General features: G+C 45.9%; 3 protein-coding genes and 1 pseudogene across 8 annotated transcripts; 3 read left to right on the forward strand and 1 right to left on the reverse strand.

The window, feature by feature from the left end:
* The first annotated feature begins 49,247 nt into the window (after positions 1-49,247).
* NOX1 (NADPH oxidase 1) lies at positions 49,248-76,364 on the forward strand. Of its 3 annotated transcripts, XM_043974420.1 has the most exons (13): positions 49,248-49,315; positions 56,638-56,733; positions 62,011-62,121; positions 62,354-62,438; positions 66,496-66,644; positions 66,754-66,935; positions 67,026-67,155; positions 71,559-71,651; positions 71,863-72,098; positions 72,291-72,453; positions 72,898-73,044; positions 75,291-75,415; positions 76,082-76,364. In XM_043974420.1, the coding sequence occupies exons 1-13, from the start codon at positions 49,271-49,273 to the stop codon at positions 76,206-76,208; spliced, it is 1,689 nt and encodes a 562-aa protein (XP_043830355.1). In that variant the 5' UTR covers positions 49,248-49,270; the 3' UTR covers positions 76,209-76,364. The 3 variants fall into 3 exon arrangements, with proteins under 3 accessions (XP_043830355.1, XP_043830357.1, XP_043830356.1); XM_043974422.1 differs by lacking the exon at positions 72,898-73,044; XM_043974421.1 differs by lacking the exon at positions 62,011-62,121.
* LOC122733746 lies at positions 68,723-69,467 on the forward strand (annotated as a pseudogene).
* Positions 76,365-83,580: 7,216 nt separating the features above from the next.
* On the reverse strand, positions 83,581-112,599 carry CSTF2 (cleavage stimulation factor subunit 2). Of its 4 annotated transcripts, none has more exons than XM_043974199.1 (15): positions 112,387-112,584; positions 110,898-110,976; positions 110,488-110,657; positions 105,283-105,419; positions 104,783-104,902; positions 104,536-104,655; positions 103,369-103,486; positions 102,536-102,598; positions 100,693-100,752; positions 100,020-100,161; positions 99,213-99,385; positions 97,973-98,229; positions 90,912-91,007; positions 89,735-89,860; positions 83,581-84,507 (listed from the first exon to the last, which is right to left on the reverse strand). In XM_043974199.1, the coding sequence occupies exons 1-14, from the start codon at positions 112,442-112,444 to the stop codon at positions 89,738-89,740; spliced, it is 1,716 nt and encodes a 571-aa protein (XP_043830134.1). In that variant the 5' UTR covers positions 112,445-112,584; the 3' UTR covers positions 83,581-84,507; positions 89,735-89,737. The 4 variants fall into 4 exon arrangements, with proteins under 4 accessions (XP_043830134.1, XP_043830135.1, XP_043830136.1 ...); XM_043974200.1 differs by lacking the exon at positions 112,387-112,584 and adding an exon at positions 111,808-112,109; XM_043974201.1 differs by lacking the exon at positions 100,693-100,752.
* A 502-nt stretch (positions 112,600-113,101) lies between these two features.
* TRMT12 (tRNA methyltransferase 12 homolog) lies at positions 113,102-121,547 on the forward strand. Its single transcript, XM_043974466.1, has 8 exons — positions 113,102-113,170; positions 116,016-116,100; positions 116,405-116,573; positions 116,845-117,043; positions 117,135-117,285; positions 117,518-117,627; positions 119,020-119,177; positions 120,559-121,547. Exons 1-8 carry the CDS (start codon positions 113,110-113,112, stop codon positions 121,027-121,029), a joined length of 1,404 nt encoding a protein of 467 aa, XP_043830401.1. The 5' UTR covers positions 113,102-113,109; the 3' UTR covers positions 121,030-121,547.
* The last annotated feature ends 12,122 nt before the right edge of the window (positions 121,548-133,669 follow it).

The following is a 133,669-nucleotide window of genomic DNA, read 5'->3' on the forward strand; positions in this document are numbered from 1 at the left end:
TTCTTACCCCTTACAATCCTTCTTCCAGCTTCACTTTACTGAAGCTGCTCCTCAAGATCACCAAGGATCTTTCAAACTGCCAAATCCACTGGCCTTTGCTCAATCCTCAATGCCTCCCTTTAGCTCTGCAGAGTCAGACACAGTTGATCACCCCCATCCTCCCAGACACACTTTCCTCTTGGAGTTTTTGGGACACTGCTCTCTCTTATGAAAAAGGGTTCTCTTCCTTGGGATATTCTGCTCAATCATACGGGATCCACTCCTATGAGTTTCTGTCACAGGTTCTCTTTTCCCAAACACTTTCATCCTGTATCCTTTGGCTTCCAGCAAACCTTCCCCTTATCCACTATTCAATGTGAAAGGGAATAAATTCTAGGCAAATGTGGTAACATAAAGAGATAAAGTTCTCATTAAAAAAAAAAACACCACCACCACAACACTTTGTTCAGAGCTCAACTTTTTCCGTTGTTAAATGCTTGTCAGGACACAATTAACTAAATATATCCTGTACACTCCCCTTTCCCCCAAGCTTCTCCGACCTGCTGGGAGCATGCACGCCTCTGGTTGGGAGCCCCAGCTCTATACGCTCACTTAGTCATTGCTCTATACAGATAATCTCAGATATACACATCCAGCCCTAGGCTCCCTCTGAGCTCCAGCCCTGTGGCACCAGCTTTTCAATTGTATATTTTGATCTAGCTGGGCTATAGGCATCTCAAGTTAAGTATTTCCAAAACAGAACTCATGATCTTTTCCCCAAAACCATCTTCTCTTGAAGGGACCCCTATCCTTCCAGTCACCTAAGATGACAACCTTGGGGTCACCCTCAACTCTTCTCTTCCCTTCCCTTCCATGCATTCAATCAATGCCAAGTCTTACTGATTCTACCTTTACACCTTTCCCACCTCTCCTCTTGTCTTTTTTTTAGTAAGGCAATTGGGGTTAAGTGACTTGCCCAGGGTCACACAGCTAGTAAGTTAGTAAGTGTTAAGTGTCTGAGGCTGGATTTGAACTCAGGTACTCCTGACTCCAGGGCCAGTGCTCTATCCACTGCGCCGTCTAGCTGCCCCTCTCCTCTTTTGTCAATAGCCACTAGCCTAGCTCAGATGCTCATCAACTCTCCCCTGGACTACTGCGAATAGCCTAATTAACTTGTCTCCCTACAGCTAGTCTATCCCCCATATTCACCCTTTTCAATTCATCCTCCGACACAGAGATGCACAAGTGATACTCATAAAGCTCAATGCTTACTCTTGTCACTTTCCCTGCTCAAGAAGTTCCAGAGACTCCTTCTATTCTGTAGGATCTCCTATTTCCCGATCTCTCTCTAGCCTCTTCCGGCTTTATTGTATACTACTCTCCTTCATGAAAGCTAGCTTCCATCCATCGGGACTGACTCACTCACTGTTCTCCCTACAATACATGGCATCTCCTGCATCTGGGGCTTTGCCCAGGCTATCCCTGACACCTGGACTCCCTCACCCTGCCCTCTTCTTATTCCAAGCTTCCTTCCATGCGTAGCTTCCCTACCACTTAACAGAAGCCTGTCCCAATCACTCAGATGCTGGTGCTCCCTGGATACCGCCTGCAACCATGCCCCCTTCCTGACAGCCACATCGTTCCTGCCTCCTCCCCAATCAGAACTGAGCTATCACATTATCTAGCCTAGAATCTGGCTTCCAAACCACTTCCTGGCCAATGGCTCGAAGCCAAGCTGAAGGCAAGGCAAAATTCAATTAAATAAATGTCTATTACGCTTCAGTGTATTCTAGACATGGGGAGGATCACCTGTGGAAGCCAGACGTTTTCTGGGAGATGAAAATGAAGTAAGCCTGTAAAGGAAGGTAAAAGCCAGATGATGGAAGGCCTCAGAAGGTAGACTAAGGATCTTCTATTTTATCTAGAGGTAATGAGGAGCCACTGAAGACTTTTGAGTAAGAGAGTGATGCCATTAGACCTTTGCTTTAGAAATATCCATTAATTATAAGTCTGATGAAGCGGTTCTTTTTTTTTTTAAGTCAAGATTTTTTAACTCAGTAATTTCCATAGGGAATAAGGGTGTTTACAATATAGGCTATTCACATGGAAAACTACAGTAAATTCAACATTCTCGATTCCAAGCTCTTTGAGCAAGAATGGCCAAGTCAGACCTGGGTATTTAAAGTGCCAGGCACCATGCTGATGAAGCACCAGGGACACAAAGAAAGGCAAAAGCAAGGCCCTGCCCTCCAGAGCTCACAGTCTACCCAGGAGACAAGAGGTGAACAGCTATGTATGTCCAAGCTAGACAGAGGAGATGGAAGGTCCTCTGTGAGAGAAAGGGGATGGGGGCAAAATGGACATCGGGAAAGGCCTCCTGCCAAAGGGAGGATCAGAGCGGGTCCTTGCAGGTGCACCCAGGGTAGGGGAGAGTATTCCAGGCATGAGAAAAAGCCAGTGAAGAGGCAGGGAGCATGAAGGGAAACATCCCCTCTAAGGAACAGCAAGGAGAACGGCACAGCTGAAGGGGAATGAAGCAATGCCCCCAGTTAAAGATGCAAAGCCTGGAGAGGCACAGGAATGCACGTTTGATCTGTGGGGCAACAGGAAGTCACTGAAGTTTACTAAGTGGGGGAGGGAGACAGCATCAGACCTGAATTTTAAGACCTAAGGCCATCTTGCCCAATTCCTCTACTTACCAGATGAAGAACCAAAGGTCCAGAGGGGTTCCATGACTTGATCAATGTCATACAGAGCTGAGATTTGAACTCAGGACTTTGGACTCCAAACCCCAAATCCTGCCACTAAACCAGAATGACATTACCTTTCCAGATTTGAGGAAAACCAGGGTTCAAAAAGGCTACGTAGCCTGCCGGCCTTGTTGATCTCATGTGCAGTGCACTGCCAACACCAGGGACCCATCTCCTAGAAGCACCAGCATCCTGGGGACATCGAGTCCTCTCCTCTCACCTCACTGGTCTCCTTGGTCTCCACTGCTGTAAAATGAGGGAGTCGGGCAAGACCACCCCCAGGGTCCCTTCCCAGTCTCTATGATCCTGTGGCAGTTCTGCCCCTCCTGAATTTCCACCATCCTCCTCCCAGTCACCCACACTCTCCAACCTCACATATATCTTACACACATCCAAGCCAGCCATCAGATCGCTGCCACATTAGAGGGCTGGCCTCCCTTCCCCCACTTATCTAGCTACCACATTATTTCGGGGCCTCCTCCTCTCATGCCCCTTTGCATTCCCTCCAGTCCATCCTCCAGACAGATGTCAGTGATTTTTCAAAAGCACAGGGCAGACCATGCTATGTTCCCACCTCCATCTCTGACAGACCCCTGTTCCCTCTAGGATCAAAGATGCCACTACCTGCCCCTTTTGTCACCACTCTAGTCTTCTGGCCTAGGATCCCCTCCACGCACTCTGTAATGCGGTCTTCCTGATCGAACTAGCTGTTCTGCAAAGTTTAATATCAAACACCATCTCCCATCTCCAAGCCTTTGCACGAGCTATGTCCTCCTTGCATAGAATGTGCTCCCTTCCTGACTTTCGCCTCTCAGAATTCCTGGTTTCTTTCAAGACTCAGCTCAAAGGCTCAAAGCCACGTTTTACATGAAGCTTTTTCTTGATCCCTCCAGAGAATTCCCCCCCCACACACACATACCTCTTAGAATATAAGCTCCAGGCAGACAGGGGCCATTTCGTTTTTGTATCCCCTGTGCCCAATGCAGCATCTGGCACACAGTAGTAGTAGGCTTCCACCAGTTGCGGACAACCATGGATCAGCACCTCGAAAAGCCACAGGCCACAGTGTGGCTGTGCAGTCCAATTCGGGAGCCGTAGCTCCTGCCGCAATGAGGACATCAGAAAACTGCGCTCTCTGTTGCCCGTCGGTTCCTGCATCTCATTCGTTTTTCTTCTTCCAAAGCTTGGAGGCCCATCTCAGCTGCGTGCAAGATGCTCCTGAGTACTGAACTCCATCGGGCAAGGTCCTTGGCCATCTTCTCCCAGCTGCTGGTGTCTATTCTGGCACACAGTAGGCACTTAATAAATGTTCACTGATGGATCATACCAGTGAGAGGTAACAGGGACTAGACAGTCATATTCCAAGGCAGATCTCAGGAAGAGGAATGGCCAGATTACAAAATTCCACACGAATGAGATCAACTCCAAGACTGCAGGGTTTGGACCTAGAAAAGGGAAAAGGGCGGGGGAAGATAAGAAGAAACTGAGAGGATGAGACTGAAAGGGACAAAGACAGAGAAAGAGACTGTGAGAGAGACAGAGACACCAAGAGGAAGAGACAGCTAGACCGCGGGAGGCAGAGAAACAAAGACAGAGAAAAGACATCTTAGAACAGTCGTTCTCAACCTTTTCTGTGGCAGCCTGCTGAAGCCTGATGAACTCTGCTCAAAATTCTTCTAGATGCATAAAGCAAATAGGCCAATTCCAAAGGAAACCAATTATATCTAAGTAGAGTTATCAAATCAAATATTTTTGCAAGTTTCTGGATCCAGGGTTTAAAAATCCTGCTTTAAAGATTATCCAGCTCAGTCCCTCTTGTTTAACAGATCAGACCCAGAGATGAATAGCAACTTCCCCAGAGCCCCACAGCTATTAAGCAGCAGTTACTCCAAAATCATCTGACTGCTGAGTAAGAAAAGAGAAGAATGGGTCAGGGTCAAAGAAAGACCTTGCTAAGTCACTAAGCTCCTTCCCTTCTGTGACCTGCAGGGCCTGGGACCTGGGCCCGACCTTTCTCTCTCAAGTTCTGGGAAGGGCCCTGGAAGGAAGAGCCCAAGTTGATGAATTGGGTGCTGGCCTTCCGGCCTCAACCGGGCCGGAAGCTTCAAGCAAGCAGCCACTGTGCCCACACTCTGGCACAAGCAAGCCACCGGCTCTCAGGCTTTTAGATGGCTACCTTTCTGTCAAATGTTTGGCAGGTGGACAGGAGGAGGCAAGAATGGGTGACCTCTTTGGTGTCCTTTCAACACTGAAATCCTGCTTTGTAAAACTTGTCCCTAGACCAACTCCTTAAGGCCATCTGACCCCCAGGGCCCTTTCCCTATCATCTTACCAGTAAACCCCTAGGGCACCTTCTGTCTTTAATCCACCCCTCCTACCAGTCCCCCAATTTCTTTTCTTTTTTTTTTTTGCAGGGCAATTGGGGTTAAGTGACTTGCCCAGGGTCACACAGCTAGTAAGTATGCAGTGTCTGAGGCCAGATTTGAACTCAGGTCCTCCTGACTCCAGGGCCAGTGCTCTATCCACTGCACCACCCAGCTGCCCCCAGTTCCCCTATTTCAATCAGCCTTCTGAGTCTTCCTTCTCCCCACCTCCACACAAATATGATGGTGCCTGGCTTCACCTATGGCAATGAAAAATCCATCCAATGAAGTAAGTCTGATATAGCCTAAAGGAAACTTCTTTTATAGGGAAAGAGAAAATGAAAATTGGCACCAGTGAGTTAATTAGCTCCAGTTCTCTCACAACTTCATAGTCATGGCCTCCAGTCTCCACTTTACATACACCTACAGCACCAGCTAAGACATGATAGTCACCATTTTCAAGAAGCAGGGACTTGTTTTGAGGGGGGAGCACAAGCAATCTGACAATACACCTTGTTCATTAACAGAGCCAAAAAGCGACTGAACTTTTAAACATTCATACAACAGCCATTTTGTGGGAATTTATTTTGATTTGGGACCCTGCCTTTGGGCTGAGATTAAAAAGCCTTAGGCTCTCAGAGGTTTTTTCTGTGTGAGGAGCTGGTGCCCCTCCCCCTCCACTTCAGCTGAGCCAAAAAAAGCCCCGTGGGCTTTTCAGGACACCTGGGGAAAAAAAAAGAAGCCCCAGCTCCTTACACCATGAGGGGAGCTGCCCCGGAGATGCCAGGCTTGTCCTGCAAGGCTCTAGCATAGCCCATGCAGAGGTCCCAGGCATGCAGCAGGGGGCACAGGCCCCTCGAGCACCGCTGGGCACAGCCTTAGTGCGGTTGGCAGATTAGCTTGGCGTGTGCTGGGGTGCAGAGAGCTCGAGGTTTGAGGGGAGAGAAGGAACATACAGAGCTAGTGAGACAATGAAGGGGGCGGTGCTGGAGGACTAGGAGGACACAATGAGGCCAGGAGATTAAGAGGACAGACAGAAGGGGGCCTGCTACAAGGACAGTAAGGAGACCGAGGCTGTGTAAAGAGAGAGGCTGACAGGGATGGAGAAAAGGTTAAGAGCAAGGAAGAAGAACACCAGAAGGCTAGAGACGCAGAGAAGTCGGTGAGAAAGAGATGTGCTAGAAAGCAGTCAGGTTGTACATTTTATTTCCCTGTATTTTTATGTTTAAATTGTATCTCATAAATAAACTCTGCTTTGGTTATTTAGTTAAGAGGCTTCCTAATCTTTTGCTTATCAATTTGGGAGCAGTGTGGAGAAATTTTTAAATGGCCCATACTAAGTTAATAGCAGTCAGATAGCCAGCCAGTCAACAGTCCCCAGATTAGTCCTCCAGCCAGATTAGGCCCTCCCCCCCAGCCAAATTAGGCCTAGTAAATTAATAAATTATTTTTACATTTGAATGGCGACCACGGCAGGACTTATGGCCCAACTGTAATTTTTCAAAACTTAGAATTTTTCTTATAATCATAATTTTTCATATAAGCACAGTTATAATTTTTTTCAGACTAGAATATAGTTAATATTATTTTTTACAATTTCAATGTTTATAACTCAAAAGACCATGTCTACTTTCTCATTCCAATTGGTTTTCCACAAGTATAGCCTCTTTTCTATAAGGACAGTACATTTTCTAGATTACTCAGGATTTGGAATTATAAACTGGGCAAATGGCATGTCATGAGGCCCATGAAAAGTTTTTGTTTCAACTTCATTTGCAGCTGGTCCAATGTGAGTCCCTCCCAGTGAGAGGGACTAGACTGTTCTTGGGTAGGCTCTGACAGTCACCTCGATAGGGTCTTGCCAAGTAAAAGGGAAGGCTATCTATCCTCTGGGGGCCATGACATCCCAGGGCTTTGATTAGGAGGGGACAGCAGGACATGCTACCTCTTCAATTGGTGATTTCAATGTAGCCGTTTCCAACATCTATAAAACCCTGAATACTTGACTCGAACTACAAGGGATCTTTTGAGTGTTACAGTGAGATTTGGGAGTCAGGTAGACTCTAGTCCAAATTCAACCTCAGATACAATGGGCAAGTCACCAAGCTCCTTTATGCTTGGGTTTCTCCATCTGTAAAATGAAAGGGCTGTTGGAGAACCTCTCCATGACCTAGAATTCAAGTGAATGTTTTTCTTCTAACAAACTGGCTTCTTTGCAATTCCTCCAGTCACCTCCCTGTGCCCCACCCCACTCCTCCTGGTTCTGCCCTCTGAGGCCAAAGAGAACAGATCCTAGCCCTCTTGTACATGCAGTCACAACATAGCCTCCTCTTCCCTACACTTAACACCTCAAATTCCTACAAACGATCCTCTTCTGGTAAGGTCTCCACTACTCTCACAAGCGTGGTTACTGCCCACTGGCTGTTCTCTCTCTTGCTTGGTAAGGTGGTCCCCAGAAGTCTGTTGATGTTTCACCAGGGCCCAGGACATAATTAAGGCCACATTGATGTAGCCCTGGTCATCAGGTGGCACTGCTAATTCACTGAGCTCACAATCACTGGGAAATCTCTCATCTTTTGATAGAAACTGGTGTCCAGTCCCACCTTTCTTATCTATGTTTAAGAGCTTTGTAGGGAGATGGAGCAGATCTGTGATGTAATTGCTATGGGGAGCTTCCTGGGAAGAATCCTTCCTACCAGGGCAGGTAAGTACACTCTCTCTGTCACATAGCATGCATCCCAGAGACAAAATTTGAACCAAGGTCTTCCTGGTTCGAGGCTAGCTCTCTTTGGAAAATGCCGCTCATTCTCATTAAATTTCAGCCCCTCATTCTAAAATGGCAAGATCTTTTTTTTTTTGTAGCTGCCTGTCAATCCATTGTGTATACAAATCCCTCCACATCTGACAAACATGTCATATACATGTTTGTTCTATTCTGCCATAATAACCATGAGGAAGTCAACCAAAAACAACCAGACACAAAGAAACTCATCCGAGGTCACATATCCAGTCAATGGCAGAGCTAAGACCACATTCCCAACTCAGTGTCTTTCTTCTATGCTGCACCATCTGTATGCACATCTACTGCCATATGTGAACATGGCTTTAAGTAGGAGGGGGAGAACACAAACACAGGAGTTCAAATTCTAAAAATTGATAGTTCAAATGACTTTTAAGCTACTTCAGCTCCATCAACAGGGGAAGACATGCTTTCAACTACTTCTGAGCAACTTTATAGGTCAAGGGTCTATGAGCCCACACTGCAGGGTGTGTGTGTGTGTGTGTGTGTGTGTGTGTGTGTGTGTGTAAAATTCTTTTTTTTGTGTGTGTGAGGCAATTGGGGTTAAGTGACTTGCCCAGGGTCACACAGCTAGTAAGTGTCAAGTGTCTGAGGCTGGATTTGAACTCAGGTCCTCCTGAATCCAGGGCCGGTGCTCTATCCACTGCACCACCTAGCTGTCCCTGTGTGTAAAATTCTTAAAGCAAACAGCATCAAAGTCAGCCTCAAGTCACTTAGTCTTTCTGAGCATCAGTTTCCTTAGCTTTCAATGGAGGTAAAAAACATACCTACAACAGAAGAGTTCCAGGGAACTCATGATAGAAGAGGATCTCCAAATCCAAGAAAAAAAAAGAAAGAAAGAACTGTGGAGTGTAGATGCTGATTGAACCATATTATTTCTTTTGTTTTGGGTGCTGTTGGTTTTTTTTTTCTTTATATTTTGAGGTTTTGCATCACTGCTCTGATTCTTTCTCTTGTAACAGGATTAATGCAGAAATAGGATTAATGTTATTATGTGTATATATATATCTATATATCTATATGTATATGCATAGAGATATATAGATATAATCTATATCAGATTACCTGCTGTCTAGGGGAGGGGGGAGGGAGGGGTGGGAGGGAGAAAAATCTGAAATTGTAAAGCATGTATAAACAAAAGTTGAGAACTATCTTTACATGTAATGGAAAAAATAAAATACCTCATACATTTAAAAAAAAAACCATACCTACAGTGGCACCTCATCAGATCCTAGATTGAAAAGCTGGGAGGGACATCAGAGACCTCGCCCAAGCCCCAAGTTTGACAGACTGAGGCCCAGAGACAGGAAGTGACTTCCAGTCAGAGATCTAGGTCCAAGGGCCTCCAGCCTATCTTGTCTACCATGCTAAGGCAACAAGTAGCAGTGGCAGAATTCAAATCCAGGTGTTCTGACTCTGAATCCAGAACTTTCCATGGTAACACATCCCCTCCCAAGACTGGTGTGAGATAGTACGTTAAGTGCTTTGTTCATCTTCAAACGCTATAGAAAGAACAGCTCTTTAGCTACTGGGTGCTGTGGGGCACCAGGCAGGAAGGAGGTGTTGGGGGAAGGTTCTGTCCATGTTGCTTCCCCTTCCCATCTCCCAACACTGCCCGAAGTCACTATGAGCTCCCCCACATAGCATTCTGGACCAGGGGGAGGCCAAGAAGAGGAATGGAGCCGGCCCAAGGGCATGGACCAGTCACTGAGCCTGAAATCCAGGAGGGAAGGAAAGATCCCAATAGTCTGGGAAAAAATGCTGAGAGTTCAGCCACGAGGTCTGTGCCTGAGCCCAAGCAAACTGGGCTTTGCTAAGGCTATCCAAGTTATCACACCAGAGGGACAGCATATAATAAAAAATAACAGGCTGCCTGTCATTCATTCAGTAAGTTATTCATTGAGCCCTGGGGGTGGGGAAGCATGGGGGTGGGGTGAGGTGAAGTAGAGGGACAAAAAATATCAGTTCAGCAAATGGGCTTTCACAAACACAAAACCCAGCCAAACCCCCAGCCTTCTCTTCTTTCTCACAACACCCCATCATGGCCTCTCTGATCCAGCCAAACCATCCTACATCCTGAAGGCCACATCCCACAGTAGATCCCTGGCATGAGCCCAGTGGCCAAGAAGCATTTTCACTTTTGTAAGCTCTAAGTGTTAAGAAGCATTTCCTGACATTCTGCCTCAACCTGTCTCTCTCTGACTTTCACTCCTCCTCCTCGTGCCCTCTGGGGCCAAGCTGGACCAATCGGATCCCTTTTCCATGGAGTAGCCCTTTCCATATTTAAGGATGGCTATCACCACTTCAGTGACCAGCTCTGATTGCTTCCTGAGGGAGAGGCAGTGGATCCAAGCTGCAGAATGAGACACATTTAGTCACGTGGCCATTGGGGGAATTACCTATTTCTTTGTGTCGAATGAAGGTGGGAGTAGGCAGAAGGGGGCAGAAGGGTACAGATAAGGTAGGAGAGAAAGAGACAGAGAGAGGGAGGGAAGGAAGGAGGGGAAGAGAGAGGGAGGAAGGGAGGGAGGAAGGAATGGAGGGAGGAAGGGAAGGAGGGAGAAAGGAAGGAAGGAAGAAAGGAAGGGAGAAAGGAAGGAAGGACGGAAAGAGAATCATTGAAGCATTTTTGAGAGAGAAAGTCAGGTCTTTTAGATAGATAGATGGATGTATATGTATGTAAATGTATATATACACATACATACATGCATATATATATATATATATATATTTGCAGTTTCAAATACTAGCCTCTCCTATTCTACAATGAATAGGAAAAGCCACGTTTTATTTAGTCAGAAATGTTCCGAAGTTAAAGACAGCCATCACGTTGTCCTCAACCTTATGTTCCCCAGGAGCAAACCTCACCAGTTTTGCAGCCCTCATTCAGCCTGGTCTCGAGGTCCTTCAGCATCCTGAATGCTGGCCAGATTCCAAAAGCAGTTTTTAATGTCCGATGTCAACTTGGCTGGAGTTTCCCGGTAATGCGTCCCAGGGATTGCGTTTGACTCTGTATCATTTCACACTTTTTCATTGACAGAAGCATAGGTTGTAGGCTTATCCAATATACACATAGGACACAAAGCTGGTGAGTTAGAAACCCACTGAATGCCAGTCAGGATCCAAGAGCCTAGAGCATTAGACTAGAGTCTTTTTAAAATGATTAATCAATCACCCAATTAATTTAGCAAGCATTTACTATCTTTTCCCCTTCCTCACTGAAGAATTAAAAAAGAAAGGCAATTCCCCATAAGCAATCTGCGTAGCAGAGCAAAAGAAATCCCCATGCTGGCCATTTCCAGAAAAGCAACTCTCATTCTGCATCTCAAGTATTTACTTTTTTTTTTTTTTTTGCGCGGGGCAATGAGGGTTAAGTGACTTGTGCAGGGTCACACAGCTAGTAAGTGTCAAGTGTCTGAGGCCAGATTTGAACTCAGGTCCTCCTGACTCCAGGGCCGGTGCTCCATCCACTGCACCATCTAGCTGCCCCTGCATCTCCACTATTGCCACAGCAGGGAGGGGGCTAGCATCGAGCTGATTTGAGTAACATGAAGTTCTGCAGGCATAAAGGGTTCCAAAACTCAACTTCAGACAAACAGCACATGGGGGTGGTGAGGCCTGGGGAGAGGGTATCAGAGAGGTTTGTTTGCAAAAGACCAGGGTGCGAGCGTGCTCAATACGAATCCACAATGTAATGTGACAGACCTCCCCCCCAACCCCATGCCATGATCTCTGGGAGCACCTTCTTCCAGGTCTATCAGACCACATGTGTTGCTCTGGGTTCTAGGGTTTATGAAAGACAGCAAAGCTGGAGAACAGCTGGAGAAGCAGGGCCTAAGTCCTAGTGAGTAGATGAAGGAAATGGGTGTGATGAGCCTGGAGGAGAGGAGCCAGAGGGAATCCGAGAGCTGTCTACTGAGGCTATGTGTTTCTGAACAGGGTGACCACAGAAGCGCCAGGCCTGAGTCTGGCCTGCCAGCTCTGACTCCTTCCCGGCAGGGAGAGGCGACACCCTCAGCTGCCTACACCATCCACGTGATCTCCCTTGCACCTGGGCTGGCTGAGGGGGCCCAGATTTCCCCCGCACTGAGGCAGGGTCCAGATGTTCAACCAATTGTTTGCACTTCCCCAAAGCATTTGTTTCCTGTTCATCGTTTCTAACTTTGGAGGCCCCCAACCCCCTCCAGGCTGAAGTACCTGCCCCCGAGAAACCTTTCCTCCTCACCCTTTCTTTCTTCTTCTTCTTTGGCACTAGCACCCTCCCGCGGCTAGTCTAAATGATGACACAGCCCGGACCTCGCCTCAGTCCTGGGATGCACGCATACATGGTACCCATTTTGCAGACCAGCAAGTGAGGTTCCCAAGAGTTTGAGAATAAAGCCCAGGCCACACAGCCGGTTCGTGACATATGTAGGTCTCCTAACTCCCAGTTAGGTGCTCTCTCCACTAGGCAATATTGCCTTGAGACTCAAAGTAGGTTCACTTCAGCTACCTTGTTTGTCTGAGTGGAGAGGGAGGAGGGGGAGGAAGGGGGAGGAAGAGCAGGAGGAGAAGGAAGAGGAGGAAGAGGAGGAGGGGGAGGAGGAGGAGCAGGAGGAGGGGAGGGGGTGGAAGAGGAGGAAGGGGAGGAGGGGGAGGGGAGGAAGAGGAGGAGGGGGAGGAGGGGGAAGAAGGAAGAGGGGGGAGGAGGAGGAGAGAGGAGGAAGAGGAGGAGGGGGAGGAAGAGGAAGAGGAGGAGGAAGGGGAGGAGAAGGGGGAGGAAGATGAGGAGCAGGAAGAAGAGGAGGAGGGGGAGGAACAGGAGGAGCAGGAGGAAGAGAAAGAAGAAGAAGAGGGGGAGGAAGAGGAGGGGGGAAGAGCAGGAGGAAGAGAAGGAGGAAGAGGAGAGGGAGGAGGAGGAGGAAGAGCAGGAGGAACAGGAAAAGGAAGAGGAGAAATATGGGAGGAAGAAGAGGGGGAAGAGGAGGAAGAGGGGGGAGAAGGAAGAGGAAGAGGAGGAGAAGAAAAGAAGGGAGATGAGTATAATTTCAGAGTCAAAGGAAACATCAAGCTGCACTTGATGGTAAAGTGGTCTGGACTCAGAGTCAGAGGCCCCCAGTTAGGATCCTGGGGCTGCCTGCTATGTAGGGCTCCTCACCCCTGGGAGAGTCATTGGCTTCTCTTGACACAGAAGCAGGCTGGATGAGCTGTCCCCTCCAAGGGCCCTCCCAGCCCTACCATCCCGTCATACCAGCAGAAGGCTGCCTGTGGAGGTGGGTGGGACACCATGGGGAAGAAGAGGTGAGCTATGGTCAGCACGAGCTGGGACAAAAGGTGGACTTTCCCAGCTCTGGTCTTTACCCAGTGCCTGGAACTGTTTCACTGACACCTCGCCCCGCCCCCCCCTCCCCTCCAGCCCAGAGTGCCCTTGTGTGGGTTTTCCTGTGATGTGATTGCAGGCTGGTTCCTAGTCAGCCAAGCAGGAGAGGAGGTACTTGCTGCTTCCTGTCTTGGAGAAAAAAGAAATCTGCCTGGGCCAGATGTGAGCAGCCCCATGGCACCATGAGCTCCAGCCTGTGAGGGTTACTCCACAGGATTGCACGGGATGAGTGAGCAGCCCTATGAGTCATTCTAGGGACCCAGTACTTCCATTTACATCAGGGATGTTAGTGTTCCTTTCACCATTACAGATTGCAGCCCACCCAAGTTGCATTGGTTCATAGAATCTGCCTGACTTGCTTTGTAGCAAGATGAAGAAATCATAAATACTGTGGACTTGTCTGGTTTCCTCTGACTACAGCACAAGTACTCTTTGACCTGTTCTTTTCAAGTTCTTTGCCTGGAAACCCATTTATGGGGTGCATGGGGGGAATATCATCACATTTCTTAGGAAAACATTGACCTCCCTACAATTCCATCGCTTTTTTTCTTAAAGAAATTTAATTTTGGTGGGCAGCTAGGTGGTGCAGTGCATAAAGCACCAGCCCTTGGTCTCAGACACTTGACTCTAGCTGTGTGACCTTGAGCTAATCAGGCAACACTCAATGCCCCTCCAAACGAAATAATTTATTAACTCTTACAAATCTCAGAATGGTAGACTGCCAGAGCTGGAAGGGCCATTAGAGATGTATTTCAAATTACACCACAGAGAAAGAAACAGGCCCAGAGAGGGGAAGGGATTTCCTCAAAACGCCATTGACACAATTTTTTTTTTTGGAAAAATAGGTCCAATTTGAAGAACTTCTGCAACGTATAGATTTCAAGCAGGGTCAGCTAAAGGATTTAAATATTCTACCCCAACAAGCTCAGCAGAGCATTTCCCCCCAATTTTTGGTTCGCCATTTTCGTTCATTTCATTGGAGAATGTCATCCATTCACATTGGATGTTAATTGTGCACTCTGTGTTTCCCTCCCCTCGATTCCCTCTAGAGAGTGAGTGTTGCCCTGGGGGTTTGGGCATCTGCACAGGGGAGAAGGGTGGGGTCGGCCTAGAAGACTTCCAGAGGCCTAAATATTTCCATTTGGACTCTATCCACAAGCCTTGAGAGCTATGCGTCTGCGCATACTCAAAGGCAACGATACCATGTATGGGGCGCCTTGGACATCTTAAAGAGGTAGGCCAATGCCCGTTATGATGGCTTTGGTCATCACGTGTGACGGGCGGTGTTGGGTCACCAGGAGGGGCCGACCGTCCCCTCGCCGTGTTTCTAGACTTCCAGGGACCCCCGAACCAAAGGCTGCCCAGGGCCACAAGCATTCTTTCTCCCCACTCTGCCCCCACCCTTTGGAGCGCCTCTCCTCCCCCCTCCCCCCCTCCCCCGGTGGAGGCGGTTGCCCCAGCAACAGGGGACGAGAGGACCAAAAGCCTTTGCGGGCGCCTGGCTCTCTCAGAGCGGCAGAGAGAGGCGGTGGAGACGGTCGCTCGATCCCGCGCTCCCGCAGGCCTCCGGCCCTTGGTGACAGGCCTAGGCCCAGACCGCTGCGATCCTCTCAGCCGCTCCCCTGACCGCCCGGGGCAGCCGCCGCCGCCGCCATGGACCGGGCCCCCCGAGAAGGGTCCGATCCCTTTGGGGGATGGTCTCACAGGTTCCGCTGGCGCGACAACCACAGCTTCTCCATGGCCATCACCTGGAACCAGGTCGAAGGCAAATTCGCCATTACTTGCCACGACCTCGACCTGTCTGCGCAGAGCGGCGACCTCGGGGGGTGGCGCCGGCGCCGAAGAAGAAATGGAAGCCTCCTCCTGCGAGACGCCGGGCCAGGCTGGCGAGGGAGTCGAGGCCGGCCTCGAAGCCGCTGCTGGCGTGGAGGCCGTGGGGGAAGCTGTGGAAGGAGCCGCGGTGGGCGCCCTGGCGGGGGCGGGGGCGGTGGCCGGGGCCCTCGGGGCCTCTCGCGGTGGCGCTCTGGCGCCCCCTGCAGGCCAGCCGGCCGGGCTCCCTCGCAGCGCGCACGCCCGGGGCGACTCTGAGATGCAGAGAAAGAGCGTCCTCCTGTGGCCGCTGATGCTGCCGGCCGAGAAGCTGGCCGAGGTGCGCGAGGGGCCCGAGGCCGAGGCCGCCACCCCCGATGATGACGCCCCCATGCTAATCCCCGAGCAGGGGGACGAGGGCCCGGAGGCCCTCATGAGCGAGGAGGAGCAGGGCCCCTCCTCCGCAGCCACCCAGCTGCCCGGGCCCCGGGCCGCCGATGCCGCCGATGCCGCCGATGCCGCCGATGCCGCCGCCGAGAGCGAGGACCTGGAGCTCCACCTGGAACTGGAGCTCGACTCCGACGCCGAGGCCGAGGAGGCCCGCGAAGAAGAAGCCGTGCTGGTGGGCGCGCCCTCGCACGACGTGGAGGCCGAGGCCGCCGCCGCCGTCCACAGCCCCAGGATCCGCACCGGCCTCTTCTCCTTCCAAGACCTTCGAGCCATCCACCAGCAGCTGAATGCCGTGAGCCCCGAGCTGGCCGCCTGCCTGCCCGTCTTCCCGGACGAGCCCACTGGCATGTGGGGCGCCCACCCCGGCGACGCCGCCGCCGATGCCGCCAGGTCCCCGGTCACCCTGGACCACCTGTGCTCCCAGCTCCAGGCCTACCTCGATTACGCCCTGGAGATCTGCGGCTGCGAGATCCTCTGCCAGGTGATCTTCCAGGAGCCGCCGGCCGGGCCCGAGGAGAGCCGCGACCCCCTGAGCCCGGAGATGACGTCCTGGCCCGAGGAGGGCCTGCCGCCGCCGCCGCCGCCGCCGCCGCCGCGCGTGTCCCCGAGAAATGTGGGCCGAGACCGGGCCGCCGCCCCCGTGATGACACCTCTCCAGGATCCCAGGCTCAACGTCAGCCCAGAGGCCAAGAAGGAAGCCGGCAGCCGCTCCAGCGGAGGCTCGGGCAGCCCCTTCTGAGCTCTGGCCTCATCCATTTCCAGGGGTGCCCCGCCCCCGGAGTTCCAAGGGTGCCCCGCCCCGCAGAGTTCCAGGGATGCCCCCGCCCCGCAGAGTTCCAGGGGTGCCCCCGCCCCGCAGAGTTCCAGGGATGCCCCCGCCCCGCAGAGTTCCAGGGATGCCCCCGCCCCACAGAGTTCCAGAAAAGTGGGCAACCCGTTCCCAAGAGGCCACACAGCTTCTCAGTTTAAACCCAGCTCTCTTGGGGGTTGGGGGTTCCGGTTTTTCCTTTCCATTGTGAATTTTAACAATTTAAAAGGCAATGGAAAAATTTTAAATATTGAATTGAAAGAAAATAAATTTGACTCCTTGGGGAAAAAAAGGGTGGTTCTTTTTTTCAGTGCGACCTCTTTCACTAATGCCAGGCACCCAAGACAAAAGGAACAGGCCTTTTGCTCCAGGGAGTTAACCTTTCATGGGGGGAGGGGGGTCGGAGGAGATACACAACACACACTTCTAGGAAAGGGCATGGGGGGGGGGAATGAATGAGGGGATGGAAGGGAAGGGGGTTGGGGAGTGGAGGGGGGAGGGGGCTGGGAGGGTAGAAGGGGATGGCATAGGTTGTGATGCCTGCACTAAGGATTCTAAAAGGCAGGGGTGAGAGAGGAGGGCTTTCTGGGCCTGACAGCAGCCTGCCTTAAATGCCTGAAGGTAGACTGGGAGGGGGGGGGGTGGGGGTGGGTTGGCCCTGTGTGGTCATCCTGTTAGATGGCTCAAAGGGGATAAAGACAGAGAAAATGCCACAGATGAAGCAGCTTCAAGATACTCTTCAAAGAGAAGACAAGCTTATTCTGTGCTAAATGATGGGAAAACAAAGACAAAATAATAAACAGTCCCTGACCTCAGTGAAGGGGCAGGGGGAGGTGTTCTAGAGGAAAGGGAAGAAGCTCTTACCTTCTTTGTACTGTCAGCCCCCCCCTTTTAAAACATGATCTCATTAAGCCTCACACCAACCCTGAAAGGTGGGTGCTATCATCACCCCCATTTTTCAAACAAGCAAACTGAAGAAAGCAGGGGTTTAAAGGGACTTGTCCAGAGCCACATGGCTAGTAAATGTCTGAGGCTGGATTTGAACTCAGACCTTCTTGTCTCCAGGTCTGTGGCTCTATGCACTGTGGCACCACCAGCTGCCTCAATGACTTTGTTTCCCTGGGTGGGTGGGTGGGGGCCAGGGAGGGGTGGGCATTCTATAGTATTCTGAGTATTCTATAAAGAGCAGTTTGTTCATGGGAAGCAGTACTGGAGAGCACAAGGGAAAGGCAGAATGAGAGAGGCTTGTGGGTATGAGGGGGAGATGGGCAAGAGAGAGGCCCCAGCCTGAGTGTGACCTTTGAGATTTCCCTTTCTATCACTTGCTGTGTCAGAAGTCAGACTGCACAGGCCAGTGAGGTGAATGAGTGATGAGAAAGGGGAGGCAGCCAGTGTAGACAGGTCTTTCAGTGAAAGTGGCTTTAGGATGAGAGTTCCAGCATGAGAATTGGGGAAGCAAGGGCTCAAGTGACAGCTTTGGGATGATGGGGGAGACTGAGGCCCTTTGGTAGGCATCAGGGCAGAGGCCAGTGGGTGGGAAGGCGAAATGGAATGACAAATGAGGCCCAACTTCCTAGGGAGGCCCCTGGGGGAGGGGCTCAAGGGCTCAAGGAAAAGGGGCAAGGAAAAGGACCACTCTTCCTCAGAGGGAGTGAAGGAGGAGAGGAGAACAAATAGGCCTCAGAGGAGTGCGAAAATCGCAGTCAGCATTTACCTCATCATCTCTTCTCCTACATTTTGTTGTGTCAGGGACACCTTCGTCTAATAAAGGGTGAGAAAGCCTATGGACCCCCTTCTCACAAGAATACTTTTCAAAAACATTTTAAAAATACAAAACACAAACAAACAAAAAATCCTTTTTGATACAAAGAATAAAAGACATCAGATTAGACAGTAAACCAATCTTATTGACACCTTTCTCAAAACAGACATTTCACGAGACCGGGTTCACAGACTGCAGGTTAAGAAGCCCTGTCCTCCACGTTGGGGTCCGGGTTTTGCAGGGCTGATGCCCCTTTCTCCTCCAAGGTGTCAGTGGGCCACAGTGTCTACAAATCATCATAACTGACATGGTAATAGTGCCCTAACCAGACCATCTCATAGGACTTCACAGCAAAGCCTTCTGCCTCCAAAGCCAACACTCTCAACTCCAAACTGCTGAGGCATCTGTGACTGAGGAATCTTTACTACCCTGTCTTCTGCACAGCCTGGGGTCAAAGAGGAGACTCACCCAACCAGCCCCTTTCTAGAGGTAGGCCCAATTTTGCACAAAGGATTTTGGCAGGAGCCCTTCATTCCTAGAGGTTCAGCACCCATTGATCAGATAGATAATGAATGCAAAAGCAGCCATCACATAGGCAAGCACCCATGGGAGCCTTTTCTGGTGGAATGCCTGTGGTCTGCAAACGGGATTGTCACCGCTAATGGGCCTTCAAAGCCCCATGTCCTTTGCCAAAGCCTTCCCTGACTGAAGGCCTACTGTCCTCTGAGAAACCTTTCCATTTTCCAGTGCAGTAACCTGAGGCTCTGACTCACCCGTGACCATGTAGTTAGGACACATCCAAGCTGGCATCCGGAACTGGGCCTCCCGCCTCTAACCCTTTCAGAGAAAACAGCAATTGGGAAAATAGCCGCTCCTTGTAACTGGCTTGCCTGAACTTTGGTCCCTTTTATTTAAACAAGATTCTGTTCCCTCAAGCATAAGAGTCAAACACACTCACACCAGGAAGAAAACCTTACTCTGAGCTGAGTTGGAAGGAAAATCCTTGGTTTCCTTGTGTAAACATGAAAGATTCTTAAAGAAATATGAGAATCAACATTCCTCTCCATGCTTCTGCTGGTAGCTCTAAAGAAGCTTCCTTCAGATTTCTAGCATTGACATTGGTGCCTGCCTATGTTGTCTTGGCCTTCTCCCTGTCCCAAACCATTACATACATCAGTGATGGTGATGCTAATAACACAGTTAGACCTTGCTTTCATCATAATAACTCAGTTATACGGCACTTTGATCACTAGAACAACCCATTCATGTAGCATTTTATTAATAATGACTCACATTTGCAAAGCTCTTTTAGGGTTTATGGAGCATTTTCCATAAAGTATTTCCTTTGATCCTCACTTCTGAGGAAGGTACCACAGAGATTATTATCTCCTTTTTTCAGAGGAGAAAACTGAGGTATTATGACTCCCCTGTGGTCCTATAGCTAGTGTCACAGAGGGCTTTGGAAACCAAGATTCACAGGCCAGCCTGGGCTGCCTCCAGTTTTAAGGCTTGCAAAGGTCTTAATGAACATGATGAACACATCATTCCTTCCTGGGTTTTTTTTTTTTTTTGCCCCAGACAGCTCTAAGGCAAAAGATTTGACCACCCCCCTGACTTACCCAGTTAAGCCTTGCAGGCTGGAGCTCAGCTTAGCTCTTTGGCCTTTCCTTAACTGGTTGGTCCACTCTGAAAGGGAGTTCCCCTTCTCCCACGTGGGCAATCGAGCTCTGCACCTGAGGACAGGTGGAGGCTCACAGAGCAGAAGTCTTTCAGAAGAAGTAGCAGGTGTGAGGTAGGTAGGGCTTTTAGAAGACCTCTCTTGAGTCTGTTCTCTCTGAGGTCCTGACCTACCACCCCCAGTCAGAATCCCAGGAGAAACGGGAAGGGTTGGAGAACATTTGGTTGGAATGATAGATAGCATTTTATAATTTATTTTGAAAAATGATCTGCAATAAAGTGTCAGACATGATTGATGTGCTGCTTGGTTGTCTCAGGTGGCTGTTTTCCCTCTTTCTTTTCTATTCTCTGTTCCAAGGGAGGGCTCAGTGGACCACATGGCAAGGGGGAAGGCGTATAGATTCATCAGAGATCACCAGAAAATACATGTTTAAAATACTCTTGAATAACTTTCCATTTGAATTTGATCTACAAGAATGGAAAATTATATCTTAAGAAATTACAGTTATGAGAAGCTCAGAAAATGAAGGGAAACCTTGTACCAAATTATCTAGAAGGAAGCAAGCAGACTCCTTGGGAGGAGGATATGTAGAGTAATGACAGTGCTCTAAATGCTGTAAATGAAGGTTAATGCTCTTGGCCCCAGAAAAGAAATAAGGAAACGTACTGTCTTTTTTCCTTAGAGTCACAGAAGGCTGTGGATCCACAGATGATAGATGTGGTCACCATGGCAGTCAGATTCACTTAGCTACTTTTCTTTTTATAAGAAGGGTTCACAGTGGATAAAGCACTGGCCCAGGATTCAGGAGGACCTGAGTTCAAATCCAGCCTCAGACCCTTCACACTAGCTGTGTGACCCTGGGCAAGTCACTTAATCCTCAATGCCCCAGAAAAAAATTACAAAATAAACAAACAACAACAACAAAACCAAAGAAACAAAAAAGAAGGGCTCCCTGGCTGGCTGGCCAGGGAGCAAGAGTTGTGGTTGGGCAGTGGAATAATATCCAGAAATTATTATGATGTAAAAACAACAGGCATCTATAAGGCTGAACAAAATCACCTGCAAGTTTGGTGTAATGGATATTGTACTGGACTACAAGTCAGGATGACCTGAGTTTTCCCTGCCTCAGACACTAGGTGTGTGATTATAGGCAAGTCACTTAACCTCTCTGTGCCTCAGTTTTTGCATCTGTAAAATGGAGCAATAACACCTAACTCACAGGATTGTTATGTGCTTTGTGAAGTGCTATGTGAAGCGCTTTGCAAACTTGAAAGTTTAATATAGATGTTAGTTATTGCTGTTATTATTACTAGTCCACTCCAAACAGAGGAAATAGAAGCTTACAATAGCCATATGAAAAAATGCTCCAGATCACTATTAATTCCATAAGTGAAAATCAAAACAACTCCGAGATTCTGCCTTGAAGGGTTAATTATGAAATCAGGAAGATCTTCCCTGTTCATGTGTATATAGACTTGCTGGGACCCTTTAGTTTTTTGAATGAATCAGGATGATTGATAGGTTTGTTTTCTTCCTCGAAAGCTAGGCCTGCTTCCTTGGAACAAAAGAGAACCTTTGCAGAAGTTTGGAAACAGATAAATGTATTCAGGTCAAAGCAGGATGTTCTTCCTATCTCACAGGCTTGGCTGGCCTTTGAGAAAGGAAGATAACATCTCTGCTGCTCAAGTAAGCAGTTAACTTAATGTCTTCTTTGTTTAAAACTGTATATAAGGGGGCAGCTAGGTGGTGCAGTGGATAGAGCACTGGCCTTGGAGTCAGGAGTACTTGAGTTCAAATTCGACCTCAGACACTTAACACTTACTAGCTGTCTGACCCTGGGCAAGTCACTTAACCCCCATCATCTCACCAAAAACAAAAAACAAAACAACAACAAAAAAAAACCCCTGTATATAAGTCTTCACTGGGAAAGTGATCTTTTTAATCTCACCCGTGGAGAGGAAGCTCTGCCCGGGACCTTTCCCAGTCAGGACTCTGGAAGCTGTGAACCGGGATTCCCCAGCTAGAAATCCAGATGTTGGTGCTTCCCTGATTTGGTGATGTATGTCTTTTAGTACTGTAGTTGTGATTGGAATTGTGTCTTTGTTTCTCTATTTTTATGCCTCTGAAACTTATTATCCTTGTCTAACTCGATATCCTATAATTAGTAAAGTTCTTATAACTCTAGTAGTGTGAGTGTGCTTATTATACCTTGCAAATCTCGAAACCTTTACAATACAAATTGGTGTCACGAACAGGATTTGCTTGGTATAAATGCCACTCTTTGCTAAGAAAGCACCTGCCCCCTGAGATCTGGAAGTGCCAGGCTGGGGAGATATGCCTTATTCCTCCCTAGTAATCGAATAGGCTAACCAGACCGGGGCATGTGAAAATTGGGATCCCAAATTAAAGAAAGGGTGTCTTAAATTGCTTGCAAAACATCCCTTTGGAAAAAAGGGAAAGGAATGATAGGAATTTGTAGAAGACGATGGGCTTTGCTCTCTCTTTATAGAATTATGTGTAAAAATAGAGATGAATTAATAGAAGAAAAGGTAGCCATGGATGTAGAAGACGATGGGCTTTGCTCTCTCTTTATAGAATTATGTGTAAAAATAGAGATGAATTAATAGAAGAAAAGGTAGCCATGGAAAAAGAATGAACAGAATTACAGGGGGAAATATCCATGCTACAATGTCAAAACTTTATTTTGGGAGACCTAGTTAGGAATTATCAATGTGTGGCTGAAAAAGCCGCAGTAAGGGTGGCTCAGTTTATGTATAGAAAGGGAAAAGGGAAAGTGACTAAAAATAAGGTGCGTGCTGTCACAGCTAAAGCCACAGCAGAGTGGGATCCAGACAGATGGGATGGAGATATCCGGGATGATCCTGATGAAGACGCTACACTAGAAGAGGAGGCACGGAAGGAACATGAAAGGAAGTATCCTGATGATGGGTTTGATGCCCGCCCTATAACTAGAAGGAAGGAAAAAAGTCAGAATGGGAACAAGATATCTAAGGAGGTAACTGAGGACTTCACTCAACAGGAGGTGACTGATATAATATCTAGGTTCACAAAGAAGTCTGGAGAACCTTTGATTGCATGGATGGTCAAAATCAGTGATAGTGGAGCTGGCGGAATATGGCTTGATAGAATAGATTGCATGACATTTGTGGGAATTAGCCAAAATCCTTTTGTGCAGCAAGCTTTCAGAGATTTTAATACAATGGGAGCGCCTGGTGGACAATGCTCTACTAATTTGTTAGCATTAGCTGCAGAAGGATGTAATAAGCAATACCCCATAGACTCAATGTGGCTCAGGGGGGACAGACCCTGGTATTCATTGAAATATGGAATGCAGAAGCTTAAGGAGGAAATAATGAAAACTGCTATTATGTTAGGGGATGCTGACACCTTCTACCTCACTCCAGTAGAAGCCCCACATAGAAACATCCTAATAAAAACTGCTCCCCCTGCTTATAAACATTTTTTTTTAAGTGAGGCAATTGGGGTTAAGTGACTTGCCCAGGGTCACACAGCTAGTAAGTGTTACATGTCTGAGGCCAGATTTGAACTCAGGTACTCCTGACTCCAGGGCTGGTGCTCTATCCCGTGCGCCACCTAGCTTCCCCTTGCTTAGAAACATTTGATGTTAACTTTGTTGTTGGGGGAAACAGGAAAGCCTCTAGCAGAAGTCCTAGATAAAATCTCACAGTTGGGAGATTTAGGAGACTGGGAACAGAACAGGGGTGGAGATTACAATAAAAGGGGCAGCCGTTCTTCTAATAATAGAATGTCCAGGAAGGACTTATTTGCTGCCCTACTGAAAGCAGGAGTGAATAAAGACAAAATTGATGGAATGCCCACAAATGAGTTATACCGAATGTATAAAAGTAAGAAGTTTGGAGATAGTCAGAATCGAGAGGCAAAGGTTTGGCCATCTGCCCCTTCTCCCAATCAAATCTATCCAAGTCTGGAACATTTAAAAGGAGAATAGGATGATGGCCAAACTCTGGTACCTATTAGAGAAATCAGAAGAAGAGACTATAGACCTCATATGGGCATTGTGATATATTGGAAAAATGGATCTACTACAGTTGCCAAAGCTTTAACAGATACTGGGGCAGAGGCCTCCTTGATATATGGCAACCCTAACAAGTTTAAAACAGGAATACCCACGACTATTACATGACTAGGGGCAATGAAATTCAAGCTACACAGGTAAAAAAAATGATGAAAATTGGACAATTACCCAAGAAAGAATATTCAGTGGTAATAGTTCCCATTCCAGAATATATAATTGGAATAGATATTCTTAGGGGAATGTCTTTATCTCTTCCTGATGGAAAATACCAATTTGCAGTTAGAAGAATTTATATTCATGCAGTTTTAGTGGGAAAAGTACATATGACCCCTGTCACTCTTCTTTTGCCTACTAAAACTATCACCCCAAAACAATGTAGGATACCAGGGGGTCAAGAGGAAACATCTGCTACCATAAAAGAATATGTGGATGCTGGAGTATTAATTCCTACCGCCACTGAATGGAATAATCTGGTGTGGCCAGTCTGAAAATTGGATGGCTCCTGGAGAATGACAACGAATTGTAGACAACTAAATAAAGTAACCCCCATTGTTTGCAGCAGTACCAGATACAATTACTTTGATAGGATAAATACAGAAATTTCCAGGTCATTGGTATGCCATTATTGATTTGGCTAATACCTTCTTCACCATGCCAATAGACCCAGCTCAGTGGAATCAGTTTGCATTTACTTGGCAAGGGAGGCAATATACTTTTACCAGATTGCCTCAAGGATATTTACTGTAAAAAGATTTTAACTTACTTGGGGCTAATTTGACTGCAGGGCCTAATCTGTGGATGTTTGACTGGTTGGCTATCTGACTGCTATTAATTTCCTAAGACAGTCTGTTAGGTCCTTTTAAAAATTTCTCCACGCTGCTCTGCTCCCAAATTGATAAGCAAATGATTAAGAAGCCTCTTAATTAAATAATCAAAGCAGGGTTTATTTTAAAAAATAAATGTAAGAGGGCAGCTAGGTGGCACAATGGATAAAGCACTGGCCCTGGATTCAGGAGGACCTGAGTTCGAATCCGGATTTAGGCACTTGACACTTACTAGCTGTGTGACCCTGGGCAAGTCAACCTCAATTGCCTTACCTAAATAAATAAATAAATAAATAAATAAATAAATAAATAAATAAATAAATAAATAAACAAATAAATAACTAAACAAATAAATAAATAACTAAACAAATAAATAAACAAACAAATAAACAAATAAATAAATAAATAAATGTAAGAGGTAAGACCTGACTGCTTTTAATATAATAAGGGCTGTTGCTGCCTCTTGCCTGAGAGTATGCTGCTTGGTTTGTTTCTAGTTTTCTCCAACTTTCACTCTTTTTCTCCTTCACTCCAGTTCCCTTGTGCTTTCACTGCTCCACTCCTCCCTTCTAACTCCAAGCCCCCTTCACTTTGTCGACTCCCCCTGACCATCTAACTGTCTAAGTTCCCTCAGTCTCCTTAGAGAACCCCCTTTCTGTACTGTCGTGACGAACCCCCAAGCGCTTCTTCTTTCACCAACCTCCTTGCGTCCTCCTTGTCCTCTGGTGTCCTCTTTCTGTCCCTCCTCTGTCCTTGCTCTTAGCTTTTTCTCCGTCTCCCCCTCACTAACTCCCCGGTATATATCTTTCTTCTCTCCCCTCAAACCTCAGGCTCCCTGTGCCCCCTGCACACACCAAGCTAATCACCAGCCATGCTAGGGCTGCGGCCAGGGGATCGAGTCTGCCGAGCTGCACCACACCCAGGGCTGGAGGGGCCTGTGCCCCCTGCTGTGCGCCCGGACCGGCAGGGCAAGCCCAGGATCTCTGTCCGCTTCATTTCTTAAGGCCCACAGGACTTTTCAGCTCAGCTGAAGTGGAGGGGGAGGGGCACCAGCCCCTCTTACATAGAAAAAACCCCTGAGGGCCTAAGGCTTTTTAATCTCAGCCCAAAAGCAGGGTCCCCAAATCACAATAAATCCCCACATCACATAGTCCTACTGTATGTCATAGGACAGTGGCAGAACACCTAGATGAATTTACTGTTAGAGACATACAGATTACTCATTACAAAGATGACATAATGATACAAGGGAAAGATATGAAGACAGTGGAAGAAGCTTTACAGAAATTAATTGATCATATGAAATCTAAAGGGTAGGAAATTAATCCTGCCAAAGTACAAGGACTTTCACAAACTGTAAAGTTCTTAGGTATATTTTGGAATGAGAGATACTACCAAGAGCTAGACAGAAAATAGCTGACTTTATGACTCCCACTAACAAAAAAGAATCTCAAAAGTCTATAGGATTATTTGGATATTGGGGGGGGCACATAAACCTCATTTAGGACAAATCTTAAGACCCTTGTATAAGGTTACCAGAAAGAAGTATGAATTCTCCTGGGGAGAAGAACAAAGCAAGGAATTTGAGGAAGCAAAGGCTGCTATACAAACTGCTTTAGATTTATGGCCAATGCAAAATGATCCAGTTGAAGTGCAGATGTTTACCCAAGATGGGTATGCTAATTGGAGCTTATGGCAAAAACAACAGGGGAGGAATGTTCCCTTAGGATTCTGGTCCAGGAAACCACCCTCTGCAGGAGAACACTATACTCCTTTTGAACAACAATTGTTAGCCGCTTACTGGGCTTTGGTAGAGACAGAACAATTAACAATAAATCATGAAGTGATACTTGGCATTCCCATAATGTCTTGGGTGATGGGAATCCTACTTCTCACAAAATAGGACATGCCCAAGAATCTAGTATAAATTTTTTTTTTTTTGCTGTGGGGCAATGAGGGTTAAGTGACTTGCCCAGGGTCACACAGCTAGTAAGTGCCAAGTGTCTGAGGCTGGATTTGAACTCAAGTCCTCCTGAATCCAGGGCCAGTGCTTTATCCACTGCACCACCTAGCTGCCCCCAGAATCTAGTATAATTAAGTGGAAATGGTATATTCAAAATTGAGCTAAACCAGGTAAGAATGGAATATCTAACCTAGATGAAAAGGTAGACCAATTGAGTTCGGACTAACTGAATGTCCCTCCCACTCAGATAAGATTACCTTTAACTGTTCAGTGGAATCAAGGATATACAACTCTTACTGAGGAGCAGAAGAAACATGCTTGGTTTACAGATGGTTCTGCCAGATATTTAGGACAAGTTAGGGATTGGAAAGCTGTTTCTTATAACTCTGTAACCAAAGTGACTTTAGAGAGTATAGGGGAAAAGGGGAGCAGCCAATTAGCAGAGTTAATAGCAGTGTATTAGGCTATTAAACAGGAAAATGGAAAACAATGTCATATTTTTACTGACTCCTGGGCAGTGGCAAATGGATTAACAACTTGAATGCCTATTTGGAAAGAAAAGAATTGGGAAATTCATGGGCGAGAAGTATAGGGAAAAGAATTATGGGAGGAAATTTGGGAAATGTCACAAAACACTAACCTTTCAGTTTTTCATGCAGATGCTCATTCTTCATTGAATTAAACAGAACGTGAGTATAATGCCCATGTAGACCAATTTGCTGAGACTGCCACAGCACAAGGGGAAGCACAGGCAATTGAAGAGGAAGACTATGCTCTAGCCAAATGGGTGCACAACAATGCAGGACATTTAGGAATCTGAGCCACCCACAGGTAGGCACAAGATAGAGGAATTCCCTTACCTCTATCAGTAATTAAGAGAGTTAGAGGAGAGTGTAATATATACCAATTAGATCAGGAAAGAGTGGTACCTAGGACAGTTACTGGAGAATTAGCATGGGGAAATTTGGCAGATTGACTATATAGGTCCTCTACCCATGGACAGAGGATGCAAATATCTTTGTACTTGTGTGGATACATATTCTGGAGTCTTAGTAGCTTACCCTTACAAGAATGCCACTAAAAAGAATACTCATAGGACAATGGATATTATTACTTTATATTATGGGCCTCCTATGCAGATTCAAAGTGACAACAGGTCACGTTTCAAAGGGAAGGAAATTGAAAGATATTGTATATTAAACAACATAGAATGGATATATCACATACCTTACTATTCTCAGGCAGCAGGATTTATAGAAAGAATGAATGGCTTGCTTAAAGAACATTTGAGAAAATTAGGAGGAAATTCTTATGTACATTGGAAAGATAATTTGTTTACTGCCTTACAATTAAATAAGCGACCATTGGGGGGCAGTACACCTTTAGCCCCTATGATGACTCCCAACATCCAAATAAGAGCCCAGGTACAAACAAACTCAGAAAACATTGAAATGGTGGATTATTGTTCCTAAGGCGAAAGCCCCATATCTTGGCACTTTAGGGTCAGCTGGATATGACTTATATTGTATAGAAGAATTTTGGATTGACCCTGGAAAAATTAAGAGTGTCTATACCAGAATTGGGATACAGACACTAAAGAATCATTTTAGACATATATTACCATGGTTCAGTCTAGCTCTAAGGGAATTGCATGTGTTGGGAGGAGTAATTGATTAAGATTATATAGGAGAAATTATAGCAGTACTACAAAATTTGGGATCAGAGCCAATGCAATTCTTTGAACACACTCGAATTGCACAGATTGTACCTTGTCAGATTGGAATTTGGGAGGAAATGGAAAAACCTGTAGAACCTACCTCTAGGTTGGGAGGATTTGGCTCCACAAACATGAAAGTGGGACCTAAGGTTTGGGTGAAGATTAATGCTACTGACAGGCCTAAAACTGTGGAGATTATTTCAGAAGGGGATAATAATACTGTAGCTGTAGCTTTTAGTGGACAAGATGAAATACAAATTTTACCATTAACCCAATTGTTTGCCCACGAATAGTATATTATAGAAATCCTCCTGCTGACAATAAGTGACACATCCTCTTGGACTCCTGGATGTGGTAAAATAATGGAATTTGGCAGACGCCCAGGGGTCTCACTTGAACGAATCTTATAGTGTTTGGAAAACCGGCTAGGGATGATTGGAGATGGGCCACACCTGGCCTGCCCTGAGTGACATATGCTGCTGATGTCAGCAGGGGAACCACTCTCCACAGGCAGTTTGAAGGACCTCCCTTTTGGGGGAGGGAGAGTTAACACTGGCCGAGGGGAGCTCTGTCTTTTTCTGGTGGGTGAGCTTCCGGGAGCAGACAGAGAGAGGTTTTTCCTGGTGGTTTTGTCCTGTGGGCCTGGGCTGCACAGCTGTCTCCCATTGAAGCTACGGACCCCAGGTGGTGAGTTAATAAAACGAGCCCAGCTCTTTGAATCAGCTGAGCTGGAAGTGAGTTTGGGGATTGTATAGGTTTTTGTTAGAGTTAGGGGGGGTTATCCATTTTTCCTCTTTCCCTATTCCCTTGTCCTTGACTTTGTTAATTTCACCTTCACTGTGTATTTTATTCCCATTATTAAAACCTAATTCTTTTGTGGAAAAGAGGCTGTTAAGCTCCTTTCTTATTGGCCTGGGAGAAATAACTAAAAAGGCAGTTTGGAAGGGAGGAAGTTTTGGACCTAGAGGTCCCTCATTATTTTCTGAACCCCAACATTATGACAAGCCACCCAATTAACTTTCCACATATTAAATTTGGCCCCTACATGGAATTCAACTACTCCAACAGAACACAAACATCATGTTGGAACAAAACAATAAAACAAATTGGGAAGATGATCATTGTACGAGTGGACATTTTTGTTTTAACATCAATGTGACCATCGTGGGACAGGGGGTGTCACGCTGGACAGGAAAATCTAAGATTTATGACAGACACTTTATTAAAGGGACCAACTTGTCTCTTTCTATTCTGAGATAAATATAACATGTTGTTTATTTAAAGACTGTATTCCAACCTATGATTAATGTAAAATCACGAGTACATGAAATTCAAAATAATTGTAGTAATACTTTAAACACTGAGGCTTTACCATAGCAATAAATAATACTTCACCATATATACTATTTTGTATAAATTCAACTGCAATTAACCATACAAGATGGTGGGTGGATTATATTAGAATAATGGCAGTAACTCCTAAGGAGATAGGAAAACCTAATGTAGTCAGAGTACCAAAATCATGTGTTAATATTACTCAGAACTTTCAGAAACATTTGTTACATTATAATATCTCCTTCCCAAAGATGCAAGAATGTAATCAGAGAAAAAGAGCATGGTATGATACTTTACGTGGTAGAGTAGGAACAGGTCTTGAGACCTGTCCAGCAGACTGTGCAGTGCTAGACAGGATATATCTCAAGCTTTGACAAATAAATGCTCAATGGTTACCCACAATGGTCCTGCCTCACCAAAATGCACTGAATTATGAAAAAGACTTTCTGAGTTTGTTTAATTCTTCATTATTAGCTAGTCTACGTATGGACAGTAACATTTCTGCATTGTTCAGATGGACTAAATGCTCCTTACAAAATATTTATAGTTTGATACAGAAGGGAAATGTACAAAGACTTTTATCAACTGGAGATGACCAAACATGGAGGAAATTGTTTTCTTCATACATACCAAAAGAACGTTGGGTCTCCTTGGAAACTACCTCTTCTACTTGTACTGAATTAGATGACTTTTTTTTTCTTTTTGGTGAGGCAATTGGGGTTAAGTGACTTGCCCAGGGTCACACAACTAGTAAATGTTAAGTGTCTGAGGCCGGATTTGAACTCAGGTCCTCCTGACTTCAGGGCCAGTGCTCTATCCACTGCGCCACCTAGCTGCCCCTACTTGTACTGAAAAATATTGTGTGGGAACAATTGTTCATTATAAGGTATATTCTGCTTCTATAATGTGTGATTTTCATATGATACCTTTTATCCTATATTGTTGCTTTGCTTTACCACATATTGTAGCACAATATACATTTGTTGTCTGACTGTACTCAATGTGATAAAGGGAGAGTATGTGGAATGATGACCCAATAAATGGAGCCCTGTTTGCTAAATCATTCCTCTAATCTTTGCGACTTAACTTTTTACCCTGTCTCTAATTTTACTATGCTGTATGAAGTAGAACCATGACGAATATGTGTCACTACCAATAATCAAACTGACTTAAATTCAGTCAACCAAACTGCTCCGTTTTCTGGGTGTCTAAATGGAATTAATTTTCTCCAATGGCGTGGTGATGCTTTTTACTTTTCCCCTGACCAAGTGGATGATGTATCCTTGCAATTGTAGAAATATTTTTTACTGATTGGGCCTAATTTTGGGGGGACTAAACTGTGGATGACTAATTTGGGGATTCTTGACTCACTGGCTATCTGACTGCTATTAATTTAATGTGGGCCATTTATAAAGTTCCACCACACTGGCTCCATTCCCAAATTGATAAGCAAAATATTAAGAAGCCTCTTAACTAAATAATCAAAGCAGAGTTTATTTATGAGATACTATTGAAAATTAAGAATACAGGGAAATAAAATGTATAACCTGACTGCTTTCCTGCTCTCTTTCCCACCTGCTGCGCTTTGAACTTTTTTAATACAATAAGGGCCTTAGCCACCTCTCCCCTCAGGGTATTTTCACTTGCTCAGCTACTTTCACTAACTCTGCCTGTACCCTTTCACTTTGTAAATCCCCCTGCTTCTAACTTTCCTCTCCTTACTGCCACTGCTGAACCCCTGTGTTTCTCTCTCACCAACCTTCTGTCTGTCTGTCTGTCTGCTCCGTCAGTCTGCCTTTCGGCCTCTCTTTTCCCTGCTCCTGTGTCCTTGTAGCCCCATCTCTAGTCTGCCGCACTCCAACCTTTCTAATCTCGTCAGCTGCCCCTTGACCTCTTCTCCGTCCCTCTCGCCCCCCTTCCTCTCGTCTGCCTTCCAGGTCTATATATACCTTTTTTAATCTCCACTCACATCTCGGGGCTTCCTGCGCCCCCACAGACCAAGCTAATCCTCCAGCCCGGCCTGCGGCTGGTGGGGGTGGGGGTGCACTCCAGCCTCACATGCCTCAGCACAGGCTATCCAGGATCTTTCAGATAGCTCCGCTCAGGTTGGAGGGAGCTGGGGGCTTCTTCCCCCCAGCTGTCTGACCTGGCATCTTGTACAGCCCACGGGGCTTTTGGGCTCAGCTGAAGCAGAGGGGGGGGCACCAGCACCTCCCACACAGAAGAGACCCTGAGGGCCCAAGGCTTTCTAATCTCAGCCTAAAGGTAGGGTCCCTAAATCAAAATAAATTTCCACACAATGGACACCTAAACCCTTGCCTCTCCCTTCTGTATATTTGTCTTTGCAACCCTTAGTGGATATTCTAACTCAATCTATAAAAACTCGAGAGTTATTAGATCAGAATCAAAATTTTAAAAATCAATATAAAATCAGAACTCACATAGTTTCCAATAAATTAATTGATATATCTCATATGGTAACATTTGATACTAATCATCATTGGTATGATTTCTTGTTCAAATGTGTAACTGCACAAAAATATTTCTCTGCATTAGCTAACCCTATGTTAATTTTTGCTGCAGTTTTGACATTGTTATATTTCTGTAATTATTATATATATATCAAAATGAAAAAGTTATATAATGGATTTACCCCTAGAGTTTTGATGGCCTATGCTATGAACAAGTCAGATCTTAAGGCTGAATGAAGGATTAATTATGAAAATAGGAAGATCTTACCTGTTCATGTGTATATAGACTTGCTGGGACCCTTTAGTTTTTTGAATGAATCAGGATGATTGATAGGTTTGTTTTCTTCCTCGAAAGCTAGGCCTGCTTCCTTGGAACAAAAGAGAACCTTTGCAGGAGTAAATGTATTCTTGTCAAAGCAGGATGTTCTTCCTATCTCACAGGCTTGGCTGGCCTTTGAGAAAGGAAGATAACATCTCTGCTGCTCAAGTAAGCAGTTAACTTAATGTCTTCTTTGTTTAAAACTATATATAAGTCTTCACTGGGAAAGTGGTCTTTTTAATCTCACCTGTGGAGAGGAAGCTCTGCCCGGGACCTTTCCCAGTCAGGACTCTGGAAGCTGTGAACCGGGATTCCCCAGCTAGAAATCCAGATGTTGGTGCTTCCCTGATTTGGTGATGTATGTCTTTTAGTACTGTAGTTGTGATTGGAATTGTTATTGTATCTTTGTTTCTCTATTTCTATGCCTCTGAAGCTTATTATCCTTGTCTAACTCACTATCCTATAATTAATAAAGTTCTTATAACTCTAGTAGTGCGAGTGTGCTTATTATACCTGGCAAATCTCAAAACCTTTACAATACTTACCTCCCACCCAACAGATTAACAAAGTGAACTGAAAAAAAAGAAAAGAAAAGAAAATAATAAATGTTGGAGAGGACTAAGAAAGATAAATACATTAATACATCGTTGGAAGAGTTGTGAATTGGGCCCATAATTCTGGAAAGCATACCCTTAGACCCACTGATACCAATGTTAGGCCTATACCCCAAAGAGATCAAAGGATGAAGAAAAGGTTCCCTATATACACACCCTGTGTATACAAATATACTTCCAGCAGCTTTTTTTTTGGTGGGGTAATAAGGGTTAAGTGACTTGCCCAGGAGGACTCAGGTCCTCCCGAATCCAGGGCCAGTGCTTCATACTTTCATTTCTTAGAGCACTGTAACATTCCATTACATTCATACACCATAATTTGCTCAGCCATTCCCCAGTTGATGAGAAATCACCTTCTTTAGTTATGTTGTGGGGAAATAGGGTAGGGGGTAAGGGTCCTTAGGAATTCTTCTTTAAAGAATTACATTTTCTTGCACAAAATCCAATAGAATAAGATAGTAGTTTATTTAGGGGCTGGAGAAGGGAAACCAAGAGAGAAATCCTTAAACTTCTTCTCATGGGGAGAAGGCATTGATGTGGGATGGAATTTAGGGTCAAATTGATCTTGAGTCATCCCAAAAGAATTACAAGACTCAGTGACTCAGTTTCCCAAGTTTTATTGCAATACTGTGAATGACCACAGGGAGAGAACCAGAATAATGGAAAGGTGTCTCTCAAATAAGGAAAGGAAAGACAGTTATATTTATAGTATGGATAAATTGATTATCAGTTTCGTTATAATAATCTCCACCTTAGGGAGGTACAGGGGAGGGCCTGTCCTACTCATTATAATATTCTCCACCTTTGGGAGGTACAGGGGAGGGCCTATCCTAATTTGGAGTTCCTGGGGTCCTAAGCCAACCCCTGAGGAGGGTACCTTTTTCAGTGGAGGTGTGTTTTGGGGGTTTACATGTCATACGGTGAATCTGGGGACAAATTTGGCTTTTTCTGCACATGTCTCTTTCTGATTCCCATGCTTAGTTTCAACACATCTTCATTTTTCATTAGAATTTCTATACCCTGCCTTGTGTCTTATTGTTATATTACCTGACCTTTTATGGTCCCGTTATGGGTACTGATCACTGTGGGTATGATAACCTAGCATCCTGACTTGTAAGTTATCCATTAACTGGGATCTGACTCCCTTTGACAGCTAATATCTGAATTAAAGCTTGGGTCTTAGGTTTTTCTATTAACCCCTTTTTGCCTCCTACATCAGCATGGCACAGAGCGTGGCTCTGAGATACCAATCTCCTCGAGCAGGAGACAGGCAGATACTTTTATAGAGAAGGTCCGATGGTGGTCCTATGAGGTGATCATCTAACTGTGGAAAGTTCCCCTATTGAGGGAGGACCATCACCCACTGGTGGTGGCTGAAGGAATTGGGTGAGGGGTGGCTTTGTATCTCTCAAGCCATCTCTCTCTCTCCTCCTCCCACCACAAAGGCAGCAGACACACCTAATCTTATCTCCCCAGGGGTGAGGGAGACTGCAATGAAGGGTGGTGGTCCTGGAGATAGCTCAGTCCCGATCAGGTTCCACTTATCTCTTTAGGTATGTCTGTCCTTTGGTTTAATTTCTCAAGGAGAAGGTTCTTTGATGTACCCCCAGAGAACTTCTGGGGTGCTAGGCCCTATAACAGTCATTCACCCCTACAAAAAAAACAACTGTTAGCTGGTTTTGTACATATGGGAGCTTTTCCTCTTTCTTGTATCTCTGTAGAGTATCGGTCTAGTAGTAATATAGCTGAGCCAAATGGTATGCACAGTGTAGTGCCTTTGGGGGCATACTTCCAAACTGCTCTCTAGAATAAGTGGACCAAATGACAGTTCCACCAACAGTGAGTGTATCAACATACCTGTTGTACCCCAGCCCATCCAACATTTCTCCTTTTCCGTTTTTTGTCAATTTTGTCAATCTGATAGGTGTGAGGTGGAAGGTCAGTTATTTGCATTTCTCTAATAATTAAAGACAGAACATCTTTTCATATGGTTTCCTTTGAAAACAACCCGCTCTTATCCTTTGACCATTTCTCAACTGGGAAATGGCTCATCTTCATATGACTTTGAATCCATTCCTTATATATGTTGGAAATAAGACCTTTATCAGAGAACCTCACAGCAATCCTCCTCCCCACTCATTTTCCCTTCTAAGTTTTTGTTTTTTGTTTTGTTTTGTTTTGTTTTGCAGGGCTATGAGGGTTAAGTGACTTGCCCAGGGTCACACAGCTAGTAAGTGTCAAGTGTCTGAAGTCAGATTTGAACTCAGGTCCTCCTGAATCCAGGGACAGTGCTTTATCCACTGCACCACCTAGCTGCCCCTCCCTTCTAAGTTTAAATGCATTTGATTTTGCTGGTACAAAACTATTTTCTAATTTTATATAATCAAAATTGTCCATTTCATGTTTTGTGATCCTCTCTGTCACTTGTCTGTTCATGAAGTCTTACCCTATTTATAGACTGGAAATGTTCTTGTTTTCCTGGTTCCCCTAATCTGCTTATGATGTCACCTTCTATGTCTAAGTGATACATCCATTTAGAGTTTATCTTGGAATAAGGTGCAGGATATTGGTCAGAGCCTAATTTCTGCCAAATTGCCAGCTACTATTTCCAGTTTTTGTAAAATAGTGAGTCCTTGTGCTTTTACTAGGTTCTTTGGATGTACTGGACATTATAGTACTTATAGTACTATAGTATATTGTATAGTAGAGTATTATAGTACTTATAATACTTGCTTCTGTATGTTGTGTACTTAATATGTTCCACCAATGACCTCTCTGTTTTGTAATCAGTATCAACTCATTTTGATGATTACTGATTTGTAGTATTCCTTCTCCTTTTTTCCCATTATTTCCCTTTGAGATTCAACCTTCCCCCACTCAAGAGTAATTTGGTTATAATTTTTTTATAGTTTTACTAAGTGATACTTCACTCATTTGGTATGGCACTGAATAAATTAATTTAGGGAACATTATTTTTATTATATTGGTTCTGTCTACCCATGATCAGTGGATATTTCTCCAACTATGTAGGTCTCTCTTCATTTCTGCAATAAGTGTTTCATAGTTGGAGTCATACAGTGTGTACATAGGTCTTGGTAGGTTAGACTCCCAAGTATTTTATACCTTCTCTAATTATTTTGAATGGAATTTCTCTTTCCATTTCTTCCTGCTGGGTTTTGTTGGTAATATACAGAAATACTGATAATTGGTGTGGATTTCTTTTATTTATGTTATGTTTATTTATCCTGGAACTTTGCTAAAGCTGTTGACTATTTCAATCAATTTTTGGTTGACTCTAGGATTTACAAGTAAATCTTCATTATAAATGTACCCAAAAAAGTCATCATTTTGTTTCTTCTTTGCTCATCCTTATTCTTTCCATTTCTTTTTCACGTCTTATTGCTACAGCTAGCATTTCTAGCATTATATTAAGCAGTAGTGGTGATACTTGATGTCCTTGATGTAACCCTGATCTTTTTTTTGAGGCAACTGGGGTTAAGTGACTTGCCCAGGGTCACACAGCTAGTAAGTGTCAAGTGTCTGAGGTCAGATTTGAACTCAGGTCCTCCTGACTCCAGGGCCAGTGCTCTATCCACTGCCACCTAGCTGCCCCTTTAACGCTGATCTTACTGTATACTTCGTTGCATATGTTTGCCCTTGGTATTAGAGATTATTTACTATAGCAAAGAAAGGTTTGTTTATTGCTATGCTATCTAGTATGTGTGTTAGCAGAAATGGGTGTCAGATTTTCTCAAAAGGCTTTTTGGCATCTGTTAATGTAATCTATTAATAGAAATTAATCCATGTACATCTATTAATGTAATCCTGTGGTTTTATTATCTATATTATTTATTCTGTTTATAGACTTTTTAAAAATGTGGACCCAACCCTGCATTCATGGTGTAAATCGAACTTATATATAGTGTAAAATCTTTCTAATGTGTGATTGTAGCCTATTTGCTAATATTTTATTTAAAACTTTTGCATCAATATTCATTAGAGATATCGATTTATAATTGTCCTTTTCTCCTTTGCCTTTCCCTTGTAGAAGTATCAAAAACATATTTGTATTATAGAAAGAGCTCTGAAGAGCACATTTCTCCTCTATTGTTGCACACCATTTCTGTAGTGCTGGAATTGATTGGTTTTGGAATGTTTGATAAAATTCACTTGTAAATCCATCTGGTTTTGGAATATTTCCTTTGAGACTCCATTTGTGGCTTGTTCAGTTTCTTTTTCTGATATTAAATTCTCTATTTCTTTTCTGATTAAGCTGAGTATTTTCTATTTTGTGAGGATTCATCCATTTCTCTAAATCATCAAGTGTTTCTTAGCATATAACCCCACAAAATAGTTTCTGATAATTTCCTTTGTTTCTGCTGCACTCGTTGTGGATTCATCTGCTTCCATATATCATGTGCCTAATTTGTTCCGATGATTGACCTCTCTATTTCTTAATTAAGTACCAAATCATTTCGAAGATTACTGCTTTGTCAGTATACTTGGAGATCTGGAATTGCCAGGCCCCTTCCTGCCCACCTCTTTTTCATTGTTTCCCTTGAGATTCTTCATATTTTGTTCCTCCAGATAAATTTCATTATTATTTTAACAGCTCCATGAAATAATCTTTTCCTAGTTTGATTGTATAAGTTAATTTGTTTAGGAACTATTGTCATCTTCATTCTATTGACTTCTTGTTCTGAACAACAACATCATTGATTTTGCCTACCCATGAGCTACCAATTTTTCTTTAATTATTTAAGCCTGTCTTTATTTCTGCAAAAAAGTAGTTTTAATTGTGTTCATACAGTCCCTATATGGTCCATGGTAGGTAGACTCCCAAAATAGTTCTATAGCTTCTGTAGTGTTTTGAATGGAATTTCTCTTTCTATCTCTTCCTGTTGGGTTTTGTGGGTAATAGACAGAAATGCTGATGGTTTATTTCAGCTTTGTTTCCTAGCCTACAAATTTATTGAAGTTATTGTTTTGGGGTGTTTTTTTTTGGTTTTTTGTGAGGAAATGAGGGTTAAGTGACTTGCCTAGGGTCACACAGCTACTGTCAAGTGTCTGAGGGGGGATTTGAACTTAGGACCTCCTGAATCCAGGGCTGGTGCTTTATCCACTGTGCCAACTAGCTGCCCTGTGAAGTTACTGTTTCAGTTCATTTTAGCTGACTCTCTTGGGCCCAGCTCTATCTGAAATCATCCCTTTCATAATTGTTTTTACTATACAACACTATTCTATAACTTCATTCAAAATCCATAATTTGCTTAACCATTCTTGAATAGATGGGTACCCCCTTAGTTTTCCTTTCATATCTTTTTTTGCCACTTCAAAAAGAGCTGCTAGAGGGGGGCAGCTAGGTGGTGCAGTGGATAGAGCACCGGCCATGGATTCAGGAGGACCTGAGTTGAAATCAGGCCTCAAACACTTGTCACTTAGTAGCTGTGTGACCCTGGGCAAATCACTTAACCCTCATTGTCCCACAAAAAAAAGCTGCTAGAAGTATATTTGTACACATAGGGTGTGTATATAGGGGACCTTTTCTTCATCATTTTATCTCATTGGGGTATAGGCCTAATATTAGTATCAGTGGGTCTAAAGGTATGCTTTCCAGAATGACAGCCCCAATTCACAACTCTTCCAATGCTGCATTAATGTGCTTATCATCCTGAGTCCTCTCCAACATTTATAATTTTCTTTTCTTTTCTTATCTTTTTTTTGGCTCATTTTCTTAATCTGATGGGTGGGTGGTAGAATTTCAGAGTTAGGGGGCAGCTAGGTGGCCCAGTGGATAGAGCACTAGCCCTGGAGTCTGGAGTACCTGAGTTCAAATCTGGCCTCAGACACTTTACACTTACTACCTGTGTGACCCTGGGCAAGTCACTTAACCCCTAATTGCCTCACTAAAAAAAAAAAAGAATTTCAGAGTTGTTTTGATTTTCACTTATGGAATTATTAGTGATTTGGAGCATTTTTTCATATGGCTATTGTAAGCTTCTATTTCCTCTGTTTGGAGTGGACTAGTAATAATAACAGCAATAACTAACATCTATATTAAAGTTTGCAAAGCGCTTCACATAGCACTTCACAAAGCACATAACAATCCTGTGAGTTAAGTGTTATTGCTCCATTTTACAGATGCAAAAACTGAGGCACAGAGAGGTTAAGTGACTTGCCTATAATCACACACCTAGTGTCTGAGGCAGGGAAAACTCAGGTCATCCTGACTTGTAGTCCAGTACAATATCCATTACACCAAACTTGCAGGTGATTTTGTTCAGCCTTATAGATGCCTGTTGTTTTTACATCATAATAATTTCTGGATATTATTCCACTGCCCAACCACAACTCTTGCTCCCTGGCCAGCAGCCAGGGAGCCCTTCTTTTTTGTTTGTTTGTTTGTTTTGTACTTTTTTCTGGGGCATTGAGGATTAAGTGACTTGCCCAGAGTCACACAGCTAGTGTGAAGGGTCTGAGGCTGGATTTGAACTCAGGTCCTCCTGAATCCTGGGGCAGTGCTTTATCTACTGGGAGCCCTTCTTATAAAAAGAAAAGTAGCTAAGTGAATCTGACTGCCATGGTGACCACATCTATCATCTGTGGATCCACAGCCTTCTGTGACTCTAAGGAAAAAAGACAGTACGTTTCCTTATTTCTTTTCTGGGGCCAAGAGCATTAACCTTCATTTACAGCATTTAGAGCACTGTCATTACTCTACATATCCTCCTCCCAAGGAGTCTGCTTGCTTCCTTCTAGATAATTTGGTACAAGGTTTCCCTTCATTTTCTGAGCTTCTCATAACTGTAATTTCTTAAGATATAATTTTCCATTCTTGTAGATCAAATTCAAATGGAAAATTATTCAAGAGTATTTTAAATATGTATTTTCTGGTGATCTCTGATGAATCTATACGCCTTCCCCCTTGCCATGTGGTCCACTGAGCCCTCCCTTGGAACAGAGAATAGAAAAGAAAGAGGGAAAACAGCCACCTGAGACAACCAAGCAGCACATCAATCATGTCTGACACTTTATTGCAGATCATTTTTCAAAATAAATTATAAAATGCTATCTATCATTCCAACCAAATGTTCTCCAACCCTTCCTGTTTCTCCTGGGATTCTGACTGGGGGTGGTAGGTTAGGACCTCAGAGAGAACAGACTCAAGAGAGGTCTTCTAAAAGCCCTACCTACCTCACACCTGCTACTTCTTCTGAAAGACTCTGGAGGCTCTGTGAGCCTCCACCTGTCCTCAGGTGCAGAGCTCGATTGCCCACGTGGGAGAAGGGGAACTCCCTTTCAGAGTGGACCAACCAGTTAAGGAAAGGCCAAAGAGCTAAGCTGAGCTCCAGCCTGCAAGGCTTAACTGGGTAAGTCAGGGGGGTGGTCAAATCTTTTGCCTTAGAGCTGTCTGGGGCAAAAAAAAAAAAAAAACCCAGGAAGGAATGATGTGTTCATCATGTTCATTAAGACCTTTGCAAGCCTTAAAACTGGAGGCAGCCCAGGCTGGCCTGTGAATCTTGGTTTCCAAAGCCCTCTGTGACACTAGCTATAGGACCACAGGGGAGTCATAATACCTCAGTTTTCTCCTCTGAAAAAAGGAGATAATAATCTCTGTGGTACTTTCCTCAGAAGTGAGGATCAAAGGAAATACTTTATGGAAAATGCTCCATAAACCCTAAAAGAGCTTTGCAAATGTGAGTCATTATTAATAAAATGCTACATGAATGGGTTGTTCTAGTGATCAAAGTGCCGTATAACTGAGTTATTATGATGAAAGCAAGGTCTAACTGTGTTATTAGCATCACCATCACTGATGTATGTAATGGTTTGGGACAGGGAGAAGGCCAAGACAACATAGGCAGGCACCAATGTCAATGCTAGAAATCTGAAGGAAGCTTCTTTAGAGCTACCAGCAGAAGCATGGAGAGGAATGTTGATTCTCATATTTCTTTAAGAATCTTTCATGTTTACACAAGGAAACCAAGGATTTTCCTTCCAACTCAGCTCAGAGTAAGGTTTTCTTCCTGGTGTGAGTGTGTTTGACTCTTATGCTTGAGGGAACAGAATCTTGTTTAAATAAAAGGGACCAAAGTTCAGGCAAGCCAGTTACAAGGAGCGGCTATTTTCCCAATTGCTGTTTTCTCTGAAAGGGTTAGAGGCGGGAGGCCCAGTTCCGGATGCCAGCTTGGATGTGTCCTAACTACATGGTCACGGGTGAGTCAGAGCCTCAGATTACTGCACTGGAAAATGGAAAGGTTTCTCAGAGGACAGTAGGCCTTCAGTCAGGGAAGGCTTTGGCAAAGGACATGGGGCTTTGAAGGCCCATTAGTGGTGACAATCCCGTTTGCAGACCACAGGCATTCCACCAGAAAAGGCTCCCATGGGTGCTTGCCTATGTGATGGCTGCTTTTGCATTCATTATCTATCTGATCAATGGGTGCTGAACCTCTAGGAATGAAGGGCTCTTGCCAACATCCTTTGTGCAAAATTGGGCCTACCTCTAGAAAGGGGCTGGTTGGGTGAGTCTCCTCTTTGACCCCAGGCTGTGCAGAAGACAGGGTAGTAAAGATTCCTCAGTCACAGATGCCTCAGCAGTTTGGAGTTGAGAGTGTTGGCTTTGGAGGCAGAAGGCTTTGCTGTGAAGTCCTATGAGATGGTCTGGTTAGGGCACTATTACCATGTCAGTTATGATGATTTGTAGACACTGTGGCCCACTGACACCTTGGAGGAGAAAGGGGCATCAGCCCTGCAAAACCCGGACCCCAACATGGAGGACAGGGCTTCTTAACCTGCAGTCTGTGAACCCGGTCTCGTGAAATGTCTGTTTTGAGAAAGGTGTCAATAAGATTGGTTTACTGTCTAATCTGATGTCTTTTATTCTTTGTATCAAAAAGGATTTTTTGTTTGTGTTTTGTATTTTTAAAATGTTTTTGAAAAGTATTCTTGTGAGAAGGGGGTCCATAGGCTTTCTCACCCTTTATTAGACGAAGGTGTCCCTGACACAACAAAATGTAGGAGAAGAGATGATGAGGTAAATGCTGACTGCGATTTTCGCACTCCTCTGAGGCCTATTTGTTCTCCTCTCCTCCTTCACTCCCTCTGAGGAAGAGTGGTCCTTTTCCTTGCCCCTTTTCCTTGAGCCCTTGAGCCCCTCCCCCAGGGGCCTCCCTAGGAAGTTGGGCCTCATTTGTCATTCCATTTCGCCTTCCCACCCACTGGCCTCTGCCCTGATGCCTACCAAAGGGCCTCAGTCTCCCCCATCATCCCAAAGCTGTCACTTGAGCCCTTGCTTCCCCAATTCTCATGCTGGAACTCTCATCCTAAAGCCACTTTCACTGGCCACCTCCTAGAAAGACCTGTCTACACTGGCTGCCTCCCCTTTCTCATCACTCATTCACCTCACAGGCCTGTGCAGTCTGACTTCTGACACAGCAAGTGATAGAAAGGGAAATCTCAAAGGTCACACTCAGGCTGGGGCCTCTCTCTTGCCCATCTCCCCCTCATACCCACAAGCCTCTCTCATTCTGCCTTTCCCTTGTGCTCTCCAGTACTGCTTCCCATGAACAAACTGCTCTTTATAGAATACTCAGAATACTATAGAATGCCCACCCCTCCCTGGCCCCCACCCACCCACCCAGGGAAACAAAGTCATTGAGGCAGCTGGTGGTGCCACAGTGCATAGAGCCACAGACCTGGAGACAAGAAGGTCTGAGTTCAAATCCAGCCTCAGACATTTACTAGGCATGTGGCCCTGGACAAGTCCCTTTAAACCCCTGCTTTCTTCAGTTTGCTTGTTTCAAAACTGGGGGTGATGATAGCACCCACCTTTCAGGGTTGGTGTGAGGCTCGAATGAGATCATGTTTAAAAGGGGGTGGGGCTGACAGTACACAGAAGGTAAGAGCTTCTTCCTTTTCCTCTGGAACACCTCCCCCTGCCCCTTCACTGAGGTCAGGGACTGTTTATTATTTTGTCTTTGTTTCCCCATCATTTAGCACAGAATAAGCTTGTCTTCTCTTTGAAGAGTATCTTGAAGCTGCTTCATCTGTGGCATTTTCTATGTCCTTATCCCCTTTGAACCATCTAACAGGATGACCACACAGGGCCAACACCCCCCCCCCCAGTCTACCTTCAGGCATTTAAGGCAGGCTGCTGTCAGGCCCAGAAAGCCCTCCTCTCTCACCCCTGCCTTTTAGAATCCTTAGTGCAGGCATCACAACCTATGCCACCCCCTTCTACCCTCCCAGCCCCCTCCCCCCTCCACTCCCCAACCCCCTTCCCTTCCATCCCCTCATTCATTTCCCCCCCCCATGCCCTTTCCTAGAAGTGTGTGTTGTGTATCTCCTCCAACCCCCCCCCCCCCATGAAAGGTTAACTCCCTGGAGCAAAAGGCCTGTTCCTTTTGTCTTGGGTGCCTGGCATTAGTGAAAGAGGTCGCACTGAAAAAAAGAACCACCCTTTTTTTCCCCAAGGAGTCAAATTTATTTTCTTTCAATTCAATATTTAAAATTTTTCCATTGCCTTTTAAATTGTTAAAATTCACAATGGAAAGGAAAAACCGGAACCCCCAACCCCCAAGAGAGCTGGGTTTAAACTGAGAAGCTGTGTGGCCTCTTGGGAACGGGTTGCCCACTTTTCTGGAACTCTGTGGGGCGGGGGCATCCCTGGAACTCTGCGGGGCGGGGGCATCCCTGGAACTCTGCGGGGCGGGGGCACCCCTGGAACTCTGCGGGGCGGGGGCATCCCTGGAACTCTGCGGGGCGGGGCACCCTTGGAACTCCGGGGGCGGGGCACCCCTGGAAATGGATGAGGCCAGAGCTCAGAAGGGGCTGCCCGAGCCTCCGCTGGAGCGGCTGCCGGCTTCCTTCTTGGCCTCTGGGCTGACGTTGAGCCTGGGATCCTGGAGAGGTGTCATCACGGGGGCGGCGGCCCGGTCTCGGCCCACATTTCTCGGGGACACGCGTGGCGGCGGCGGCGGCGGCAGGCCCTCCTCGGGCCAGGACGTCATCTCCGGGCTCAGGGGGTCGCGGCTCTCCTCGGGCCCGGCCGGCGGCTCCTGGAAGATCACCTGGCAGAGGATCTCGCAGCCGCAGATCTCCAGGGCGTAATCGAGGTAGGCCTGGAGCTGGGAGCACAGGTGGTCCAGGGTGACCGGGGACCTGGCGGCATCGGCGGCGGCGTCGCCGGGGGTGGGCGCCCCACATGCCAGTGGGCTCGTCCGGGAAGACGGGCAGGCAGGCGGCCAGCTCGGGGCTCACGGCATTCAGCTGCTGGTGGATGGCTCGAAGGTCTTGGAAGGAGAAGAGGCCGGTGCGGATCCTGGGGCTGTGGACGGCGGCGGCGGCCTCGGCCTCCACGTCGTGCGAGGGCGCGCCCACCAGCACGGCTTCTTCTTCGCGGGCCTCCTCGGCCTCGGCGTCGGAGTCGAGCTCCAGTTCCAGGTGGAGCTCCAGGTCCTCGCTCTCGGCGGCGGCATCGGCGGCATCGGCGGCATCGGCGGCATCGGCGGCCCGGGGCCCGGGCAGCTGGGTGGCTGCGGAGGAGGGGCCCTGCTCCTCCTCGCTCATGAGGGCCTCCGGGCCCTCGTCCCCCTGCTCGGGGATTAGCATGGGGGCGTCATCATCGGGGGTGGCGGCCTCGGCCTCGGGCCCCTCGCGCACCTCGGCCAGCTTCTCGGCCGGCAGCATCAGCGGCCACAGGAGGACGCTCTTTCTCTGCATCTCAGAGTCGCCCCGGGCGTGCGCGCTGCGAGGGAGCCCGGCCGGCTGGCCTGCAGGGGGCGCCAGAGCGCCACCGCGAGAGGCCCCGAGGGCCCCGGCCACCGCCCCCGCCCCCGCCAGGGCGCCCACCGCGGCTCCTTCCACAGCTTCCCCCACGGCCTCCACGCCAGCAGCGGCTTCGAGGCCGGCCTCGACTCCCTCGCCAGCCTGGCCCGGCGTCTCGCAGGAGGAGGCTTCCATTTCTTCTTCGGCGCCGGCGCCACCCCCGAGGTCGCCGCTCTGCGCAGACAGGTCGAGGTCGTGGCAAGTAATGGCGAATTTGCCTTCGACCTGGTTCCAGGTGATGGCCATGGAGAAGCTGTGGTTGTCGCGCCAGCGGAACCTGTGAGACCATCCCCCAAAGGGATCGGACCCTTCTCGGGGGGCCCGGTCCATGGCGGCGGCGGCGGCTGCCCCGGGCGGTCAGGGGAGCGGCTGAGAGGATCGCAGCGGTCTGGGCCTAGGCCTGTCACCAAGGGCCGGAGGCCTGCGGGAGCGCGGGATCGAGCGACCGTCTCCACCGCCTCTCTCTGCCGCTCTGAGAGAGCCAGGCGCCCGCAAAGGCTTTTGGTCCTCTCGTCCCCTGTTGCTGGGGCAACCGCCTCCACCGGGGGAGGGGGGGAGGGGGGGGAGAGGCGCTCCAAAGGGTGGGGGCAGAGTGGGGAGAAAGAATGCTTGTGGCCCTGGGCAGCCTTTGGTTCGGGGGTCCCTGGAAGTCTAGAAACACGGCGAGGGGACGGTCGGCCCCTCCTGGTGACCCAACACCGCCCGTCACACGTGATGACCAAAGCCATCATAACGGGCATTGGCCTACCTCTTTAAGATGTCCAAGGCGCCCCATACATGGTATCGTTGCCTTTGAGTATGCGCAGACGCATAGCTCTCAAGGCTTGTGGATAGAGTCCAAATGGAAATATTTAGGCCTCTGGAAGTCTTCTAGGCCGACCCCACCCTTCTCCCCTGTGCAGATGCCCAAACCCCCAGGGCAACACTCACTCTCTAGAGGGAATCGAGGGGAGGGAAACACAGAGTGCACAATTAACATCCAATGTGAATGGATGACATTCTCCAATGAAATGAACGAAAATGGCGAACCAAAAATTGGGGGGAAATGCTCTGCTGAGCTTGTTGGGGTAGAATATTTAAATCCTTTAGCTGACCCTGCTTGAAATCTATACGTTGCAGAAGTTCTTCAAATTGGACCTATTTTTCCAAAAAAAAAATTGTGTCAATGGCATTTTGAGGAAATCCCTTCCCCTCTCTGGGCCTGTTTCTTTCTCTGTGATGTAAGTTGAAATACATCTCTAATGGACCTTCCAGCTCTGGCAGTCTACCATTCTGAGATTTGTAAGAGTTTTTAAAAGAAAAAAATTTTTTTTTTTTGCTGGGACAGTGTGGGTTAGGTGATTTGCCCAGGGTCACACAGCTAGTAATTGTCAAGTGTCTGAGGCTGGATTTGAACTCGGGTCCTCCAGAATCCAGGGCCAGTGTTTAATCTACTGCACCAATTAGCTGCCCCAATAAATTCTTTTTCAAAGCTGTGGACTTTGAGTACTTCCTGACTGTATTCCCTTTAATTATTTTGAAAGGGCAGCATTAGGGTAAATGTCCAATGACCCCTACTTTTGGGATGTTGTAGATAAGAGCATTCTTGGTTCATGCCCAGATTGACCTAGATGGCCTCTGAGGTTACTGACGACCCAGATTTTAGGACTGGCCGGGCAGGGACTATAGGGCTCATCTAGGCCAGTGATATCAAACTGAAATAGAAGCAGAGCAGCAATCCGTACATAAGGATCCTTGCAGGCCATATTGACTTAGCGTTAAAATGTAATATTATGGGGGCAGCTAGGTGGCGCAGTGCATAAAGCACCAGCCCTTGCTGGGAGGAGCCCTTGCTTGGCCTTAGACACTTGACACTAGCTGTGTGATCCTGGGGAAGTCACTTAATTTTCATTGCCCTCCCCCCCCCAAAGTAATATTATTTAAGTCTTATTTTACTTTGGATTATCTATGTTTTATTGTATTTTTATTTATTGTGTTAAATATTGCCTAATTATCTGGTTTGGGTTCACTCAGGAGTCTTTATGGGCTACATGAGATCTGCCCAGTGTTTGACATCTCTGATGTAGGCCAATCCCTTCATTTCACAGAAGAGGAATTTGGGGCCCAGCGAAAGGTAGTGATTTACCCAAAGTCATATAGGTCAACAATGGCAAAGAGGGATCCCTTTTTTTTTCTTTTGGTAATCATTTGTATTCTTTTTTTTTCAGTCTTAATAGTATTTTTTTCCAGTTACATGTAAAGATAGTTTTTTACATTTGTTTTTATAAGGTTTTAGTTCCAAATTTTTCTCCCTTCCCCCTCCCCAAGACAGAAAGGAATCTGATAGAGGTTATACATTAAACGTATTTCTGCATTAGTTATGTTGTGAAAACAGAATCAGAACAAAAGGGAAAAGACTCCATAAAGAAAACAAAAACAAGCAGAAATGGTACGGTTCAATTTGCGTTCAGAATCCACAGTTCTTTTTCTAGATCTGGAGAACATTTTCCATCAAGAGTTCCGTAAAGAGGAATCTTAAAACTAACTTCTTTGATTCCCAAGGCCACACTGTTTTACTCCACTGTCTCCTGAGAATAGATGCAAAAAAACCCTCTAACCTTTTGCTACATGTGAGTAACAGAGTTAAAACATAAAGACATACACAGAGTGAAAATGAGGAAGATAGGAGTGGTGGAAGAAAATGTACTATGCCTTAGGCAATTCCAGAAAAGCAGGACTTGCAGTCATGATTTCACATAGGATAAGAGGCAAAAATCAATAATGTCAGGTGAGATAACCCAGACAAATGCCACTGTGCTGAAAGGTACTATAGATCATGTAACACTATCCTGATTAAATATACACAGCCAGTGGCATGGAGCCTGACTTCTTAAAGAGAAAGCCAACCAGACTGCAAAAAGACTTTGATGGTAATCCATCAATTGCAAGAAAGCCAAAATCACACAGTTGGAAGTGGAAAAGATGAATTTTTGAGCTCAGGTCTCAAGCCTCAAGAATCTAGTATGTGTTCTACTCACTTGTGCTATTCTTAAACTAGTCAGATCTGGCCCTGGAGTCAGGAGGACCTCAGTTCAAATCCAGCGTCAGACACTTGACACTTACTAGCTGTGTGACCCTTGGCAAGTCACTTAATCCCAATTGCCTCACCGAAATACCCAAAACAAAACAAACAACAACAAACACACACACACACACACACACACACACATAAAACAACCACTAGTCAGATCTTTCCGTCCTGGTTCTTTTTTCACTAGAATGTCCAATGTGATCAGTAATTTGGCTTTCTAGGGGACTTGAATTGCCAGGAGTACTCTCTCAGCTTGACAGGTATGTCTCTGCTTAGTAAAATGAAACTGTCGTCATTGCAGCTTCTGAGTCAGTGTCTTGTGAACGTGGGCCAGGGTAATGGAGTGGGGATCCTTTGCCAGAGGATCTGAGTTTGAACTCACCTCTGATGTTTACTACCTGTGTGACCTTGAGGAATTCACTTCCATTCCCTCTTCTGTCAAACTAGAAGGTTGAACTAGTGACCTCTGAGCAACCTTCCAACTCTAGTAGAAACTGTTGTTTTTTAATCTGATGACCCAAGGGGGTAGTGGGACAGTGATGGTGACAACCCTAGAACCCAGTCCGAGGCAAACTCTTTGAGCTGCATTGTTATAGATCTTCTCTTTGTTGTATTTTATTTTGGTTTTGGGGGGGCAGGGCAATGAAGGTTAAGTGACTTGCCCAGGGTCACACATATAGTAAGTGTTAGGTGTCTGAGGCTGGATTTGAACTCGGGTCCTCCTGAATCCAGGACCGGTGCTTTATCCACTGCACCACCTAGCTGCCCCATAGATCTTCTCTTTAAGAGGAGGGGAATGTTCTTTTCTCCTGAAGGGGTCGTCATAGTAGGCCTGGCCCCTTTCTTTTGAAAAGTTTTTAAAAAATAATTATCTTTCTTGAAAGAAACTCTTGGAAATCTCTTCTCCATAAAAGAAATAGAAGTGCTCCCTAGATACCTCATACTGGGTCAACCTGATAAGATAATGAAAATTTATTTCCTTAAGGGAAAAAACCCCATTGGGGAAAACCCCTGTGGTTCTTGTAAAGATGGCTGGTTATTCCACCTGAGCAGATAAAAGTGTTGTTCCAAGGAGGAACATTGATTCAGTCATTCACGTGACTCATATATGATTCACTCATTCATTCCTAGAAGGCCATTGGGAAGATTTGCATTTTCATACCCAAATCCCCAACCCAGAAGCATCCAGTCAGTAGTCTGGCCAGGCATTAGGTCCTGAAGACCCTTCATCAAAACCCAGTGGCCACCCTTGTCCCTCTGGCCAGAGAGAATTTTCTGCATACCATCCATATACAATGGGAAACTGGGTGGTTAACCATTGGTTCTCAGCTGTGGTTCTGGTAAGTGGCACTGCTATAATTTCATTAGGAAGACTAACGGAGTGGAGGGACCAAAGCACTTGGAAGTGTTTGATAAGTCTTGGTGGAGGAAAGATTTGTGGCTGATTCCTGGACTTCTTTCTGAGTAGAAAGATGTGCATTAGTATGGCCACATCTGGGGGTGGGGGGCAGAGGGGCAGAGTCAAATGTGAGACAAAAATTAGTGTTGCTAAGTCATAGGAATTTGGATTTCATACCTTTCTCCTCTCATGGCATTCCCTTTTTCCCTTCCTTTTTTTTCCTTGAGGGGCAATAGAGGTTAAGTGACTTGCCCAGGGTCACACAGCTAGTAAGTGTCAAGTGTCTGAGGTGGGATTTGAATTCAGGTCTTCCTGAATCCAGGGCCAGTACTTTATCCACATAGCTGCCCCCTCCCTTCTTTTCTCTTAACTACCCACAATAGAATATCTGCTCTTGGTCCTACCCACACTTTTCTCAACGAGGTCTCATAAGAAATAGAATCTTAGTTTCTTTTTTTTCTCTTTTTTTTCCTTTTTCCCCCCTCAATTACATGTAAGCAAATTTGTTTAAATTTATTTTTTTTAATTTTGAATTTCAAATTCTCTTCTTCCCTCCCTTCACTGCTACCTTGATAAGGCAAGTTATTTGATTTAGATTAAACATGTGCAGTCATATGAAACATAAAGATTAATAAAGAAGGTAAAAAAGGATGTTTCTGTCTACATTCAGACTCTCAATTCTTGAGCTGGATGGGATTTTTCATCATGAGGCCTTTGGAATTGTCTTGGATCATTGTATTACTGAGAAGAGCTAAGTCATTCATTGTACAGTATTGCTGTTACTGTGTACAATGCTCTCTTGGTTCTGCTTACTGCACTTTGCATAAATTCATGTAAGTCCAGATTTTCCTAAGAGCCTCTTGCTTGTCATTTCTTTTTTTCCCAGTTTTTGGCATTAAGTATTTATTAAATCATATTAAATTGTAGTAAAGAGTTCACTGTAGGGGCAGCTAGGTGGCACAGTGGATAAAGCACCGGCCCTGGAGTCAGGAGTACCTGAGTTCAAATCCGGTCTCAGACACTTAACACTTACTAGCTGTGTGACCCTGGGCAAGTCACTTAACCCCCAATTGCCTCACTAAAAAAAAAAGAGAGAGTTGACTGTATTTAACACAAGCCAAAGCCCCCCAGCACCAGAGAGAGAGAGTGAGAGAGAGAGAGAGAGAGAGAGAGAGAGAGAGAGTAAGCTCAGCTTTCCTCAGCTAGCATCCACCCCAGAATGACATTCACCTTGTGATCCCCATCTCTTTTCCTCTTTCAATCAAGGTGGCTCTTACACACTGATCAAAGCTAATTGGCTTGATGTGACCTGAGGGTGGTGGTCCATATTAAAATGAGCTTTACCAGGGGCAGCTAGGTGGTGCAGTGGATAGAGCACTGGCCCTGGAGTCACAGGCCTCAGACACTTGGCACTTACTAGCTGTGTGACCTCGGGCAAGTCATTTAACCCTCATTGCGCAACCCCCAAAAAAACAAAAACAAAAAATAAAATGAGCTTTACCTATGATCTAATGATGTAATGACAGTGGGGAAGTATGAAAAAGAACCATCTCTGAAGGGCAAGGCTGATGAAGTCTAGGTGTGGTTTCTGTTGTCTCTACTATGTTAGTCTACTATGATCTCTAATGCGCCTTTGGGGCTGGCTCTGAGAAACCAGAGGTCCTGAGTTGGGGTGGGGTTACCGGGTCTCCCCCAAAACCCATTATTGATAATTATTTTCTCCCAATCCCCCATATGCTTTGTTAAGAAACATATGAAGCAATAACTAATACTACAAATACTTTACAAAGAGTCCTTAACTATTCTGCTTATGATAATTAACAATGTGAGGGGGAATAAAAGGAGAGAAAAAATTTGAATGATGCATTGACAAAAACTAAAGGGGGCAGTCTCCCCCCGCCACCCCTTAGGAGGTAGATATTCCAAATAGTGTATGCAACAGGAAAAAGTGAATCAAAAAAGAAAATGTCCATTTAAGTCTCTGGAAATCCCAGATGATTCTTGGGACGTCATCTGGATGCAGCTCTGGATTCTGGCCGTGGTCTCAGGTGTGCTTGCAGAGAAGTCTTTCTCAGGTTCTTTAGATGCTGATGCAAGGCTGGAAAGTGCATCCAGACTCCACAGTTCTTTTTTCTGAATGTGGAGAACATTTTCCTTGAGTCCTTTGAAGTTGTCTTGGATCATTGTATTGCTGAGAAGAGTTAAGTCTATCACACTTGAGCATCGCACAGTGTTTCTGTTACAGTGTACATTTTTCTCCTGGTTCTGCTCACTTCACTCAGCATCAGTCCACTTAAGTCTTTCCAGGTTTTTCTGAAATCTGCCTGCTTATCATTTCGTACAGCACAATAAGATAACTCATATTCTTATAAATTTATTTCAATTATATATTTGAGAAATGAGGCATTTATCAGAGAAACTTGCAGTAAAATTTCCTCCTACTTTCCTGCTTCCCTTCTTTTTGGGGGGGGGGACAATGAAGGTTAAGTGACTTTCCCAGGGTGTCTGAGGCCAGATTTGAACTCAGGTGCTCCTGAATCCAGGGCCAGTGCTTTATCCACTGCACCACCTAGCTGCCCCGCCCCCCCTTTCTTTCTGATCATGGCTGCATTCTTTTTGTTTATGCACAACTTTTAAATTTAATATAATCAAAATTATTATCCCTTTTATATCCCGCAATGTTCTCTATCTCTTGTTTGGTCATAAAGTCTTTCCTTATTCATAAACCTGACAGGTAAAATATTACATGCTCCCCTGATTTGCTTATGATGTCACCCTTTATGTCTAAATCATGTACCTATCTTAGACATTTTCAATACCCTCAGTGGATGGGGAACCTGAGGCATAGAGCAAGGAAGTGATTTAATGTCACATAGCCAGTCAGTGATAGGGCAGGAACTAGTAGTTCCAGAGCAGTGCTCTAATACTCATTACTTCATTACTTCTTTTTTTTTTAGTGAAGCAATTGGGGTTAAGTGACTTGCCCAGGGTCACACAGCTAGTAAGTGTTAAGTGTCTGAGGCCGGATTTGAACTCAGATCCTCCTGACTCCAGGGCCGGTGCTCTATCCACTGTGCCATCTAGCTGCCCTCATAACTTCTTTTGATCCACATTTCTCATCCACCAAGACTTGCTGGCTCCTTTCTCAGGCTTCTAAGTACTTTCCCTCCAATTTCACCACTCCATATGGGGCTTGCCTTGCTTCTCACTTTTCCTCAAGGTCCCATAGGACTGATCCTGCAAGGAGTAAACTTTGTTGGAAAGCTGATGATTTGGGGAACAGAGGACCCTACATGATGTCCTTGACTGCATGAACACTGTGATTCTATTTCTACTGAAGTACTCTGAATTTAGACTTACTGCTTTTGGGCCTATGTGTGCCTAGTGTAGAAAGGGCCTTGAGCAGATCTGGATGAATTGCTGCAGATGAAATGAGCAGAACCAAAGGAAGCTCATCACAATTTCAGGGGAAAATCTCACTGCAAGCAAGCCAAACTCTGAGTAATTGAAAGACCAGGAATGGTGTGGGAAACCAGACAATGAAATATGCCTTCTTCCTCTCAGCCTTAGCCAGTGGGGCCTACTAGAGCACAATTTGGCATGCATCGTCAGATGAGCTCACTGTGTTCTCACTTACCTTTTTTTGTTGTTGTTGTTAAAAGGGATGGCTTAATTCTCAGGGTAGGAGATGGGGAGGGGGAGAGATTTCCCCAAAAGGCCAGTGATGGAAAAACAAAATGCATCAATAAAAATGTATTTCTTTTTTAAAAGCTAAAGCAAGAGTCCTGAGGGGCAGCTAGGTGGTGCAGTGGATAAAGCACCAGCCCTGGAGTCAGGAGGACCTGAGTTCAAATCTGGACTCAGACACTTGACACTTACTAGCTGTGTGACCCTGGGCAAGTCACTTAACCCTCATTGCCCCACAAAAAGAAAGTAAGAAAAAGAAATGAAAAAAGAAAGAGTCCTGAGTCTGTAGACTTTGTCTAGTTCCCGTACTGGCTGGCTATGTGACCTTGGACAAATCACTTCTCTTTTCTGTCCCCCCCTACCCCCCATTTACAAGGCCCTCACTGTTTCCAAATGTCAAATGAGGTAGGTAGACAGAAGGCCAGTCCGACTCTGACATCTCTGACTCTCCTCACTCTGCTGCTTTTCAGCTGGGGAGTTTTTACTCATATCAATCCAATGCCTCTGTCCATGTGCCGTCACACTTCTCTCATGGCAAACATTGGACTCCCTGGGCAGTCATCCCTCTGCTCACCTCTGTAAAGGTTAAAGGTGCCTCTTCAGCCTCCCTCTCTCCCTTTCTTCCTTCTTGACTAGGGAGAGTACTAGAGCATATGACTGATTTCCTCAGGGACCTCTACAGAACCCTGCTGTGGTGGTTGGCGTATTTTGCTGGTGTTTGGCAAGTTCGTAATAATTTTTAAAATGGGGAGAGGGATTGGATACCCGGCATTTCAGTGGCATTGGGAGTTCCCCGGTGACAAACTCCCTCTACCAATGCAGGGCTATGCCTTCTCTGTACAACTTAAAGTCATGGAGAATTGCTTGGAATACCGAGAGTTTAAGAGACTTCTTGGTCCACAGGCACACAGCCAAGATGTTAGTGACAAGCCTTGAACTCAGGGCTTCTTGCATTCTTCGCAGGCTAGCTCTCTATCCAAAATGCTAATATAGCTCCCATAATAAAAATGAAAATTGGAGCAGCTAAGTGGCTCAGTGGATAAAGCGCCAGCCTTGGATTCAGGAGGACCTGAATTCAAATCTGGCCTCAGACGCTTGACACTTACTAGCTGTGTGACCCTGGGCAAGTCACTTAACCCTCATTGCCCTGCAAAAAAAAGAAGGTTAAATAAAAAACCCCAAACAACCAAACATAAGGTAGGTCTGGTATTGGATCACCTTGGTATGGTTTCCATTGGGGCCTAAGACCCTTGTCTCCTAATTCAGGGGTGAGAGTCTGGGGTAGGGTTGGAAAACTGGACTATAGCCACCAAGCCTTGGAAGGTCTAACATTAGCTACTTGGTCCCCACATCATCTCATAGCTGAGGCTGGGGGAGCACTGCTTTCTCTGTGGGTAATCATAATAATTTGTTGTTCATTCATCTCAGTTGTGCCTGACTCTTCATGTTCCCATTTGGGGTTTTCTTGGTAAAGCTAGTGGAGTGGTTTGCCATTTCCTTCTCATTTTATAGATGAGGAATTGAGACAAACAGGGTGAAGTGACTTGCCCAGGGTCACACAGCTAGTAAGTGCCTGAGGTCAGATTTGAACTCAGGTCTTCCTGACTCCAGCCCCAGCGTTCTCTCTAACCCACCACCTGGCTGCCTAATGATGATAATAATAATAGTAATAATAATAATAATAATAACAAAGCAGTCTTTTTCACAGTCAGGATGCTGACAAACACAAACACAAATATTCCCATGTGCAAAGAAAGACAACAAAGAGCAGTGTATCTGAAAATGGGAAGCACTGGTACACCCAGTTGGCCTGTTTGTCTGGGTCTTTCTGAACTCCCTTCTCTCTTTTGGGTATATTTTCAAGGCTGAATTTTTATTTTTTCAATTCATAAAAATTTCTTGTCTCTCCCTCCAGTGCCCTTACAGAAAAAACGAAAAAGAAAACCTAAATCCTTGGAACAAATCTGCATAGTCAGGCAAAACAAATCCCACAAATGTGTGTCTCATTCTGCAGCCTGAGGCTTTCACCTCTTTGGCAGGAGGTGGGTGGCAGGGAGAGCGATTTATATAATCACACCATTGCAAAGATAAATAACTTGGACAGACTAAAACCATTTATCAATGCAGTGACCAACGACGATTTATCTGTGTATTTTTAAAATGTCTCCTTGATGCTCTTTTTCGGGGAGGAGAGATCACCACTATCAGCACCCCTCCATCTCCCCTCCCTATCTTATTGTTAACGCTTGGGGAAGGGAGAGGTGACAAGGGGCTGAGGAGGAATGAGAGCCCCAGAGGCCAGTGTTTTCAACAGAATGCCAGTGGGGATAACCCTCTGACTCTTTCCCTAAGACATTGGCATAGGAGAGGTTGATTGGCATGGCCTGTGTCCTTAATTCCAGAGGTCAATATAAATCTAACTCCGCTTTGTGGAATGTGGTGAGAATCTGTTAGAGGGTGGAGGCTATGTCTGAAAAGAGGAAGGAAACAGGCACTTGATAATGTGCATGGCACTGTGCTAAGCACTTTACAAATATTCTCTCATTTGATGCTCATAACTACCCTGCAAGACAAGCAGAGTTATTATTCTCGTTTTACAGATGAGGGAATTGAGGCAGACAGAGGTGAAATTAATTGCTGAGGGTCACAAGGCTGTAAGTGCCTGATGTCTCATTTGAACTCCAGTCTTCCTAATTTTAGACCCCATATTCTACCTGCTAGCTGCCTCGGTGTTCTGGACAAGCTCTTAGATATTCCTAGGCTGAGGACCTGTGGCATCATTCTCATATTGCCCAGAGATTTGAGCTGGTGGTCTTGAAATTAGCATGGTACTGCTCCAAAGCCAGGGAATGAGTTGGGGGCCAAGGTAAGAGCTACTGAATTCCAGACCCACGACTACATAAGCAAGCTGGGGCCCAGGGGTCCCCAAGAGTACAGGTATGGGCAGATTAGGGAGCCCCAGGAGCTCACTGTAGCTGGGGAAAATAAAGCCACAGTACCAAAGTCCAGAGTGATAATAGGCTTATTCAGGAAAAAAAAAAAAAAAAGACAGGCCCACAGCCAGTGCGTCAGCTCTATCAGCAGTACTTTAGTCTTCAGCTGGTGAATTCATTCTTTGTTTCTGTAGGAATCCAGCTATGTATTACAGTGATCTGAAAGAGTTAATGTGCCACCCTAAGCTGCTAATTTTTTCAAGATTGCTTAAAGCCCCCCCCCTTTTAAAAATCATGGTATTTAAATTTTTTTTTAATTCCTCGTTACGCTTTTTGAGCCTCACCTTGAAGTCGGGGAATGTTAAGAGACTTGTCCAAGGTCACACAGATGGGTTTCAAACCCAAGTCTGCCTGACTCTAAGCCTCCCCTAAAGGCCTCAGAAAATGAGATGCCAGTACAATTTCACTCTTTGAAGATGAAGGCAGGCACACGTAAAGCACTCAGAAGGGACACACCTTTCCTCCTCCTTTTTATTTTTATTTTTTGCAGGGCAATAAGGGTTTCCTCCTCCTCCTTTTTAGCTATGGATTCCCATTTCAGCCTGTGCCTGCTTTATCTCTTTGTTTTCTCTCCCTTCTCCAGGTTCTTTGGCTGGGGCTAAATGTCTTCTTGTTTGCCTTTGCTTTCCTCACGTTTGAGAAGTCGGACAAGTACTACTACACCAGAGAAATCACTGGGGTAAATGGCAGGATCGGGTGGGGTGGGGTGGGGCTCACCCAAAGGCCCCTCCTCCAGTTGCTGCAGAACTGTGAATGGTACCGTCCCATCAGACTTCCTAGGAGACTCCTGTGTGTCTATGTGGGATGGGAGCACTTTGAAGGCAGACATGATTCCACCTTGGTCTTTGTACCTCTGCACTTGGAAGAGTTCCTCATGCATATTTCCATACAACAAGGAGCTGGAATTTTGTCTGTCAAGCCATCAATCAATATCGATGAAGACACCGTGCCAGGCATCATGCAAATGCAAATTCTCCTGCCGGCAACACAAACTGGAACCCTTCTTTGTCTTAGTATATTCCATCTATTTTGACCTAGAAGGGACCTTAGTGATTATTTAACCTACCTCCCCCCCCCATTTTACAGATGAGGAAAGGGGGGGTCTAAGCCCAAGCTTTCATAGGTAGTAAATGGCAGGGGCAGCTAGGTGGCGCAGTGGATAGAGCACCAGCCCTGGATTCAGGAGCACCTGAGTTCAAATCCGGCCTCAGACACTTGATACTTACTAGCTGTGTGACCCTGGGCAAGTCACTTAACCCCAAGTGCCTCACCAAAAAAAGACAAAAGAAAAAAGTAGTAAATGGCAGGGTCAGGATTTGAACCCAGCTCCTCTGACTCTCAATCTGGAGCTCTTTCTATCACTCAGTCAACACACATTTATTAAGTACCTACTACAAACCAGACACTGTGCTAAGTACCATCCTCCGTTCTGAAGGCTAAGAAATTATTCTGCCTACAGATGAATTTCTCTGCTGGTCCTCAGATAATGGACATTAGACTGTAACTGGGCCTCCACTGTCACTCATTCAGTCAATGGACCAACATTTTTTTTTTTTTTGCGGGGCAGTGGGGGTTAAGTGACTTGCCCAGGGTCACACAGCTAGTAAGTGTCAAGTGTCTGAAGCCGGATTTGAACTCAGGTACTCCTGAATCCAGGGCCTATGCTTTATCCACTGCGCCACCTAGCCGCCCCCTGGACCAACATTTATTAAGCACTTAGGATGTGCTAGGCACAGTGCTAAATGCTAGGGATACAAAAAAAAAAAATAAAAAACAAGGTTCTGCCTTTGAGGAGCTCATCTAATGGAGAGACAACAGGCAAATAACTAGTTACATATAAGCTATATAGAGTAGATCAAAGGTAATCTCAGAGAGCAAGGTTGTAGCAGCTGGGGCTGAAGGGAACTCTGAATGGTCTCTTGCAGAAAGTAGGATTTGAACGGAATTTTTGTTTGATGTTTTTGCACAAGACATTGAGGGTTAAGTGACTTGCCCAGGGTCACACAGCTAGTAAGTGTCAAGTGTCTGAGGCCGGATTTGAACTCAGGTCCTCCTGAATCCAAGGCCGGTGCTTTATGCACTGTGCCACCTAGATGCCCCTGAACTGAGTTCTAAAGGAAGTCAGGAACACTAGGAGACAGAGTTAGCAGGGCAGGACATTCTAGGCCTTGGGGATAGTCTGTGCAAAAAAACTACAGTATTAAGAGATAGAGGAAATTTAACAGATTGTCCTGTGGCTCTAGGTCATATAGTACATGGAGAGGTGTTACAAACTTGGAAGGGTAGAAGGGGGCTGGTTATGAAGACTTATTCAAGTTTTTTAATAATTTTAAAATTTTCAGTTCCAAATTCTCTCTCTCTCACCACCCTCTCCCGAACCCATCGAGAAGGCAAGAAATATGATACCAATTATACACATGAAGTCATGGAAAACATTCCCGCATTAGCCATGTTATTAAAAAAAGTCACACAGCTAGTAAGTGTCAAGTGTCTGAAGCCAGATTTGAACTTAGGTCCTCCTGAATCCGGGGCCAGTGCTTTATCCACTGCGCCACCTAGCTGCCCCTAATAACTTTTAAAAAGTTATTTTTTCTTTATTTTTTGCCATTTAAGAGATTTGATTTTTTACACATAATGTAAATTCATTTCCTATATATACTCTATATGATGCTATGGTATTATAAATTAAAAACAAAAAAGGAGTTATTAAATATTTATGACTTTTGACCCACCCTGTAGAAGTCACCTGCATAGACATGATAATTGAACACCTGGGAACTGATTAGATAACTAAGTGAGATAGTGTAGACCAAAAGTGTAAAACTCACAGCTCACAGAGCTCTGTAGGTGGAACCAGATTATGATATAATTGGGAAATATTTATCAAAACAAAACTACACTAGAACATAGATAATGTTAATATGTGGTCTTGTAAGTCAATTTAAGTATCCTTACCTATGGCGCCTTTTCTATTTGAGTTTGACACCAATAGCTAGACTATCTATACAGCCAAAAGAAGAGAAGAAGGTGTGGCACTGAATTTTGGCTGAGAGGATGGGAGACTTAAGGGGAGAAGGGCTGGAACAAGTGCAGTGGGGAGTAGGATAGTGGGAATGATCTAGAGGAAGAATCAGCAAAGGTGTGGTCAGACAGGTGGGAAAACCAGGAGAGATTAATGTCATGAAAACCTAAAGAGAAGAGAGTATCCAACTGGAGGAGTCAAAAGTTGCAGAGAGGTCCTGAAGGCTGAGGACTGGGAAAAGGCCCTTCAATTTGGCCATTAAGAGATCAAGGGGGGGGGGGAGGGAGAGGGAGGGAGGGAGGGAGGGAGAGAGAGAGAGAGAGAGAGGGAGAGAGGGAGAGAGATCGATTGATCGATCATTGGGAACCACAACAGTTCCGAAGAACTCATGATGAAAAAAAGCTGTCCGCCTCCAGAGAGAGAACTGATGAACCCTGAGTGCAGAATGAAGCATACCATTTTTTTTCCACTTTGTTCTTCTTGTATTTTTGACAACATGGCTAATGTGGACATTTGTTTTGCATGGCTCCATATGTATAATGGGTATAGTATTTCTTGCCTTCACAATGGGGAAGTGGAGGTGGTGGAGGGAGAGAGAGAATTTAGAAATGAAAGTAAAAAGTAAAAAGAGATCAGAACTTTGGAGAGAGCAGTTTCAGTTGAATAAGTGGGTCAGAAACCAGACTGCAAAGGATTTCAAAGAGAAGGGCAGGGGATTTACAGGATGACAGCTAGCAGACTCCAGAGATATAGGCATGTTTGTAGGTATCAGAGAAAGTGGAAAGAGAGGAGGGGTGGGGGAGAGGGAGGGAGCGAGCGTGAAAGTACAAGCGCTAGCTGCTGGAGAATATAGCATGGAATGAGTTTGTAGAGGGGTTTGGGTTGGCAAGGATAAGGGCCACCTCTTCTTGTGAGACAGGAGTGAAGGAGGAAATCATGAGGGAAGATATATGATTGATGTGAGATGAGGAGATGGGAAAAGAGGGAGGTGTCAGTGAATGGCTTCAATTTTTTCAGTAAAATATGAGGCAAAATTCTCAGCTTGGGGGTTGAGGTGGCATGGAGGCTTGAGGGTGGCATAAAAAAGTTTGGATTTCATGCTTTACAATCCACTTGACTCCAATTTCTTTGGTACTGATATTAGTAAATGGGATAGCTCTGTTGAATTGAAAGGCAAGGCAACCTAGCACCTAGGGTGAATGACAGTTAATTAATTTGGGAGGTATCAAAGTATTATTGTCTTGCTGCAGTGAGGTCCCAGTTGAAAGTACAGAAGATAGGGGGCAGCTAGGTGGTGCAGTGGATAGAGCACCGGCGTACCTGAGTTCAAATCTGGCCTCAGACACTTAACACTTATTAGCTGTGTGACCCTGGGCAAGTCACTTAACCCCAATTGCCTCACTAAAAAAAAAGAAAGAAAGTACGGAAGATGAATTTTTAGTAGAACCAATCAGCAGGACTTTGTGATTTTCTACAGAGCCATTGGGAGGCACACAAATAGGAGTGAAGATGGTGGATGGTGGGAGTAAACCAAAGATGGAGTGATAGGAAGTAAGAAAAGGGATTAGGGATTTAAGTGTAGGGTTGAACTGATTCGCCAAGGGGTCAGGGTAGAGAAGGGAGGAGACTGAAGTCAATGCAAAGATGGTCTGAGAAAGAACTGAGGGCTGAAGCAACCACAGGCCATGGTGAGGACAAAAAAACCAGGGCTAGGGGTTGTAGGCCAGAGAGAAAGTTGGAAAGATAGAAGATTATGATCAAATAAGGGAATTTCAGAATTCATGAACAGGGAAGTGGAAGACTTTTGGGTAAGGGCAAGATCAAGGGTATGGCCATCTCTGTGTGTAGCTGAGGTGGAGTGGAGGAAAAGGTCATAAGAAATTAATAGGTTGGGGGCAGTTAGGTGGGGCAGTGGATAAAGCACCCACCCTGGATTCAGGAGGACCTGAGTTCAAATCTGGTCTCAGACACTTGACACTCATTGTCCTGCAAAAGAAAGAAAAAGGAAGGAAGGAAGGAAAGAGGGAGTAGGTTTAACTGGATGAAGCCAGCTGCAGCTGGCAAGGGAAGATGCCAAGATTCTACACAAGGTAGCCCTTGGTTTCCTAGGGTTTGCATTCACTCCCCGACCCCCACGCCAGCTCCAAGGCAATGAAGTAATTGATTTTACCTAGTATCTGATAAAAGAAACTCTAGCAGCACTAGGTGGAAACTGCTTGAAGGAGGAGGCCGGGCTCTGCCCCCCAATGAGGTTTCATTGCCCTTGAATTCAATAGTACCATCTCTTTCACTGACATCAGTATCAAAGAAATTGGAGTAAAGCAGATTGTAGCACAAGTATTTTAGTCGAGACATGTACCAGATTATTGGTCACATCCCTGGGTTCCTACAAGTTATATTTTGATTTTCCTACAGGGTTTTTTTGTTTGTTTTGTTTTATTTTGCTTTGTTTTTGCAGGACAATGAGGGTTAAGTGACTTTCCCAGGGTCACACAGCTAGTAAGTGTCAAGTGTCTGAGGCTGGATTTGAACTCAGGTCCTCCTGAATCCAGGGCCAGTGCTTTATCCACTGCTCCACCTAGCTACCCCCTTCCTACAGGGTTTTAAGGATTCCTCCCACAGGCAGCAATCTGGAGCTTTCCCCTGTCTTCAAGGATTACTTCGATTCTCCCACCCTCACTGATACACAGAAAAAACCCTTTGTGTTTGCAGTGTTTGGCACAGAGTGCTTAATAAATAGATGGGGTTTTTAATTTCATTCATTCATTTGAATATGCCATCTCCCCATCAGAACGTGAAGTCCTGCTAAATGATAGTGTCTACCCAGGTAAGGGCCCTAAAAAAAAGTAATCTCTCTTCTTCTTTCTTCCTTCTTATCCTCCTTTCTTCTTTCTTCCTCGTCCTCCTCCTTCTTCTTCTTCCCTTCCTTGCCAGTCTTCACTAGCGTGGGCACGGGCCTCTGCTCGCTGCCTGAACTTTAACAGTTTGTTGATCCTGCTCCCTGTGTGCCGGAATCTGCTCTCATTCCTAAGGGGCAGCTGCTCGGTGAGCCATGAACCTTTTGGGGCCCAAGGTCAGCTCAGAGCTGGCTCCTTGCCTTTATAGATCAATATACTCCCAGCCCTGTGCCAAGGGAGTAGACTCATGATCCTGGATGGGAGTGGGGAGGGGGAAGCTCAGGGAGAGAGATTTTAGAGGTAACCTCTATCTTGGGATGGGGGTGGTCACATGGAGCTGCAGGAAGCTGACATGATGGTCCCCCATCCATTCCCCCCAGTGCTGCAGGCGCACATTGAGGAAGCAGTTGGATCACAACCTCACCTTCCACAAGCTGGTGGCCTACATGATCTGCCTGCACACAGGTAAGTGAAGCACACAGAAAGAAACTGGAGGCCATGTAGTCCAGTTCCTTTACTTTATTTTTGACATTAATTTTTTTATTTTTATTTTTTAAATTTTTTTTTTTTGCGGGGCAATGGGGGTTAAGTGACTTGCCCAGGGTCACACAGCTAGTAAGTGTCAAGTGTCTGATGCTGTATTTGAACTCACATCCTTCTGAATCCAGGGCCAGTGCTGACATGAAATTTTTAAAACTTTGTGTTCCAACTTCTGTTCCTCCCTCCCTTCCCTTCCGACCCCCACCCACAAGAACTCAAGTGATTCAATATAAGTTATACATGAGTAGTCATAGAAAACATTCCCACATTAGCTACATTGTGAGAGAAAACAGTTAAAAAACAAAACTTCAGATTAAGGAATTTAAAGAAAAAAAATTTCTTTAAACGTGTTTTCATTTGTTTTCAGATACTATCACTTCTTTCTCTGTAGATGGGTTGCCATTTTCATAAGTCCTTCAGGGTTATACTGCATCATTGCCTTGCTGAAAATAACCACATGCTTCCCAGCAGATCATCTTACGCTATTGCTGTTATTTTGTATACAGTACATTTCACTCTGCTTCAGTTCATGTAGGTCTTTTTCTGATAGTATCCTGTTCATCATAACCTGTATATAGCACCTTAAACTTGACAAAGAATTTTCTTCATAATAGCCCAGCAAAGTAGGTACCATACGTTTTGCCATTATAATCAATCATCATAACTATTTCCCTCCATCCTATTCCGTTCCCATGATATTTACTCTATTTTCTATCTTCTTTTACCCTATTCCTCCTCAAAAGTGTTTTACTTCTGACTGCCCCCACCCCTGCTCTGCCCTCCCTTCTTTCACCCTTCCCTCTTTATCCTCTTCCCCTACTACTTTCCTGTAAGGTTAAATAGATTATTCCTCCTAATTGGGTGTGAATGTTATTCCCTCCTTGAGCCCACTCTGATGAGATTAAGGTCTTTGAGCTAATTCTGTGTTCTAAATTTTTCTTCCTCCTTCCCTCCTCACCCCTCCCTATGAAATCAAGCAATTCAATATGTCATACTTGTGCAGTTATGCAGAACATCTTCACCTTCCTCGAAAGTGTTTTGCTTTATACTGCTCTCTCCCCCAATCTGCCCTTCCCTCCTTCCCCTCTTCTCCCCTGCCCCCTTATCTCCTTCCCTTTCCACTTTCCCTCAGGGCAAAAATATATTACTATACCTACTTGAGTATGTATGTTAGTCCCTCTTTGAGCCAATTATGATGATATTAAGGTTTCCTCACTCCCTAACTCCTTCCCCCTCTTCCCCTTCCCCATAAGCTTTTTTCTTGTTTCTTTCATGTGAACTGCCTCTCCCCAGACCATCTCTCCCCTTCCCCCTCCCCTAGTCTATTCCTCCTATACCTCAACCCTATTTTAAAGATATCATCATGGGTTAGTTAGGTGGCACAGTGGACAAAGCACCAGCCCTGAATCCGGGAGACCCCAAACCCAAATCCGGCCCCAGACATTTAACAAAACATAAATGCTTTACAGATATCATCCATTCATATTCAGTTCAGACCTGTGTCTTCTGTGAATTTCTTACTGAGAAAGTTCTTATGAATTCGAAGTATTAGCTTCCCATGTAGGAATGTAAACAGTTTGATCTTTTAATATCCCTCATGAAGTCTTTTTCCTGTTTACCTTTTTATGCTTCTCCAGGGTCTTGTATTTGAAAGTCAAATTTTCTATTCAGTTCAGGTCTTTTCATCACAAATGCCTGAAGTTCCTCTTTTTCATTGAAGTCCCATTTTTTCCTCCGAAAGAGTATACACAGTTTTGCTGGGTGCATGATTCTTGGCTGTACTCCCAGTTCCTTTGTCCTCTGGAATATCATATTCCATGCCCTCCGGTCCTTTAATGTAGATGCTGCTAGATCTTGTTTTAGCCTTATTGGAGCTCCACAGTATTTGAATTCCTTTTTTTCTAGCTGCTTGCAATATTTTCTCCGTGACCTGGGAGCTCTGGAATTTGGCTATAATATTCCTTTTGGGTGGTTTTCCTTTTGGGATCTCTTTCAGGAAGCGATTGGTGGATTCTTTCAATTTATATTTTGCTTTCTGCTTCCAGAATATCAGGGCAATTTTCCCTGACAATCTCTTGGAAGATGCTGTCTAAACTCTTATTTTGGTCATGGTTTTCAGATAGTCCAGTGATTTTCAAATTATCTCTCCTGGATCTATTTTCTAGGTCAGTTGTTTTTCCAAGGAGATATTTCATATTGCCCTCTATTTTTTTTTTATTCATTTGCATTTGCTTTACTGTGTCCTGGTTTCTCATAAAGTCACTAGCTTCCATTTATTCAATCCTAGTTCTTAGGCAATAATTTTCATCAGACAGCTTTTTTATCTCCTTTTCCATTTGGCTTTTCAAGCTGTTGACCTTTTTGTCATAACTCTCCTTCATTGCTCTCATTTCTCTTTCCATTCTTTCCTCCATCTCTCTAAATCTTCCTTTTATCTCTCCTACTTTCTCTTCAAAGTCCCTTTTGAGTGCTTCCATGGCTTGAGAACAATTCATATTTTTCTTCTAAGCTTTGGATGTAGGGGCCCTGAGGTTGCTCTCCTCTTCTGAGGGTGCACCTCAATCTTCCTTGTTGCTAAAGAAACATTCAATAATTTGCAACTTTCTTTGCTTGTTCATCTTGCAGTTTTTTTAATTGACCTTTAGCTCCCTCTTATGGTGGGGCCCTACTTGCAAGCTACACTGTCAAACTTTAGAAGGTCCCAGGTGTTTCAATTTGAGGGAGGGCAGGTTTTTTTTCTCACCTGGCCTGTTCTCTGGTCCAAAAGTAACCTCAAGCTAACTTGCTAGTTAACTAGCCAACAGAGTGCTGTGATGGTTTTCAGCTTCAATGAGCCTGTGCCCCTCCCCCACCTGGGCCTCCCACTGTTCGAGGTTTCTTCCTGGTTCCCTGCTGGGATGGGATATCCGAATTCCTCCTCAGGTCCCGAAGACACCCCTGTGTTTTCCACTCCCCACTCCCAGGCCAGCCATTCAACTCTCTCACCTGATGGTAAACTTAGTTCCAGAAGATGCTGGTACTGCAGCTGATTCGGAGCCTGGGATAAATTCCCCTTGTGAAGCACGTTTGGGGTCTGTGTTGGCACGATGCGGGGTGGGGGGGGTGGATTCTGCTAGCAGCCCAGTATGGCCCCCTTTAATCTGGAAAATAATCTCAGCATCTTTTTGTGGGTTTTGCTGCTCCAGGGCTCGTTTTATTGCTGTTTTGGGGGTAATTGTGTCAGGAGCTCTGTGTGTTTAATGTCTTTCCTCCACCATCTTGGCTCCACCCCTTGCTTAGACTCCAGTTCCTTTACTTTAGCAGTGGGTAAACTGAGGCCCAGCAGGATAGAGCGACTTGGTCACAGTAAGTAGTCAGGCCATGGGCTCATAGTACATGGCAAGTACAAATCTGCAGTCCACATTTTCTACCGCCAAGACAGTCCCAAGTCATGTTATATGGAGATAGATTTAAGAGCCACCGAATTTCCCTTCCTGATAGTAGAAAATTCAGAAGTGGGAAAGGCCACTATAATTTCTCTGTGGCTAGGACACTGGATTTGTGCTTAAAGCCTGAGTTCCAAGGCTGAAATTCAAACCTGAGTCCTCTGATTGCACTGCCCCATACTGGAGATTCTGCTTACCCAGAGGGTTGGTTGGCCAAGAAGAGTCTACATTTCTCTAGGACACTATACCTGTTAGAATGTACACACAGAGACTATTCTTGGGCAAAGGTGACCTCGGACAAATCCTTTAACCATTCTGGACCTCAGTTTCTTCATCTGATATATGGGAGGGTTGGACTTGATGGCTTCAAAGGTTCCTTCTACCTCCAAGTCTATGATCATATGACTTCAATCAACAATTACTTAACCAGCACCTACTGTGTGCCTCCTACGTGCCTAGGGACATGTCTTTTTCCCAGTGCCTAGAATGAATGGCTTTGGCTAGGATGGCTTCCCAGAACCTCCCCTGCCCCATCTCTTTCTTCTTTTTCTATTTAGTCATCCACATTGCTGCCCACCTGTTCAATTTTGAACGGTACAACAGGAGTTGCAAGGCCAATGACGGCTCTCTGGCCTTCACCCTCTCTACCCTGTACCCCCATGAGAACGAAAGCCCTTGGCTAAATCCCTTCCCCTCCCCAAACATGGTAAGTAGCTCCTGTGGCAAAGCATGGAGGCTCCTAGGATGGGTGGTGAGGGGTGGGGGTGTCCACATAGCCATTGTGATAGGCTTTCTCTTCTTCCTTCTGACTGTAGACTGTAGAGCACTTGACCTTCACCAGCATTGCTGGCCTCACTGGTGTGATCATCACCTTAGCCCTGATCCTCATGGTGACCTCAGCCACAGAGTTTATCCGCAGGTGCTACTTTGAGGTCTTCTGGTACACACATCACCTCTTTGTCATCTATTTCATTGGTCTCGTAATTCATGGAATTGGGTAAGTCCCTGGATGCCTGCCCTCCCCACCTCCCCACTCCCTGCCGTGTCTCCTCCTCTGGCTCAAACCACTCCTCTTTTCGTGTCTCAGGGGGATTGTCCGAGGTCAAACAGAAGACAGCATGAAAAAAAACCCCCCCAGCAAGTGTGCACAGGTGTATGAGAAGTGGGGTGAGCATTCCCACTGTACACGCCCCCAGTTTGAAGGGCTACCTGCTGAGGTAAGGCATCATATGGCATCAGAGAGCTGGAAGAACTGGGTTCAAATCCTGATTCTATCACTTACTTCTTGTTTGACCATGGGCAAGTCACTTAACCACTCTGGGCCTTAGTTTCTCTCTCTCTCTCTTTTTTTTTTTTCCTGGTGAGGCAATTGGGGTTAAGTGACTTGCCCAGGATCACACAGCTAGTAAGTGTCAAGTGTCTGAGGCTGGATTTGAACTCAGGTCCTCCTGAATCCAGGGCCAGTGCTTTATCTACTGCGCCACCTAGCTGCCCCCTGCAACTTCCTCATTTAAAAAAAGGAGAGAGGGGCAGCTAGGTGGCGCAGTAGATAAAGCACTGGTCTTGGATTCAGGAGGACCTGAGTTCAAATCCAGCCTCAGACACTTGACACTTACTAGCTGTGTGATCCTGGGCAAGTCACTTAACTCTCATTGCCCTGCCCACCCCCCCAAACAAGGAGGTTGGCCTTGGTGGCTCTAAGGTTCCTTCTGGCTCTAAATCTCTGACTCTATGAACTTGAGCTTAACTGACTGTCTAAGCCTTACTTTCCCCATCTATAAGATGGAAATAATAATACCCATGTTGCCTACCTGGGTAGGGTTGGGTCGTGGGGGTCAAATAATATCATGTACTTTGGGTGATTTAAAATGCTCTACAAATGTTGGTTCCTATGTAGTCCAACTCTGGCATCTTCCAGAGGAAGAAGCTCAGGCACTTTGGCCTTGATCACAAGCTCATATCAAGGGGAACTGTTGACTTCAGAAGAGCATTGCACTCTGGGAGAAAGAAGGCATTCGCTTGAGAGGTTGGAGCCCTTCCTAGCTGGACAAGTCACTGCCTTTATCTAGGTCTCATCTGTCTCACCTCTGAAACAAAACAATTGGGCCTTCTTTTGAATCCTCAGGGTCCCTGAACCAATACCACGTTCACAGTCTCAGCACTTTGAATGTATATAGTACTGCTGGGTCTTGTCTGGGAAAGGGAGACACCCTAAGAAATATGGTCCTTGCTCTCAAAGGGGAGACAGTCTAGGAGATTCTCATAAGGAAGGGTCCTAAGGAGGCAGAAAATAGAAATCTTCAACTCATAGTAGCAGCAGCTTCTGAGACTACCCTCTGGAGGTAGGGAGGGTGACATTTCTTCCATGTCAGAATCTCATCCAAATGTTTCAGAAGAATAAGCAACTGGAGGTGGGATTTTCTTTAGGCATTATGTACAAGAACATTCTTTGGGAACTCCACATCAATTGCAGCTGTTCCTACACTAACTAGTATGGACGATAGCAGGCAACCTGAGGAAATTGCTGTGGGGGTAGTAATAACTAAGGCTATCAGGAAGCTGCTGGTACCCAGAACCCCTTGAAAGGTACATGGTTCAGGCCCGCAGTGGTGGCAGTGGACTCAGCCTCACCCAGGCCAGCCAGCCATGCATGTCTGCCTCCCCTCCTTGGCTGGCTTCAGGGTTGGAGACAAGGGCAATTTTGATGTCTTGTCAAGCTTGTTACAACAACATTCTTCACATAGAAGATTCCTCTTTCCTCCTGGGATACTTCTATAACCAAAGATGGCAGCAAATGAGCCCAAGGGCCAGAATTCTTTGGCTTTACCTAAAGTTATCATGGTGGGCAGTGGTGGCATGGGGAAATCCACTTTGACCCTGATGTTCATGTACAACAAGTTGGTGGAAGACTGTGAGCCAACTGAAGCTGACAGCTATGGGAAGAAGGCAGTCCTAGATGGGGAAGCAGTCCAGATTGGCATCCTCGACACTGCCAGGCAGGAGGACTACGTAGCTATCAGGGACAACTACTTCCAAAGTGGGGAGGGCTTTCTGTGTGTCTTCTGCATAACAGAGCTGGATTTTTTTTTTTTTGGTGAGGCAATTGGGGTTAAGTGACTTGCCCAGGGTCACACAGCTAGTAAGTGTCAAGTGTCTGAGGTCGGATTTGAACTCAGGTCCTCCTGACTCCAGGGCCGGTGCTCTATCCACTGCGCCACCTAGCTGCCCCTACAGAGCTGTATTTTAACAGGTTTTAAGAGTCAAGGAGGATGAAATGTTCCCTTTCTTCCAGTTGGTAACAAATCAGATTTAGAAAATAAGACACGTTTCTGTAGAAGACACAAAAAACCCACAGTGGAATGTCAACTACGGAGAGACCTTGGCTGAAACATGTGCTAATGTTGATAAGGTATTTTTTGATTTAATGAGGGAAATTCGAACCCAAAAGATGGAAGACAGCAAAGAGAAAAATTGAAAGAAGAGCAAAGGCTTGCCCAAGCAGATCAGAAAGAGATGCTGCATTTTATAATCCAGGCCCAAACTTCTTCCTTATCATGACCACATTAATAAATATAATTTTTAACCATTGCCCCCCCCAAAGGAAGGTGCTTTATTCTCAAGGGCAAGGACTTGGAGTTCCATGGTGGGGTGGAGAGTAAACTTCCAAATTCCATCCTGTTGATTCCAAAATTAGAATAGGAGCAGTAATCTATGAAATCAGATAGTGCTAAAGCTAATGGTATCCCAGGTGCTGGGGTTTATCTTTATTTGCTTGTAAAGATTAAAGATTGAAAGGCAGAGGGTGGCCCCCCAAAAGTGGCCTGAGAATGAGCAACTGCTTTCAGTCAGAAACACAGAAAATAAAAGATCAAAAGAAATAATTCTGGAGAGCAAAGGAGAAAGAAGAGCCAGAATTAAAATAATCCCCCTGGCATGTATTACTAAGAAGCCAAAGACCAAATGCACCTGTTCTGCCATTAATCTTTTTTTTTTTTTTTTTTAGCGAGGCAGTTGGGGTTAAGTGACTTGCCCAGGGTCACACAGCTAGTAAGTGTTAAGTGTCTGAGGCGGGATTTGAACTCAGGTACTCCTGACTTCAGGGCCGGTGCTCTATCCACTGCGCCATCTAGCTGCCCTTCTGCTATTAATATTAATCTTAATGCTCTCCCTCTGAGACTACCCCCAATTTATCCAGTCTATAGCTCATTTGAATGTAATTGTTTGCATGTTGTCTTCCCCATTAGACAGTGAATTCTTTGAAGGCAAGGACTGTCTTTTGCCTCTTTGTATCCCTAGCACTTAGCACAGTGCCTGGCCCCACACAGTAGGCACTTAATAAAGGCACTATGACTAATTCACACATTTCTGTTGTGTTTTCCATCATCCACCTGACTTAAGAGTAGCAGCAATGTGTGAACCCTACTCTCTCACTCTATGTCAGAAGAGAAAGCTCAGTCCTTCTGAAGTATCAAAACAAATTTCATCTGACACCATCCTCAAGAATCAAATCTCTGGTCGTAACTGGAATGCCCAACCTTGGCTCCAGAGAAGAGAGGAGGAAATGGGTTTCCCTCCTTTCACTGGGGAAGAGAGGAGGCAGGGCACCACAGGTGCATAATGCGACTTAGCCTGCCAGTTACTGTATAGGTCTTGCATAGGCGTTTTTCTTTGTTACAAGGGCCTTTAACCTTTCTGGACCTCAGTTTCCTCTTCTGTACTGGGTAATTTAAATCTCTTTCAGCTCCTATGACTCAATGGGGTAGAGATGAAAATAAAGGGTAGGATATCTAGAAGTGACTGATGTAAAAATAAAAGGCATCCATAAAACTGAGTCATTATTGTTGAAAAAGTCAGTGCCTGGGGGCTTGTAGGCAAAGGTCTGAGCTAGGGATGCCAGCAAGTGGGGATGGTAATGGTGAATGCTTAGCAGTACCTATGTACCACCCATGATGTGGAATCCACACGGCCTGTCTGAGCTGTGCTCTGTAGAGGCACTTCTAAAGACTTCTTCAAGAGAAAAGGTCAATGAGATTACATGGGGAAGGCAGGAAAATGTCAGGCGTTTGACCTTGCTGTTTTGGGGAGATAATCCCTCATCCTTCAAAGAATGGGAGGATTGATGGTGACAGTCTGAAGCACTGAGCTTGGAGTGGCCAACGAGCAGTCAGAGGACCTGCCTTCAATCTCCTGCTCTGCCAATGACCACGAGCTTGCTTACATCTGTTAAGAGGCTGTCAGAGAAATGTAGTCAGAGAAATGCTTCCAGACACTGGAGGAGATGTCACTGTTATTATATGTGTACTTCCTGGTGTTGTCCAGGTCACATTATTCTACTTCCCATCTCACACCTGTTGGGTTTTCGCATTAGGCTAACTGTACTGACTAGCAGTCCAAACCGCATACAATTCAATATGCAACGTGCAGTTGTGACATGCTAGGCCGCTACTTGGCCAGACTGCTCTATGAGTGACAGATGAATGAGGAAAAGGGCCTGGGTTTCTTTCCTTCTCTTTCCTTCAATGCTTGGATATTGGGGTTTGTAGCGGGAGCATAGGGCTGCTGGGTAATTAATGCCAGGTTGCCAGTCCATGTGTAATGATCTGCCCCTGTTTCCATGTAGTCCTGGAAGTGGGTTCTAGCCCCAGTCATCTTCTACATCTTTGAACGGCTCCTCCGGTTTTACCGCTCTCAGCAGAAGGTGGTGATTACCAAGGTAAGGGATGGTGCCTTGGCTCCTCCTTTGACACTGAGTGTGCTGGCTGGCCTCTCCACCTACTTAAACAACCTTGTGTTTTGGCCCAGAGAGATGGCAGCCTTGAAGGGAGCTAGAATGAGATCCTGGGCACTTCTAGTTCTGCACAGAATCGGGGGAGGAAGTAGTGGGGTGAATACACTCAGGGTGTGTCCATGTACTTCTCTCATAGGCCATCCTGCACCCTTCCAAAGTACTGGAGCTTCAGATGAACAAGTGTGGTTTCCGCATGGAAGTCGGACAGTATATCTTTGTCAATTGCCCCTCAGTGTCTCCCTTGGAGTGGCACCCTTTCACCTTGACCTCAGCACCTGAAGAACCTTTTTTCTCTATTCACATTCGGGCAGCAGGGGACTGGACAGAGACTCTTATAAGAGCATTTGAACAACAGAATTCCCCAATGCCCAGGTATGGTCTAGAAAGCAGCCGAGATCCAAGAAGTGGGCAAAGATAATGGTAGCCTGGCAAGGAGGTCCATAACCCTCCTCAGGGGTCCCTCAAATTCCAGGCCATCTGCTGTAATACAAATAAACACAGAGAAACCAAGTAAAGGACATGAGTAGAACTTCCTCTGACCCATTTTCCTCTGCCTCTTGCCAGGCTGGAAGTAGACGGTCCCTTTGGCACAGCCAGTGAGGATGTTTTTCAGTATGAAGTGGCTATGTTGGTGGGAGCAGGAATTGGGGTCACCCCCTTTGCCTCCATCCTGAAGTCCATTTGGTACAAGTTTCGACATGCAGACCACACCCTGAAAACCAAAACGGTAATTGTACTTTTTGATCACTCCTCAAGGTTATTAGGAGTCCTCCTGGCCCCTCTGTAGGGGTCAGTGCCCTGGGCCTGACTTGGGGGTGAAGCACTCTGCCATCACTGGGAGAGCCATCATTTCCTTTGAGATGATTGGAAGTGAGGGTGGCAGGGGACCAGACAGAAATCCCCAGTGCCCAGGTCTGGTCTGCAAAGCAGCTGAGACCCAAGAAATGGGCAAATGTACAACTGCCTGGCAAGTGGGCTTCTAACCACCAGAGAACCAGCATTACTGCTTCCTTGCTATGGTAGTCTTCATCTCCAAATCAGACATCATTGAAGCTGTTTCAGGAATGAAAGCTGGGCTTTGCCCAGTTGGCCCTTAGAAGCCCTCTTGAAGATATATCTAACATGTTCACCAAGGGACACAAAAGATCATACTCTCTCTTGTGACTTCCAGATTTATTTCTACTGGATCTGTAGGGACACGGGAGCTTTCGCCTGGTTCAATGATCTGCTGGCTTGCCTGGAACGGGAGATGGAAGAATGTGGAAAAGTGGGTTTCCTAACCTATAGGCTCTTCCTCACCGGGTGGGACAGCGACATTGTGAGTTCCCAGCATTGTTTTTCATTGAACTTCTACATCACAATAATTTTTAAAATCATAAATGTATTTTATTATTTTCCAGTAACATGTAAAGATAGTTTTCACCATTTGTTTTTATCATAAAAGTATTTTATTATTTTTTAGTTACATGCAGAGATAGTTTCAACATTTGTTTTTATAAGATTTCTAGTTGCAAATTTTTCTCCCTCCCTCCTTTCCCTCCCCCCTCCCCAAGACAGCATGTAATATGATATAGGTTATATAAGTACAATCACATTAAGCATATTTCTGCCTTAGTCATGTTGTGAAAGAAGAACCAGAACAAAAGGGAAAAACCTCAAAAAAGAAAAACAAAAAAAGTAGAAACAGTATGGTTCAATCTGCATTCGATTTCCACAATTCTTTTTTCTGGATGTGGAGAGCATTTTCTATCTTGAGTCCTTTGGAATTGTCTTTCTGAGAAGAGATAAGTCTATCACAGTTGATCATCCCACAATGTTGCTGTTACTGTGTACAATGTTCTCCTGGTTCTGCTCACTTCACTCAGCATCAGTCCACTTAAGTCTTTCCAGGTGTTTCTGAAATCTGCCTGCTCATCATTTCTTACAGCACAATAATATTCCATTACATTCATATACCACAACTTGTTCAGCCATTCCCCAATTGATGGGCATTCCCTCGATTTCCAATTCCTTGCCACCACAAAGAGAGCAGCTATAAATATTTTTGTACATGTGGGTCCTTTCTCCTTTTTTATGATCTCTTTTGGATACAGACCTAGTAGTGGTATTACTGGGTCAAAGGGTATGCACAGCTTTATAGCCCTTTGGGCATAATTCCAAATTGTTCTCCAGAATGGTTTAATTAGTTTGCAGCTCCACAAACAGTGCATTAGTGTTCCAATTTGTCCACAGCTTCTCCAACATTTATTATTTTCCTTTTTTGTCATTTTAGCCAATCTGATAGCTGTCAGGTGGTACCTCAGAGTTGTTTTAATTTGCATCTCTCTAATCAATAGTGATTTAGAGCATTTTTCATATGGCAATAGATAGCTTTGATTTCTTCATCAGAAAATTGCCTGTTCATATCCTTTGACCATTTCTCAATTGGGGAATGACTTGGATTCTTATAAATTTGATTTAGTTGCCTAACGAGGCCTTTATCAGAAACAGTGCCTGTAAAAATTGCTTCCCAGCTTTCTGCTTCCCTCCTGATTTTGGCTGCATTGCTTCTGTTTATACAAAACCTTTTTAATTTAATGTAATCAAAATCATCCATTTTGCAATTCATAATATCCTCTATCTCTTGTTCGGTCATAAACTATTCTCCTCTCCATAGATCTGAGAGGTAAACTATTCTTTCCTCTCCTAATTTACCTATGGTATCACCCTTTATGTCTAAATCATGTACCCATTTTGACCTTATTTTGGTATATGGTGTAAGATGTTGGTCTATGCCTAGTTTCTGCCATACTATCTTCAGTTTTCCCAGCAGTTTTTGTCAAATAGTGCATCACAATAATTTTAAGTATCCTCCCCCCACCCCTGTGAGCCTTCCCTTGTAACAAACAAAAAAGGAAGCAAAATTAACCAATTAGTTGCATGTGAAAGCAACATTTCATCCCTGACATTCCCTACCTTTCTAATGAAAGGAGCTAGACACATGTCCCCCCTCATCTTTGCTTAGGGCCCAGGTTGGTCATGAGAATTACCTAGCATTCAGTTCCATTCAGTGATTATTTTTATTTGCATTGTTGTAATAATGTGTATATTGCCAGCATCTATTTTGAATAGTAAATATATTCATGGGCAGCTAGGTGGTGCAGTGGATAAAGCACCGGGCCTGGATTCAGGAGGACCTGAGTTCAAATCCGGCCTCAGACACTTGACACTTACTAGCTATGTGACCCTGGGCAAGTCACTTAACCCCCATTGTCCCGCAAAATATATATATATATTCCCTCTCATTTTAGAGAGAGGCATACTGATTGGAAATATTGTCTTCATGAACTGTTTCATCTACAGGGCAATGCCAGCAGGGGACTGGATTCATTGAGATAATGGGTTTGTTAAGTGCTACCCTTTGTGATACACTGGGCAGGGTACTGAGCCACAGCCCCTCGGTCCTTTCAAGTTAAGTGCTGGTGAACAGCAGGGCACACCCCAGCTTTAGTGACCTGGCCTCCACGAGTGAATACCCTTCTGCAGTCTGGGTCTATTTCTAACACCTTCCCTCTCTGGCCCCAGGCTGGTCATGCAGCATTGCACTTTGACAAATCCACTGATATTGTGACCGGATTGAAACAGAAAACTTCCTTTGGGAGACCTATGTGGGACAATGAATTTTCTGCTGTAGCTGCTGTCCATCCCAGGTAAGTGCTGGTAGGCTTGATCACAGAGTTGGAGTAGAAAAGGACCTCAGGGGCTACCAAATCTAACCCTTTCATTTTGAAGATGAGGCTCAGAGCAGAATTGAAACCTGGGTCCTCTGACTCCAAACTGTAGCAAATCAGCTTAAGCTCTCCTGTGGAAATCTCTTTGAAATTCCTGAACACTGAGAAACTGTAGCCTTCAATGTCCTGAAGGAAGAGTTAATATTGTAGAAGCAGTGAGAACTTGCCACCCTCTGTGACAAGAAAGCGCAGTCAGGCACTTGGCCTAAGATAGCAAATGAAGTGGGTGACAGAAGCTTTTTTATTAATTACTTCTGTTTTTAATGTGAAAAGGCTGAGGATTGAGTTATCTGGATAGCTGCCTTGATCGTCTCTTCCCAGCACTGGTGTAGACCTATCATTCCTTCTAGAGGAATGGGGGCAGGAGGCAGGATATTGTGCTGGGGGCCGCAATCACTGTGATCCCCTAGTCAGTGGACCAGTCAGCATATCCCTTGGGAGCTGTCATCCAGCCCTGCTTGACTGTATTAGAAAAGCACCAAGAAATGGAGGTAGGTGAAGGTTGATGTCCTGTGCCTGATGGGAAAATGCCATGCTTATACGACCTGCCCCATCTCAGCCCTTTCTCCTTTTGTGTTTCTGCAGGTCAGTGGTGGGGGTTTTCCTGTGTGGCCCCCAGACCCTGGCAAAGAGTTTACGCAAGTGTTGTAACCACTACTCTAGCTTGGATCCCAGGAGGGTCCAGTTCTATTTCAACAAGGAAAACTTCTAAGTGGTGGAAGCAAGAGTGGCTGCCGGTCATGAGCTCCTGCCTTCTTTCAGCTCTCCTGTGCCCCCAGATGGGGATGCCCAACCCAGGCAAATCACAGTGCTCTTTGACCTGGGTTCTGATATTCTAATCTTTGCATTCACCCTACACCTCATCGACATTGGGACAGCGGGCTGGCTTTGCAGAATATGTGTTGGGTGGCTTCATGCTCTTTCTTCCACTTCTCACTACAGTGGGAATGCCCTCCATTGTTTCCTCTTCACCTCCATGCCCCTTTGCTGGATCGGATGGAACTTCACATAGAGCCTATCCAGATTGATAACAACAATCTCTCTGTTGGACCTCACCTGGTATTTGGTCTTGTACCTCTCCTATGCACTTGTTGAATGGTACTTTGTGTTCTAACGTTCTCCGCATGTGGTAAAGCTTTCTGCTTGTCTGGACAATCCATAGGCACCTTAAACTCAACATGCTTGGGCATGTTGGATCTCAAGATCTTTTCCCCTAAACCCTCCCCTTTTTCCAACTTCCCTATTACTGTTGAAGACCCCACCATCTTCCCAGTGATCCATGCTTATAACCTAAGTGTTCTGAGAGTCCTCACTCTCACCCCCCCCACATCCAATCTTGTTATTTCTAACTTCACAAACTCTCACACATGTTCCCTCCTTCCTCAGTACCACTTCCTAGTTTCCTGACTTCCTCCAAGACTTAGCTCAAATTCCACTTTCTGCAGAAGTCCTTCTCCCATTCCTTCCCCCAACCCCATGCTACTGCCTTCCCTTGGAGATTCCCTTCTATCTATTCTGTATATAACTTGTATTTTCATAATGGTTTACAGATTGTATCCTCCATTAGAATATAAGCTTCCTGAGGGCAGGGACCATGGTTTGTTTGTGGTTTTTTGCGGGGAGGGGATGGGGTTGCATTCATGTCCCCATCACTGTGCCCAGTGTCTGCTGCATAGAAAGCATTTAACAAATGCTTGTTGACTGAGTCTATGAGAGCAGCAATGTTGGTATAACAGCTCAAGTTTGTATGTGTCCTTTGGCCCTTTAGGAGTGGAAGAGGAGAAAGGTCTAAGTATCATACTGGCCTTTACTGGAATGTGACTTCAGTGGAAATTGTGTGTTTCAAAGCCATGAGTTTTCTTCCTTGTGTTTGCCCCACTCCCGTACTTGAGCTGCTGACTTCCAGGATATATTCTGTACAGTATTTCAAACTCTTGGCCTTGTCTGTAATTCCATTCCATTTCCTGATGTAGTAAGTCTGTTGCTGGCTGCTTCTGGGGATTCTTTGTTCACATTCTCCTTTGAAGTATCCATATTAGCTATTTTCTTTTGTCATTTCTAATTTTTTTTAGCTTAAAAAAAATTCTTGGGGCAGCTAGGTGGCACAGTGGATAAAGCACCAGCCCTGGATTCAGGAGGACCAGAGTTCAAATTCAGCCTCAGACACTTGACATTTAACTAGTTGTGTGACCCTGGGCATGTCACTTAACCTTCATTGCCCCGCCCCCCCCCATTCACTCTTGATTATTCTCCTGTGATTTTGTTTTCTTTTCTCTAGATGTTAATTTCATCAAATGATTTTCCCCAATGCCAATTTTTACTTAAGTTATTTGAATGTACTATTCCTCTATTCGAAGATATTGTTATTTAGTCGTTTCAGTCATGTTTAACTCTTTGTGACCCCATTTGGGGTTTTCTTGGCAAAGATCCTGGGGTAGTTTGCCATTTCCTTCTCCAGCGGATTTTACAGATGAGGAAACTTGAGGCAAACAGGGTGAAGTGACTTGCCCAGAGTCATAAGCTAGTGTCTGAGGCTGGATTTGACTTCAGGCCCAGCTCTCTACACATTCTTGGTGCCCCCGGCTGCCTTCTTTTGAAGATAGCTCTCACAATGTCTCCTGTTCCCCTCCTCCCCACATCTCTGGTGCTTCTGATACTTTAGCTGATTTAGTTACTCTATTGCATTTTTTACAAGTTTGTTTGATAAACAGAGTTTTCTTGAGTGTCTTTGTCGGGAAAATTTCTAAGTCCGACAGAGGAACAGAAACAAGAAAATCTCCAAGTCATAGAAAATAGGTTTATTGAGAGAAGGCCTCACAATAAAGCCAGTCAGTCAGGGGTTAGACCTGAAAGACCCTGAGTGACAAAATCAACAGGTTTTTATAGCCCTCCAGAGCTTGAATGCTTCTGTACAATACTAATGAAAAGTATCTAAAATGAAAGCATCTTCTTAGGAAATAGAGAAACTGCCCACGTGACAAATGTCAGCATTTTCCAATACTCATATCAGCCTTCTTGTGGAAACAGGGTCATAATTCTGTTGCCTGACCCCTTCTAATCAAGTATATCCTAGTGAGCTGCATGACCCTCTTGAGTCAAGCATAACACTTGTGGTTTCTAAAATATAGTATTGCTGACTATTGTATCTTGTGATATTACTTAATGCTTGACATTAGAAAGCATTGTCTGACATTATTAAGTAGTAAGAAGAGACACTTAATCTACTAATACAATTAAAACAAGATATCTAAATAGAATAAATCACAATTTTCAGTTAATATGCTGATTATTATCATAATTAAATCACTTTAAACTATATTAAATCTCTTATAACTAAGGGGTGGGGAAAATCTTCCTCACACCTTTAGCCACTTGTTTTCTTTTGTGTTTCTATTTTTGGGGGGTTTAAGGGGCGAGGTGGGCGAAGCATTTCCAGCAGCCTAAATGGGCATCTTTCCCATCCAGTCTAACCTAATAAGCCTTTATTGAGTGCCTACTATATGCAAGCATTGTGCTAGGCAAAATACAGTCTTTGCTTTGCCCACAAGGTCACATTCTTTTGTTCTGTCAGAACCTTAAATGATATACATGGCTGGTGGCAGCTAGGTGGCACAGTGGATAGAGCACTGGCCCTGGATTCAGGAGGACCTGAGTTCAAATCCAGCCTCAGACACTTAACACTTACTAGCTGTGTGATTCTGGGCAAGTCACTTAACCCTCATTGCCCTGCTCCCCCCCCCCAAATATTATATGCATGGCCAAGACCTGATCCATGATTTCCTTTTCAATCAATAAAATGCATTTACTAAGTGCTTACTATGTGTCTGGCACTGTACTAGGCAGTGGAGATACACGAACAATAAGAGTAAAGTCCCTTCCCCCAAGGAGCTTAAATTTTGCCTGCTCTTGTTGCTTCTTTTTGTCCATGGGGCTTCTATTCTTTTAGACATTCAGGCATGAAACCTTGGTGTTACCTTTGACTCCTTCCCCTTGTTCCCCCTTACTTTACATATCCAACTAGCTGACAAGTCTTATTGATGATACAGTCACAGTTTCTCTCATCTGTTCCTTTCTTACCATCCCAATAGCTGCCCCGCCCCATCCAACCAAAACATGGCCATATTGATTTTCCCAATGCACAGATCCAATTCCTTCACTCCACTGTTTCTCCTTAGCTTAGCACCTTGGACCTCCATGTTCTGTGTCCAATGTTCTTTGGCAGCTTTCTCTCCCAATATCCCCTTCTTTCACAGGCTATTTTTTAGATGAATGGTGTCAAACTCAGAAAGGGAAGGCCACTAGACTTTATATAAGAATCCCTGCAGGTAGTATACTGACTTGGAAGAACACATGTTAACATCATCTATGTTTTATTGTATTTTAATTTTATTAAATATTTCCCAATTACATGTTGGCATGTCTGACGCCTCTGTTTCAGACAACTGGACTCTTTCAACTCCCTCAACTCCCCCCAACTCCTCACATCTTCCACCTTCCTCCCAACCATGGTCTAGCTCTGCTGCTAAAATTCTACTGGTCCTTCAAGACCCTGCTGAGACGTTCCTTCCTCCTGGTTCACATTTCACAGGCTCATAGATTTAGAACTAGATTACACCTTAGAGGTCAGAGTCCAGTCCCCACATGTTACAGAAGAAAAAAACTGAGGCACAGAGAGGTGAAGTAAATTTTCCCAGGGTCCCTAGATAGTATCTGAAGCAGGATTTGAACCCAGGTCCTCCTGACTCCATGCCCAGTGCCCTATCCACTATACCATGTTGCCTCTCAGAAGTGACATCTTCTTCCTCAGAACACTGATAGCACTTAGCTTTTACCTCTTTTGTATAGTAAAAATCTACTTTATATTATTGCTGTTCATATACATTACCTCAGGGGCAGCTAGGTGGCACAGTGGATAAAGCACCAGCCCTGGATTCAGAAAGACCTGAGTTCAAATCCGACCTCAGATGCTTGACACTTGCTAGCTGTATGACCCTGGGCAAGTCACTTAACCCTCATTGCCCTGCAAAAAATAATAATTATTATTACACTAGAAACTCTTTAAAGGAAAGGAACTTGCCTTAATTTACTTATTTTTTCTTTTTAAAAAAATTTGACTTTTATTTGTTTTGTTTTTTTGTTTGTGGGGCAATGAGGGTCAAGTGACTTGCCCAAGGTCACACAGCTAGTGTCAAGTGTCTGAGGTCGGATTTGAACTCAGGTCCTCCTGAATTCAGGGCTGGTGCTTTATCCACTGAGCCACCTAGCTGCCCCCAATTTACTTTTGTCTCCCTTAGTTCCTAGCTTTGTAGAGAATGAGTACTTGATAAAACTTAGTTGAATGTATCATAATAACTAGTTACTCATATTTAGCCATGATGGTGAGGCAGAGGATTTCATTCTTGCCTTTATGATCTCAAACAGGAAGTTTTCTGGACCTGTCTCCTGTACTAAAACAAAGCCAGCCCTGCGGCCTCCCCCCGCCCCCAACCCTAACCAGCCAGTCAACACACATTTATTAAACATTTGTGAAGTGTCACTTAGTACACGGGGGTACACAGAAAGGCAGAAAAGCAAGGTCAAGCAAGGCTTCTGCCCTCCAGGAAGGGTTTTGGTAATGACTTCAGGACACATATAGCAACCAATAGGGTCTCCATAGCCTAGGCATTCTAGAACAGATTTCTTTTCTCTTCTCTACAACTTAAAATAGGCAGAAAGGGTAAACAATTAGTTGATTGTTGAAACTTCCCCATAAGCCTGTATGACTGGGGATCATGAAGATTGGTTCGTAATCTGGTACTAATACTAGTGATAGGATAGGTTAGGACTCACAGTAGCTGCTTTTGATCTTAAGTAAAGATTGCAGTTGGACAGCAGGCATTTTCTTTTCTTTTTTTTGCTTGTGGGGCAATGAGGGTTAAGTGACTTTCCCAGGGTCACACAGCTAGTTAAGTGTCAAGTGTCTGAGGCTGGATTTGAACTCAGGTTCTCCTGAATCCAGGGCTGGTGCTTTATCCATTGCACCACTTATCTGCCCGCAGGCATTTTCAAAATAGGGATTTGCATTATAAATAAAACTAAAAACAATTTGACAAAACAATGAGAAAAAAAGAAAATGAAAATGCTGGTAGGTTTTTTGGAAGGGCATTGGGAGCTGACTGCTACTATCTATTGACTGTCTCATCTGCAAAATGAGTTGGAGAAAGAAATGGTAGATTGCTCCAGTATCTTTGCCAAGAAAACTCCTAATGGGGTCACAAAGAGTCGGACATGACTAAAACGATTCAACAATAAAATCGATTGGCTCACTGATTTGTTGCCCTTGCTATTTAGTGTAACTCAACTGAAAAGTGAAATGTGGTTGGCTTGATTTGGGGCAACTTTGGGTCAAATGTTATTGTGCAACCCTGAAGAGCAATCAAGGCAGTTCTGGGGCTCCTGGGAACCAGGGCTTCTCAGCTTTGATATGTGATTTTGGCACGATGAGGTTATACAAACACGGCCCAAATTATGACAACCTATTTGGGCTGTTAGATGACCTTTCCATAATTCATTCTTGAATTTTGGTTCAGCCCTGATTTTTTTTTTTTTGAGTGGTGGTAGGGTGCGGGGTGGTGGAGATAAGGGGAAACAGAAAATAATGACTTCATCGCATTTCCCCCTTCCCAGAATATACTAGAAGGGAGGGAGCCTACTTTATGAGAATTTTTCAAGTTCTTTACACATCACAGTCAACAAACCCTCCTTCAGTTTCTTATCATCCAATTTCTCTTTGCTTCTCTTTGGGTTCTCATGGCCTTTGGCTCCTAAATCTCAGGCTTGGTACATGCTCATCACATTCTGGCTGCCTCTTAATACAGCTGATTGCAAGTAATCTCAAGAGGCAGGACAAGCTGAAAATAGAAATAGGTTTGAGGATGATTTCTATCAATTTCTTTTTTTTTTAGTGAGGCAATTGGGGTTAAGTGACTTGCCCAGGGTCACACAGCTACTTAAGTGTTAAGTGTCTGAGGTCACATTTGAACTCAGGTCCTCCTGACTCCAGGGCCAGTGCTTTATCCACTGCGCCACCTAGCTGCCCCTATCAATTTCTGAACAGTTTTACAGCTCATTATTCACATCTGAAATCACTTTCATGAAATAGAGGACAAAGGATGGTCTTTCACCACATACTTTGGGATGCCACTGGTCCAAGGCAGAATTTTACGTTGGCTGGATCAGGGAGCTGAGTAGACAAGGCCTTTCTTACATAATCTGCAAGGAAAAAAGCAGTGGTGTATGGGCAGCTAGTTCCTAGCATTTGAGTTGGGCTATTCAGGGGGCAAGAGACTTATTTTAGAATTTTCTAGGACATCATCTCCATTTATTCCCAACTCTTTATAACTGGAAGCCAACCTGAGCACATGCCCAAAGCCTTTTCCAGATAGCAGTAAAGGCCTGGATTTTGAGCTTTCTGTTCTCACTTGATTTGGGGTTGGTTTCCTTTTAAATTATCTTATATACTAGGTTTGCATTAATTGGAGAATGGCTGAACAAACTATGGTAAATAGATCCAATGGAACATCATTAAACAATGAGAAGTGCCAAGTCCAAGGAATTCAGGGAAATCCAGGAAGACTCATCTGGACTGAAGCAGGGTGAAATGGGAACACAGAGGGTAATAAAAACCAGGATCACACTAATATAAACAAGGGGAACCCTCAAAGGAAGGGAATTTCTTTTTACCTTAAATGTAATTTTTTTTCGGGGCAATGAGGGACACAGCTAGTAAGTGTCAAGTGTCTGAGGTTGGACTAGAACTCAGGTCTTCCTGAATCCAGGGCCAGTGCTTTATCCACTGTGCCACCTAGCTGCCCCTTACAAATAAAATTTCTAATGACTGATCTTAGTGTCAGAGAACAGAAAATAAAACCTGCCTCTTTCCTGTCAGGAGAGAGGCCCACCATGGGAGCCAAGTGTCACAGACCGTCACTGATTGGCTATTTTTGCTGACTAGGCTTTGCTATGAGATTTCCAGTTCAATGTTAGTGGAGGGATTGGGAAAAGAAGCACCATATCTGTAAGTGACAAACAAAAGGCAACAGGAACACCTCCAAAACAGTTTTTAATTGACTTTCCAAAGACCTGAGAGCTTTATGTCAGAACAGGCAAGTGCTGTCTATTTCTATGACGTAGATGACACATACTGTAATCACTATCAAACATAGCATCTTTGCTGGCACTCTAAACAACATACAAGAATTCATTTGCTATTGACATCAAAATACATCATGATATTTGGACTCTTCTAGAAGCAACATACTGTCTTGCCAATGTTGCTCCTTTCTTGCCTTTCTGGACATTTTCTTGCTCCAACTGAGCAAGCAGCTTCGGCTCAATTAATTTATTATTTTACCTTATTAGATACAGAGTAGTACATTCTAAGTAGTTTTCCACAAGACACATTCTAGTTACATAGGCTACAAACAAAGTGAACACAAGCTGGTTCTAGAAAATCTTACAGCTGATAATTGACCATCAAGAAGAGTAAAAGACTGATTAGCATAATATCTCATATACAGTAGCACTTAATGTTTGTTCAATCAATTATTGAAATACAAAGGGAGACAGAGCTGGGGAACACAGTTCAGGGACAATAGCAGAAACCACAATCTAACAAGTTGTCCCTTGGCCTTCAGCTGAAACAAAAGCAACGACTTCCCTGGGCCCCACTCCAAGGCAAAAAGGACATAACACATCTTGATTAGGGGTACACACAAATGCGGGGGGAAATTTATTTTTAATTCACATAAAACATACAAATTAAACGGACGCCTCCCCCCTCCCCCCATAATGAACCAAACCCCGACAATCAGGACAAGCAGATTTTTACTTCTGGTGGAGGTGTCAGATACCCTCTGCCCACCACCATTTAAGATCATTCAAGTGTTGGGATACAAAAACTTCTGATTCTGTATTCTTCTCCATAATTATGAAATTGGACATGCAGTATTTCGGTCAAGCTTTCTTTAAACCTGCAATAACAAGTGGGGAGAATTGGTTAATGAGGAAATGGCCCCGAGATCACACCAGATTACAAGGAGCAGGCTTCTAAGGGTAGAAAGGGGGAGGCTTGGCCTCAGGAGACTAAGCCACCTGTTATTTGCAAGAGTGGAGGCATCCTCTCACAAGTAAGTAGAACAGAGGAAACTCTTACAGAAGCTTAGGGGAGTTAGCCCCAGGCCAATTCATAGGAAGTACTGATTGGAGGGGGAGGGGCTTCTGCTCTCAACCATAGTTTTTTCCTGTGGTTTTTCAATTGCAAAGATTCTTTCTCCCAGTAAGTACCTAACCTAACTATAGTAGAAGGTACCTAATAGCTTAAATCTTCAAAGAAAGACCAGCAGGTGTCAGAAAATGGGCCCACCCAATCTTTGGAACCCGAGGAACTCCACCAGTGCCATTCCTCAGAGCAACTATTCACTGAAGGCCAGACTTAGTATTAGCTGGGGCAGGAAAAACCACACTTGTGGCTTATGACAAACTAAGATTTATGTCATATCTTGACTGCTATGCTTCCAAGGGTGGTTAGGGGCTTGAAAACTTTTTGGAAGAATGCTCACGTGGTGCCTCCCAGGGGTATCCAAATCCAGTCTCCAAAGACCCCCAATATGTTTGCACATAGAGCGTTAGAGACGTTCAGGTGGAAGGGAGCTCAGAGGCCATTTAGTTCAACTCCTTCACGTTGCAGATGAGGAAAATGAAGGCCAAAGTGAAGTGACTTGCCCAAGGTCACTTGCTACAAAAAATTCCTAAGTGGCAGAGGCAGATCTGATTCCAGAGCCAGAGCTGGTTTTCTGCAGTGCCTTGCCATGTAATTGGTCAGAGTCTGGAGCAGCAGCTGAACCCTTGCAGGATTTCAAATGAGCACTAAAGCCCCAGGTAGAAGCAAGGAAGGAGGACTGCAGGCCGGAAGCAACCACAGCAATTGCAACTTACCTGGGCCAGCCCAAGTCAGCCTCAAGAAGGCCTGGAATTGGCCAAAGAATTTACCAACTGAATGAGCCACCTGAGCACTCACCTTATGAGGCACAAGCACAGTTGATGGCAGCAACGATTACAATGGCACACAGCTGGCTGGGGTAGAGCTTAGCAGCAGAAGCCTGCTTTTGGTTGCAGATTCCGTGTACAAACTAGCCTACCCAACACCCTCAGCCCACTGCTACCAAGCAAAACTCTGAGGGGAATTATGTTCAAAAAACCAGGAGGTGCTGAAAGAATTCTCCTCCCCAAACTTCCAGCCACCATTTTTTTACATTGGAGACATGCTGTCCCTAGCAAAAAAAAAAAAAAAAAAAGAATCAAGTAGAAGACAGGGAGATTTCCTCTAGCTTAGGGAACAATTCCAATCCCATAAATTCATAGTCTATGCCTTTACTGAAGGGCAAAAAAGTCTGGTTCTGGTTGTTTGGAAAGCTGTTACTGGAATGGCCACAACAAACGAAAATGGGAGGTCACCCAGTAACAGCAACTGCCAGGAGGAAGCAGACTGCTAGGAATTCACATTTCAGTGAAAAGCAGAAATGTACAATTTAGGGCATTTTGAGAAGATGTTTGCATGTTAATAAAATGATAATTGTTTTGTCATCATTTGGGAGGCATTTCCTCATCTATAAAACCAGAACTGACTCTGAAATTCTGTAATTGCTGACATTTTTCTTTCTTTTTTTTTTTGTGGGGCAATGAGGGTTAAGTGACTTGCCCAGGGTCACATGGCTAGTAAGTGTCAAGTGTCCAAGGTTGGAATTGAACTCAGGTTCTCCTGAATCCAGGGCTGGTGCTCTATCCACTGCAGCGCCACCTAGCTGCCCCCCCCCCTGATTTTTCTAAAGCGCAGGTCCAACCACATTGCCAACTCAACTGCAGTGGCTCCCTGTTACCTCCAGGATCAAATACAAAATCCTCTGGCATTCAAAGCCCTTCATAACCTGTTTCCTCTTCCTCCCTCCCCCCAAATCCAATATCCTCTTCCATCGGCAACACTGACCTCCTGGTTCTTCCATGAGCAAGCTACTCCATCTCTTGGCTCTGGGCACTCTCTTTGGCTGTCCCCCATGCCTGAACCGCTCCCCCTCTTCAGCTCCGCCTGCTGAGCTCCCTGACTTCCTTTAAATCTCCACTAAAATCCTGCCTTCTCTAGAAAGCCTCCCCCAACCCCTCGGATAGTTCCTTCCCCCTTCTCAATTATTCCCACTTATCCTGTATATAACTTGTTTGTACATAGTTGTCTGCGTGTTGTCTCCCCCATCAGATTGTGGGCTCCTGGATGGGTAGAGACTGTCTCGTTGCCTTTCTTTGTATCGTCAGCACTTAGTACAGTGCCTGGCACACAGGAGACACTTAATAAATGTTTACAGACTGACTGATGTGGGGATCCATCTCACTGTGCAACAGTGCCAGGGACATATCACCTGACCATAGCAACCAGGAGATGGGCCCCAATGGTAGCAAAGCTCTGTGGAGGCAGCCAGGCCCGTGCTGGTGATTTAGGCTGTTATGGCTTGGGTAGGAACTGTCACAATTTTTGTTTGAGAACCCGGGGTGTGACCTTTGCAGTGAAAGAAGAGAACCTTAGCAGGGTAGAGTCAACCCAGCCCTGGAACAAAAAAGGTGACTTACTCTCCACTAAGTTACTGAATCTCAAAGATGCTGGAGATCAGAACCAACAACACAGAACACTTTCAAGGTGTGTCATGATGAGTTTATTTGGAAGATAAGTAGGACAAGGAGGAATGTGCAGCTAGCTACGCGTCAGACTGTGATAGATAACTCACTCTAAAAACTGTCAAGAGTTTACGGTTGATTTTTTTTTGCATCTTTTTTTTTTTTTTGCCAAATATTCTCCATTTTTTATTTAAAAATTTTTTTCCTTTTTAAACTTCTCTTGAGTCTTGTATGTTGAGATCGAATTTTCTATTCAGTTCTGGTCTTTTCATCAGGAAAGATTGAAAGTCCCCAATGTCATTAAATGTCCATCTTTTCCCCTGAAAGAAAATGCACATTTTTGCTGGGTAATAGATTCTCGGCTGCAATCCAAGCTCCTTTGCCTTCCGGAATATCATATTCCAAGCCTTGCGGTCCTTTAATGTTGAAGCTGCCAGGTCCTGAGCAATCCTGACTGTGGCTCCATGATATTTAAATTGCTTCTTTCTGGCTGCTTGGAGTATTTTCTCCTTCACCTGATAATTCTGGAATTTGGCTACAATATTCCTTGGAGTTTTCCTTTTGGGGTCTCTTTCAGGAGGTGATTGGTGGATTCTTTCAATGATGATTTTATCCTCTGATTCTATGATATCAGGGCAGTTCTCCTTAATAATTTCCTGGAATATGGTGTCTAGATTCTTTTTCTGGTCATGGCTTTCAAGCAGTCCAATGATTCTCAAATTGTCTCTCCTCAATCTGTTTTCCAGATCAGTTGTCTTTCCAATGAGGTATTTCACATTTTCTTCTATTTTTTCATTTTTTTTATTCTGCTTGACTGATTCCTGGTGTCTCATGGATTCCTTATCTTCCAACTGTCCCACTTTAATTTTTAAGGCCTTGTTTTCTTCAGTGAGATTTTGCACCTTTTTTTCCATTTGGCCAAGTGAATTTTTTAAGGCACTGTTTTCTTCAGTGAGATTATGCACCTTTTTTTCCATTTGGCCAAATGAATTTTTTAAGGCTTTGTTTTCTTCAGCTTCCTTTTCCAAGCTGCTGATTCTTTTTTCATAGTTTTCTTGTTTTGCTTTCATTTCTCTCCCCATTTTTTCTTCTACCACTAGCAATTGATTTTTTTTTTTGCTTTTTTTTTTTTTTTTTTTTTTTGCGCGGGGCAATGGGGGTTAAGTGACTTGCCCAGGATCACACAGCTGGTAAGTGTCAAGTGTCTGAGGCCGGATTTGAACTCAGGTACTCCTGAATCCAGGGCCGGTGCTTTATCCACTGCGCCACCTAGCCGCCCCCTAGCAATTGATTTTTAAAATCCTTTTTGAGCTCTTCCAGGAAGGCTTTCTGTTCTTGAGACCAATTCACCCTCCCTCATGAGGCTTCACATGTAGGCAATTTGAGGCTATTGTCCTCATCTGAGTTTGTGTTGGCTTCTTCCCTATTGATACAGAAGCTCTCAATGGAGAGGGCTCTTTTTTGCTTCTTACTCATTTTTGTAGCTTATTTATTTATTTTTTAAGTTGAGGTCTGCTCTGGGGGCACCAGGGTCCCTGTTTTGGGCTTCTTGTGCAGGGGTATAGGTGCTGTGTGACCAGGTTTTTACTCTGAGGCCTTTATGGTGTGTGGAGATCCCCCGCCCTGCACTTCCTGTATGATTGTGCTCGGCCAGCCAGGCGCCGGACCCCGGCGTCTGATTCCGCCTGACCCGTTCGTGGCCCTCTCGGCCGGTGCAGGTAGGTTTTTCCACTGTCCTTCTTGGCCACCAGATTTTTGAACCAGGTTCCAGGGGCCTCAGTTGTTCGGCTGTGGCCCGCAGCTCCTGCTGACTTGCCCCGACCCCCTCGGCGCTGGGTTGCTGCCCTGCGCTGGGCCTCCCTTTTGCCCGAGTCAGACCGACCTTTTCCTGAGGTCTTCTAAATTATCTCTGGTTGGAGGACTGTGTCTCTCTGTCTCTTTGCAGGTTCTGTAGTTTCAGAATCCGTCCAGAGGCTTGGTATAATGTTTGTTTTGAGGGAATAGAAGGAGAGCTCAGGCAGCTTGCTGCTTCCTCTCTGCCATCTTGGCTCCGCCCCTCCGACCATCTGCATCTTTGACTACATGTTCTATTCTTCGTACATCAGAATTTACTAAGATACATAGACATTTCTTGAAATGCTCCACATGTGAGCATATCCCAAGTCATCAACTCAGAACCAACAATTCTCAACAATGGACCAATGCCGGGGCAGCTAGGTGGCGCAGTGGATAAGCACCAGCCCTGGATTCAGGAGTACCTGAGTTCAAATCCAGCCTCAGACACTTGACAATTACTAGCTGTGTGACCCTGGGCAAGTCACTTAACCCCCATTGCCCCGCCAAAAAACAAAAAACAATGGACCAATGCCCTACAATAACACCCTACCTCACAGGCGCTGGACTGGCCCTGCAGAAGCAGAGTGGAGATTAGGAGGAACAAACAAATGTCCTTAGGCTGAGTGCTCTGGGTGAGGATGGACACAACCCAAGCAGAATACTCCAGCCCTCTGCCCTCCCCAGCTGGGCATGTTTGCTTACCATTCAAGGGGCGCCAGTAGATTTTTGTATCTGTTCCTTTAAAATCAGGATACTCTGTCGTTGCTCAGGAGGCAGCATAGCAATCTGGTCTGCAGTCAGCTGGAGCACTTGCATGATCAAAGCAGCCTGTGGATAGAAAGGAAGAGACGATTATGGAACCGTAATGACAGCAGCTCCACAAATCCCCTCTGCCATCATCTGCCTACAAAGTCAGCCAGAGAACTGTTTGTGGGGGAAGACAACGTCAAATGGGAAAAGAAAGGCCATTTTATACAAAACAAGTAGGCCACAAGAAGGTGGTAGGAAAAGGCAAACAGTGAAGTCTGCATGCAAATAAACCTGCCCAGGCCACAGCCTAGAGGAGCCTAGAGGCAGGGGGAATTCCCTTTGTTTATAGGATCCAGCATTCCTTGCTCCAAATCCCTTTAACTTCTTTTTCTAAAGCAGCCAAGTCTGGTGGAAAGCACACTGAGCTCAGGAAGACTGAGATCCCACCTCAGTCACTTCCCTTCCCTGAATAGGTATTTCTTGATCTGTAAAAGGAGGGTAATAGTAAGCAGGGCAATGTTATCAAATGAAAGATTATCTGTAAACCACCATGCTATAGAAATGTTCACTATTATCATTCCTATCATGCATGAGTTTCACACAAAGATCTAAAACAAAAGCAAAGAGCTAATAATAATAGCTAGCATTTCTATGGTGCTTTATGGTCTGTAAATTACTTTACACAGATATCTCATTTGCTCCTCACAACAACCCTGGGACAGAGGTGCTCTTATTGATCCCCATTTCATAGTTGAGAAAACTGAGTCAATTAAGTGACTTGCCCAGAGAGGTCTGAAAAAAGATTCGAACTTCCCCAATCCAAACCCAACACTTTATCCATAGTACCATCAATCAGGCTGTCTCAACAACAGCTTTTTTTTTTAAATGGGGCAAAGGATGGAAGAGAAGGTAGGCTGAGGCTCTCTTCAAAAGAGCTGTTTATTGGTGGATCAGCCTAAGAGCCTACTACATAAACCTTACTCAGTTTCCTGGGCCAGGTCCATGGGTACCTGAGTACAAACACGACTACTGAATACACAGTATTCAGAAGATTACTCATGCAAGGGGACTATCAGGGTATATAGATGGAGAGGAGGCATCTGGATCAATGGAGAGAGTTAAGACTTACCTTTTCATGATCCTGTGGAGTAACTTGATTCTGTCCAGGACTAAATCCCCCAGGCTGACCCCCTCCTTGAAGACCAGATCCCTGCATGCCTGGGACCTGTGTGTCCAAAGAGAGGGGAGAAGTACATGATGAGTTTCTGAGACACACATAAAAGGGAACCAAAAGTAGCGGTATCGAGAAGAAATAAGCATGGAATCCATGAATATGTTGTTGCTGGAGCTTTTCTCCTGAGAACAACATGGGAATATGACCATCAAAATAACGAAATGTCCATACCCCTTGACATAGAGATCTACCCCACGGCTAGTCCCATACCCCAAGAAGGATCTGCCCTGATCCCAAGGCCAAAGATCTCATATATACCACAAAAGCCATAGCAACACATTCTGGAGTACCCCAAAATTGTAAACAAAAGTGAGTATCCATCAAATAGGGAAACGGCTCAACAAACTGTGGTATATGAATATAATAGAAGAGGTCTGTAAGAAATTACAAATGTGATGAAGTTAAGAGAAACTCTGCTGTAGTGGCAAGGAAGTAGAACCAGGTAAAAAGCATATGACTATAACAACCTAAAAAGAAAGAATAAATAAAATAAAAAGAGTTGCATAATTAACATAACTATGACTGGCCCTGGAGATGAGAAAATATACCTCCCTGATTATGGAAGTGGGTGTATTCTATAGGGAAAGTAGTTAACATCTGTCATGGAAACTAAAAGTGGTGAGAGAGAGAGAGAGAGAGAGAGAGAGCAACACACACACACACACACACACACACACACACACCTGATTTGTAGTAAAAAGTATTAACACCTGCCATGGAAGTGAGAACTCATGACAGAGAGACAGGGAATGTTTTGTAGGAAATGAGAAGCTAGAAAACTGCCCAGATTAACAGAAGAAGAAATAGATAACTTAAATAAGCCTTTTAATTTTTTTCCCTTTCCTTTCCTATTTATCCTTTTTATCTATTTTTTTGATTTAGAATTTTATTTTTTCCCCAATAACATGTAAAACAATTTTAACATCCATTTAAAAACTTTGTGTTCCAAATTCTCTTCTTCCCTCCCCCACTTTAAGAATGCAAGCAATTCAATATAAGTCATACATGTGTAGTCATTCAAAACCTTCCCATTAGTCAGGTTGTAAAAGAAAACAGACCAAAAAAAAATTAAAAAAGAAAAACTAAAAAAAAAAAAATAAGCTTTGATCTGTATTCATACACCATCAGTTCTTTGGAGATGGACTGCATTTTTCTTAAGTCCTTCAGAGTTGTCTTGGATCATTTCATTGCTGAGAATACCCGTCATTCATAGCTGATCATCTTGCAATATTGTTATTACTTTGTATACAGTACATTTCACTTTGCATCAGCTCATTTAAGTCTTTCCAGGTTTTTCTGAGAGCATCCTGCTCATCATTTCTTTTTTTTTTTTTAACTTTTTTTTTTTGGGGGGGGGGCGCACAATGAGGGTTAAGTGACTTGCCCAGGGTCACACAGCTCGTGTCAAGTGTCTGAGGCTGGATTAGAACTCAGGTCCTCCTGAATCCAGGGCCAGTGCTTTATTCACTGCACCACCTAGCTGCCCCTGCTCATCATTTCTTACAGCACAATAGTGTTCCATCACAATCTCACCCCACAATTTGTTCAGCCATTCCCCAACTGACAGGCATCTCCTCAATTTCAAATTCTTTGTACCTAAAAAGGGCTGCCATAAATATTTTTTTGTATACATAGGTCCTTTAACTTTTTGTTTTTTATCTCTTTTTGGATACTGACATAGTAGTGGTATTACTAGGTTAAAGAGTATGCGTGATTTTATAGCCCTTTGGCCATAGTTCCAAATTGCTGTACAAATTGTTTGAATCAGTTTACAACTTCACCAAGAGTGCATTAAAGTCTCATTTTCCCTATATCCCCTAAAACATTTGTCATTTTCCTCTGCTGTCCTATTATCCAATCCAATAGGTATGAGGTAGTACCCCAGAACTGGTTTGACCTGCATCTTTCTAATCAATAGTGAGTTAGAGCATTTTTTTTCAATACAGCTATAGATAGCTTTGATTATTTCATATGAAAACTTCATATCTTTTGATCATCTATCAACTGGGGAATGGCTCTTTAAATAAGCCCATTTTTAAAAAGAAACTGAACAAGCACAAATGATCTCCTTAAGAAAAAGAACCTCAGAACCTGATGAATTTGCAAGAGAATCCTATTGAACATTTAAAAAATAATTAATTCCAACATTATAGAAAAGGGGGAAAAGAGTCCTACAAAATTCCTTCTGTGACACAAATATGGTTTTGATACCTAAACTAGGGAAAGAAAACTCTAGACTAATTTCCCTAATGAATATTGACACAAAAATTTTAAATAAAACATTAGCAAGGAGATTACAACATATCTCAAAGATCATCCATGATGATCAGCTTCAATTTATACCAGGAATGCAGGGTTGGTTCAATGTAAGGAAAACTACCAGCCCAATTGACCCTATCAATAACAAAAACAACAAAAATCTCCATCGAGTCAGAAAAAGGTTTGGACAAAGTACCATACCCATTCCTATTAAAAGCACTAGAAAGCACAAGAAATGGAGATTTTCTTAAAATAGAAATGGGCACGTATATAAAACCCAGAAGAAGCATTTTATGTAATGGGGATGAACTAGAACACTTTGGAATAAGATGGGGGGAATGAGGGATGTCCACAGTCTGGTGGTTTACTCTTCAATATCATACTAGAATTGCTAGCTATAGCAATAAGACCAGAAAAGAAAAATGGAGGAGTAACACAGGCAATGAGGAAACAAAACTGGCATTCTGCAGGTGATCTGATGGTATACTCGGGGTGTGTTCTTATAGAAGGAGTAACATCTGCTATTGACATTACACCTAATGGCAGACTGACAGCAATATGGCAAAGTCAGTCTAGCTGGAATTCCTGACAGAGAGACAGACACAAAGATAGGAAAAGCTGTGGCATCTGTCATAGGAGGCAGAACTGCTATCAGACAGATGAACAGATGCACAGACAGGGTGTGTTCTGGAGCTAAGTAGTAAGTAACACCTACCATGGAAGCTACAATTCATGACAGACAAGGTTCTCTAGGAAAAATACGAACATCTGTCATGGAAACCAGAACCGTGACAGACAGATACACAGTGTTCTGTAGGATAAATAATAATTCCTTCTATGGAAGCTAGAATATTCCCCAGATTAACAGAAGAGGAAACAGAGTATTTAAATAACCCTATTTTAGAAAAATAAATCAAACAACCCATAAATGAGCTCTTCAGGAAAAAGAAATTTAGGACCAGATGGATTTACAAGTGAATCCTACCAAATGTTTAAATAACAATTAATTTCAATATTATAACTGTGGGGAAAAATAGATAAAGGAGTCTCACCAAATTCTATGCCACAAATGTTTTTGTTTTTTTTTTTTTCGGGGGGGGGGGGGCGCGGGCAATGAGGGTTAAGTGACTTGCCCAGGATCACATGGCTAGTGTCAAGTGTCTGGGGCTGAATTTGAACTCAGGTCCTCCTGAATCCAGGGCTGGTGCTTTATCCACTGCACCACCCAGCTGCCCCCCCCAAATATGGTTTTGATACATAAACCAGGAAGAACAAAAGCAGAGCAAGAAAACTCTAAACCAATTTCCCTACTGAACACTGAAGCAAAAATGCTAAACAACATGTGAGAAAAGACACTATAGCAATAGATCACAAAGATCATATACTATGATTAGGTTCAGTTTATACCAGAAATGCAGGGGTTGCACTAGGCAAACTATAAGCACAGCTGACCACGTCACTAACAGAAGCAACAAAAATTACACGATTATCTCAATCACTGTAGAAAAGGCTTCTGATAAAATACAACATCCATTCCTACTAAAAACCCTAGAAGGCATAGGAATCAATGAAGGCTTTCTTTTAAGTAGCAGGTATCTAAAAGCACAAGAGCAGGCATTTTATGCAATGGGGATACACAGGATACTTTTGAATAAGATCCAGGGTAAAGCAAGGCTGTCTGTGATGACCATTTTTGGGGGGGGAGGGGCACAATGAGGATTAGGTGACTTGCCCAGGGTCACACAGCTAGTAAGTGTCAAGTGTCTGAGGCTGGATTTGAACTCAGTTGCTCCTGAATCCAGGGCTGGTGCTTTATCCACTGCGCCACCCAGCTGCCCCCTGTGATGATCATTACTGTGCATATTGTACTAGACCAACAAAACCAGAAAAAGGAAGTGATTAAGCACAGGCTGCAAGGAAACAAAAGTATCCCTATTTTCAGGTGGCGACATAAGCAGGGAGTGTTCTGCAGGAAAAGTACTGACATTGCTCATAGGAGGCAGGACAGATGTGGGACAGAAAGACAGGCAGTGCCTCATCTTTAGGAAACGGAGCAATACCTGGGATGGAAGCTACAACTGATGGCAGACAGACAGTGCGTGTTCTGTAGGCTGTTATAATACCTGCCAAGGCAGATTTAAATAAAGGTGGAGTGTGGTGAAGCTTCCGGCCTCTGGCTCCCCCTAGGGCTGCAATTCATGCTGAGTCACAAATAGGCAGCTTTTTACCAAGGGCCTTTTCTCTTACCCAACTTTCTAAAAATGAAAATCTCACCCTTTTTTGGGGGGGGGCGGGGCAGAGCAATGAGGGTTAAGTGACTTGCCCAGGGTCACACAGCTAGTGTCAAGTGTCTGAGGCCGAATTTGAACTCAGGTCCTCCTCAATCCAGGGCCAGTGCTTTATCCACTGCGCCACCTGGCTGCCCCCCTCACATACATGTTTGTTGGCAAATCCAAACAGTACCAATACCTAGCAAAAAGACCTAAATTCTGGTCACTTCTACCCTCAGGAACCCAGGAACTAAAAGCAAGCCATGGCTTTTAAGCCCCTGCCCTTGGCTCCCTGGGGAGAGGAAGGCTGTGAAAAGGAGTTCCCACTCAGGGCAGCCTATTCAGATGGACAGGCTGTGAGGACAGTTGTCATTGCTTGTTGCCAGGAACCAGACTACTGCTACTGGGTCATTCCCACTAGGAATGGGTCTTGCTCCCAACCTCGTCTTGCCAGGGTCTCCTGGATGGGCACCTAGAGTCCACTTTTGGAGCTGATATAACACTGGTGTTTTGGGGGGCCCAAGAACTCTATGGCATCAGACAGGCAAGTCTTCACTGGGTATCGGCCAGTCCTTCATCTCCACGCTTGGATCTCTAGTCAAAGTGGATTTTCACTTAACCCACCCCCCCACCCACCCCCCCTCCCCCCGTTTCAATTTTGATCTCAGCTTTTGTGAATCTTATGGTTGATTTAAACTTTTGTTAACTTTTCATTTTATTTTCATCTACTTTTACAATTATTGGCTTCAGAACAGTCATTGGTGAAGAGAAACCATGAAGCCACTTTTTATTAACCATAAAATAAAAGGAAAGGTATAAATACATTTCTGCCTGCTGCGCTACTTTTGCTGCTAGTTTAAATGTCTTTCTTTCCTCAGGCAGTTAAAAGGTCAACAGAGCTTGGGTGGAAATCTTTTTTCTTCTTCTGAGGGTTACCTATCCATAGTTGGGGGGAAATAAATCAATGGCAGAGAGCTACAGAGGTTGACTAATTTACAGGATAAGAAATGTTCAACTCACCTCATTGTCCCGCTAAAAAGCACGGACCCTCAAACTGTACACGGTATACTGTAGTAGTGTTAATTCCGATGCAGGTTCTAGCCCACGAACGGAGGAGAAAGGAAAGGGCAGAAGCACACAATGATGAGGAGAGGGGATGGAGCTAGGAGGGAGGGAACAGAAGACAGCTCCCTTCACCCCCAAGGGGGAGAAAGGCAGACATTCGCCTTCCCCAGAAAGGGAGAAATAGATGTGAAGGGGAAAGGGGGAGGGAAGAAGGCAAACTAAACAAAGATGGGAAGAGGGAAATATGTGGCAGGTCATCGCCCTCCCTATAAGTCTTTTTTAATTTATTTAGAATTTTATTTTTCCCAAATTACCTGCAAAAACAAATTTTAACATCAATTTTTAAAACTTTGTGTTCCAAATTCTCTTCCTCCCTCTCCCTCTTCCTCTCCCCCTCCCCCTCCCTTAAGAACTCAAGCAATTCAATATAAGTTATACATGTGCAGTCTGCAAAACATTTCCACATTAGTCAGGCTGTGAAAGAAAACAGACAAAAGAACTTTAGAAAAAAGGAAAAAAAATTATGCTTCAATCTGTATTCCAATACCATCAGTTCTTTCTCTGTGGATGGATTGCATCTCCCTGTAAGTCTTAAGAGGATTGTCTAGAGCCCAGAGAAGTTGACTGCCTTGTCCAGGGTCACAGAGCTTAGAACCTGGGTCTCCTCCTCTGTACTCCAGGACAAAAACAAAGGTGATTCCTGAGAAACTGGGAATGGTCAAATACCCTTAGGTAGATGTACAATGGAATACTATAAAGTGATTCAGATGGACCAAAAAGACCTTTCTGAAATCATGCAAAGTGAAAAAAAAAAACCCTAGAAAAATGGGGTACATACTACTGATGATCAAAGGAGGCAAAGTAAAGACGACTCAATGGCCAAAAACTGTTACTGGGGACTTGGAGGGAGAAGCCCACTGACTCTCAGGCAAGCAGAATCTTTTGTATCGCAGTTTAGTTCCTAAAGCATATTTAAGGAAGAAAAGAGAAGAGGCAGGGAGATGAGATCAGGTTTTGATGTTGGGTATATTAGTGAACCACTCCCGTGACAGACACCCTGCTTGTTTATATGGGCTATGGATCACCATGAGTTATCCACAGGTCAGAGCATTCTTCACCCAGATCAGCTGCTTGTTCACTGGTCTTCCTCCTCTAATCCTAAAACCCCAGTGTTGGCTCTGAATACAGTAGCCATGGTGACCCACAGTAGGAGAACCAGCACAAAGCACACCTGAATTAGAATCTTCTGCACCATGTCTCCTTTTCCTGAGGACTTGAGACGTAGCAAGGAAGACAGTGAGCAACTAGCCCTTGACTAGAATAACCAAAAATTATTAAGAGAGGAAGAGGAGCTATGCATACCTGCCTGGGTCCCTGAGGGCCGCCTGCTCCCATGCTGATTGGCCCAGGTCCCTGGAGTCCCCCAGGCATTGGGCCTCTGGGGCCAGGGCCTCTCGCTTCCATTCCTCTTGCATCTATGCCCCTAGCCTCCATGGCCCTTGATTCTAAGCTTCGGGCCTCGATCCCCCTGGCTTCCATTGCTCTCGCATCTATGCCTCGGGCCTCCAGGGCTCTGGCCTCCATAGCTCTGGCATCTATCCCTCGGGGATCTCTTCCACCTGTAGGGAGTTAAGCAGAACCATAGCCAGCAATTCGAAGACAGTTGCTTGTGACTTACTGCTTGAACAAGGTGAACACCCAGGGAATGAATGAAAGAAAGCTCAGCTTAAAGTTGTCCTGTCCATTGGCTATGTCACACACTCCTAGCCAATTACTCTCTATTCCTTCATCTTCATTTCTTTTTTTTTTTTTAAGTGAGGCAATTGGGGTTAAGTGACTTGCCCGGGGCCACACAGCCAGCAAGTGTTAAGTGTCTGAGGCCGGATTTGAACTCAGGTACTCCTGACTCCAGGGCCGGTGCTCTATCCACTGCACCACCCAGCTGCTCCCCTTCATTTCTTTTTTTGTTTGTTTTTTTGTTTTTTGTGAAGCAATTGGGGTTAAGTGACTTGCCCAGGGTCACACAGCTAGTAAGTGTTAAGTGTCTGAGATCGGATTTGAACTCAGGGCCTCCCGACTCCAGGGCCGGTGCTCTATCCACTGCGCCACCTAGCTGCCCCCTCATTTCTTTTTAATAACCATTTAATTGTTGTCTTTCCCCTCCTTTAAACACCAATCACTTGTCAATATGCCACTCCCCACGACAAAAGAACCTGGCACAATGGCCAGGTCTGACAATGAATGCCTGCCTCACTATGCTCCACGCCAAGCATCTGTCTCTCTTCTGAGAGGAGGAAGGTGTGTTTTACTGTCAGTCCTCTGAAGTCATGACTGCTGCATACTTGTTTCTTTCCTACCTTGTGAAGCTTTCCCCCCACCCCCATTTTCTTTTTTTCTTTGGTGAGGCAATTGGGGTTTTAAGTGACTTGCCCAGGGTCACACCGCTATTAAGTGTTAAGTGTCTGAGGCTGGATTTGAACTCAGGTCCTCCTGAATCCAGGGCCAGTGCTCTATCCACTGTGCCACCTAGCTGCCCCCCATTTTCTTTTAAAAACAAGTGACAACTACCATAGCCAGCTCCATGTAACGGGTCTCCCCTTACCTCTGCCATCCATGGGTGGACCCCTCTGATCCAACATGGGCCCTCTGGGCTCTCCCATTAGAGGTCGAGGCTCTCCCAGCGGCCCTCCTCTCATTTCGTGGGGAGGGCCACGACTGTCATGGCCAGGGACGTGGTGCATGGGAGGCCCTTGATGAGGTGGTCCCAGGTAACCTCTGTAGATGGAAAGAGGGGAAGGCAAAAGAAAGGAGTCAGCCAGGAAAGAGTCAAAATGCGGTGGTTAAACAAACCTGCCACCAAAGCTTAACTCTACATATTGGCAGGAGGAAGATGATTGTAACTGGACAACTAAATTAGCCCTCGGCAGTGCTACACAGCCAACCCATGCACTGCCAGAATTACGGCAGGAAAGCTGCCACACGTGGCCACGGCCATCCAAGTCATGTTGTCCCACTGGGCAGCCATGGCGGGAGAGAAGGCATGTTCTTCAAAGGGCAACGTGTTCTCTGACAGGAAGCTGTCATACCGTAACATCCTGGGACTTTGTGTTACACACATACATATACACGTTGTATAGAACACCTCATATTATCCATCTCCCTGTCTAGAAGCTTGCCCTTCCACTGGTGGGCACTTAGAGAATACTGCTGAGGAAACAATAGCCACAGTCAGCCCAGGCTGAGGTACCATCTGCAATCTGCAGTTCTGTTCCATGGTGTGCTCAGTCCCAGAGAGCATCCAAGAATAGTTCGCTTTTTTTTTTTTTTGGCATGACTGATAGGGAAAGTCTTTGGTCCCAAGTGAGGCGGCCAAAGCTCGTTCGTCCTTCTCGGGTTTGTGCTTGCTTACCTGGGTTCTACTTCTCCAGTGACTGAAAGCAAAGTCCCTCCACGGGGGTCATTTGGAGCATCTCCTAAAAGACCTCGGGGAGGGGGGCCACCAGCAGGCATAGGTCCACGCTGCATAGGGGCTCTGGGGTCTGGCATTGGCACTGCCAGGAAAACAAACGGGGAATTACCGAAGTGAAAAACCAAGTAAGGACACTCAGAGTGATGACTGCACCACAGTCAACACAACTCAGGAAAACGCCTCATCCTAAAAGAACACTCCTGAAATTCAAGAACAGAAAGCAGGGAGCGAGCACAGCCTGTGCCGAAACAGCACTGCCCATAGAATTGCCAACTAAGCCCTCTGCCTCGTTCAGAGGAATCGATCCTTCTGGGTTTTGCTTAGAATTCCTATCTTAGCCCAACAACTAGTCACAAAAGACAGCTGTGTCTACAAGGACCTCTTCACTAGGGAAAGACTGCTCACCACCACTGTCATTCCAACCAAGCCTCTTGACACCAAACCTCAACCAAAGGTCAATCTCAGGCTCGTGGCTCCCCCCCAAGGCAAAGCGAAGCCAAAGTATCACCCTTTGGGGCTTGCAACATGAAGCTCACTGCCAGACAGCCTTTCCTCTTCTCCTGCCCCACCCTGAACACCACATACACAGGAAACCTGCAGTTATCGTGGGTACCTTGAACTCGCTCAATTGATGCAGGCCCGGCAGGTCCCACGGGCGAGTGCTGTAGTGTCCCTAGGTGAGCAGCAAGTTAAAGAGAAGGAAAAAGAGCAGAGACATGAATGGCTAGCACACACCTCCACATCCCCACACACACGCACACACACGCACACACGCACGCACACACGCACGCACATGCACGCCTGGAGATTTGTATACATGCTCACCAAAGCTCAAAACCATTCCTAGGTCGGTAGCTTGCCCCTGGCTGCCAAAAGCCCTTGGCCTATGCTAGTTTCTTCATGTGCCTGAACCACAGTTTGACTTTGGGAAGGCGGATTCCCAGAAGTTGTGTGACCAGGGTACCAAAAAGAAACAAGTCAAGCCTGCAGCCCAAATTTGCCTAGGGAAGCAATTCTAGCCTCCTTCCAACAGGACTTCCTTAGAAACACTCCTGTGTTGTTTGAGCTAGAAAATGGAGCAGAACATGGCAGGTAGAGAAGACCGAGCTTGGAAGGTAGGATGGATGGAGGAAAGGCCCCGAAGCATATGGGGTAGCACAAGCAAAGTCACATCTAAAACACCAAAGCAAGCATGAGATGAAGAGACAGAGTGACTGAGTCTTACAGGAAGAAGAACAAAGCCCTTCAGAGGAAATAAGCTTTGGAGAGGATGGTGAGCCAAACCCAAGGAGAATGGGCTACACACACATGCACATAAACACACATGCATGAAATGGGACAACTGCAAAAACACTAAAAGCACAGGCGGTAGAAGGCAGAGAGACGCCGCACTCGCAGAGCGCCTCCCTGTCTCCTATCGTCATTGCAGGCATGCACAAGAAGCAAGAATCCTAGGGCAGACAGTACCAGCAAAAGCAAAAGGGAGCCTGACTCCTGTACCCTCTATAGGCATGCAAGAAGAACTGCTACCAAGGAGCCCCTAGAGCGTCGGGTTAAGAACCCCATTTCTCCACTCTCTCTATGGAGCCATTTGCAAACACAAAGGTGGTGTTACCTATGGGCGAAAGGAGGGAAAGAAGTCCCTCACCTATCTCTCCTGTGGCCAGATAGGTGGCACACTGTGTCTCCATCCATCTACACTCAAAGCACAGAGAACCCGAGGGCAAGGGTGGGGTGAGACAATGGTCTTGAACCTTGTTCGATTGCTGTCAGTCATCTGGGGAGTGGATTATTGGTTCTGTCATTTCAGGAACCTTCCCCAGGCACCAGCTCCAAATGAGAAGTCTGTCTTAAGGCCTTGCTTTGTCTGCTCTGTGCCCCTTGAGGGGAGGTTTGGTCCCTCAGAGACTCAAGAGAATGCTAGACACATGTGAGGGCTATTTGGGGAAAACAGCAGCTGAAGCTACCGTATCATTGGTCTTCCTGGCTCTCACTGCAAAAGAACCACATTTTCTTAAGCTTTTAGGATCTGGCTACATGGAGACAGAAGGCAGAAAGTCTGGGGTTGCTGTTGCTATTGTGACCGAGTCTGTGCACCATGACGAAGACAACGCCACCGCCACTGCCGCTGCCGCCATCATGGTACGAGACCCAAGACATGTAGGCTTCGTTGGCCTTGACTCCCCCCCAACAGCCCTGACCAGGCTTAAGCCACAGTCATTTTGTGCACCCTGCCTCCACGCTGTGTGCCCACTCACCCGCCAGCACTAGTGATACAGGGAGACAGAGCACAACGCTACCATGACTACGAACCCATCAGAGAAAAGCGCTGGACGATGCACCTTAGGCTGAGGGTCACTTGGCTCCGACACCGACGCTCGTGCAATGGGGCTTTACCTTAGCAGATAAAGAGTCTGCAAGTAATCCGTGTTAGTGAGACATTACAATCTACTTACCTTGGGTCCGGTCTAGGGATACTGGGCCACCACCTGGCATTCCAACCTTGGACTGCATTGCGCCTGGAAGACAAAGGCCAAGGGAATCCTCATTGAGGACAACAAAGAAGCCCGCAAGTCATTCCTTCCTTCCATAGAATCAGAATTGCACAAAGGGAAGTTTACAGTCCCCATTCTTGCCCCCTTCCCCTCAAAGAGCGACTGGATCTGGGGATTGGACAATGGGGGCAGTGATCATTTAGCAGCCCACCGTCTAGTCTCCATACAAAGACTCAGGAACATATCAACTGAGAACTGCCAGTCCTTCACAAGGGGCTTCTACCCAGTGTCATGTGCCTGCTGCTCCATGGCAAACGGAAGAACTGGGTCTCAGGCTCTATGCATTGTGCCTGGGAAGGTGGACTGTGGCCAAGGCCTTCTCAAGTCTTGGCCATGTCAGGAAAGGCAAATTACAGGGCAGTGGCCTTCACTTCTCTCCACCTCAACAACCCAATACCCCAAAGCACTCCAGTAAACCACAGGCAAAAGCTATCAGAGACCAAAGACCAGGTCTAAGTATGTGCTCAAGATGATCCTCCTTTCCCTACTAAGTTTAAAACATTCGCTTCTGGACTCTTTCAGAAAGAGAATGCTATCCAGCAATGTCTATTTTATTGAGTTACTGAATGGGAACACAAAACACAAAGAGTCGGATATGACTAAAAGCAACTAAATAACAACAATGTCCATGATAGGTCGCATCTCCACAGTACCCTCAGGTTCACCAGGAGCCTTGGCTCTCTGAAGGAACGTATTTAAAGATGTTGAAAGTGAGAATGTGAAACCCTGCTCACCTCCAGGAGCCAAGGGGCCAGGGCCAGGTCCTGCAGTGGGCATTGCTCCTGGTGCAGGAACGCCACCTGGCAGAGGTGGTTGCATCAGAGGAGGAGCTCCATTCACATGCATCCCACCCTGAACAAGAGAAGAAATCAGAGCCTGTCCCATGTCCCTGTAGGGATTTAATAAATACACTAGTTGATGATAACCTTAAATTATCTAACTGATCACTCTAACCATCCCACCCCACATCCCTGTCCAGATGGTGTGCCCTCCCACAGGGCACAAAATCAGAAGAGCCAGAGACATAGTCCTCTGGGCACCACAGAATGGGACGCCCCAAACTCAGTACAGCTGGGACTAGACACTGGGACACGTTTGTCCTTTTGTTTTTTTTTTTTTAGGGTTTTTTTGCAGGGCAATGGGGGTTAAGTGACTTGCCCAGGGTCACACAGCTATAAAGTATAAAGTGAGGCTGGATTTGAACTCTGGTACTCCTGAATTCAGGGCCGGTGCTTTATTCACTGCACCACCTAGCTGCCCCCATGTTTCTTCTTTTGATATTCCAATCAATCACAGGGAGCTGTGGTGGACTTGGACTGTTCTACTCAACACCCAATGGGGGGGGGGGGCAGGCAACCAAAGGGAAATAAAGGCAGGTGCCCAGGGGGTGCTCTTTAGGAAAGCCCCAAAGCAGTACCACTTTTAAGAAAGCAAAGCTTCTCTTGTCTAGCGAGAGAATTTGGAGGAGTTCAGTTTTTAAGGGCCACTTCTCACACTGTGAGTTGTATATCCAAGTTCTTCATGTAGAGGGAAATGCCTACTATGTGCCAGGGATTGTGCTAAGTGCTTTAAAAATATGATCTCATTTGAAGGCCCTTGCTATAGCTGTATGCAAGGCCAAAGAAGACAAGTTAAGAGAAGCAAGTGAGGAGGGTCTGCCCCCAATTTCATTTCTCTACTCAATCATCCCTGACTTGAAGGGTTCCAGCCACACTGCTTCCCTCCCAACAATTGGGAGACCATCCCAAAAGATATACATGCCACAATCTGAAGTTTTTCACTTGGACAACTTTTTTATTTGTCTACCTTCCTGTTCTCTTCCACCCCAGCCTTCCATCACACCCTCACCTAGTGGCCAATACCACTTTAAGACAGATAAGTACTCAAACGTGAACCCGTACCAAGGGCTGCGGTTGAGAAGCTGGAGTATTCGGCTGGTTCATCGGTGCACTAGGTCCTTGGACAGGCTGCGGGTTACTCTGAATCAGAGATGGGATATTTGCTTGACGATGCAAAATTTTCTACAGAAAAGAGATAAACACTTATGCTGAAATTGGCTATGCTTTGTAACAGGATAATCTGCCAAGCCCCGCCTCCCACCACGAAGGAAGTACTTGTAGGCCACTTCCACAGGCAAGCAGGACTTACCAGTGCAATCTCTGGATCCACAATTCGCATCACTACTTGGGCTTGTAGCAAAGCATAGGCTAGCTGGGGGTTTTGGAGCAGCATGTTCCGTGCTTCTTGGGGACTATTCTGTACGCAAAGCTGGGCAAAGAAACACAGCACATCAGGTCCCATGGTTCCTCTGAGTGAAATAATGCAGTAAGAGTACTGGCCCAGGAATCTGAGGGGCCTCACCTTGGTGAGCCTTCCATGCTGCCATCAAGCAAGCACCCCACTCAACTTGGAGCCTACAAGGGCCTGTCTAATTACTGCCCCCCCCCCAACACCGGGATCAATTGTTCTATGGGCTCCCCACAGCTCAAGTACTAGTTCCTCTTGGTCTATAAGAATAGGAGAATGCCAATGATACTAAACCCTGAAGGAACCAAGCAAAGAGCAACACTCTTGTCTGTGGCCACATTGTCCACCATTTGGGATTGCTCCTTCAATGGGACAGTTTCCATTGGTTTTATATTTCCTACCTTCATTTGTTTCATCAGCTCAAACATCTGTTCTGGTGGCAGACTGGCAACGGCTCTGCTAATGGATTCCGGAGCATCTTCAGGGTTGATGGGGTCTCCATAAGGAGATTCAATGATGGGGGCACCAGTGCCAAGGCCTAATCAGGACAAATATAATCAAATTCAAAACAAAACCCCAAATCAAATGATTTCAAATGCAGAGCTGCTTGTCAACATTAGCATCTTTAAATTATTATAGATATTTTGCAAAAAAAGTTTTGCAAATCCTGCATAGGCCACATCTGGAAAACCATGTACAGATACCATATTGAAGGGAACAGCTTTCCTGGCCTGGAGCATTTGAGATATAGGCACTCTCTCCTCTTTATCTGATACAGCAGAGACTATCAATGTTTACCATGCAAGCTTCTGAATTTTTATGACAAGAGATCTTGAAAGCTTTTTAAATTGTATATTATATTGACTGGGATCCTAGTAGCAATTGGTATGGCATATCATTGGTGAACATATCTAATAGTGAAGTGAAATTATCATTAAGTCCAGAAGCTTATGAACCAGAATACTGGGAGTGGTGTTTCAAGCTCCCTAAAGCACTCAAGTTGGAAGTGTACTGCATGGTGTGTGTTAAATGAAGACATAAATTCTGTGTACTAAATAAAAAGCCATTTCTATTTCAGGCTTGAAGTTTTCAACATAGGTCGAGAGAAAAGGTTTTTCTGATAAGAGATGGTTTTCTTTTCCCCGCAATTGTCAAGTATTTATTTTTTCCCCCTCTCCCTCTAGTGGAAAAAGAAAAAAGAAGAAAAGCAAAAGCTCTTAATAAATATTCAGTCAAGCAAAACATTCCCACACTGGCCATATCCCGAAATTGTGTGCTCCATGTGAAGAGGTGGGTAGCATTCTTTATCACTGGTCTTTTGGAACCACGGTGTCAAACTCAAATAGCATAGTCACAGGGACTCAGAAAACCACAAATCAACATTATCTATATTGTATTGTATTTTTTTTTGGTTGTTGTTAAATGCCTGCCAATTACATTTGAATTTAGTGCCCCCTCCCCCCCCATCCAGGGCAGATTCATTGGCTGAGTTGTCTTAAACATTTCTCAATGTATGAATTGTTCTCATGGTTCAAATCACTTTTAGTTCACAGAGGTCTTCCTAGGTTCCACTGAAACTTTCTGCAGATACAACAGCATTTAAAATATATTCATATGTAATTTGCTCAGCTATTTATTCCCAATGGATGAATGTTCTCCCCACTCCCACCCCGCCCCAATTTCTAGTTCTTTGTCACTACAAAAAGAGCTGCTATAAATATTTGTGTGTACGTGGGCCCTTTTCCTCTCTTTGGGGGGGCATACAGGCCTAGTAGTAGCATTACTGGATCCACAAAAAAGTAACTTCTGGGCCATACTTCCAAAATGACTTCCAGAATGGCTGGACCAGTTCACAACTTCAAAAACAGCGTGTCAATATGCCTGTTTTGCTGTAGCCCCTTCAATATTTGTCAAAACTTTCCCTTTTGTCAACCTGATGGATATGAGATGGGATTTCAGAGTTCTTTGAGTTTCTCTAAATCAAGAGTGATTGGTCAAAGGATATGAACAGGCAGTTTTCTGATGAAGAAACCAAAGCTATCTATTCCCATATGAAAAAATGCTCTAAATATCTAATGATTAGAGAGATGCAAATTAAAACAACTCTGAGGTACCACCTGACACTTATCAGATTGGCTAAAATGACAAAAAAGGAAGATAATAAATGTTGGAGAGGCTGTGGGAAAATTGGAACACTAATGCATTGTTGGTGGAGCTGTGAGCTGATCCAACCATTCTGGAGAGCAATTTGGAATTATGCCCAAAGGGCGATAAAGCTGTGCATACCCTTTGACCCAGCAATCCCACTTTTAGGTCTTTTGCCCAAAGAAATCATGGAAGGGGGAAAGGGACCCACATGTACAAAAATATTTATAGCTGCTCTTTACGTGGTAGCAAGGAATTGGAAGTTGAGGGGGTGCCCATCCATTGGGGAATGGCTGGACAAGTTGTGGTATATGAATACAATGGAATACTATTGTGCTGTAAGAAATGATGAGCAGGAAGAGTTCAGAGAAACCTGGAGGGTCTTACGTGAGCTGATGATGAGTGAGATGAGCAGAACCAGAAGAACATTGTACACAGTATCATCAACATTGAGTGTTGACCTACTGTGATGGACTATATTCTTCTCACCAATGCAATGGTACAGAAGAGTTCCAGGGAACTCATGATAGAAGAGGATCTCCAAATCCAAGAAAAAAAAAGAAAGAAAGAACTGTGGAGTATAGATGCTGATTGAACCATATTATTTCTTTTGTTTTGGGTGCTGTTGTTTTTTTTTTCTATTTTGAGGTTTTGCATCACTGCTCTGATTCTTTCTCTTGTAACAGGATTAATGCAGAAATAGGATTAATGTTATTATGTGTATATATATATATATATGTGTGTGTATATATCTATATGTATATGGATATGGATATGATATATAGATATATAGATATAACCTATATCAGATTACCTGCTGTCTAGGGGAGGGGGGAGGGAGGGGAGGGAGGGAGAAAAATCTGAAATTGTAAACCTTGTATAAACAAAAGTTGAGAACTATCTTTACATGTAATGGAAAAAATAAAATACCTCATACATAAAAAAAAAAATCAAGAGTGATTTGGAGGAAGAGAAACAGTTAACAATAGTAATTATAAAAAAGAGAAAAGGGGGAAAAATTGCACACACAAAAAAAGAAGTCTCCTCTTTCTCCAACCCTTACTCAGGGACTTAGCCATGCCCAGGGCCTGACACTGAATCACCCCCACCAAGGCAAAGGTGGTTCCCAGAGGGAGAGACTACAAAGTGGGCAACCCTAAGGTGCCAAGGAATCCTGCTAACAATGGACCTGGACCATTAGGACCTTCATGCAGGGTACCTCAGGTGTTTATTAAAATACTGGAGCTTTTAAGAGGGAAACTGCATAGAGAGAGATTTAAAACAAGTTCAATACTGATGTTCCCAAAGTAACTTCTAGGAGAGGATCAATAAGAACCAGAGAATAATGAATGAGGATTCTCTAAGATTGAACTCAGGGCCATGCAATTGGGGTTAAGTGACTTGCTCAGGGTCACACAACTAGTAAATGTTTGAAGACAGATTTGAACTCAAGTCCTCCTGACTCCAGGACCAGTAGGTGGTCTATCTACTACACCACCCAGTTGCCCCCTACAATTACATCTTAATAAAAACCCCTTTCTCAAAAAAAAAAAAAAAAAAAGAAGTGATTTGGAGCATTTTTTTCACATGGATAAAGATAACTTGGATTTCTTCCCCGGAGAATTACCTGTTCACATCTTCCGACCATTTGTCAACTGGAGAATAGAAGATATTTATCAATGTGATTAATTTCTTTATATATATTGAAAGTGAAGCCCTTATCAACAAAACTTGTTGCAAAGATTTTCTTGGTTGTTTCACTTCTAATCTTAGCTGCATTGGATTTGTTTTTACAAACCCTTTTAAACTCTGCATAGTCAAAATTGGCTACTTTATCTACTTTGATACTTTCTATCCTTTGTTTGGTCACAAAATCTTTCCCTATTCATAGACTTGAAAGGTAGTTTCTTTGTTCTGCTAATTTGTTTATGACGTGATCTCTGATGTCTAGGTTCATGTATCCATTTGGAATTTATCTTGGTATGTGGTGTGAGGTGTTAATCTATTTATAATTTCTGCCAGACAGCAGTCCAGTTTTCCTAGCAGTTTTTGTCAAATAGTAAACCATTACCTCAGCAGCTGAGAGCTTTGGGTTTGTGGAACACTAGGCTACTGTATTCATTTACTTTGTTATGTTGTATATATAATCTGTTCCACTGATCTCTTACTATTTAATCGATACTAATTAGTTTTGATGATTACTTCAAGATATAGTTTGAAGATCTGGTACTGGTAGGCCCCCTTCTTTCCTCCTTTTATTCATTACTTTGAGATTCTTGACCTTTTGTTCCTCTAGATGAATTTTATTTGACTTTTGTGTAGTTCTATAAAGTAATCCTTTGGCAAATTGAGCGATAACAGCACTGATGAGTTAATTTAAGTGCTATTTTCATTTTTATCTGATTGGCTTGACCTGCCCATGAGAAATTAATATTTTTCCAATTACTTAGATCTCTTTTTCCATCAAGTGCTTTGTAGTTGGAGTCACATAGTTCTTGTGTTCATCTTGGTAGGGAGACTGTCAAGTAATTTTATATATTCTGTAGTTCTTTTAAGTAGACTTTATCTGTTCTTGCTGTGTTTTTTTGGTAATATACAGGAATGTTAATGACTCAGGTAGATTATTTGATATCCTGCAATTTTGCTTAATTCATCATTTCAATGAATTTTTAGTTTGACGTTAGAGTTAAGTACACCATAACATCATTGCAAAAAGTCCTAATCATTTTCTTTTTGACCATGCTTGTTCCTTCAATTTATTTTTGTCTCATGGCCACGGTTAGTATTTCTAGTACTATATTTTTACCCCCTGAGGTTATGTATGTGGTGATTAAAAATTGGGTGAGAATTAAGTTTGTGAACTCCTAAGTGACAGTAACTTTTGTTATTGAATTTTATAAAATAATATAGGAAAGTTGCTGGTGGATTGTATAAAAACAAATACATTTCTTTGCATTTTTTTCTCCCTCCCATCTATTGATCTTTGTATGGTTAGCTAGCCAACTTTACAAATCAATAAAAAGCAATAATCTCACATTAGAAGACAGGGCTTCCCAACTCTTTTTAATGGGACTGAAGTCATACAGTTCTAGAGGATGGTCATTCCTGAGTGGACACCATGAAAATACAACATTCTAAATGTCCAATAATCATCCAAGTGGGTAGTAAGCATTAATGATCCATTAGCATCATGAGCCTGAATGACAACCACCCTCTTAGTTCAAGTACAAGCCTTACCTCCTAGTAACTGAAGGATTTCAAGACAAACTAACCTTTAGGTTGTCATTTATCGACACTTCCTTAATGTGTAATATTTTAATAATCTCCATTGACAAAACCAGTGCTTGAGCTTGGTGAATACTGGGAGACAAGATATCTCCCCTTAGTCCAGAAATGGGAATCTTTTGTATCCCCAAGCCCACTGCCTGTGATGCCCACAATGCTTCTGTAACTAGACTCACTCTTTAGTTCCTCCTTGTTTTTTTCACTTGCAGCGTTGTCTACCCGAAGTGCTCTCCCGCTGAACTCCCGGCCGTTCAGGTTCCGCATAGCACTGAGGGCTGTTTCTTGGTCTTGATATTCACAGAAGCCATAACCCTTTGGTTTCCCTGTCTCCCGATCATATACCAACCTGAATGGGAGAATCGAGGAAGGGAACACAACTATTACATAGGGAACAAGTCTTTTGGACCCACCTCTCCATTAAGATGAAATTTTGTAATTCTAGCCCCCAAAGTCTTTTCCGCTGAAATCTTATCAAGGGATCAGGAAGGATTAACTTTTTGCTTAGAATCCAGTTAAAGAATTACTAGGAAAAATCTAGTCCAGAGAAGAAACTTGAGAGAAGCATCAGTAAAGCAGAGCCTCTTACCTGAAACTTACAACTGGTCCAACTTCGGAGAAGATGTCCTTTAACTGTTCTTCAGTAGCTTCATATGGAATGTTACCAACTAAGGAGGAAAAGGCAGGAAATAAGCAGGAAATTCCAGGTTTGTAATAGACAAGCTCAAGGAGAAATTAACCAGGGAGAACACCTGTTTTTGGGCCACCATGTTCTTAGCGTATCTTCCTACGATCAAACAGTTAGACAGTAGAGGGAGCAATGATTTCTCCCCCTTGCTATTTTTATAACAAGTAGGCCTTGGTTTTAAATTTCTCTGCCATTCGGCAGATTCCCCCCCTTTCTTCCTCGCCCTCACCCTTTCCAAAGAGCCTAACGCTCGAGATTGACCCCCCCTCCCCTAGAAATCGCCAGTACCCGTGAAAAATCGGGGACCGGATTCTCAGGCGGTCCTAAGGAGCTGGAAGGGCCCCCCATGCCGCAGTAGCCCCGGTCTTGGGGGGAGGAGGGGCGGACCCTTCCCTTTCCCACGCACCCCGACCTTTGCGGGGATGAGGCTGCCCAGTGAAGCTCGCCGCCCCCGGGCCCCCCTCCAAGCTGTTACTCCAGCTCAGGCAGTCCCGTTTGGGTCTGTAGAGGGCTCCGAAGGCCCTGGCCCTGGTTGGCCGGCCTATCCGCCCGGAGCCAGAGACCTTTCTCGAGCGAGCGAGAGAGCAAGAGACAGAGAGAGCGAGAGACAGAGAGAGAGAGACAGAGAGAGACCGAGAGAGAGAGAGAGAGACCGAGAGAGAGAGAGAGAGACCGAGAGAGAGACCGAGAGAGAGAGACCGAGAGAGAGAGAGAGAGAGAGAGAGAGAGAGAGAGAGAGAGAGAGAGAGAGAGAGAGAGAGAGAGAGACCGAGACCGAGAGAGAGACCGAGAGAGAGACCGAGACCGAGACCTTTCTCGGGGGCGACGGCGCACATTTCGGCGGGAGCCTCGCGGGGCGCTATTCAAGCCCGAGACCAAGGAGCCAACAAGGTCGACCCGCCGCTCTGCTGCGGGCACGTCCGGCCTCCAGCTTGGGCCTTCATTCATCCGTTCTGCGGCCGGGGTTCCGCACGAGCCCACCCTCTGCCCCGATGATTCGAAGCCCCGGGCTGGGGCTGGGGCTGGGGCTGGGAGCGGGTCGGGGGCGGCAGAAGCACGAGCCACGCAAGCTCCGGGAGGCACGCAAGCTCCGGGAGGCACGGGGGACGGGAGCACGCGCACTGATCCAAAGGGACGCAGCACGCAGCGCCGGCTGCTCGGGTTCCAAGCGCCGCGGCCCTCCCTTCCCCCTGGCCCAGGCCGCATGCGTCCGGGCCGCGAGCTCGCGGGCCGGGGGCTCGGCCCCCCCCCCCCCATCCCGGCGGCCCTCCGTCCTCCCCTTCCCTTCCGCCCGTCTGCCTCCCCGGCCGGCTCGCTTTCCCTCTCCTGCACAGGCCAGTCCTACATCTGTGCGGCCCGGCGGCCAGCCCTGGCGGCGAGAGCCGCTCACCGAACACGGAGCGCAGCGATCGGTCTACCGCCGGGTCCCGGACCGCCAACCCCGCCATCGTCCTCCGTGCCCGCTTCCGGTGCGAGCACAAGTGCTTCTTGCGCCTACCCACACTTCCGCACTGCGCGAGGGGCGGCCCCCTTCATTAGGGGCGGCCCCCGGCACCTCGCAGGCGTTCTTCCGTAAACAGCCGCGGCAGCGGCGGCCGCCAGCCCGCCTTCCTGCCCGTGGCAGCCTGGAGGGGGCAGGAGAGGCCCCCCGCCGCTGTCTGCCGGCCTCGGCACCCGCAACAAAGAGGCCGCCCGGTTTCCTGGAAACCTGCCCCCTGAGGGCCGGCCGGCGCTCGGGGTTCGAACCCTTGCGCGCTCCGCGTTCTCTCCCGGCCCCGCCTTACGGCCTTCCTCCCTCCGGCCGGCCCGCCAGCCCGGCCGCTTGCCCTCCCTCAGTCCAGCCCCGCTCTCTCTCCGCGGCCCTCGTTCCCCCGCCTCCCTCCCTCCGGCCCGCCCCCAGCCTCCGCAGACTGAGGGCGGGGCCTGACTCAAGATGGCGCCCGGAGTGTCGGCGGCTCCCCCGCCCCTGTCCCCCCAAGCCCTTCGTCGGCCTCCGGGGCGGCTTCGCTTTGGTTCCTCCGGGGAGCGGGAAACGCGCGGCCCCACCCACGCGCCCGCCCCCGGCCACGCCCCGGCCCCGGCGCCCGCCCCGGCCCCGGCTGACGCCGAGTGCATGGAGCGGGATGCAGCAGAGGCCCGAGGCCCCCGGGGCCCGGGAGCCGGAGCGCCCGAGGGTACGCTGGGGAGGGCGCCCCGAGGCCCAGGGGGCAGGGGAGGCCTTAGCCGGGGGTGCGGTGGGGCGGGGTGAGGGCGCGAGCTCCATGTGCTCGACGTGGCGGCGTGGCCGCCGCGGGATGGGCGCCTCGGGGCCGGGCCAGGCTAGGCTGGGCTGATGGGGTAGCGGGCAGGCTCGCTCCCCCGCGCCCCGGCACCCCCGGGCCCCTGGCGGGGCCACCCGGCCGGAAGGGGGCGCAGCGGGGCACGGGCACAGCTGGTGGAGGAGAGCGGCGCCACGCGACCGCTCCCCCCCCCCCGAGCCTGGCACCCGGGCGAGCGCCTTTGTCTCCGTGTCTGTGGTGCCCGGAGGAGCTGCCTTATGGCGGGCGGATGAATGAAAGAACGCACGAGGCCGTGGCACCCCTCGGCCCTGCTGCTGGCTCCCCCAGGCGGCGGCGGCGGCAGTCCCGGGCTGGCAGGGCCCCGATGGCCAGGCGCAGGAAGGCTTCAGTTATAGAGCTAGACAGGCAAGTGGTCAGCAAGCATTTGTTAGGCGCTTCCTGTGTGCTAGCCATTGTGCTAAGGACTGAGGCTACAGAGAGAGGCAAAATCCCAGGCCCTGACCTCAGGGAGCCCCCAGTCTCGTGGGGGGACAGCAGGCAAACAACTGAGTGCATACAAGAAATATGCGAGGTAAGGGGGGGGGCCCAGCTGAGATCTAAGCTAAGCCTTTAGGCACATAACGTTCCAGGCAAGGTGCTGAACCTGGGTTGCTGCAGCCTCTGTGACAAACAGCAAGGAAGGAGAGTGCAGGAGAGGGGACATGAAGTGTAAAAAGATCGCAAAGGTAGGCAGGGTCAGGTTGTAAAGGATTGAAAAAGCCAAGCTGGGTTTTCAGTTTGGAAATAACAGGGAGCCACTGCAGCTCATGAGTTGGGGTAACGCGGTCAGCCCAATGCTTTAGGTAGGTCATTTTTTGGCAAGTAGAGGATGGATTCTAGGGGGGAGAGACTTGAGTTAGGAAGACCCAATAGGCACTGCAGCAGTCCAGGGTAGAGATGTGGCCGTGAGTGCGGAGAGGGGTTGGGGAAGGTAGAAGCATCAGATTTGCTGACACATGGGGCATATGTGTCTGATGAGCTGAGGATGACACCTGGGTGATAGGAAGTGCTTTAAAAGTAGCAGGAATGTTGGGAAAAGGGGAGGGTTTGGAGGAAGGATGAACTAGGCTTTGGGTGTGCTGAATTGGAGGCCCCCACAGAACTTCCAAATCAGCATGTCCAGAATGCCTTTAGCAGGAGCTAAGCATGGGAGAGACAGTGTGGGTATCTAAGTCTAGCAGTCAGGATAGTGGTCATAATTGAGCTGTTAGAGCTGAGAAGATCCCCAAGTGACTTCAGCTACCCCCTACTCTACCTGCTTCACCAGGATTTCCCTATATTCCCCAGGCTCTTGGGAGGCCTCCAGCTGTGACCCCACTGCAGCCCATTTCACTCCCTGGGCAGTTTGACCTCTCCTTCTGGCTTAAATTTGCTTCTTTGTACTTCTCCTAGCTCTGGCTGCTAGAGTCAAAGAGGGCAAACAGAGCTCACCTCTTTTCCAAGTGTTGCCTGGAATCTTTTCCCTTCCAAGCTGAACTTCAACACTTCCTTCAGCTGACCCTTATAGGGTACAGCCCACAAGCCTCTTGTCTTCCTTGTTGTTCCTGAAGACAGTTATGTGACACTTGAGTCACATTTACAGTCCCCTTTGCCCAAAAGACCTGAGTGAATGCCATGTGCCCGATAGGTCACAGAGTCCCCTTTAAGCACTGAAATGCTTAAGCGGGGTGGGGGGGGGTCTTTGGAGAACCACAGGTGGCAGCTAAGAGTTAGTCTGGATATCACTGGTTGGAAAAGAAATTGTTATGGCCCAGATATTTCTACAAAGGGTAATTAGGGGTATTTGGGGTTCAGAGCCCTGTTGTGGCAAGTGACCGGACTCTCACAAAGTCGGCATCAGAGGTAGAAGAGCCTCCCTCGATGGACCAGGAATCTGAAAGCCAGTGTGGCGTTTCTTTCTTTAAACTTGTATTATTCTGAACTTAACAAAAACCAAATAAAATGAGACAGGTGCAAAGTGGAAGAGAAAAAGAAGATTGTGCAACTGTGAATCTCTATTACTTTTCCTTTGAAAGTATATAATAAATTCAGCCTATGGCTTTCAAAGCTGGCCCACTCATTTGGTTTCTTCTGACCTTCTTTCTGTTCTCCTGTGGATTTTGAAAAATGCCTCAATTACATTTTCTTCCTTTTTTTTTTTTGACAACCCCTATTTCTAGCTCTTCAGTCTTTCCAAATTGGGGTGGGGGGGGGAGGAAAAACAACAGTGCTCAACAAACATACATAGTTAAGCAAAGCAAATTCCCATATTGACCATATGTGAATGTGTATGTTCCATTTTCCCCATGTGGCATTTCTTATCAGTGAGACTGGTTATCTGCTTCTCTGTGCGCAGCCCCTCGTGGCCTCTGCTTACCTTGGCACACAGGTATGCTGGGAGAGCCAGGGCAGGCACTGGCATGGAAATTTGGGCCAGACGCTGGCTGGCTGCTTGCTGGCTGCCATTGTGCATGGCAGATTAGTGGTTCTGCCTCTTCAGCAACTTTCCTGTGGCCCTGCCCAAGGCCCTACCTTAGTTTCAGTTTCCTTTGCAGTACCTGTGTTGGGGGCCTTTTCCTCTACCTGTCCTGGGCAGTCTCCTCCTCATGAAGGCCAAATGCAGATTTGGGGCAGGGGACAAACCCAATGTGTCCTTGGCCTGGGAAGGCAGCCGCTTCTGGGCTTCCTCTCCCACTGAGCCAGGACGTTTTCTTTCCTCCAGGCTCTGACAAAATGGAGGCTGAAGGTGGAAAGTCTGAGGTTCTTGTGGCTGTTGTGACAGAGCCTCAGTTTACACAGCGTTGCAGGTATGAGGAGGTTGCGGGGCCACCTCAGGGAGTTTGTCGGGTAGAGAGATGGGGTTACGTGCGCTTGGGCCTTGGAGCAGAGGAGAGTGGGGACTGAGTGAAGGACTCTCGAGGGAGGGATCCTGGATTAGGGGGCACAGTGGCAGCACTGGTTTTGTGACGTCCTCAGCCTGGAAATCTGATGTGACAGAATAGACATGAGGCCAGCTGAGACATCTAGGACTGTGGGGTCAAACCTTCCTGATTTGCCCAGCTTGAAGCTCCTTCCTTGACCCTGGAGCCAAATCCTTTGTTGGTCCTGCAGGGAATATCTTGAGAAGCACCAACTCCTAGATAGGCGTCACCGTGTAAAGCAGCTGCCTGATGGTTCCATGGCACTACCTGTCCTGGGAGAGACCCTCAGCGAGCAGCACCTACAAGCTCTGAGGCAGCGAGAGGCCCCTGAGAGCACCTGCAGGCTGGCACAGATCCTGGTTAGTATTTGGGTGAAGGCCCTCATTGGCCAGAACAAACTGGCACTGATGATCCCTGAGCATGGGATCCTGAGCTTGGCACTGGCTCTCTGTGTCCTAGGGAGCTTTTCATTGAGGGTATAGCCCTGAGGCTAGCTTTCCAGGGTGCTTTACCATGAGGGCAACTGTTGTGTCATCTGCCAGACGCAGGCCTTGGCATTTGAATTTCCCTGTGCTGCTCTTCCCCATGTAAATGTCCCCGGTGTACATCTCTTCTGTGTGCCTTTCCCAGAATCCTGTTCCTTCCAAGAAAGCTCAGAGCTGTTCTCCTGCTCAGAAGCTACATGGGGAGCTGCGGCGTCTGGTGGAAGGCCAGGGGCACACGTGGTCAGTTGAGCTAGAGAAAGATCTTCCCCATTCCTGGCAACGTCACGGTGACCTCGTCCTGCTCAATGAGGATAGCTTCAAAGCTGCCCATTGGAAAACGCTGGGTAAGTGAAAGCAGTATCCCCGTCTTCCTCATGGGTCCCTCTGAGGCAGCCTCATCCCCACCTCCCTTTTGGGGGCTGTGCTCTGTTCCAGAACCAGGTCTCTGGAAGACTGTTGCTTCTGCTCTGGGAGGCCAGCGTCTGGCTAAGCGAGGGCGTGTGTCACCGGGGGGGACACGAGCTCCCAAAGTGATCCTGCTGCTGGGTGCCCACGGCTGGGTGGAGCATGTGGACAATGGCATCAGGTAGGTTACCCAAGGGAAACTCGTTTGAGGGTACGGGCAGAAGGGCTGGTGAGGGTGTCGCCTCAGGGCTCTGCAGCCCTAGACTTGGGACTGAGAGAACCTCTCATTCCTTTGTGCACTCTTCTCTGAACTACCTAATGGGGCGTGCGCCCCACTTCTTGGGGGGCGCTCAGAAGTGTGAGGATGCTAGCCATGTTGTTCACTTGGCCCCTCGGTGTATTGATTTCCCTAGGTACACGTTTGATGTGACCCAAAGCATGTTCTCCTTTGGAAACATCACTGAGAAGCTGCGGGTAGCATCAATGGCCTGTGCTGGACAAGTGCTGGTGGATCTCTATGCAGGTGACAACCTTTGGGAGCAGGCTCTTGAGTTAGGGCCATTGCTCTGCTCTGCTCCGGAGCAATGCTGTCAGGGCCAGACCAGAAGAAAGAGCTCTTTGATAGGCTTACAGCAGATTGGGCTGCCTGGCCCCTTGGCCGGAGGGGCCCGGAGCTGGCAGGGACCTTGGAGGTCAGCGGCAGAGGAGGAGGAGACTCAGGCAGGCTAAGGGAGCGTGTAGCAGGCATTAAGTGTCAGAGCTGTTGAGATTGGAATGCAGGTCCTCTGTTAATTTAGTCTCCTGTTTTGGAGTGTCCCTGCCTCTTAGTGGGACCACACCCCTTCACCACTTACATCCCTCCCTCCCTCCCTTCCATTCATCCATCCATCCATCCATCCATCCATTTATTCATCTATTCATTCATTCCTTTCTGGACCAGGTACAACATGGTTTCCCTCAACAACTTTCACCAGTGTCCTTGCCACTGACTGTTCCATGACTTTCGTCTCCTTCTGCCTATAAGCTCCCAAACTGTCCCTAGCTCTGGAGAACCTTCTCTTCCCCTCCCTGGGATCTGCTCAGCTGGATATTACCAAGTTCTCTCCTTCCATTTAAGTGACTCTTGAGGTCGTACCTTCTCCAAGACCTTCCTCTGCCTTCCCCTTTGCCACTTCCCCCAACATTTTCTGCTGGCCTAGAAAGTTCCCACATCTGTGGCCTAACTTTGCCCACCAGAAATGCACTTCACCCTTGGCATGGATATAATGTAAATACTTGAATTCTGTTTTCTTTCTGTCTTCTCTGTTTTTGTCTGCATCAGTGTTGTTTGTGTCAGAGGCCAGGGCTTTAGATGGCAGGGAATGTGTATCTGGCCGGTGCCTAGCCAGCACAGCAGTCCAAATGGTGCCAACTAGATGCTTTTTTGATGGATGCTTGTATGATTCTGATGCTTGAAGGGACAGGAAGCTCCCAGTACGGTTCTTAAGTAGCTTGAGGTAGAACGTTCAGTTGAGGTAGAACGTTCAGTTGTCTTGTTCTGAAATAGATGGAGGGAGTTGCTTTCTTCTGTCCTCTCTAACCCTACCCTTTGGCTATCCATCAACCAGCAAACACAAGGTGCCTACTGTGTGCCAGACACTGGCCTATGATTGCAGGAAGTTGCCTCAGAGCTTTGGCACGCAGAGTAAGCTATGTGCTCGGCTGTGCTGCATGTCAGTCCTGGGGGCTTCCACCTGCCAGCAGCATCCATGTGGCTGAATCTCTGGCCCCTTGTTCCTGATGGCCTAGACGGTTTGTTTCTCTTCCCATGGGAGCCTACTGTTCATGGGTCACAACGCACACAAGAGCGTGGAACCTGCATTGGTCTGCTGAGGCTCGCCTGCTCAAGGCCTTCATCCGTGTCTCCTTCCTCCAGGGATTGGTTACTTCACCTTGCCATTCCTGATTCATGCAAAGGCTGCCTTCGTGCATGCCTGTGAGTGGGATCCTCATGCTGCAGCAGCCTTGAGGAAAAACCTGGAGCTCAACGGTGTTGGGGATCGGTGCCGTATCCACCTGGGCGATAACAGGAAGGTGAGTGAGCAGGACTCAGCAAGTGGGGCCTTGGATCTGAACTGTCGCCCCACCCCCCCTCCTGCCCCCCTCTCAAACAGCCAATTGCAGGACTTTCCTAGGCCCCCACCCTGCCTCCGGAAAACTCAGGCAGCTTGAAGCTGGGAGGTCGCTTAGAGATCATTGAGTTGGACCCCTTCATTTTGTGGACGGAGAAAATGAGGCCCCGAGTTGTTGGCTATGATCATCTCACTCCGTGGCACTCACGTTCTCTTGATATGAGGAGGAGCCGTGCATGCTGGTTCTTGCCTCAGCGGTTGGAATGAGGACAGCCTTGGGTCCTTACAGTGTGGGACTGAAATATGAAGACTTAGTGGTCCCAAAAGGAGGGATAGGGGACCCTCATGTTGGCCTAAGACCCAAAGGGAAGAGGCCATTGTCTACTCTCTGAGCTTCCTGTCCAGAGTGGGACCGGCGCCACTGTGTTTCAAAGTATACTTTGGACAAAGAGATTGTAGGAGCCAGCTGAGCAGCCACTGGGTGCTTAGCATAGCACCTGGTGCTTAATAAGTGCTTGGTTCCTCCCTCTTTCTCTCTCCCTTCTTCCCTTTCTCTTTCCTTCCCTCCCTCTTTTTCTCCCTTTCCCCTTCCTTCCCTCCCTCTTTCTCCCTCCCTTTTTCTCTCCCTTCCTCTTTCTCTTTCTCTCCTTCCCTTCCTCTCTCCCTCCCTCTTTCTCTCCCTCTCCCCCTCCTTCCCTCCCTCTTCCTCCCTCCCTCTTTCTCTCTCCCTTCCTCCCTTTCTCTTTCCCTCCCTCCCTCTTTCTCCCTCCTTTTCTCTCTCCCTCCCTCTTTCTCTTTCTCTCCTTCCCTTCCTCTCTCCCTCCCTCTTTCTCTCCCTCTTCCTACCTCCCTCTTTCTCTCCCTCTTCCTCCCTCCCTCTTTCTCTCCCTCTCCCCCTCCTTCCCTCCCTCTTCCTCCCTCCCTCTTTCTCTCCCTCTTCCTCCCTCCCTCTTTCTCTCCCTCTCCCCCTCCTTCCCTCCCTATTTCTCCCTCCTCCCTCCCTCCCTCTTTCTCCCTTCTTCCCTTTCTCTTTCTTTCCCTCCCTCCCTCTTTCTTCCTCCCTTTCTCCCTCCTTCTTTCTCTTTCTCTCCTTCCCTTTCTCTCTCCCTCCTTCTTTCTCTTTCTCTCCTTCCCTTTCTCTCTCCCTCCTTCTTTCTCTTTCTCTCCCCCTCCCTCTTTCTCTTTCTCTCCTTCCCTCCCTCTCTCCCTTCCTCTTTCTCTCCCTCTCCCCCTCCTTCCCTCCCTTCCTCTCTCTCAGCCTTTAATGTGGTGACCCACTTTGAGGTCCTGATGCTCTACTCACTACCCTCTCTCTCTCTCTCTCTTTCCCCCACCTCTCTTAGCTGAAGTTATGGAGCATTGCTGACAGGGTGAACTTGGGGCTCATCCCCAGCTCCGAGGAGGGCTGGCCCATTGCTTGTCAGGTGCTGCGCCAGGACACAGGGGGCATCCTGCATATCCACCACAATGTGGAATCCTTCCCCGGGAAGGAGCTCCAGCTCCCCAGCAGCAGTGAGGCAGGGCCAAAGGAGCAGAGAGCTGCCAGGAATTCGGGAAGGCAGACAGCAGCAAAGATCGCTAAGCTGGAGTGGCGGAGGTGGGCCGAGGCCGTGGCTGTTCGCATTGGAGCCTTGCTTCTGCAGCTGCACGGGAAGCCGTGGGAGACGCGAATCCTGCACATTCAGCAAGTGAAGTCCTACGCTCCCCATGTGGATCATGTGGTTTTGGATCTGGACTGTCGCCCCCTTTCCTGCTCTGCTGGTGAGGGTGCTGGGAAAGCTGAGAGGAGCTGTGGTCAGGGGTCCAAGGTCTGAGGCCTGAGGGCCAGGTGGCTGGGAGTGCTGAAGTTAGCAACTTGCTTCCACTTCTTGCCCCGTTAGCCCCTAGAAAGGAATCTTACGTTTTTATAGGGAATTGTTAGAGTGACTGATTATTAGTATATCTCTTCCAAGGGCTTGGTGTAAGGCTGGGACTGAGTGCTTTTGTCACCAAAGTCTTGTCTTCCTTCCTTTCTCTTCCACCAATTGTGACGAATTGTCGTCTTTATAAACCTAGCAAAGGCAGAATAGCTTGTTGAACTGAGCGGTATCTGCAGAGCCCCCAGTTCCGCAGTTTGGCCTCAGCTCCATCTGTGTGGCCGTAGATGAGCTGCTCCTCTATCACATTGTTGGCTTTGAGTCTCCTCATCTCAAAGATGGGGTTATCTCTGAACTACCTCATGTAGCTGTTGTCTAAGGAGTGTGGTTTGTCGATGGAGTTTCTCCGAAACATTCCACCGGTTTTAGAATTGGAGGTGCAGCACTGCCTGCCTCTTGAAGAGCTTTGGATCAGTCCTTGGGGATAAAGCCCTTGGTGACCAAGCCGTTGATGCTGTTTCTGCCTGCCGGCATGTGGTGGCTCTGGGCGATGGGCGGGGTGGGGGGAGCGGGAGGTGGGGGTTGTTTGGTGAATGAGCCAGAGTTCTCTTTGCCAGAGTGGACCAAAGTGGTGGCAGGGCTTGAGCAGCTTTGTCAGTGCTTGTCCTTGGCCCTCAGTCCTGACGTCTCATAACTTGGATCCTCCGAATAGCTTCTTGGTTCGACAGACGGATGCAAATACTACCAGAAACTTACTAATCGTGCAGGGTTTCTGGGGAGTGCATTTCTTAGGGCTCTTCGGCTGGGCTCCCAGGCTTACTGTCTTCTCCCCTTGTGACCCTGGAGTGTTCTCCAGCCAGTGTGGGGCCAGCTGCATTTCTAAGCAATGCACTATGATCTCCCTTCTTCTCTGCTTGTCCTAAGTCTCAGTGTCAGGACCTGCACCAAAAGTCAAGGTGCAGGGATGGCGAGAAGGAAGGGCATCCATCCCGAGTTGTCCTTTCCTGCTCATGGAGGCTCATGGGATTTCTAAGTAATTGTGTTTAAGGTGACTTCTCACCCACCGTTGGAGGAACAAGCCTAAGCCTTGGTTAAGCATGACTGGGCCATGAGGTCATGTTTGTCACTTTTTTGTAAATGTCCCTTGAGAGGCTCCAGCTCTTTCACTTTGAAGGCCTCTGCTGGGTGGGTGCATCAGTGGCAAGGCCCAAAAGTAAGCCAGAAGGGAGTGGTTTTGTCTTTGTATCCTAGCACTATGTGCACATAGTAGGTGCTTAATAAATGCTTAATGACTAGCTGAATGGAGTGTCCAGAGAGATTGGAATGCTCTGGCCAAGTAAGGGCTCCCACCCAGGGCAGGCAGAACTAGGGTGGTGTTTATTCGGCATCCTGGCTTGCGTTGGGGAAGCAGTTGTTTTGATTAGGGTAATGTTTGGGGAACAGTCACCTCAAGCTTTTTCTCTGAGGACCTGGGATAGTCCTGTTGGCAGTAGCAGGCTTTCCTTAAGTCTTGATTCAAAGTAAACGTTTTCATGAGACCTGAAGCATAGGAATATAGGAAATAAAATTAAGTACAGTCTGAAGTACGTTTAGCCACTGTAACCTCAAGTGCCTCAATTAATGTGTTGGTTTAAAAAGGAAGGAGAAAGAAAGAGTGTGATTGATTGTCCAGGAAATGTTCGTTGGGTTCTTGTATCTCTTAACACAAAACCAGATATTGTGAATGTGAAGAAACTCGTATTTTGTTGTGGATAAAGGGTCACTGTGGGCCCTGGAGGCTCGCAAACCCCTGCATCAGAAGGCTCTGGCTGCTCTCTCCCCCAAAAGACATATACCCCAGCCCACTGAAACTGGCATTGGAGGGAGGAGCAGGAGTCTGGGGGCCACCTACCTAATGGAGCATGATGGAAAAGCTTTTATTAGATACTTGCTTTGTGGAAGGCATTGTGCTGTAAACTCTGGGGCTGGAAATACGAGCAAGCAAGGTGGTAATGCGGATGCTGAGCTTGTAACATAGGAGTCCAAGTGTGTGTGAGACCCTAGAACCCACCCAAGAACTTGCTTTTCATCATCTGCTAGGCCTAGTAGCTTTGCCTCCTGCTTGGCCCCACCAAACCCAAGCATAGAGTGCTAGACTCAGTCAGAAGGCCTGGCTTCAAATCCTATCTTTGCTACTTCCTAGCTGTGTGACCCTGGGCAAGTCACTTCATCTCTAAGCCTCACTTTCCTCATCTGTAAAACAGGGGTAATGCCCATAGTACTAGCCTCACTGGGTTGTCACAAGGCCCAAATAAGATAATGTCTGCAATGTGCTTTGCAAACTTCAACGCACTAGGCAAATGCCCACCATTATTCATTCATGGTGATTCCAAGGGAGCAGTGCTCGCCTTTGCATTTTCTTTCCCATTGGAGTAGCAGAGGCTTGACCTTCCTCAGAATTCCCATGAACCAAGCCTAGAAATGTATTAGCCTTAGAGACACAGCTGCATCTTGGCCCCAAACAAGCCTCTTTGGAGAAAAAGATGCCAACCTTCAGCACATTTCAGCCACGTTGGACTATTTCTCAGAGACCTTTTCAAGCTTGACTGAAGTAGCGATATGGCTATTGAAGCTGACAGGTGGTAGTGGCGCCTAGCTGGGGCACCCCAAAAAGGAGAAGGAGTGCGAACAGAAACCTGGAAAATGAGAGCCAGGATAGGAGGCCCAAGGCAGGGAGTCCAGGTCAGGCTGCCCAGGCAAGGTGTGGCAAGTAACAAACAGGCCCAGAATGCAGGCAGAGTTAGAAGCAGCCACCCCAGCAGTCTGGCTCCCAAGCCATTGAGCATGGTTTGATAACCATGGGGCTCACAGCAAGCATGGGCCATGCTCATAGGGGTCACTTGGCACTTTCTACTTACTTATCTTTGCTTTCTGCACCATTGGACCATCCACTGAGCCTATCATACTCTTATGACTAGAACAGTTGAGGGTGACAGAGTAGAGAGAGCTTGGGGTTTGGCCCCATCGTCTCAGAACCTGGGCCAGATCAATCCAGCTGCTCCTGGAGTCCAGCCAAAGCTGCCCTTGGTGATTCTGTGGAAGGTAAGCCTTTGCTCTGGCCTTGGATTCATTTTCCCACCTGCCCTGTGGTCTGCAGGTGGGCTGATAGGCCAGTGTCTTGTCCCAGGACCCTTTCTATCTGAAATCCATCAGACACGAGAAAAATGAAGCCATAGTAACATCTCCTGTTTCCCTAGCCTTTTTAGGTTTGTCATGTGTCTTGCAGACACCTCATTGAGCCTTGTGACACCCTCAGAAGCAAGAGGCCATTGTTAGCCTCATTTTACCAGTTGGGAAATTCACATTTGGAGAAGTGGCTTGCCCAGGGTCACACAGCTAGTAAGTACCTGAGGCAGGATTCAAACCCAGGTCTTTCTGATTTTAAGTCTAGAATTCTAGTCATTGTGGCATGCTGCCTTTCTGTAACATAGGGACTCAAGCCAAAGACTTAATTAGAAGCTTGAATTTCTAACGGGCCTTTGTGGTCCTTTCCCTTTTTCTGACTGATGTCATAGAGCTAGACAGAGGTTCTTTGAGGAGTCAGGGATGTGGGATTCACTGGAGAGAAAGTTTTCTCTGACTTGGCTTTTGAATGTGCATCACTGTTTCTGTTCTGCCTCAGGCTAATTGGGGTGGATTCCTCTCCTTTGGTTGGTTGCTGTCTGTAGCTGACTGGGCTTCTCCCTCAGAGGAGACGCCCTCAGCAAGGATGACCCACTGTATCTGTTGTGACCCTGAGAGCTGCACATCTGTCACATCCTTACTATATACAGTAGACTGTGGGCGACACGATGGTAAGTAGAGCCCCAGATGTAGCCATCTGGAGCCCGGCAGTGTCGTTACTGTCATATGGCTGCTGACTGCCGGAGGCTTCTGTGGAAATGGGCTCCTGGCAGAAGTCACTTCGGTGAAGCTTTTTGGGAGGAGAAAGAAGGCCATTGGGACTGGGCTCGTGTAGAAAGCTCTAGAGCTGGAGAGGCAGGGGTCCTTGTTTGTAGGGAGTCTTGAACACCAGGCTGGCGAATAGCTGGTAGTTTTGTGTCATGCATGGTCAGTGGGACTCGTTTAAGGAGCCTGAGCAGGGATGGTAAAAGTGAACAAGCAGCCCAGCATTCCCAGCCCCTGTTGTGTGGCCTGCTAGCTGTTAATGGAGAGTCCAGCTGCTCCCACTGTGGGGGGCCTTCCCCAGCTTGGTAGTGCCTGTGGCTCTGTCAGCAGCTTAAGTTTTCCCTGCCCAGGCTAAAGACCTTCCTGATTGCTGCGTTTCTTCTGCATTTCTACTACTAATAGTGTTTGCTTTCTCCCAGGACTGTTTCCTCAGGACAGCCCACATTATCACACTTTTGCTGCTCTTTGGCAGAATCTCATCCCCAGTGGGAGCTGATTCCTAGTATGTTTTGCACATTTCCTCACTCAGATAAATACCATTTTCCCAGGCCAGTCTTCACCTTGGCTCCAGATCCCTGAATAGCCAAGAAGGCGGCAGCATCTCTGTGTGATTTACAAATAGCCCAGATGTGGGACGCTGGTCGGCCCATCTGTGCTCTTCTTAGGAATGCTCTCAGAGTACACCCCACTCAGCTCCCTCTTAGATTGCCTTCAGACCTTTGGCCTCCTGCCTCGTTAGGATGCCCCTAATGTTTGGATAGTTTATTCTTATAAGAAAAACATAAGGAATAGGAAATTAAGCACATTGTCTCGCAATCATGATTGTCCCCACTTTGGGTATCTTCCTCTTCTTCGTGTGCTCCCAGTTCTATCACCTCCTGGCCTACTCTTTCTTTGGTGTCATTTTTGCTTCTCTCCCCCCTCTCCCCCCCCCAGACTGTCACTGTCTTGGACGGAGAGAAGAGTTTAGGGGAAAATACCTGTAGATGTGTATATCTTTCATCTACTTGTTGCTGTCTTCCCATTTGCATCCTTAAATTTCCTCCAGGAATGTTAACAAGCATTAGCTTACCTGTGTCTCAGGGGACTTAGTTGGCTCTCTTGCCAAGCTTTCTTTAGACTGGGTTTTCCCTCTTGGGTTTCTTGCTGCCTCATAATCTTCCATAGGATTTTAGAAATGGCTTTCCATCCTAACCTTCTTTTGCCCCGGGCTGCCATATTGCCCCACTTGGGAATTAGGTCAAGTGTTTGTGGACTAAGGCAGCTTTCCAGCTTGGGTTTGTTATGACCATTGATTTAGACAAGTTCTACTTCTGTGTAAAGTTCTATTTGCCGGGGATGTCCTTCCTTCAATCCATTTCCCATTTTTTGCCATCAGTAACTTGGTTAAATAGTTCAGATTAGAGATGGATATCTTTTTCTCACCTTCTATCTTTGTACTAATTGTGATCTTGGCTCTGGCATATCAGTGGTCTGACTATGTGCAGACAGTTGATTCAGGGACGATTCATGTTGCCTGTCCTGTTACCATCGGATCACTTTCACTTTATGTCATGTTATTTACTGTATCCTGCTTCTGAAACATACTCGTGATGTGACAAGTCACTTAAACTCCTCAGTTCTCTAGATCAGAGCTTTTTAAACTTTTTCTACTTGCGACTCCTTTTCTCCCAAGAAAGTTTTACACAACTCTGGGTATATAGGAATATAAAGTAGGTATACATAAGCTTTTACTGTTGCCAAATTTTTCTCGATCCCCACAGTTACACGACCCCACAGTTTAAGAGGCTTTGCTCTAGACCACTGCCATCAAACTCAAATAGAAAATGGGTCCTTTAAGCTGCATATTGACTTAGAAAACCACAAGTTAACATTATCTATGTCGTATTATATTTTTAAAAACATTTTTCAATGATGTTTTAATCTGGTTCAGGCCCCACATAGGAGTTTTTCAGGCTCCAGGCTGCTTGTGACCTATGGATTAGACACCTGTGCTCTAGGTGTCTCTCTCAGACTTTGAGTTGTATTGGTAGAGGGAGCTCCCTCACCTGGAGGTTCTTCACAACAGTGAAAGCCCAGGCCAGTCCTTCTCGCTATTCAATGCATGCCATGTTCAGCCCCTTTCGAGACTATGTCTGCCTAGGTGGGCTGCCTCTGTGTACTTTCTCAGGCTTTGTTTGGCCTTTTGAATTCCTCACTCCTGAATCACATTGCGCATCCCTCTCCCCTCCTCATCCATTCTATAGGCTGTTGCTGCACCTTCTGAAAACGCCCCTGGTACGTGCGGCAGTGGTGACCCTGTGCATGCATGCTCCTCTTTCTCCTGTTCCTACACAGTATCATACCCCAAATATTTTCATAGGAATACAGATTTCGTTTGATTACAGGATTTGGTATGTAGACGGTCACTTGCCAGGCAGTGTCAGCTCTGCACATGAGTGCCTGGGTGGTCGACACTAGCTGTCTGTTGAGCCTTGTCTGAAATACCGTGTAGCAGGATTTGGATGAGAAGGAGACTTGGGAGGGTGGTGAGCTCCAGCTCTGGATCTGCTCATATCTTCCTCCTTTGCATGCTCTTGAAGAATAACAATGTTAGAAGTGAAGAATGTCCCACTAGGGTGTTTTCTGGTGCACTTTGTGGACTGTCCTGGATAGATGGGAACCAGGGAAATGAGAAGTGATTGACTTCTCGAGATGGGCCCCAAAGTATCATAATCATCGTTATCTTCCCCTGGAGTGTAGACAGGTACATGTGGAGGCCTGGCTGCTCCCCTTCTGCCCTCCAGCTCCCAGGGAGGAGCTGGCTTCCCTGGTTTCCATGCATACTCAGGAAGTTCCAAGCCTTAAGCTTGGGAAGATAAAGCCCCACTGGCTAGCTGGCCACCTTACCCAGAACTCCTTGGAAAAATACCCAGAAGGCCCTAGTGGGCCCCAGGGCCTAGATTTCCCAAACAGCCCTTCAGCACCATGCTGCTACAGGTGTGTTCTCTGATTATATCACCCATAACAAGGGCCATCTCCCAAGCTGGAGCTCATTTCCCAGATGCCAAGGTTGCTCTGTCTTCCCTCAGAATCTGAAGAGCCAGACATGCCTGCTATTTGACTCCTCTCTGTCCCTTTGAAAAAAACAGGCCCGTTGTTTCTGGTGAGAACATCCTGTGCTTGTCCCTATCCCTGTCTCTGCAGCCCCACTGCCCAGTGTTTTGCTAACCTGAAATAATTGGCCTTTCTGGCATCTGAAAGAGAGATTAGATTGGGAGAAAACAGGCCCTGATGGGCCAGAGTGGACGGACTGAAGCGGCACAGAGCACAGGCTCTTCTGACTCGGCCGCTTTGGCTCCAAGGCAGTTTCCTCAGGATCTCCACCTGCCTGTTGAGTTGGACCGTTGGATGTGCCCCTGCTGCTGCCTACCTGCTTTCTCTCAGCCGAGGGAGGGTTGGGGGGATGCGGGAGAGGGGAAGCCACCCTTCTGATGCTTTCTTTATTTTGCTCTCTTTATTCTTTTGAATCTCAGAGAGGTTGTGTACTATAGAAAGATGTTTACCAGCCTTTTCCAGAGAGAATCTCTTTTGTATGTGGGACGATTTTGTGGACCGCCCCCCAAGATAGTTCTATCATTTGACTCAGTTTCTTAAAAACAATAGGTAATGACAGATGGATTCAGTAACGCTCTTAAATGGATTTTGTATTTTATTCATCGCAGTGGCACCTATGGACCTTTGAAAAATAGTAATATATTTGTGCAAGATGTTATTTATTCATTCTGTAGAAGTAGGTTTCTTTATTATACTGGGCCATGTAGTGAGATGAACCCTTGCAATAACTCTGGCCTTCCATGCACTGTGGTTTAACATTAGGAAGACCTGAACTTTGGGAACCCCTGGTGTCTGAGGAGAGCCAGGAGCCCCAGGTACAAATTCTGCTCTGAAATAGTGAGCCAGTGGCCCACTCAGGGGCTTGTTTTCCTTTTCTGTGCCATGGGACCAGAATCATTACCTACCTCACAGCCTGTTGTGAGGAGAAGACATGAACAGACCTACAGAGGTCTTTGGAAACCTTCAAGTGCCGAGAGAAATGCAGTTATCATGACCTCAAGTAGGGCAATGCTTTCTACCTCGAGGGGCATGGGGCGGGAGGCGCTTTGTGGAAATGGGACTTGTCATTATGAACTGTGTGCTTTACATTGAAAATACCCTCTTTGTGTTTGGGGACTTGGTGACCACCAAGGAAAGCAATACCCGAAGAACTCCTGAGATTCAGATTTTAGGGGAGGGAAGGAATGGTGGACTTCTTCATTTCCCTCTGGGACTCAAAGCGTGTCTCACTTTCTAATTCACTTCCCAGAAAGGCTCTCGAAGACTGGCTCTGATTTCTGGGGGTAGTGTGTGTGTGTGTGTGTGTGTGTGTGTGTGTGTGTGTGTACAGCAATCCAATCCCCCTCCTACTTTTTGAAATGTCTACTTTGTCCTATTCCTAGTCATGACCCTGACATGGGCTTACCCCTTTGGAAATCTTACTTCACTCTTGGCTTTCCTGAGAGGAGTGGCCCGCTGGAGTGTGTTGGTTTGATTTAAGCTTCTTTGTCATAGCAAAAGGTTCCAGGGGTGGGAGTGGAGTGGGATGGGGTAGTTATTGGGAAGCAATAGTGATGGGGGGGGGGGCAGGAATGTCATCTCAGTTCATGTTGAGACAGGACCAGCCCAAGTTTACTTAGTTTCAAATAGAAAGCCATATGGGCAGGGTGGACTCAATAAACCTGCTTGTTTATTTTCAATGAATGCCAAGGCTCAGTGAATTGGCTGCGGTTTGTTAGTAACTGGCTGCGCTTCTTATGGGGAATTTTGCAAAATCTTGGGCACATAAGGCTGTAGGAGCCTCTAATTTTGCAGAGGAGGCATTAAGGCCCAGGGAGGGAAAGGCACTGGCCCAGAGTCACACAGGAAATATCTTGCTAGGGTCAGGACTTGAAACCAGGTCCCCTGACTCCAAACCCAGTCCTCTTTCCACTATATGCTGTTGCCTTCTGACCCTCAAAAGTAATAATTGGCAAAAGTTATTGATAGTCATCCTCATTAGTGGGAGGTGAAGGGAAGACGCAGCAAGTATTTAATGGATTCAGTCAGTGTGAACAAGTTCCAACTGATCTGCATAGTCTCCCCCTTTCTCCTGCCCTGTGGAATATGAATACCTTAGCCTCAGAAGCATGCAAATGAGTCGGAAAGAAAATGCCAATACTCCCAGGATGAAATGGAACAAAACTGAGGGAGCTCAAACTGTTGAATGATGCCAAGTGAATTAACAGCTGTCCAAATAGCTCCTGTACCCAGTTAACTCTTTTATCATCAAATAGACTAGATGGCTGGCTGAACACAAGGAAACGAGGCCTCTGGTAATCCACGTGCCTCTCTCAGTTCCTTAAAACTGCTGCAGATTAAGAGAATCTCTACCTGAAAAGTGAAGCAGTCAGTCATTTCAAGTGAATTACGGAGTAACACATTTGGCCAGGCTGAGGCTCCTAAGTGAGGGAAAACAAAATTAGAGAATATTTATAAAGTGCTTAATGCAGGGCCTGACATAGCAAACCCTGTTTAAATGCTAGTTATCATGATCATTAGGATTATAAAATCGCTGTCTAGAACCATTTCATTACCTTACTGCCTTTACTGAGTTCTGTCTCATTTCCTATTCCCCTGGTCTCTTCATAGAATCATAGGAAGGAGCCTCGGAGGTCATTTTATAGAAGAGGAAACTGAGGCTCTCAGAGGTGAGGTGACTTACCTAAAGTCATGTAGATAGGAAGTGGCAAGGCTGGGATCTGAACCCGAGTCCTTGAACTCTTTCCACCAAGCCATATTACTTCTCTTGAGACAATAGCACATTTGAGTGCGTGCAGTTGCATTTTCATACAAACGTGGTTACATAGTGTATTCATGGGCAGTTTTTCACTTTGTATTCATTTTATGCTACTTTTTTCTTTAATAATATTAATAGATAGCCAACATTTACATAATATCTACTATGTATCAGGAACTGTGTTAAGGTTTTTTTTACAAGTATTATCTCATTTAATCTTTACAACAATCCCAAGAGGGAGGTGCTATTAATATTCCCATTTTACAGATGAGGAAATTGAGGCAAACAGGGTAAAATGACTTGCTCAGGGCCACACAGCTAGTCTGTGTCAGTGGCTGGATTTGAACTTGGGTCTTCCTGATTCCAGGCCCTGCACTCTGTGCACTGTGGCACCTCCTAGCTGTCCCTTTAGCTTTTATTCTTTGCTAATCCAATTTCTTTAAATTACCTGAAGCAAATGGAGGGTGGGCAGGTTGGGCGGGGGGGAAGGGGTAAGAATGCCTGAAGACCTACAATTGCTGAGTCCCCCCCTGGCACAGTTTGAAAAACATTGTACTAGAAAAAATAAGAACTCAGGGTCTGGGCCCAAGTGCCTGCAGTCAAGGGGCAGGACCAGACGATTGCTGGAAGGCTTCTCCACCTCCAGACTCTTGGTTGTAATAGAATGGAAGACCCTTGAGGTCCAGAGCTGTTTCACTTTTGTGTTCTGACCCTCCTCTGTGCATATAACAAATGCTTGGAGAATGGAATTCTGACCACTTCGGGGTGGAGGGGGGGCCAGGTTTCATATTGAAGCCCTTCCTCGGGTAAGCCTCTTCTCCCTCCCTCCCTCCTTCCCTCCCTCCCTCCCCACCAGTGCATCTCGTTGGTATCTGGGGAGAGATGGAAGGAAGTCAATCATTGGCCCATTCTGGGAAATTAGGCCTTCTACCCAAGCAGAGCAATAACAAGGCATCATTTTTGCTTGTCTAGAAGGAAAATCAGTCCAGCAAGTGAGGTAGGGAGCAGTGACTTGAAGAGATTCATGGAGGGATACTGGCTAAGAGCTCAGGGAGGTCAAAGGCCCCAAAGTGGAAGAGGGGGGTGGGGGGAAGAAGTAGCGGTGTATTAAGACACTGGTCATGTCTTGTCACGTTCATCCTTTGTACCATGGAGCCAGCCTCCAGCACAGAATGAGGGAGGAAGAGAAAGATCATTCTAGAGTTAGAGGAAAATAAGGAGTGACCCCAAGGCAATGGGCTTCCTCCTGAGAAGCAGTGACAAAGTACCGAAAAGAGGAATAAGCAAGCCAGTACGGTGAGGGTGCTTAATCTGTACCCCATGGACAGGGCTTCAGTGAACCTCACTCCATTCTGGAGGGTGTCATTTGGGGACAGTGGTGTGGTGGTGGTGGTGGTGGTTTACAAGGGCAAAGTAACCCTGTGCAGATCCAGGCATGAAATGGTCAAACAATGTATCACATGAGAACACAACATTTCCAGTGAGAGAGCTGGAGCGGGGCAGTAAACTGTCTCCATCATGTATCAGTTCACATGGAAAAAGCTGTTTTTCGGAACCCTAAGTGTCTGCATTGTAACAGAATCACGTTGATCTGCTTCACAATAAATTCTTATGAGATTAAGGATGTGTAAGTGTTTTGCTTCTGGTCCCTTCCTATGTAATAATCACTCTATAAGCCAAAGGTTCCTTTTGCCTGATACAAAAGGAGAGGGGGGATCATCTGCATCCAGCTGCCTTACTCATCCCCACTTTAGATGTTCTCCCTAACCATTCTGTGTCCCAAACTCACTTAAGCATAATTCACACATAAAACAAAGCACAAACCAAGATCTTAGAGGAGGAAAGGGTTTGGGGACAACTGGCTTGTTCCCCCGCTGAGCCCAAAGCACCTCCTCATCCTCTTTGCCCACTGAGGCGATGTGATGTTCAGCAATGAATTCAAATCTTCCACAGAAATTTGGCTGGAGGGGTCACTGAATGTTAGAGTACAAAAAGGACATTTGAATTGGACAGTTGGCTCTTTAGAGTGGTTGGCAGACTCCGTTCAGCCCTTCTACCCTTCACTTCATCATGCCAACTACCTCTACAAGGATGATTCCCAGGGTATTGATGCAGTGCTGAATAGATGAGGCTAAAATGTCCCCATGAAAGCTTGTGTCACTGAAATGTCCAAACAGAACTCATCTCTCCTCCTCAGCTCCAGCTTCTAGGTATCTCCTTGAGACACCCATCCTTTCAGTCACCCAAGTTCACAACCTCTCCCTTGTTTCCCCTCACCTCACATCAGTTGCTACCTCTTGTCAATCCCATCTCCATGACATTTCTCTTTGTACACTTCTCTCTACTCACAAAGCACCCACCTTAGTTCAGGCCTTTATGCCTCCCCTGGAATATCGGAAGAGACTGCTGACTGGTCCCCTTGCTTCCCATTTCTCCCCTCTCCAATTCATCACAAAGGCCAAAGTCATGTTTTTATTCTTTTTAAAAATTTTTTTTATTTTTGCACAGGGCAACAAGGGTTAAGTGACTTGTCCAGGGTCACACAGCTAATAAGTGTCAAGTGTCTGAGGCTAGATTTAAACTCAGGTCCTCCTGAATCCAGGGCTGGTGCTTTATCCACTGCGCCACCTAGCCGCCCCTCAGATTTCCTTTTGTAAACAAGGTATTTGAAATTAAGTTGTTGCTGGTTCAGTACAATATAGTTCAGTATAGCCCAAGAGTGGACAGAACTTTGAAGTAGACCCTAGAATTTTGTTCTCATCCACATCAGTTGTCAAAATGTACTTATGTATGTGTGTATTACATTCTACTAGAAAC

This window comes from Dromiciops gliroides, chromosome X, assembly GCF_019393635.1.
Source record: "Dromiciops gliroides isolate mDroGli1 chromosome X, mDroGli1.pri, whole genome shotgun sequence".
Taxonomy (NCBI): domain Eukaryota; kingdom Metazoa; phylum Chordata; class Mammalia; order Microbiotheria; family Microbiotheriidae; genus Dromiciops; species Dromiciops gliroides.

Bases quoted from the DNA above. Each gene is read 5' to 3' on its own strand.
- CSTF2 (XM_043974199.1), bottom strand. From the start codon at position 112,444: ATGGCGGGGTTGGCGGTCCGGGACCCGGCGGTAGACCGATCGCTGCGC. The intron at 104,903-105,282 runs GTAGGAAATATA...TTCTTTGCCCAG, and splicing joins AGCTGATGAAACAAATGAAG to CTTTGCGTACAGAATAGTCC. The intron at 98,230-99,212 runs GTAAGGGGAGAC...AACTCCCTACAG, and splicing joins TCCACCCATGGATGGCAGAG to GTGGAAGAGATCCCCGAGGG.
- TRMT12 (XM_043974466.1), top strand. From the start codon at position 113,110: ATGGAGCGGGATGCAGCAGAGGCCCGAGGCCCCCGGGGCCCGGGAGCC. The intron at 116,101-116,404 runs GTATGAGGAGGT...TTGGTCCTGCAG, and splicing joins CAGTTTACACAGCGTTGCAG to GGAATATCTTGAGAAGCACC. The intron at 117,044-117,134 runs GTAAGTGAAAGC...GCTCTGTTCCAG, and splicing joins TGCCCATTGGAAAACGCTGG to AACCAGGTCTCTGGAAGACT.
- NOX1 (XM_043974420.1), top strand. From the start codon at position 49,271: ATGGGAAACTGGGTGGTTAACCATTGGTTCTCAGCTGTGGTTCTG. The intron at 62,122-62,353 runs GTGAGCCATGAA...CATTCCCCCCAG, and splicing joins TCCTAAGGGGCAGCTGCTCG to TGCTGCAGGCGCACATTGAG. The intron at 62,439-66,495 runs GTAAGTGAAGCA...TTTTCTATTTAG, and splicing joins CATGATCTGCCTGCACACAG to TCATCCACATTGCTGCCCAC.